This window comes from Astatotilapia calliptera, chromosome 13 (assembly GCF_900246225.1).
Source record: "Astatotilapia calliptera chromosome 13, fAstCal1.2, whole genome shotgun sequence".
Taxonomy (NCBI): Eukaryota; Metazoa; Chordata; class Actinopteri; order Cichliformes; family Cichlidae; genus Astatotilapia; species Astatotilapia calliptera.
Genome location: NC_039314.1, coordinates 24828135 through 24972313, shown reverse-complemented (window position 1 = coordinate 24972313; position 144179 = coordinate 24828135). Strand labels below are relative to the sequence as shown.

General features: G+C 39.1%; 2 protein-coding genes across 3 annotated transcripts; one reads left to right on the top strand and one right to left on the bottom strand.

Annotated features, from left to right (window-relative positions):
- Positions 1-23053: 23053 nt before the first annotated feature.
- On the bottom strand, positions 23054-25812 carry LOC113035026 (uncharacterized). 2 transcript variants are annotated; one of them, XM_026190264.1, is made up of 4 exons: positions 25677-25812; positions 24662-24761; positions 24244-24339; positions 23055-23759 (listed from the first exon to the last, which is right to left on the bottom strand). In XM_026190264.1, exons 2-4 carry the CDS (start codon positions 24743-24745, stop codon positions 23427-23429), a joined length of 513 nt encoding a protein of 170 aa, XP_026046049.1. In that variant the 5' UTR covers positions 24746-24761; positions 25677-25812; the 3' UTR covers positions 23055-23426. The 2 variants fall into 2 exon arrangements, with proteins under 2 accessions (XP_026046048.1, XP_026046049.1); XM_026190263.1 differs by lacking the exon at positions 25677-25812 and having other exon boundaries at positions 23054-23759; positions 24662-24885.
- A 26576-nt stretch (positions 25813-52388) lies between these two features.
- On the top strand, positions 52389-141047 carry cdh11 (cadherin 11, type 2, OB-cadherin (osteoblast)). Its single transcript, XM_026191194.1, has 16 exons — positions 52389-52898; positions 91141-91198; positions 108753-109167; positions 111018-111157; positions 111827-112121; positions 115872-115991; positions 117511-117678; positions 123306-123493; positions 130687-130800; positions 130917-131056; positions 131493-131629; positions 133468-133589; positions 133730-133847; positions 136869-137120; positions 138619-138770; positions 139077-141047. The coding sequence occupies exons 3-16, from the start codon at positions 109017-109019 to the stop codon at positions 139440-139442; spliced, it is 2463 nt and encodes an 820-aa protein (XP_026046979.1). The 5' UTR covers positions 52389-52898; positions 91141-91198; positions 108753-109016; the 3' UTR covers positions 139443-141047.
- Positions 141048-144179: the final 3132 nt, after the last annotated feature.

The following is a 144179-nucleotide window of genomic DNA, read 5'->3' as shown; positions in this document are numbered from 1 at the left end:
TACAATTATGATTTACCAAACTTTCCATTATTTTAAAAGACAATTGAGTTCCAAACTTACAGCAATGGAGAAAGCAGCAAACACATAGCGTTTCAGACTTTTCTGCTCATTTATTTCATTATCATCATCATCATCATCATCATCATCCTATTGATACAGTTGTTTTCTTACAGCCCTACCTTTGGGGTTTTTCTGTTGTGGTTTTTATTCATATTTGCCGTGTAGTCAATAACACAGTCAAAGCCAGGTGACAACTAATTTGGGTGTGGCAAACAGCATTTTTTTAAAGAAAAGACTATATTGTGTGTTTTAACTATATTCTTCTTAAAATAGGAGTTTTTTTCTGGTTTTAGTCTAAATAAGCTTCATCTGAAATCATGATGTTTTCAAGAAGTAGGGCTCTGAATTTCTGTCAGATGTAAAAATCTCAATTGTCAATGGTTTTCCTGTAATATTGCTTTTTATCCTCGACTTTTCTAAAATTAAAGAGGAATATATCAGGAAGAGCACACACCAATTTAAAAAAAAGTAGATAAAAAAGATTTAAAGACAACACAATGCTTCTCATTTTATTGTTTCTGTGTCTAAAGCCAACACAGGTGCACAGCAAGTGTTTTCCAAACTGACACAATCCATTTTTCAGAAATTTGGGCCTCATCAGTTCCCCCAAGGTCAGCAAACTCAGAAAGATTTACAAGAGAAACTTGAATAACAACTCTGTATAGTATTCATGAAAACATGGGGGTGGTAAAATATTCTAAATGTGTTTGGCAGTGTAATTATATTGAATGGGCAGTAATTTATCAGAATTTTGGCTTCTGCTGTTTTAGTCCTCCCCCAATAACACTGTTCATTTCAGACATAAAAGCAAACCAATTTCTTAAGATTCAAATTAGTCCATAGGTTGCAGAAATTAAAAAAGAAAGAAGTGTTTTTACAGTATACCACGATGCACAAAATGAGACCAAGGGAGGATTTCAACTTTTACTTTAAAGACAAAAATTTATATACACTAACAAATACAGCTGACATTTAGAAATGTGATAGCCACCTCACTCCTGGTTAAAAGAAGAAAAAAAAAACAGCTCAAAAATCTGTTATTACTACCTAAAAGCAATTTTAATATATTTACATGTGTCAGGAACAACAACTAAAGTCAACACAGAGCAAAAATGAGAGGTGAAAGATGTTGGCCACCCTATACTTTTGGTGTGAAATTTCTTTTTCATCAAAATAGAATCTGGAACCTGGTCGAGCAGGATCACAGTGGGTTTGCAGCTAGTTTGCAGAGACTGAACACATTTTGAGTTGGATGAGGACCAGGGAATTAAGTAAGTGTAAGCCACTGTCAGTGAATTCAGTATGTTAATACATCAAACTCCATTTTGATTATGGTGATTCAAAACAGATGGCCCTGAAGAAAGAGGGGAAGGGAGACAGAAGTGAAATATGCACAGTAAACTACAAAGTATGGATGTTAAACAGAAAAGAAGACAGCTGGAAATGGAGGTAAGGGACAAGAGGATGTCGAGACTACAGAGTCTGCGTGTAGCTCTGTGGGAGGGTTACTTATTGTGTTGGCTGCAGTAAGGTTACTGGTCTAATTAGCAGAAAACCTGCAAAGTCAGGCACCATTAATGTAAAAAAAAAGAGAAAAAGACAGAAAAGAAAGAAAGAAAACACTTTAGATGAAGTCAACAAGGTTAAAAAGTCTGTGTCTGACTTTAACTGCACTAAGTCTGGTTCTCTTTATATTTCATTTTTTTTTTGTGTGTGTGTGGATATGACTGGATGTATATAGCAAGCCAGCAATTTGCCCTAAAGTTTAGGGCAAATTGCTTTATCTTACTTCAAGAATGTTTATATGAATCTTAGTTTTCATTTGAACGTCTATGTGAATATCTCAATAAAAGACTCAAACTGACTAAGGTTAAGAAGTTCTGCGTCAGACTTGTTATTAAATCTCATTAGCTCACACTGTTTGACTCTCACTGACTGTCTCTACTCAATAATGTTAAAAAGATCATATATACATATATGTGTATATATATATACATATGTGTGTATATATATATGGTTATTGGATCTACATATGGAATCAAAACTGGATGCAGTGATCTCTCTCTTGTGAGACACCCAATTTGACTATGAAAGTTCAGTATTAAATCATTCCACTACCCTTAATGACTCTTCACAAATCAGTAAACAATTAAATAATGAATGTGCTGCTTAAAATGTGAGCACATATCAAGTTAAGACCAAACTTCAAGTTGGTTGAATGCATTTCAGTGATCTTCATGTCGAGTTCTTGATATTTTATATGTTACACGCTTCTTTTCTGTCTTTGGATTCCTGTCTAAGACTGGAGTTATCAACAACTGAACCCCCCCCCCCCAAACATTTACTGTTAGATTGCCTCTTGAATGGCAATACATTAGGCAAAACTGATTCTTTCTGGAAGTACCATGAGAAGGTTTTTTTAAATTGTGATAATTAGTTAACTGATGATTGCTTTCTCAGAATCAGAATCAGAAACGTTATTGTCATTGTCACGAGAACAACGAAATTAAGAATGGTCCCCGATCATTGCATCATCCCTAGCAATATCAAAATATAAATAAAACAATAAAATTCAATAAATAAAATAGATAGAATACTTAAAATACTAATAAGATGTAACAGTAAAACATTCACATACATTCCCACACACATGCTTCTCTGATTAGTTACCCTGAAAAGAAAAAACAGTACAAAAAAAAAAGAGTGCTGTGTATGGATTTAAAATGAAGGAATTCTTCGTATAATGTTTCCCCCATATTTTTTAACAACTGGTTTTATATTTTACCATTTAAATTTTTTAATTTTACCACTTACAAAAATGTTTTCATTTAAGTTTCTTGAAGATATTTCACCTCTCATCTGAGAATCTTCTTCAGTTCAGTTTTACAGTTTTAATTTTACAGTTTTTTCTCCTTTTTTACAGTGTATTTTTCAAGCTGTTGTCATCTTTATTCTATCCATTTATTTTTAATTTTGCTTGTACAGGTTTCTCTGGAAGCTTCTCCTGCCATCAAAAAACATGCCAGGAAAACACTGCTTTAGACTACATGTTAGATTCACATCCTGACTTGTAGTCTTAAGTAGGACTACAAAAGCTGCACATAAATGCAAGTACAATAGGGTACATTACATAATCTCAAGTGTTTCACTTCCTTTAGATAAGGTTTTAAAACAATAATAATAAACATTGACAGTTGCAATCAGTGAAATCATTACAAAGACAAACTTTCACACATTCACATGACTAGAAAATATTCTGCCAGTTTTCTTCATTGCTTAGCATAGTTTTCTCAGAGAGCTACAAGCACATGATTACGTATTCACTTTTGGCAACTCTCTTCATGGCAGGGGAGTCAAGGTAGGCTTTAAAAAATAAATAAGGCAAATCACTAAACCCAAAGAGACCGCTGCTAGGTTGGCAACGCCAACAGTCACCAACAGCAATGAACAAAAGCTGCAAAGTATCCATCACTGAGAGTCTGCTGTATAACACTGCAGCAATGATGATCCCTACAGGATCACGATGCCAAAAGACAGTTTATGAACGGAAATCTCCACTGAAAGCAAACCTAGTCTCCGAGCTTATATCTCATTCCTGTATTTTCTCTCCTCCACTTTCATTCTTCATTTCTGGCTCTGACCCAGTAACCTCACCAATCAATCTGAGATTTTTTTCTGACAGCCCTTTCAACAAAATCACAGACTTTCAGTGCAGACAGAGAGGAGGAAGCAATTCCTGCCAAATGAGACAGCCACAGCTGCACGCCTGTGGCCTGATTTCCCTTCTGTACAGGTGAACTAAATTTTGACCGAGGTTATGACCGGTGATGGTAATCATACATCAGTTGGTGGATATCGAGTGCTTTCAGGAAAGCTTGAACAGGGTCATGAGGTCACTGCAGAGAGCTTTAATGAATGCCAAATTATCCTCTCTGTCACTTCTGCCCTCAGGGAGGCTAACGGTGCCCGGAGTTAACAAAAAGGCACACACAACCTACTCTCATGCTAAGACACAAATGATAACTGTGTCTGCTCCTCATTGTCCTCTACGCTCTTTGCCCTATGGGTACAAACGCAGTACATATGGCAGTGTTCATGTTGTGTTTCCAGTTAGGAAGGCTTTGTTTGGATGTGCGTATGGTTCTAGTTAGACATAATCCCTTGAGGGAAGAGACAGGGCAGATACAGGGGCTTATCTGCATCATGAGCTAATAAAAGAAGTGAAGAAAGTCATAAAAAAACATGGAATATTTTGATGTAAAATATGACAGCGGAGGGATGAGTATGGCTCAAAATGCATGACAAAAATAAGTGTTTTTATTCTATACAGCCTTAGGAATTTTTTTTTATTTTAATATAGATTTATTGCTCCCATAAGTCGCCATATAAAATCTAATCAGAACTATGTTTCTTTTAAACAAAGGTACTGTTTAATTGTCATTTAATTATTAATACAATCGATTAACTCCCTTGCTCTTTGGACTTAACATGATCTGATCAAATGCAAAGATTTATTGATAATACAGTTGGAATATGATATGGATGAGGTCCCCATGCCTGTGAAATCGGAGCATATGTCATTATTCAATTCCATATTTACTGTTTTATGGTTTTGCAGATTTTAACATTAGAAGAACACTAGATCTTTCCTCTCTCAACAGAAGGCTATTTCACTATTGCCATTTCTCCTCTGTGCCAGGAGATGGAGGAGATAGAAGGATGTAATCCTTACATGTCATTCTGAGTATGCAGTTTTGGCTGGTGTTTCCAGTACCTTCATAGAGTAGTTGTTTGATTATTTATTATCTCTATCTGTTGGATGGATGATAGTGAAAATTCACACACTCCAAAGAACAAAATGGGACCTGGCTAGGTTCACACCCAGGACCCTGTTACTATGGCAACAGGCAAAACCCCAAACAAACAACAAAAAAAAAACAACTGCAAAGAAAAAAAAATCCAATAAATTATAATTTAAAATTACATTAAGTCATATTGTATTTTCTTCACAGAGAATATGATTAGTAAGCCACTTCCTTTAGTACAGAAAAACAAACAACACCACACGGCATAGGGAGTGCAGAATTATTAGGCAAGTTGTATTTTTGAGGGATTAATTTTATTATTGAACAACAACCATGTTCTCAATGAACCCAAAAAACTCATTAATATCAAAGCTGAATGTTTTTGGAAGTAGTTTTTAGTTTGTTTTTAGTTTTAGCTATTTTAGGGGGATATCTGTGTGTGCAGGTGACTATTACTGTGCATAATTATTAGGCAACTTAACAAAAAACAAATATATACCCATTTCAATTATTTATTTTTACCAGTGACACCAATATAACATCTCCACATTCACAAATATACATTTCTGACATTCAAAAACAAAACAAAAACAAATCAGCGACCAATATAGCCACCTTTCTTTGCAAGGACACTCAAAAGCCTGCCATCCATGGATTCTGTCAGTGTTTTGATCTGTACAGCAGCAACCACAGCCTCCCTGACACTGTTCAGAGAGGTGTACTGTTTTCCCTCCTTGTAAATCTCACATTTGATGGACCACAGGTTCTCAATGGGGTTCAGATCAGGTGAACAAGGAGGCCATGTCATTCGTTTTTCTTCTTTTATACCCTTTCTTGCCAGCCACGCTGTGGAGTACTTGGACGCGTGTGATGGAGCATTGTCCTGCATGAAAATCATGTTTTTCTTGAAGGATGCAGACTTCTTCCTGTACCACTGCTTGAAGAAGGTGTCTTCCAGAAACTGGCAGTAGGACTGGGAGTTGAGCTTGACTCCATCCTCAACCCGAAAAGGCCCCACAAGCTCATCTTTGATGATACCAGCCCAAACCAGTACTCCACCTCCACCTTGCTGGCGTCTGAGTCGGACTGGAGCTCTCTGCCCTTTACCAATCCAGCCACGGGCCCATCCATCTGGCCCATCAAGACTCACTCTCATTTCATCAGTCCATAAAACCTTAGAAAAACCAGTCTTGAGATATTTCTTGGCCCAGTCTTGACGTTTCAGCTTGTGTGTCTTGTTCAGTGGTGGTCGTCTTTCAGCCTTTCTTACCTTGGCCATGTCTCTGAGTATTGCACACCTTGTGCTTTTGGGCACTCCAGTGATGTTGCAGCTCTGAAATATGGCCAAACTGGTGGCAAGTGGCATCTTGGCAGCTGCATGCTTGACTTTTCTCAGTTCATGGGCAGTTATTTTGCGCCTTGGTTTTTCCACACGCTTCTTGCGACCCTGTTGACTATTTTGAATGAAACGCTTGATTGTTCGATGATCACGCTTCAGAAGCTTTGCAATTTTGAGACTGCTGCATCCCTCTGCAAGATATCTCACTATTTTTGACTTTTCTGAGCCTGTCAAGTCCTTCTTTTGACCCATTTTGCCAAAGGAAAGGACGTTGCCTAATAATTATGCACACCTGATATAGGGTGTTGATGTCATTAGACCACACCCCTTCTCATTACAGAGATGCACATCACCTAATATGCTTAATTGGTAGTAGGCTTTCGAGCCTATACAGCTTGGAGTAAGACAACATGCATGAAAAGGATGATGTGGACAAAATACTCATTTGCCTAATAATTCTGCACTCCCTGTAGCAAAATCCTTTATTACAAGTCACTACACTTTAAAGTTTCATCTTTTTAGTGAGGCATTAAGGGCTATTTCCATTCAGAACACTTTATATTCAGGTTCAGCTGTAACAAATCCCTAAACTGTATTTTAAAGTTTCTAGAGGCTATTAGCAAAGCCCTCACAGTAAGACAGGTAATTAGATAAGCAGGCTTTGCAAGAACAGTGTGAACAGATGCTGCTGTGTCCTGGACTCAGATGTAAGCATTTAAATATCATCTGTGAGATCATCTGTGTTCATGCTGTGTGCCTCTCATTTTAGGACATCGCAACAGTACCAATACATTCTAGTACCTGTGGGGGGTTAACTTAAGAGTTTCAGTACTACATTTCTAATTACAAAAAAGTTACATTTCCATGCTTGAGCTATCAAGAAATGGCACTGACTGCAAGAAAATCTGAAGTAAATGTGAACCGAGCATCTGTGAATATGTGATCATAAAATATCCATCCATACATCCTCTGACACTTATCTGAAGCTTGTTTGTGGAAGCAGTACCCTAAGCAGAGAATCCCAGAGATCGGAACCACCCCACTCCCACTGTAGAGCACCACATTCCCCTCTGGAGTCACCTGACAGTTTGTCAAATTCACTTTGAGCCTGACCAAAAGTCTTGTTCCATGGAATCAACAAACTCCTCCCACATCCATGTTTTTGATTCAGCTGCTGTCAAAGTCACACTCTACTTGACCTTGCCACCAGGTGCTCTCACTCTAGCTTCCCATGCCTGGCTCCAGGTTGGGGCCCAGGTAACTCCCTGGTAGAGTAAATCTAGCCTCTATCTGGACCTGTGTGCCTTGAAACCCTAAAAGCCCCCAATAGCAGAGCCCCTGGGATACACAAACTCCTTGGCCATGGTAAGGTAGCCATTTACAGAGAGAAATTACTATAAATGATGATGTATTAATTGCAAAACTGTATTTTTAATTAATTTATGTCTTATTATTTAGAACCTTAATTCCTTAATTGCACTGTGAGATAAGCCTCATAGTACTTAAAGATTGGCTGTATCCAATTTTAATAATGTTACCCTTATTACTACCTCAGTCATTGCTGAGAGGCTGTTTGCCAGCTATTAATTTATGGATGTTAAAAATAGTCATTAAACTATTTTCTCAAACTAATTAATTTAGGAAAAACACCTTTTTAAAAAATAAATAAAAACAAATAAATTATTCATCACAACATGACAATGTTTACGGTTTACAGGTACACAGCTCTCATATTAAAAACTAATTACTAAAATATTTATTTCTAATTAGTGAAGTAAACGCATTCTAAACATTTCCACTTACTTGTTTGTAAGTTTAAGCACTGTCATAAATTTTGCTGAACTGACCCAATAGGCATGGTGGCTTGAGCTTAACTCTGAATGAAACTGTCAGTCAGACTCTTACCTCTTAGCCCTTCACCTGTTAAGTCGACTGAAATATTGAACAGCATTGCAGGACATCGTTAAAATACCTCTTACTCTATATTTGGTATCCAGCTTAATATTCCACATTGTGCTGAATATAATTTTAGTACTTTTAGTTGGATGCTGGATTTACATCAGTGGAAAAAGCTGAGGGCTATGGTTTAAATGTTCCAATATGCCCCGTCCTACATGTCACTGATATCAGCTGGGGTTGGTTGGGGGAACAGATACTGTATTTAAAATGAATGTCAAAATGTAATGGATTACAGTTGAACTTGGTTGTTAGAGAGACATCCAGCAATCTACCAACAGGCTGCAGCGAGGGCTGACTTTTCTGTTTTTTCACTCTAATGACCCTCAGTAGCTGCAGCTGCAAAATAGCTGTTTCATTTAACAAAGCTGTCATGCTGCCAGTTTAATCATCATGAAAGAAGAGAAGCATGTAATGTGTTCAAAAGCTAACAGCTGAAGCATGAAAGGTAATGATGTAACATGTTACATACACTAGAGTCTGTTTTGGGAGAGTTACAAGCCACTCAGCCTAAAGCTACAGCTCAGCTAAGAGACCAAAGGCACAAAGGCTGGACAACAGAGGCTGTGATAAAGTAAGACTTTCCAATATTAAACGCTTTGAAAGATTTTTATTTAGTGACACTTAAGTTGTTTGTCTACCAGTAGAATTGCAGAGTAATGTAGTCATATAAAAATAAAAAAAACTATACTGTAAGGCCTGCAATCTGTTCAATGTGTACACAAATTCTTATCCAGAGCCTGTAATGACACACCTACAAAATGAGTCCAAAATTACTGGGTTTGTATAAGAAAAATAAGAACCACAAAGAAGAAGTGGTGACAAAATAATAATGATAATAAACACTTAATGCTTTTCTCTGGCTCTATAATGTATTTTTATGCGTTGGCTGTAGGGATGGGTACCGGTGTCATAGACATAGGTTCTGACATAAACGGTAGTAACCAGACCGAAAAGCAGTGCACATTTCGGTGCTTTATTTCGGTGCTTTTTTTTCCTGAGCTGTAATACACTTCTAGCCAATAATTTTACGTTTCCGAGGATAGTAGGCGGGCCCAGGTACGTACGTTCTTTTAGAGCAGAGCTACAGATTAAAAATGCCCAAGGTGAAGCGGTCAAAGTCTGGCTGTACTTCACAGCAAAATATGCAAACTCAGCAGCAACAAGTGCTTTAAGCTGATACTGTGATACTGTCAAAGGAGGCAACACCTCAAATCCGATGAAACACATGGCGACTCATAGCGTTTTTTTTAAAAGCCCAGAAATGCGCCGTATTTGATAGCTTGCTGCGAGACCTCACACCGAGCGCATCTACTGTGCGTGGGTTGCCTGTTATCGGACCCGGAGTTAGCAATATCCCCCAAAAAACCCCGAAGATGAGAGTCCTGGCCCCTAGCCCTGTCAGTGTAGCAGAAATGATGAGGATGATGATGCAGCAGCAGCCGTTCTTCTCTGCGTGAGTAGCTTAATGTTGTTCATGTGTAATTTACGCTGAGTAGGCTAACCACGTTATTACATTAATGCATGTAAGGTGAACTAGCAAACATCATCATAGCTACATGCGGCTGTCTTCTTGTTTGATGGCAGATACTCCCTTCACCCTGGCCAAAAAGGCTAAAATGACCAAAGAAAAAGTGGAAAACAGTTAAACATGAGAGGTTTTTGGACAAAGTTTGTGTTTTTTTCCATTGATTAAGCACTGCTTCCAGCCAAGAGTGATACCATATATGCCCCATAGCTGCAGAAAAGGCTAACATTGTTATCTTTTTACAAAAAACCAGCTGAACATGAGAGGTTTTTGGACCAATTTTGTGTTCTCCATTCTTTAAGCACCGGTTTGAGCACCGGCACCGTTTCAAAAGTACCGATTTGGCACCGGTATCGGATAAAACCTAAACGATACCCATCCCTAGTTGGCTGTATACATCTTGTCTCATCCATTCACATCCATTCATTCAGACAATTTACACAGTGATTTCTATAGAACATTCATGCACATTCATACTCCAAACTTTCCACATTTTTAGCCTGTAAACAAGTGAAAATTGTAGGTGGTCATATGTAGCAAAAGTGTTTAACAAATCCTTTGTTTTAATTTCACTTTTGCAAAGTAAATGAAATAATGAAAAGCAGTGGACCAGACCAAACCATACCATGTATTTAGTTAGCATTGGTGCTTTGAATGCATATTAATATACAGTTTATAACTTTATGAGGTTACTATATTTACAATGATGCACTGAGGAAGACAACCATGTGTTGTTCCCAGAAAAATTGGATCAGGACTTTCTGGTCAATCAAACTGGCAGTCACAAGTCTGCCCCACAGCAGAACAGAACTAGAAAAATAGCTACCTTCTGGTAAAGGAGTGACTTGGCGATTTTGTGTTTTTCACTTGGAGTGTGGGATTCACATGGTACAGAGTGTGACCCACTTGTTGCACAAATTACACTGTGCCAACTATTTCTTGTTAATGGTTTTAGCCAAACAACAAAATCTAACTGAATACAGAATTGCTTGAAATGCCAGTTTTAGTGCATATAACTGTGGTTTCACTATCCCATACTGTTTTACAGTTATATTGTTAGATTGGATTATCTCCAAACATCTATGTTCTTTTTTATGTTTTATCTTTCCTTTTATAATTTAGATCCAAAAAAAGGGAAATGAGCCCAGATTTTTAAAAAATCCCTAAGTTGTCAACTAAGATATATGTTGCTATTTATAGACATGATCTTGACAGTGCTATTTGACAATCCAATTGATCTACAGGGATCACCACCCCCACCCAAAACATTTAAGAATACAAATCCACGCAGAAGGAGTGGCTGTCTTTTTCAATCTCTTCTCCTCCCCAGCCACGATGTCACTTTGTGTCATATTTCTGTGCGTTTTCAATGAGAACAGGCAGCTTGGTAGCAAACAGTGGCTCGGCCTGAACATACCTGCTGTTGCTACTAGCTATTCAACATGACAGCAGGCCACAAAGAAGTAAAGGTCTCTGTATGCATTTACTACACATGTGCCTGGAAAGCTAGGAATAGATGTTGCCGCCTTCAAAAAAGAAGCATGGGAGATAAAAGCATAAGACAAAATGACTCGTGTGTGTGAAAAGAATAAAATATTTATGTCTGTGAGATTATGGTGAGGTGTCTGGATGGGATTTTGGTTGCAACCATCTTGAAGCAATGTGCCGTACATTCAGCTAACTCTTTGTATTGCACATATCATTAAAGTCTCTGTGTGTGTTTGAGGTCTTCAAAGCAGCTTGATTTTCCAGTTAATGACTATTCACTTCAAAAAGATCACACAAACTGTCCCCATCTGTGTTGCATCTCTTTTGCTTTTAAAACACTGTGTGTGTTTGAGCATGCATGTGTGTCATGTTTGTGTGTGTGTGTGTGTGTGTGTGTGTGTGTGTGTGTGTGTGTGTGTGTGTGTGTGTTCATGTTTGCATGCATGGAAAAAAGTACATGTGTTTGTATGTGTTTGAGAGCAAGCATCAGAGGAAGACAGCTGCAGATGTTGCAGGACTGCTGAATACACACACACACACACACACACACACACACACACACACACACACTTAGGGTACAAGAACAATAAGTCATTCAAAAGAATAAAGCAGATGTATGGGTGTGAGTAGCTGGTGTGTGTTTGTGTTTCTGTGTGTTTGGGAGATTATTGTGAGCTCCTTTCCAAAGTTTAAACTGTCAACATACTGATGACCAAATTCTCACTGCTAAATATAGTAAATGTACACATGTTGACTGCAATTGTTGCCTAATGTGGAAAAAGGAGGGGAAGATTAAAGAAAAGCAACGAAACGGCATTGGCCACATCGTTTTCTCATCCTTTTTAGAATTTCAGCTTTCTAACTCATAGCCTGAGGGCCAGAGTGCTTTCTGTCTCTCACACACAAATGCTCACATACATACACAACACACTTACTCATTAAAACACACACACGTTCTGACAGACTGGCACTTCCCCTCATTGTCGTGCCATGAATTATTAACTAATTGTGCTGGTTATGAGTGGTATATGATAGCATCTGTAGCAGCAGCATATGTTGGGCTTTTTGTCTAGCTAATGTTAATGCTTCGAAGCAGTCTTAAGATCCAATACTAAGCACAAGCTCAATTTGTAGCTACACAGTTTAGGAATATCAGTCTTCATTCAAATGATGCTTTTGTGTGACACAGCTTTATGTTGCAAAACAATAATTGCATATAACAGATAGTGCAAATTTACATTAGACAAGCTAGCTGCCATGTTTAGGACAATGTAAACGGCTTTGTGAGACTAGGGGAAAAAAGGCTTTGGTTTTGTTAAATCCTCCTAATTACAAGACATATCTACATGTTACTGAATATGATTACACAGTTCTCTACCAAAATGGTTATAGCAGTTATATTTCAGTTATGTATATATAACACAGCCTATTTACAACTAGAGTTTTAGTTACTACCAAATTCCAATCAAGGCATGCTGGTTTTACAGTCGGGTTCCACTTTCTACCTTAGTGGTTTGTATCACTGGAAAGGTGGCTTTGGAACAGGAGACTGTCATCTTGCGGGCTTCAGTGTAGCATAAATTTTATAAGCTGCGTCCATGACTGCTTAACTCAATAGACAACTTGCACTGTATAAGATGGCATACAAATCTTACTGGGTGAAGCGAAACTTGTACTGGATCTCGCAGATCATTCAAAACAACCTCTTCCATAGTTGATGCTTTTCATTCAGCTAATTATGCCACTTCTTGTCCTCGTTCCTGCAGCCTGAGACTTAATCACTGAGGATTTTACAGGCATGTAAATGTGTTTCATAAGACAAGGGGTGAAGACAGGTCAAGTGGAGCTAGAATGTGTAGGCTGCAGTTTTTGTTTCAACTGACTGACAATTGGCCAACTTAATCTGTAAAAAGAAGTATACTGCAGTTGCAGAAACTAGCAATACTGTTATAAAATAATTTAATGATTGGAATACTAGATATTGGGCCAACTACCTAGAAACTGGAATAACATTTAACATTCACTGGAATTTAATAATTTAACATAATAAGCATTTAAAATTATTTATGTTTATTTGTAATTTATCAACCTTCAGAAGTTTGTGAACCAGCAAGAATCAAAGGTTACAGATGCTGGTTTTTCTTTAATAGCCAAAAAGATTTTCTTGTCTTCTTCTCGTGGTATTTTCAGATCAAATTCAGGAAATGTCAGTCCAGATATATATCTATATATCTATACATAGTCCCATTGGTGTCAAGGTGTCTGTTAAGCTTTACCTGAGCTAATTTAAGTCAGTGAACTGGACTTCTGATGTGGGTTAGTTTTGGAACGTTTAACTTGCTCTTTGGTTACTGTACTAAGCATGTCTGAAAAGATTGGTTTGACTGACATATTTTACAAGGTTGTACTGCCTTCGGTCTTCAGAACTGCTTTAATTCTTCATGGCATAGATTCAAGAAGATGCTGGAAACAATCCTCAGAGATCTTTATCACTATTGACATGATAGCATTAAACAGTTGCACTGCACATCTGTTCATGCAGTCTTACACAATATCACCTCCATTTGGAGGAGTCAAAATAGTCATATTGGTAGTGAACATTGTTTCTTTTGCTGCTTTCATTAATAAAACTGCAAAGTGCTTTGTACAGTTAACAAAACAAGACATGTGAGTGTGGGAACCCTGTTCCCTCGCCTCTCCAAAATTACTGATTATTATTGGCTTCCATTTCTGTATCTGAGCGCCCATTTTTGTTAAAGCTTCATCTGTTGCATCTTCCGGTACCAGAGATAGTTTAGAAAGTAAACTGCCAAAATACTTAACCAAATGCCAGGTCAGGTCTTAGAGCGCTACTAATGAGCTTCATATCACATGTCTACTCTATAATAATCCCCTTGGGCATCATGTGAATCTACGAAGCCAATTTGATACTTAATGTTTTGGGCTCTAAAATTATGTCAGTACAGAATACAGGGACGAACCACAGATTTTATTAGACTAGAATAAAATATCAGACATAATGTCTTCTTCTATATGTGAATTTAAAACTATTAGTTTTACCAAGTTACATAGTAATGTTGAATGAACTAAGTAACTTGATGAAATAAACTATATTAACAACCAAGAATATGGTCCGTTCATATGCACCTTAGCTCTGCTGCAGAAGCCCCGCTCTCTTTAGGCTCTATTTGGACTCAGAAAGTGATTCAAAATGCCAATGACACTGAATCACTGGGATATTTGCAGGCCTGCCCAGCCAATCTGCATCCTGCTGGAGTACACCGGTGAAGAGCATGAGGACAAGTATTATGTTTGAGACCTTTCTCGGTCTACTCTACTTGCTGGATGGAGACAGGAAGACAAGCAGAGCAATGCTATCATAAGATACATTACTCGTGTAGGCATAATAGACTAAGAAGTCACAAAGGATGAAAGGATTTGAGTGAACATCATGATGAAACAGGCATTGAACTTAAATATCCATTAAAATTGCTTGGTTTTTTTTTTTGGTTTTTTTGAGTACTGAAAGGGACTAAAAAGAGAGAGCATATTTCTTGCATATCAGCTTCTCTTCTTTGGCAAAGGTTAAATCCAAAATTGAACTTAAACACAGACCCCATTTTATCTTTAAGACCTCATCACCCCAATAGAGCACTTTGGTCTAAGACTGCTGGTTCCCTGTAGTTATAGGGTATTACAAAGTAGAATGGGAGGCAGAGCATTCAGGTTTCAAGCCCCCCCCCCCTTGGACTGATCTGGTCAGTGGACTGATTCCTATATAACACTTTTCTACTCTTCCGGAGCACTCAAAGTACTTTATACAACATGCCTTATACACCCATTCACACTTAATCACACAGGCACTTTTTCTATGTTTAAGTGCTTCAAGAACATTCACACTCTGATGGATTCAGTGCAGAGAAACTTGGGGTTAGTATCTGTAATGTCCCCAGTCCTCAAACCCAGCACCGCAGACACACACTACGATGTCTGCTAGTTGTGTTTGTTTTATTTACAGTGCAGTTTCTGTACAGAGCAGATTTCCAGTCACTCCTTGTTGTCTCCATGCCGGTCACTGCGGCACTGATCCAGACTCCTCTCTCCCCCAGGTTCTGGTGTCCTACTGAAATAAGGGGAATTGTGATTAGATGACTGATGTCAGCTGCGGCAGCCAACCTTCCTCCAGCACCACACCATGAACCCTTTGCTCCACCCCTCCACTTTTAATATTATACTTAAAACTTTCCTTTTTGGTGAAGCAAATAGTGAGGGGTTGGATCAGGTGACCCTGAACCCTCCCTTAGTTATGCTGCAATAGGCCTTGGCTGCTAGTGGCTTTCTTCTTTACTCACCTTGTCTTTACTCATAATGCGTGTCTATGCCACTTTATATTTAGTGATTAGTTATTATTAATCTCTGGCTTCCTTCCCCAGTGTTTTTTTATCCTGTCCGGTCGTGGCAGATGGATGCACAACCTGAGTATGTTTTTTTTTAGTGGGTTGATTCTGTTTTCTTCTTGCCATCGCCAAGTGCTCATAAGTGCGTATTGAGTGTTGGGATTTTCTCTGTATTATTATACAGTCTTTACTTCACAATACAAAGGAACTCTGATTTGGCAATATATAAATATAAAGAAATTGAGTTTAATTGAACCACTCTGTTTACACATTTGCTGGCTTTTAAAGATTAATTGAATTAGACATGTTTAAACAATGTAAGGCAAGGCAAGGCAAGGCAAGGCAAGTTTATTTGTATAGCACAATTCAACAACAAGGTGATTCAAAGTGCTTTACAGAGACATTAGAAACAAGAACAAATAAAAAGCATGATTTAAAATTGAATAAAACAAGCAAATAAACTAACTAACTAATTAACAAACAAACAAACAAACAACAGTATATAAAATCAAAACAGATAAAATCAGAACAGTAGATAAAATCAGTAGTTAAATGTAAGTTTTGAAATTTAAGCTTAACAAAACAAAAACCATTACAGAATTTTATCCTGCATGAATCTTACTTTTCCTGCTCCATACTTTCCAGTCTCCCTTTTAAATGCTTTGGCCTGTAAATGTGTTAGCACAAAGTCTGCCTCCACATCTCCCGTGTCATAATTTCTGTCCATTTATCTCATGCGGTTTCTTCCCATCAGCACAACTAAACGATCCAGAAGGGTTCTGGATTACTTTATATCAATTCCATCAATTCATTCTGTTCTGCTTATCCAGTTCTTGGTTGCAGCGGGCTGAAGCCTGTCTCTCTGGAATAGGGCAAGAGGTAGGGTAACCCCTGGACAGGTCACCAGTCACAGGGCTAACACAGAGAGACAGACAACCATGTGCACTCAGCTTTACTCCTACAGCCAATTGGGAACCACCATTTAGTCTAACCCAACTAACTGTGGGAGAAAACCCTCACAGACACTGTGAGAAAATTCTAAGTGGGGACCAGCAGGACGTTACTGCTGTGAGGCAACTGTGCTAACCACTTTGCCACTATGCTGCCCCACATTAAATTTCAACAGTATATAAAAGTAAAACATTTAGGTCTATCCAACCCTAATCAGGTTTTTGGCTTGCAGATGAGGAGACCTGAGATTAGCCTGATGAAAACTTTGCACACATGTGCATCTGCAGCCAACCAATAATATTCACAGGACACCAAATGAAATCTATAGATATGCATCAGTTAAAACATACCAAAAGAGAAGCAGTCTCTCTCCATAGAGCTCAAACAACATCCATAAATTAAATTACTACCATCTTTTCCCTGCAGTTGGAGAGTTGCAGTTACTACCATCTACTGATAGCTAGCTGTGCTACAAGCTATTGGAAAATACTAGTATAGTTCTAGCTTTTTTCACAAGCTTGTCTATGTCCCTTCAACTAATACTGTCACTGGAAAAGCCACTTTTTTATTTTTGATGTGTGTATGCATGTGTATTAAATCAGTGGTCTTTCACTACAGAGACCAACATAGTAGACAAGCCACTCCTTAGCTTGCATGGCTCTGAAATCAGTTACAATAAACACGGCTTTCTCTACATGTGTAACAGCGGAAGCACTAACGAGTAAACAACAAATTATGCTGTGATTTAAAGCTAGGTCAATAACTGTTTGGACAGTGGAACGGTTTTAAATTATTACATTTTGTCTACTTACAAAACCAAAGTGGTTTTTTTAAATCAAACAATCAACACGTGACTGGAGTGGAATCTTCTAGCTGTAATTCAAGTGGTTTATCACATGTGTTGTTTTTGTGTTTTGGGAATTCCAGCCATTTTTATACACAGTCCCCAATTTGGGGGACACAAAAATCCCCACACAACAGTTACATGACAAACATATGACACATTTCCAGATTAATGTAGATTCAACTGTTTTCTCTGCTTGGCTTGCTTTTCTTTTGAACCGGCTACACAAATGGTTCATACTATAGTTCATTCAAGGAAAAAAAGAACCAAATTTTTATGCATTGAAATATCAATCAATCAGATGGCATAAGTTAGAAAACTAATGTAAATGTAAATATTGAGTTTAAAGAGTGACACGTAACTGAAAACACAGAGCTTTCTCGCCTTCACTTGCTGTTTTTATTTCTATCAATTTAGAAACTCATTTTATCACATTTCTTTGTGCTGTGTCATAAACTGTCTAATGTCATCTTTACAAACACTTTTTAGCAGCCATTATTAGAAACTAGGTTGTTTTCGGGGGTGGGGGGGTGTCCTTGAATGCAGTGTTCCTTTCTATCCAATTGATTATTTCTATGAACTAATAGCATAGAAAGCACTGCTACTGGTTCTTTCCTCTACACCCCTCTGTTCTTTCCACATTCCCTTCTCTGTCTGCCAGACTTTTCATGCATAACAATGAGAGGACCACGTTTCTGTTCCCACCACTAACCCCTTTCTAAAATGTATGCAGACTTTCTTCCCCCTTTTCTTTGCTTCTCATTCACCAAATCCCCACACTGTATGGGTATTAAAATATTCGTCGCAAGAAGGAAAGAAAGCAAGAGAGAGACGGTGAATGAGGGAAAGAGGAATGACACAAGAATATGTGCATGCTTATGACTGTGTGCAAGAGACAGGGATGTTGAAGAGTGAAAAGAAAGAGGAAAGGGAGATGGAACGCGCTTGAGACGGCCTGCTGGAGACAGCATGTTCGAGTTGAGGAGGCAGAGGGGGAGACGTAGACAGCAGGCTCAAACCGAGCTCAGTCCTCCCTTGCTAGCTTGTTAATCTCCCTAGACTTGACATTTGAAAACCTCCACCCCTCTCTCCTCCCTCTTCTCCTCTTCATCGCCCCTTATGTCCCCACACCCCCCATACTCCCAGCGCACTGATGTGTGTAAATCCAGCACTACCACTGAATAGACTAAACCTCTCCTTGGCTCTAAATCCCTTTTGAAACCTGGTAGGACAACTATTTCTCAGTGGTAAAATTCACCTTGAACAAATGACTCTGGCTTTACATAGAGACTGTGATATTGTAATTGGACAAATTATAGGCAATGGCATACAGGTAATTTATGGACATGAGCAGTGTTGCCTCCAGCCCAGTGTCCCTAAGACGCATTCATACTGCAAATTCTGCATGATGCAGTGTGCTCTTTACATAGCAAGACTGAAAATAAGGATGTAGAGGATGGGAGAGTTGTTGGGAACGTGTCACCCTTAGCGTTCATGCTAAAGATCAGAGTTTTCATCAACCAATAAACCAAACCAATGAACGACTTTGTTCATCTTTTTTATTATTTTTTGTGCATAGATTTATATATTTTTCTGTACACTTTCAGGAAGGTCATCAACATTAAAGTTTATTTTGATGGACAGTAATGGATGATGTTTACAATCTAATAGGAAAATTCAGTTAAAACTAGTTTTAATTGTGCTTTATATATTCTGTTGTCTAGTGCCAACAGAAGCCCATCCACAGCATGTTAACTCTCTACATAGTAGAATAGCAGCTGCTACAACCAGAAATTCTATATTAAAAATGGATGTAGACACTATAACATTGTTTGTTCATTTATTTACTACCAATCTAAAGCCCGCAGTACAGGATTTTGGCTCTTGACATATTGGGTGTGTTTGCTTTAGAAGGTGGAGCTTATGAGCTAGCACTGTCACAGTGAGCAAGATGCTTTATTAACTGTGATCTTAATTAGGATTTGGCAAGTATTAGACACTAAACAAAAGATGCATGTGCCTTGTTTTTTGGATGCTCCCTTTAGGGATTGCCACTGTAGACCTTCTCACACTATCCCTAACATCCTCACGCCAACCCTCTCCTCCTTTACTACATCCATTAACGTTCTCTGTCATCTTTCTTTGCACTTTTCTAACTTTGTCTCCACTCCACTCAACCCTCTGACCACTCATTTTTTTTGTCCCGCCTGGTCATTCCCAGGAAAAATCTTAGCATCTTCAACTCTGCCATCTCCACCTCCTGTGTTTTCGTCACTACAACTGTCTACAAACCATGCTTGTCCCACTACCATCCTGTTAACCTTCCCTTTCACTGCTGCTATCCTTCTGTCACAAATCACCCCTGACATTCACTCCACCCTGGCTGGACTCCTTTGTATACTGTTACTTTCTTTGGATACTTGACCCCAAGTGTTTAAATTCATCCATCTTCACAACATCAACCCAAATATATTCTTTCTAAGTATGTATGTATCTATTTGACTCTAAATGGGACCAAAACACAATAAAGACACAATAAAACTCACTTTTTATTAAAACAAAAGTATTAAGTTTCAAGACTATAAACTTACAGGTTTATAATGTTTGATTTGAATTAATGCAGGAATAAAAAAACTTTTACTGTGGCTTTACTTTTCACATCTGAAGGCTACATCACAATCCTCTATATTGTCTATAACCAAAAAGAAGTGAAAACAAATTTATGCTGAAAGTATTTAGACACATAGATTGTGAAAAGCTCAGTGATAGGCAGGAGGATTTGGCCAGTTGAAAAGTGTGATAAAGAAGATCCATAATACAGACGCATATAGCCAGTACATTCTTCCAAATGCCCAGTGCTGGTCCACAGAGACCTAAAGCACAGAAATACCATTTGTTTTTTCACTCAGCACCATCTCTATTGAAAATATCTTTCTATCATTTCACATCATTAACACTATGTGACCAGTGAATTCTGGTATTACTTTGCATTGATCAACTAAATCCAGACATTATATAGAACAGAGGGCGGATGCACACAGAAAGGAATATAATAGAAAAAAGTGAACCTCAGCACTTTAAATATGGATGTAGTCTATCATCAAAGATGATACTCCCTTTTCATGCACATTTCCTTTATCTATGACAGAGATTCTGTAACAGACACGGTCTGATCCCTGCAGTCAAGGACAAATTACAGTCACCCTTTTAAAGTTTCACTTCATTACTGTTTGGTGTCACTGACATTTCACTTTTTTAAAATGCCGGCTGTCTAACTTGAAATTAAAAGCTGTCATGTGTTGTCAGAGTATTGCTCATTACTCTTGAATTAATTTACAAAACCAATTGCTGTTAGTCTGTTGGCACAGCTAAATGACTCTGAACAACAGAAGAATTTTAAAAATGCTTTGCACGGTGCATACAAGTTTGGGAAGTGTTTAAATGTAAAACAAATAAAACAAATAAAATTGATAAAGGATCTGCAGGAGGTTATCAATGTGCAACTTAAACAAAATAAATCGATTGTTTAGGATTTTCTAACAACATAACAACAATAATTAATTTAATAACATTTTCTGGCTTAGTTTGGCCTTGAGACGTAACAATGTTGGATTTCTGTGCCAATACAAACCCAATATTCCTATCCCGAATTGAGAACGTGAACTTTGTGCACAACCCTGCTGACATGTGATACATTTTCTTTATGCCATAAGTCATCTGTGCAGGAAAAGCATGAATGGTTTGTGTGAGTAGAATTTAAAGAAGTAGTGATCAGAGTCCTGCTATAGATTCAATCATCTCAGTGCTGTGGTGTGATATAAGAAGTGGCATTCAGATTGAAATGGTCCCATAGATTTTATCTGTGTGTGTGTGTGTGTGTGTGTGTGTGTGTGTGTGTGTGTGTGTGTGTAGGTGTGTGTGCATGTGTGTTTCATCTTCAGTGTACAATGACCTGCTTACATAATCATATGTAACTGAGCTAGCAGAGACTGATGCATGAATGTTCACTACAAAATGAATCCAATCATGTGACAACACATACACACATGCTTGCATACACAGCTGTCAGGCACAACTCCAGTTAGATCACTGAAAAATTCCAGATGGTATTTAGGAATCAAGTACATAGTTTTACACTGTATCACAAGCAAAAATAGGTGAGAATAAAAATAACAGTAACATTAGTGATATTGGCACTACAGTTTCTGAAAAATTGAATCACAAACTCAGTGTTCTGCTGTAAATTGAATCTCCCCAAACTGGCCTATGTTTTCTGTTTTTCTTTTTCTAAACATAAGCCAAGCCAGTAAAGTTAGCTTATATCCCTTCACTGTATATTCTGATAGGTACATGTTGCTAGTACTGGCTTAAAGCCCCTTTTGCCTTCACAGCTGCTTTACTTCTCTGTGGCATAGATTCAACGAGGTGCTAAAAACATTTCTCTGAGATTGTGCTCCATATTGACATGGTAGCATCACACAGTTGCTCTAGATTTGTTAGCTGTACATCCATGATGTGAATCTCCCATTCTGCCACAGTCATCCCAAAGGTATTGACGATCAAGAAACTAATTTGAGTTGATTTGAGCTGTGTGACATTGCTCGTTATCCTGCTGAAAGCGACCTTCAGAAGATGTGTTCATAAAGTTATGAAAATGCTCAGCAGCAATACAGAGAAAGGCTTTGGCATTTAAACAAGCTCCACAGCATTATACAGCCAAAACTACTCTGAACTTTCAATAAGGGTGGATCCCAGTTTTCATGTTATTTCTGACCCTACCATCTGAATTTGGCGTCAGATATCAAGCCTCATCAGGACAGGCACCATCTTCCTGAAGTTCTTTTGTTGAATTTTGGGGAGCCCATATTCCATCACTTAGTTAACAGAAGTGACATTCAGTATGGTCATTTGATGCTGCAGTATAGATGCACCAGTATGCAGAAGATCAGAGATGCTGTTCTACCTACCACGTTTGTAACGAGTGGTTATTTGAGTTGCTGTTGCCTTCCTGTCAGATCAAAGCAGTCTGGACATTACCTTAGACATGAACAGGGCATGTTCACCCAGAGAACAGACATGGTACTGGATATTTTCTTTTTTTTCTGTAAGCCCTAAATACTCACACCAGCCTGCCTGGCACGAACAACATTGCCACACTCAAAGTAATTTCTTAAATGACCATTTTCCCATCTTCACAATAGGTAACATAGTTGAAGTTTATACAGTAAAGAAATGCAAGAATGTATGGTTAAATATATATGTTATAAACTACAATGTAAACCCGAATCAGTTGACTGAACTTAAAACATTTGTGGAAACTGATTACCTCAAAAGTTTTAAGTACACAAACTCATCTTTTCTAAGTATGGGGTACTCAAAATTTGTATTTATTGTTAACTTAAAAATTTTAAATTATATTTTTATTTTATTAATTGAGCTTTACTTAAAAACTATATACTTTAATTTTAATATTTTTGTGTTTTTTGTAGTTTACTATTTTGATCCAACACAATGCAATTATATTACAAACTAAACGCAAATTATATGATTATTAATTAAAAGAAATGTATTATTAAATGTTTGAGTGTAGACTAGTAAAAAAAATTAGAGAAATTCATTTACTTCACATTTTGTTTATTTAACATTTTTTATGGAAATGTAAAAACATCACTTAGTGTTTTTATAAAACCACTAACATGGACATTGGCACCATAAAGTGAGCATTATAAATTCAATGTAGAACATGTATCTTTTTATAAAATCACAAAGGACAACATCAGTCCTAATTGCATCTTTCTCAAAATACATAAATTCAAAATAAAAAGTCAAATACTAATCACTTTTGTTTGAAAAAGAAATGAAAAACAATTTTATAAAATGGGTACAAATAAAGATGATCATCTTCCAAATAACCAGAGCAAAGTTAGGTAAACTGATGGAATTAAATCCACCCAAAGTCTGTAGTAAACTTAAAGTGCTTTAAATAAAGTGCTTAAAACAAAGTGCTCAGTAACAGAGTGCATGTCCTAACAAACATTGCCTTATATTCCTTCCAGAACTACTCTTTCAGCAACAAATCATTTTTAAAAGCATGTAGGCAGGGTTTCAGAGGTTTGCCGTCAACAAGCCCCATGAAGATTTTTTGGACAAAGGTAAATGTGTGAACGAGCTTCCTGGGGTAGTCTAAATGCAGAGCATAGATCAAGCCAAACAATAAGGCAAATGCATCTGCAAATCTGGGAATATCACGCATCACCAAGTCGCCTTCCACCACAATGGCCATGCTTGAGGAAGTAAAATGGACTGGACTGGTCTGGGAAGCGCCGTCGGTAACCACTGTGAGAAGGGCAACTGGAGTGTCAATGAGGGTCGACTCATCCAATGTGTCCGCCTGGAATAGACACAGTATCAATAAGTAAGGTTGGTTTGAGAGAATGTGACAAGCAAGACCTGTAATCTAGCAAAAAATTCAGCAGTGTAGTGGGTTACTTTGTAACGGGTTAGGGTACTCTACTTTTTTGAAAAATGTACATTAACGCGTTAGCTTCTTGCATTACATAATTAGTATGTTTGTTATTTTTCTAAAAAAAAAAAAAAAAAAAAAAAAGAAGTCATTTTTTATTTTATGACTTTATCTCAAAAAGAAACTAAATCTTGACTTCAGCCTTGTTTTTGGGGCCACCTGCAGCATAGCCGAAGTGCTGTGATACGCCTGTGCCCTGCTCCTGACCCTGTGTGTGTGTGTGAGGGTTTTCTAAAGAGAGGGTATTTTGCTTGTACAATTTGGTAGCTGCTAGGGTATTAAATTGTATTTAAAAAAATCCATGGTGTTTTATCTCACTGGCAGAATTTAAGTGATGCAAAAATACACTTACATTACATGTCTTAAAGAATTCTGGGTCCTCCTCCCGCAGGTATACAGGAAGGGCACGAAGCACTGCAGTGCGTTTCACGTTGATATCAGGCGCCTCCTAAAAAGGGAAAAGAAAAGTTCATTGAACACAAAGTTTTCAGGTGTCATTCTTTTAGGGAGAATACATGTTTATGAAACTGCATGACATGTGACTCTACATAATTTTGGAGACATTTCTTTTAAGACACAACCTTTCTGTCTCTTATGACAAAGAGTCTGTATCTTACTCATTTGACAAAAATCCTACACAGTATTTTAAAGTAACATACCAGATCAGAGCTGTAATCTGTATAAAACACAGATGTTCAAAGCAAGGAAAAATTGAGTTTTTATCAGTGAAACTTTTAATTTGTGTTAATTTTATCATTATCAATATTCACCTGAAGATCATAATGATTCAGGATGGTTCGCAGAGCCTCTGATATCTTGCCAGTCCGTGCAGCCTTCGGTCTGTATAGAGCCATAAGTCGTGGTGTGTGTCTGTCAAGTTCAGCGTAGAACTGGTCAGTGATAATTATATACTCAGCCATCATTACAGCTTTCAAAAATTTCAAAAGTACACTGTACATTTCATGACAAAATAAACACTTAGCATGGTAAAAAAAAAAAAAACCTTACAATTACTGCTGTTTACTTTGAGTGCAGTCTTGAATTCTATGGCCGATCATCCAACAGTCCAAAACATAGGTAAGAATTTCAGATGTTACAAAGTCACAGGCCATCATTCCATTTAGTCATGGTAAACAGTAACCCTCTTTTAGTTTTAAGTTTTTACCATATAATCAACATTGTCTCACCATGTATAAATTCTGTTAAGTTGGAAAAAAAAAAAAAGAAAAAAAAAAAAAAAAGCACAATTTACACTGCAGTTATTTTAAAAAACCAAGCCAAACTGCGGGATAAATCTTTGCAAAGACACATTGTTATGCAATAGTACATAATACATCAGTGAGATACTTGTAATATTACACAGAACTTCTACTTACAAACTACTTCTTTTACAGGCTGCTGCTTAAGATAGAAGTTGCCACTGCTAGCTAAGTCACTTTTGAATGATGCTAATGAGAAGAAGAAAAAAACCCGGCCGAACAATGAGGCTGCTGTTGTAAAAACGCCAACTTTCTTGCGTTGGCAATGGGTCGTTAAAATATCACTAAGACACTTTCTTTATGTGCAATTCTTATTAAAACTGTGTTTTAATCGGTTAAAACTGTAAAACTGACGATATCATCGGTTTGAAAAAGAGCGCGAACAACAGCGAACAACAATTCACTACCTGGGTCTGTGCTGTTTAACACAACGGCGCATTCAAAAACAAGTTAATGGCTGCAACATATTAATATACTTGCTTTTTTACGGAAAAAATAAACATAACGAAGGTTCCGTTTTACTTACAAGTTTCTCCAAATGTGCTCTCCGGTCGCTCGAGAAGGGCAGCCATATTGAACAGAATTTTCTGTCAACGTCGTTCAGGTTAGAGAGAAAACGTCATGACGTCATGACGTACAAATGCGGAGCTCGAAAAAAAAAACATTTACTCAAAAATCATAATTAAAAAAGCAGTATTTACTCTTAACTTCTAAGCCATGTACAATTATAACTGTTTGAATCGTTAAGAGAACAGAAAAGTTTTAAGTTGTTTCAACTTTGTGACGCATTTTAATTGTTGTATCCACAAACTTTATAAGTCAGGTGGACTGTTGGGGTTTACAGTGTACAAAGTTTCAGCATGATGACCCTGAAATACCTGATGCGTTTCACTCTAGGTGAACAGCAACAGTGTAAGTGCAAGAGAGCTGCACTGTTCAATAGTGTGGTCTACATCAAAGACTCTACATGCCTGGCTGCAGCCACTGATTCTATTTTTTTTTCTGTCAGAATAGACGGTAAATAAAAGGACTGAAAAATAATTTCTGCTGAACTTCCCTTAATTTTTCTGAAACCAGAGTATTATGTTTTCCCAACTTGCAAGTACTGATAGCATTAACACATACATTATTGGTGGCACCAGTAGGTGACGGTACACACGGTCCTCACCCTCCAGATTTAACACCATTACTGCTACATTGAGCACTAAGATTGCTGGTTTGCACTCAATGCATCTTTCTGTCTCTTGCAGTCTATGTATGGTTTTTATCTAAGGCAGTTGGATGCCAGCTGTCATTCACTTAGATAACTGGCCTGACCACAAGCACACAGACAAACACAGGACCACCCAGGGCCAATATTTTAATGTGTGTGTCTGCATGTGTGTGTGCCGTGTCAGTGTGAGTGAGAGAAAGACAAGCCAGTTGTTTTCCATCCAGCTGAAGTCACTGGCCCTCACCCTGAGCCATCCATCACTAGACAGATAAAGATAGAGATCTAGCCAAACATAGAAAGAGACATAAAGAGAGTCAAGGGCTACTAAATGCTTGGACAGAAGGAGACAGTAAAGGAGGCAGAGGAGTGAGCCAGAATATGAGACAGATACACAAAACCACCGAGTGAGAGTGAAGTTACTCAACACTTTATCAAAGAAGACAATAAAAGAGGAGATAGCGAGACACATACCAAGAGAAAACTGTTTGTTTACACAACCCTTCTTCAATTTGGGGCCATGCAACTGAGCATCAAAATGTTTGTTTTATAATTAAGAAGTCAAATGCCAAGAATTCTTTCGAGGCCAAGCTGTAAAATGTCTCTCATTTGTGTGTTATGTTCCAGCTGGGGACTGCAAAAACAAAATCCACTGTTGTAGGGAAAAAAGAAAGAAAGAAATAACCATCTACAGTATGTGACTGTATTACAGTTTATTTTCTTTATATTTGTTTGTAGTGATTAGTTCTGAGCACTAAGAGCGTTAGTGACTGCTGACATTCTTTTAAGCAGTCATTGTACCCAGAATACGTCCCCACCTCAGTCCAACCAAAAATATTCCTCTCCTGATAAGCCAAGGATAGTCTGGGAAAGTGCCTTTACTTTTTTAATCTTGTTTCACTGCATATATTTTTGACCACAATCTACACTGATCTCACTCACTAAATTTGACTCGTTATCACATCCATCTATTCTACTTTTAAAGTAGACATAGGTCCTGGGCATAGAATAGGACTTCAAGGATGCAATCAAATATTACCAGCTACACTGAAAAGTTTCAAGTGTGCAGAAGAAGATAACCTTGTAAGGGACACTTGCCAAATCTAAATTAAGTGACCTTTGTGATTTTTACCATCCAAGTTCAGGAATTTTATAATCACCCTGTACTTTTACTGAAAACTACACTGGTGTTTGCTGTTTGTGCCCTCTCAGAGACCACTAATTGTAGCACCAAAGCCCAGGTGCAGATATGTTACTTAACTGTGATATAATTTACTACTACAGACGAGGAGCACTTACCCAAAAAATATAATACTTTTCCCTGAAAAATAAGGTTAGAAAACGTGTGTGTGTGTATGTGGGGGGGGATCTTTATATGAGGAATAGACAATTACATTCTTACAACCTACAGAGAGTGCTGAATTATGTATTGTAGCCTTTTTGTTGCTAGGCAAACGAGTGCTTTCAAATGGTAAATGGTAAATGGCCTGTATTTATATAGCGCTTTACTAGTCCCTTAAGGACCCCAAAGCGCGGTTACATATCCAAGTCATCCACCCATCACACACCACGTCGGTGATGGCAAGCTACATGTAGCCACAGCCACCCTGGGGCACCATGAACAGAGGCGAGGCATCGCTGGACACTGGCGCCACCCGGCCTTCTGACCACCACCAGTAGGCAACGGGTGAAGTGTCTTGCCCAAGGACACCAACGACCGGACTGTCCGAGCCGGGGCTCGAACCGGCAACCTTCCGTTACAAGGCGAACTCCCCAACTCTGAGCCATCAAGTCCATTTACAGTGAGCCTTTCATAGTTAGTCAGCCATAGAAACATTTCATTAGCCTAGTTGAACCTCCTGGAGTTTCTGAAGGTCTGAAACTTTTTTTTTTTTTTTCCTGGAAATCAGTTCATGATGAATGCAAATGTCTTCTGTCATCTTTCCTAGAGAAAAGAAAAAGGGGTGAAATCAGTGAAACACACGAGAATTGCAATTGTCACCTATGATGATCAGGAGGCAGTGCTGATACAAAAAAATCTAATTTACAAAAACATTTATTTCTCAAAAGTCATAAAATTGTCTTACAGACAGAAATCAAATGGGTTCAATCTTTTTTCATTGTATATTATACAATGTTTTTTTTGTTTGTTTTTGTGTGTGTGTTTTTTTTTATCTTGGACACTTAATAAAATAACTAAAATATCTGTTAATAGAATATGTTTGCCACAATAAATTTCTTGTTTTGTATCAAGTCCTAACATGTTTGATTAGGAAGCTTATCCAGAATAGGGCCATTTATCTCCTCGTTGCTATCAGCGGTGAACTAAAAAGAGATATCACAGTGCACAGCTTTATTTTAATGATCGGGTATTTCGATGGTCTGCAAAACAATCAGCCCTACATTGGTTAGTAGTGAAAAACCCCTTTCTGTGCCCAAGATATTACGTGTTAACAGTATGTTCTGAAATGTTTTTTTAATTAAAAATGCATCACTTACTTTGGCAGAGTAAGTGATGCAACTTTTCTGGGGCATTTTCTTCACTCATCTGTTGCTGGCTATACTGTTCTTGAGAAGCAGACAGCTATGGTTAAAGAAACATGTTTAAAAGTGCTTGCTGAAGAGACACACAAAGCTGTCTGACAGAAACACTTCAGGTAAATGGGAGACATGCACATTGCTGCTTCTATCACACCTCGTGGCACTTGAAAACAATATCAACTTCTGATTCGATTTTCCAATTGACACCCATGCAATTCTGGCATTTTTCCTTTAGCAGTGGCTGTCTGACATTTTCTCACAGTCACTGGGTGCAGCGAGAGGGATGAATGCTAATCATTTCAACACTGCACTGGGATAGTCTGCGTCTTACACAAAATGTCGACACAAAGATGAATTTTAATGGATAAAAATGAATAAAAATGGCTGATTTGCTCCTACAGCCCACGTTCTTTTTCTTTTTTTATACTTAAAGCTTTCTTGAGGGTCTGAGCTTTTGCACAGAGGCGTGCTCTAATGATTTCACATTGTCCTGTCATCTGATCAGTGGCCTGTGGCAGGCTCATGTACCCAACATGCCACTTTTATTTATATACTTATTTGTGGATATGTGTGTGTCAGACAGAGAGAGAGGGCGTGACTTCTTATGAGGTTCTACACGGCAGCTTCATAACTCAACCAATTCCAGTGGGTGGCTGTGTTATGCTATTGTGTTACAAACATGACAAATCGCTAACGCACTGCTCACTAATTGTCCCTCGAGCCTGGAATACAAGCGCTTGTTGTGAGCTAATTGTCACCCAAAGGGAATGCACAAATCCGCTGAAGTGAGTTGAAACAATAAGCACATGGCTAAAACACTGTCATTAAAGGCAAATCTATAATAGATTTTTTTAAAGCTCTTAATGTAATGCAGCTGGTTTGATTGTACTGACCCTCAAAAATTAATTGAAGTTAAGTTCAGCTGAACAGTTTCATCTAATTTGCACTCTCATTCTAGTCATCTAAAGTGGCAATTAAGTGCTGCCCATTGGGAGATGCCTCATTGGAAATAGGAACGGTTGACTTCAATACTTTGTTCAAACAAAAGCATCTTATCTTTAACATAACCCCTAATACGCAGATAATAAATCTATCTGCGGCATCATTTGGGGGGTATTCAATATAAATGGCATGTTTCTGAGGAATCCCAACCAGTTATAATTCTTCAAGATCAAGATGGGTTATTGTGCAACTAATCTTTTAAATGTGACCTTTCAGACTTATTCTTTGTTCCCTTGAAGATTTGTATATTCACTTATTACATTTTAATTGTATAATCTTTCCCCTGGGTCAGTAAGCAGCTATTACATGTCCCGTCTTTTCTGGACAAATCCCACACAAGCACAAATGCATTAAAACACAGATAAAAACATGCTTACAGAGTATAACATAAGACAACTTAATACAAAAAAAGGTTTTTCTGTTACTTCTTCATTCCTCACTTTTTTTAAAGTCAGTCTTTCTCACATTAATGTGGTCCTCTCTTCTTCTTCTTTGTGTAAATGTTAGTTTTAACCCAGAGATGTCTACATCTTGCAGTTCTTAATAAGTGTGATTGTTTATGTATGTGTGAGTGTTTGAGTGTGTTTGTACAGTTTGGTGGTGTCTTGCTGTTAGTTGCTCTAGATGTGAGCCTCAGAAGGTTCATGTTATACAACACTTCATTAATTATTCTTTGCTACAGCATCTCCCACAGATGTCTGCCATGATAAAAGTGTAATTCTCAAATTAAAGAATAAAAGAAAACCACAGGATTAGATTCAGAAGATTTCTGTATGTTTATATGCCGAGGTTGCAGACAAAGCTTTCAGCGGATATCAGAATGAGTCATCACTCAATCACTTTATGTAGGGAGAACATTTTCTTAGTATAAAATCAATGCCATTTTATTATTCAGACACAAGACCTAAAAAACTTTGTCACATGGTCCCACAAAACCCTGACTACTGAGGCTCTGTTTCCACAGGTGGTGCCAGAATCATCAAATCTGCTTAGGTCAAATATGGTTAGGTCCATAATTCGATTGATTAAGACAGCATATTTTAAATCAAACAAACAAATCAATGAATTAAATCAAAGTGCAGATTTCCAGTTTTAATTCAAGGACTTCTGCAAAAAAAAAAAAAAAAAAAATTAGCATTAACGGTTTAGGAATTACAGACATTTTTCTACATAGGCTCTCATTTTCAGAACCTCAAATTTAATTGAATAAGTTAACATAATTTTAAATATAAGAACTGATATAAATATACTTGGATGACAATCCTTCGTAGTCAGTGACTGCCTGAATTCAAATCTCATGGACATCACCAAATGCTACGTTTCTTCCCTTGAGATTTTGTTCTGCAGCCACCCCCAGCTGCTGCTTGTTTGTGGATCTTGCGCTGGAAAGCATGCCCTACTGGGCTAAAATCAAATGACTTTGTTGGCCTCTGAAGAGTATTCGTTTTTTTTTGCCTAAAGAAATTCTTAGGTTACTTTTGGAGTATGCTGTTTTTCCTTAACCATGGAAACAATTCTGTCATCACATACTTTCGGTGTAGCTAAGCAGAAGTTTATTGATTTGAACATGCCTCATTTTTATTATTTTTTTCAGCCTGATGGCAACTGCTCAACAATCTAACTTCAAATATTGTGCCTGCTTAAATTATCATCTTACTTGGCCATGAAACTGTTTTCCAGTCAGTCAGTTATTTGGCAAATTAGTTAAAAGTTCAAATTGTTCATTCTGAGCTTCTGAAAACAGAGGTTTAAAAATTACTGTAAATCCTCAACACGCAATTTTAAAAAAAAAAAACCCCTGCATTAAAATCTGCAGATCAATCACATCTTGACTGTTTGATTTAAAATCCACTGTGGTTGTATACACAAGCAAAACTGCAACACTGTTTCTTTAGCCAATAAATCAACAGACCTAACTGTATTATTTTCCACTGAGGCATGTTTAAGATATGACTTTTCTAGAGCTCATGCATAAATTGTATGATTCAATGGGTCAGCATCTGTAGCTTCAAAGTGATATTTACCTACAGAGATGAAATAACAGTCAGATGTTTTAGTTGGAGCAGTGGTCTGTGGCCAACAACACAAACCTGAACTCTTTTTAGGAGTTTCTTTATTTGTCTTTTAGCGGTAGGAGCTGTTTAAAGAATTCTGCTTGACCACAGGTATTAGAAGTGTCTGTCTGGGAAAAATGTGGGTGGGGAAAGTGAACAATTAACATCTAAGTGCATCTGAGCAAGGCAACACACCAGTGGAGTTGCTTAGAGGCCAGTAGGAGTGGGCAGTAGTTACACTGAGCAGTCCAAGGGGCAGTGATTTGCAACTTTACTCTTTGCCAGGAAAATAAACTGTGTTGTTGAGAAGAAAGGGCATAAATGTGCTATAAACTAAGTGTTCATGAAGCGAACTAGCCAGACAAACAGAGAAGCAGACAGTTTAAAGGAGGAGGTGTAGCAGCTCTGATGGATATTACGAAGAGGGATCAAGGTGCCTGTGTTTACTCATTCATTCCTTTTTTTTATCAGCTTCTCTCGCACATATGCAGGCATGCTCCACTCAGCCATCAGTGAGGGATAAGATAATGACAGGAGATGGACGGAGAGAGGAGTCATGCTGTGAGAGGAGATGCAAGAAAAACACAGGAGTGTCTGTGTGAGTGTGTGTCCTGTTTGGCCTGTGCTCAGCAGGGGGCTACATCTAAAGAAAACAGAAGTGTTTTTCACACATTAGCCAGTAACATACAACACACACACACAAGGAAGCACAAGGCACTTTCACACGTTAACTAGCCTAGTGGAAAATCAGATCTAAAGGAAGTTTTCTTTTTTTTGCTAGTTTGATGGTTATATTTCCGATTAACCTCCAAGTTTAATCAAAGTTGGTACTCAAATTCACTTTGCTGCTTTTAAAATAATCTAAACTCACAACCTGGTGAAAATCCAAACACACCTTTCACATCATCAAACTGAGTGGCTGATCATGTGATAACATGTGGGCATTTTGACAGCTTAAAGGTGGGCGTTCTGTTTTTCAAAGCTAGCTCAACAGTGTTGGCAAACACTGAAGAGTTTGATTTTAGCTGCTTGTTATTTATTGATGAAGGCAAAGAAAATCTCCCCTGAAGGGAAGAGTGTCCAGGTCTTAGCATGAACCTCTTTGTCTCCAGGCTATTTGTGATGGTGAGATTCATAAATACTGACTTGCACTTATGTGTAGTGATTTACAGTGTCAGCTGAATGCCTGAAAAGCAAATTTGCTTACCATCAGCTTAAGTGCAATGCAGTCTTTGTAAGCAAAGCCTTGACTTGAGCAGTAAACTGCACTTGTGCTCTAAAAGTGGTAGATTGCAACAGATCCAACAAAAGTTAATGTAGCTCTTAACAGCACTTTATTATTATTTCTAACCACATAAAATGTTTTAATTATTTTATCTAACTGTGAACCAAATACCCTGTGGTGTTTTTATCACCTCCAATTTTCTCAAAGACCTCATCACAACAGGCTTAGACAAGAGCAATGTCTGTTGTATGTCACATATGCAGCACACACACAAATCCCTCATTATTTATGCTAAAGTGAGAAATAAGTTGGTATTCATGTTGACATTAAGCCACTGGCAAAAGTTTGTTTTTCAAGGTTATGCAGAGTATCAGCAGGAATGAGCACTTCCACAGGAATTAGGAGTTGGCGACTGTGGCTCGATCAATTTTGGAAAACATTTACATCTAGTTTGTTTTTGGATCCCCATTGACTTCCACTAGAAAAATGCCAGCCACCTGCTGAAAGCTGGTATCTTTTAAATAAGTTAACCTTTGTTGAAGAAATGGAACAACTGAAGAGAAACCAAACAGTGTAAATGAAACAGCTTGCATGTGGCTTTGAGAGCGAAACACTTTGGTTTCCTATTGACAGTGACTACCAAATGCAAATTGACCACTGCTGCCAACTTCTCAAGCACAACAGCATGAAAATATGTTACATGTCTGGAAGAAAAGTGTGGTTTTAGTGAGGGGGGGGGTCATCATGGTAGGAATCTTTTCCTACCATGATGATGGGGGTATGTGAACTTCTAAACATACCCCCAACCCGTTGCATAACTCCAATGAGTATCAGCAGCGAGGCCCAGTCAATATTTTCTAATTGGGATGAATTGAGGTAGAAAATGGTAAAGGTCATGCTGTGTCTCTAAATGTGAGAGGAGCGAAGGGGGAGAAAAAGTCAAAGGGAGATAGATGGAGAGAATGACAGACCAAGACAAGGAGAGAAGGGTGGAGAGGCTGGATTAAGGTGAAGGGAAAGAGAGTTGCTATGCAGAGAATGATACTTAAACTGTGAAATCCAATTGTCAATATTTTGTCAGAAGCCTAATCTCCCATGTCTGGTGAACATATGAGAATCTCTTTTTTTGTACGGTGTGGTGTGTTTCGTTTGGTTGTGTGTGTTTGAAAGTGTGTTAAAGGAGTTTGTTTATTATGTCCCCGTTTCTTCTCTCCCTCTAGGATTTTAGTTTTATCTTGTAAGAAAGCCAGTTCTTGTTCTAACCCCTTGGATGGGTGAAACCTTGTAAGAAGTGTTGTTTTTATAAATATTATACTGTGTTGTTTTTTTAACGATTTACATTAAAAGTGTGAGGTGAAGACTCAACACCACATGTATTTGTGCAAATGTGTTAGAATATATAAGTACACCATAGTGTTGTTTGCTGCTTTCTGCTTTAGGAAGCGCTGGCCTAATTCTCACACCACTGTCTAACCAGCCATTACGATAAGAAGACAAGAACAGAGAGAAACAGACAGACGAAAAAACAAGTGCACCCACTGAGCGTCCGGAGCACAGATTGTTGTGCAGAACCAAGCAAGTTTTACTAGAAGAAAGAATAATTCAGTCTAAAAGTTAGGCACAAAAACTAAAGCTGAAATAAAGCATATGTGAAAGCACCTGAAATGCATTGCTGGAAAAAGCTGACAACTTAATTGCACTGCTTAAAACAAACTAGAAAACTTGCTGAGGTGCATGAGTTAAAGAATGCTCTCCAGAGGGTTGAATAAAAGCTGAAGTGCATGGAAACTGTTCGAGTTTCTTAGCAGTTGGATTGTAAATAAATGGATCTGGCTAAATCACATTCTCAGCAATAAGGTCAGAGCGACCATGACCTTTGACCTCCAATATCATGACAATTCATGCTCGAGTCCAAGTGAACATGTCTGCCTTTTTTGAAGAAAATTGTCCAAGGTGTTCAAGAGAGGGGTCTCCGTACCTCTATAAGAGCTTAAATATCATACTGTTGTCACGAAGACAGGCTGGAATTTAGAGTGGGTGCCTTAAGCCACGTAATGTGTGTTAAAACAGCTTTAAAGATTAGCTAGACTTACTGTATAGCGTTTAGCACTTGAAGAGACGGATATTTCTGTTAAAGTTGTTGAGTTAAAATCATTCACTCTAAAATCTCACTCACTCAACTTTGTCTATTTTAAGTGTCCTCTTTTCTCCAAGGTGAAGATTTGCCTTCATTTCCAAAAGCCGTTCCTTCTTCTATGAGTTGTACTGAATGCTATCCTTTAAATGCATCATTTAACAGTTTTAATCTGTATTATGTATTCAATTTATTTGTTTCACACCATAAACCGTATTTAGAATTTGTGTTTAAGTCTATCCACTATTGTAACCATTTATTTATTCTTACTTCACGTCAGGTTAACCCCTTATTCAACTGGTTGACATGTTTAGTAAAGGAGAGCAACACGTCAAAAGCCTCTTTCCTCTCTGTCTGTTCCTTTCACTCTCTTTTTTAAAAATACATCTCTTTAAAGCCCACTTCTCCCCTGCCCTTTCCATGAGGAAAAAGAGAAGACTTACACATAGTTAAAGTTCTCATTAAATGAGCTGAGAGTGTAGGAGGAGAGCTAATGTTTAGCGTTGTCTGTCTGATTAAAGCATAGCTAACAAGTGATTGCTATGCAGCTCTGCTCCTCACTGCTAACTCACACACAAGGCTTCTCTCTGTTCTCTCTCTCTCCACATCTCTCTGTCTCTGTCTTTAATTCTCTATGTTTGCCCCTCTGCCTGACTGATTCTCTTTGTCACTCTGATTTGCTATCCCTAAAAAGAAAGCTTCATTTCCATCTCACCATCCCTGTTTGCTTCTTCTGTTGTTGTTTTTTTGGGTGGGTTGGGGGTTTGTAGTCTTTATAAACTTCATTACAAATTTAAAATACACATAATATGAAGATATGAATCCCCCCCCTCTCTATTACTACTTCCTGGCTTCATGATCAATTCTTATGTGTCTTCCTTCTTTGTCTAGCTCCAAATGAAACTCCATCTCTCTCCATTGCTCTGTCCACTGACAGTCCCAGCTCCCTCAATTTCCTAAGCTCAGTTACCGTGCCGGCAGCCCAAATTCAATTACTGCAAACTGTGTGATAATCCCAAGCTACTGATTGGTCACTGCAGGCCTCCATTAAGTTAACACAGAAGGGAGGACAGAGGGGGATAGAGGGTTAAGTCAAAGAAATTATAAGTAAAATGTGAAATTTGACAAAGAGGGAAGTAAGAAAGGACAGAAGAAGGGAAGGGGTAAGTTAAGGCATAGGTTAAAGGAATAAAACAAGATTTATGTTCCACTCTTTTGTTTTTATCTCCTAAATCTCCTGGTATCCTTCAGGCCCAAGCTTAAACAAACAACCTTGCCCTTAAAAGCCTAGTTCATAATCCTTGTGTAATCATTTAGGCAGCCTCACCACATGTAACCAAAACATAAGACTAAAAACAGAGAAATACATATGTGTTTTTGTTTAGAATGAACTGGCTGGATTCAACATTAAAGGCAGAAAAGCTGAAACATTATATCATCTTGAACATTGGTTAATTTGAAAGCTATAGTTTGTTTTGCATGCGGCATTTGCAAAATATCAAAAAAGGGGGGAAACAGGAGGAAAAGGCTATTAAAACTACAAGTTGTGGGGAAAAAAATCTGAAAGCTTCCATCTTATAGACCAACTGGGAGCACACCATTACTTTCCCCCGCAATGCGGTCACCTGTATTAAGAGAAAGCTCAGTCTTTTTATAGAAACATGTCTAAATGACGTCTGTTTAGGTATCTGGAGAATAGTAGGAGAACATATTTTTTCTTCTTATATGGAAATATAAGCAAAGAGGTGTTGAAAAGGGTTAAAGACCACAATGGTAACATAATGCAAAGATGTTAACTTAGCAACAGATTGGTACACTAGTGCATGTGGGTTTTTAAAATGAATTTTATATAGCTATGGTTCCATTCATCAGACCATTTTCTTTTTAAGAATCTGTCAAAAGCAAACCTTTTAGGTTTGAAAGGTCCGGTAATGCCTTTTGCAACAAATATTATTCTTTTGTAAGATTTATGTCCCATTTTAAGCACTTTGTGTCTAACAAACATATAAACTATAGTAAACTCAGATTGCATAAAAAATAGACCTTTTAGGAAACCACTCAGCACTATATCGACTGAGCTTTTATTCAAATAAACTAAACCCACATAAATAGTTTCAAATGTCATTTCAGCCCAAGACAAAAACAAAACAATGGGAAACTCGAGCTAGTATCTACGGACTTTTGATCAACTATTTCCACAGGTTAAGGTGTTCAGGCACAAAAAGGTGAACATTTTAAAGTGCAACTTTAGACTTCACACAAAAATTTTGAGATTTGGAGCTAATTTTATTGCGTAATATGTTTTCTTTTAGACCAGCCACATTTGGCTGCTCCCTTGTCACAGGGGATGTCCGCAGTGGGTCACTCCATGTGTTTGATTTGACAGAGTTTTATGCCGAATGTCCTTCCCGACACAACTCATATTGTTTAAAAGTACTGAGCCATCCCCCATTCCCTCATACTTCCATCGTAGGGAGCATGTGATCAATTCAGTTTGTTTGTTTGCATGCTTGTTGGCAGTCTATCATCCAGAGTTTTCAACATGTCATTTTCAAATGTTTTACGATGGCACATACCAAAAACAGTTCAAGATGGTTTAATTTTGGAGGAAATTGGGTCAAGAACCAAGGTCAAAGTTGATCATGAAAAAAAAATTAAAGAAACCATATCAAGTAATACAAAACATGTTTTTATTTTTTCAGTACAACACTGTACAGTGTCACGATGATACCATAACAGGCTGATGTCATCATGTTGTAAACAAAACAAAACAAAAAAAACCAACAGGCTGACATCACCATGCTGTAATAAAAACATCAAAGTTTTGGTATTGTCCCTGACCTCCAGAGAGAGATGCGCTCTTTGAGTGCTCTTCTTAATTTATATTTTTCTTTCAAGGAGTTTGTTCTTGTTGATCTCCTTAACACTTATTTCTCAATAACTGAATTATGATTTCAAAGATAAAGTAGCAGGCAAAAGAAAAAAAAACAATAAGATATGTGGTCTTATGGAGTGATAAATCCAAATATTAGTCTAAGTCTAAGTCTTTTTGCCTCATAACTTTTGCACTGTCCACTTCCTGCTGTGACAAAACAAATTTCCCACGTGTGGGACGAATAAAGGTTATCTTATCTTATCTTATCTTATCTTATCTTATCTTATCTTATCTTATCTTATCTTAAGGAGCTTGGAAAGAAAGCTCCTTGGACTATGATGAACTGGATGACTGAGAACCTTCACAGACAAATCCAAATATTACTTTCTTTTTTTTTTTTAACTCATCAGTACAGAGGTCAAAACAGAGCAATCTACGAAACACCGTGGAGGTTCTGTTATTGTTTGAGATTGCATTTCAGTCAGTAGTGTTGGGAATCTTGTACAAATTGGTGGAACTGTGATTGCAGAAAAGGACCATCAATTTGTTTCCCACCATGTAAGAGCATCTGGGAAATGTCTGATTGGCTACCACTTGTTCTTTTTACATGACAATCATTTCTAACACAATTCCAGCACAATGAAAGCATACCTGGACAGAAAAAGGGGGGGAAAACACAGATTGGAACATCATTACTGAAGCAGTGTGGAATCAGAACAAAAGGAAGCCCACATTCAAAGAAGAGCTTTTGAATGAAAAAAAAAAATCTGGAGATCTATTCCTGAAGATTTCTTAAAGAAATTACAATAAGGGATGTTTAAGTGAGTTCAGGATGTGTTGAAGAATTAAGGAGGTCATACCAAATACTGGCTTTCAGGTTCAAATGCACCCATTTCCTATTTTCCCAGTAAAATACAAAGAAATAGAAGGTGACTCGTGACTTTTGCACAGTACTATGTATGTATACAGTATATAAAGTATAATTACCACTGTTTAAAAATACTCCAGTAAAAGTTGAAGTACTGATTCAACTTGTTTACTCAAGTAAAAGTGAAAAGTAGCTCTTTGAGCAACAAAAACACCGGCCCACTTTAACCCCTGACTTTGGCACAGGTAATCTCTTTTTATGCAGGATCCTCTGGTGAGTAATACACAAACAGGACTGCCACTCATATGTTACCATTTAGGATCAAATCGGTTTGATGTTTGAAGGCAGGTCAACGTGACAAAATAACTACCCTGAAATGTGTTAAAGCAAAAGTAATGAGCCTGTTCTGAAAATCTAAGGAGCAGAAAGTACAGATGTGTCATGTCCTGGGTCGTTGACCCAGCGTTTTGCGTTTTTTCTGATCTGTATTAGTTAGGGTTAACCTGAAGTTTGGTGTATTGTCAGCCCTACCTGTGTCTGTCCTTGGTGCTCTGTTCATGTCCCCGTGTTGTGTTGTACATCAGTCTGTTTCCTGTTTTATTTTGAAGGCTCGTGTTCTGGATTTCCTGTTCTGTTCTGAAGGTCTGTGTCTGTTGTTATTGTGTTCAGCTTGTCTCCTCCGGTCCCCAGGTGTATTAGGTTCAGCTGTTCTTCCCTCCTGTGTGTGATTACCTGATTACCTTGTGTGTGTATATTTAGTGGGTGTCGGTCTGTGTTCGTTGTCGGCTCGTCTGCACTCATCCGTGTATTTCTGCGTATCGCTGCATTCATCTGCGGTCCATGGTGTCCTGTCTCTGCGTCCCTCTGCCCCGCACCCCCTTTGTACGGTCTCAGGTTTGCTATTTAGTTTCTCCCAGTTTAGGTTTCCGTTTGTAAAGTACTCATACCTCGTTGCCTGTTTTTGTCACCACCACCTTTGTAAATAAAACATCACTTGTATCATCAGTTTGCTGCATCTTGGGTCCTCCTTTTCCTCCACACCACATAGCTCCCTCCGCCAGCCGTGACAAGATGTTTGTTTAAAAATGTAGACAGTAAAAGTAAAAAGTAGACAGAAAAAAAAAAAATTCAAGTACAGATACCTGTTCTTAAGTACAGCAACAAAGTATTTGTACTTTGTTGCTTCCCACCTCTGATTGTTTTCATTCCAGCTGTAAAGGGATTTCAGTAGTCATTCTCTGCAGCAGATCAATTAAAACTCACCTGTTCTTGCACCGTACAATGATCCATAAGTAAATGGCACAACTTTGTCCAAAAGACTAGCAAGATGGTATTAATGAATCTGAGGCTTAAATATATGAACATGACAGGATTAGTTTCACATAAACATACAAACATATCACTGTTTATTACTTAATACTCCCTTTTTTTTTCTTTTTTTTTTTTTTTCTTTTCCCCTTCCCTTTTTTCCCTCTTTTTGGGGGAGAAGGGCAAAAGACAAAAACCAACAGAACGGGCAGAGAAAAAAAATGCATATATCAATCACCTGGGTCACCTGCTGAGAAAGAAAAAAGAAAGCAAGCAGAAGAGGACAAGAGTAATAGAATAAACAACATCACAATGATATATGGGAATATGACAGTAAATACTAAATGTTAAACATTATTGTGCAGCACATAAGATCAACAGAACACAGTGTGCTTTGAGGTAGGAGCCAAAAAGGGTGTAGTTTGTGGGTGTGATCACCCGTGTGTACACCTGTGAGCATGGACGCGCTTGTTTTTTGTTTTTTAAAAGGTTCCTTCATGTAATAATCTGCTAGAGGGTGTGGGGGGTCCACAGCCCCGCCCTCCAGGGCATGAAGCAGGTGTGGAGGAGATCAAAACTCCAGACATCCAGAGGCCCCCAGAACACAAGAGACCAAGGAAGACCAACAGAGGGGCAGCTGCGCCACTGTCCCGGAAAGAGCTGAGGAGAGTCCCAGATGAGAGCTCACTCAGCAGCCGCGGAGCAGAAGCCAGGGGGAGTTGCAGTGACGCGCCCGTGAGCTCCGCCGGCAGCCAGCTGCGCCTGAGTGACCGAGCCCCAGGCCGAGAGGCTGAGGGCACCCCACCTCCGAAGTGGCCCGAGCGAGCCCCAGGCTCCAGGCCCCGATAAGCGGCCGCCAAGGAGTGAGCCGGTGTGTACCTGGACGCCCACCCCCGGACACAAAGAACCACCAACGCACCGATGTCTGAGGGGGTCCGCCACTGGCAGGGGAAGTGGTGGTAGGGGGAGATAGGCCTCCAAACCTTGGAGGTCCTGAGATGTCCCCAGAGAGGTGGCGCCTGACACCCAACCTGACATATAGACACAGACATACAGGCACACACAGATACAAACATCCATTCCCACCCTCATGCTCTCATATGCACTTACTCCACACTCAACCAACGTGGAGACAGACATAAAGAGACGTTGTACACACGATCACACTCCCCAAGCGTACTCTACAAACCGGGTCTAGGTGCCCCCGCCCCTGGAGGGGGGAACTGCACCCAGACCCAGGTGGTGTTTCCCTTTTCCCTGCGGTGGGGGGAGGCAGACCGCCCCGACTCCGCAGCAGCAGGAAGGCTCCACACTCCAGATCGCAGTCGGACGGCCAACTCCTCCTCCTAGCCCCCCCTGCTCCAGCAGGTCGCAGAGAATGGGGGTGAGAGAAGACTCCAAACCTCCCTCCAGCCGCTCATTGTAATGTTGATGCATGTGTGTTCTAAGGTGCATTTAAAACCCAGGAGGGCTTGGAGCTACCTGCCAGAGAGCAGCAGGTAAGCGCATGGTCCCTCCTGCTAGCCCTCAATGTCTACGTGTATTTAAAATTGAGAGGTGGGCAACGATGCCAGGGGTGGGGTGTACACCCTGATGGTACTTTGGACTCCGTGTATCGTGCCCACCCCCAAGATCCTATATGTATGTGTAATGAGAGTGTGAGTAATGTGAATGTCTAAGTTGTGGGATAAAATTGAGGCAGAGGCAGCCAGAAGGGGACAGAGGGGGGGGTAGCCTCCTCTGCACCCTGGTGACATACCCCTACTCCAAGGCCCTGCATGTGTGGGTGGTTGTGGTGGAGCGGGAAGAGGGAGGCAGCTGGAGATGGGGAGGGAAGGAAGGGAGGGGCAAGTGACCCCTCCCTGGGGCCAGCTCCCCCGCTGACCCCAGTAGGCACCCCCATACTCCGCGACCCGCCAGGGAAAGGGGGCCCAGGCCCATCCAGACCGGGGCCCAGTGCAGCAGCGCCGTCCGGCCCCACAGAGCCCGGGACAGTCCACCCAACCCCACCACAGAGAAAACTGCACCCACCCCACCATCCACTCATCTTCCAGACTACATAAGACAATAAACACCCAGGCTGAGATCTTCCTCCACCTCTCCTGTATCTCCCCCTCCTGCAGAGGGAGCTCCTGAGGAGAGGAAAGCTCCTGCAAGATGTGACAATCTCCCCCACCAGTTGAAGAGCCCCCCAGGTGGCTCGATGCACCGGCGGCACCCTGCTCCAGGGCTGGGCCCCCATGCACCCACCCGCCCACAACCCCGGCAACACACCAACCAGGACCCAAGCCCCCGAGGCCCGGTCCGGGTCCCAGCCCAGAGACGGAGCGCCCCCAGAACCTCACGCCCATCCCGGACCCACCCAGGGGCAGCCAGGCTACCAGGTCAGTAACCCACGTCCGTCAGCACAGACCCTCCCCTAGCCCCGCTGCACGCAGCCGCGAGGAAACAGTCACCTGAGAGCCAACAGAGCCCCTAACCGGACATGACCGCTACCCCGGGTTGAGCCCCCCAAGGAAGATGCCTCCGGGGAACCCCCCGACACCCTAAGCCTGTCCCTACCCCCACACCAATCACACCAGTGAAGGCGGGACCAAACTATGACCCCCCACCCCCACTAGGTGATGGAGCTGATCAAAGGAGCCCAGAGCAATTGATCTGATGTGGTGGCAGAGGCTGTATCAAGACTAATGTAATCTAATAGATAATTTCTATATTGGTTAGAATTAAGATTATTTTTATTTTTCCAGTTCATTAGGACTGTTTTCTTGGCTATGCATAGGGCAGTGAAAACCATATGGGCTATATTCTTTTCTGACGTGACATTATCTAAGCTGCCCAACAAACACACTAAGGGGGAAGTTGGAATGTTACATTTCAGACACTTTGATAAGTCTTCACATATCTCGCGCCAAAACTTCTGAACTGGTGGACAGAACCAAAGAGCGTGGATATAATTGTCCGGTGAATTGGTTTGGCAGTGTGAGCAGTTGTTGGTAGACGTAAAGCCCATCTTGAACATCCGATGACCTGTATAGTGCACTCTATGTAATATTTTGTATTGAATTAATTGAAGACTGGGATTTCTAATTAGATGAAAGGTTTTTAAGCAAATCTGAGACCAGAAGTTTAGGTCTAAATTAACTGATAAATCCGCTTCCCATTTTGCAATAGGAAGTGATATTGATTCATCTGTTTTAGAAAGCATTCTGTATATTTTGGATAGTAATTTGGGGGGTTTAAGAGTAAGAAATTGAACCACACTTGGTGGTGTTTGTAGTTCAACTTGACCCGGTTTAAATTTCTTTTTTACTATGGATTTAATTTGTTGATATTCTAAAAATCTTGTTGATCCCATATTGTGTAACTAGTCCGTCAAATGAAATAAATTCTGTTCCTTCTAGTATATGTTCTAAATATTTGATTCCTTTATCACTCCAATCTGAAAAGTTTATCATATTATTGTTTTGTAATATGTCAGGGTTGTTCCAGATAGGTGTACGTTTGCATGGGATTAATGAAGACGCCGTCAATTTTAGAAACTCCCACCATGCTGTCAGAGAAGAGCTGATGTTGATGCTTTTAAAGCATTCATGTCGTTGGATGTTTGAGCTGATAAATGGTAGGTCTGAGATCTCTAGATTATTGCAGAGTGCTTGTTCTACATCTAGCCAAGGTTCATCTAAGAGGGTGTGTTTTAGCCATCCTGAGATAAACTGAAGCCTGTTGGCTAAGAAGTAGTGCTGAAAGTTAGGCAGTTCTAGTCCTCCTTTATCCTTGGTCTTTTGTAGTGTTTTTAAGCTTATACGTGGGGGTTTATTTTTCCAAAGGAATTTGGACATACATGAATCTAGAGATCTGAACCAATCTTGTGGCGGTTTAGTTGGGATCATTGAGAATAAATAATTTATTTTTGGTAAGACCATCATTTTTATAGCGGCAACCCTTCCCATGAGTGATATGGGTAGACATTTCCACCTAGCCAGATCATCTTCTACCTTCTTTAAAAGTGGGATATGGTTTAATTTAGTTAGATCTGCAAGCTTGGGAGAAACATTAATACCTAAATATTTTATATTTCCCGATTGCAGTGGTGTAAAAGAGGAATTATGGAAGGAGCAATTAATCGCTAGGACTGTAGATTTTGACCAGTTAATTGAGTAATCTGATATTCTTGCAAAAGAGTTTATCAATTCAATCACCCCAGAGATATTGGTTTGTGAATTTTGGAGAAAGAGTAACACATCATCCGCATAAAGGCTGATTTTATGTTCCACGTTCTTGCATTTTATGCCCTTAATTACTGAATTCTGTCTAATTGCTGCTGCTAGTGGTTCAATAAAAATTGCAAATAGTGAAGGGGAGAGTGGGCATCCCTGCCTGGTGCCCCTCAAGAGACAGAAGCTGGAGGATGTCTGGTCATTTGTTCTAACACAAGCTGTTGGGGAATTATATAATATTTTTAACCAGTTTATGAAAGAGGATCCAAAACCAAATTTGTGTAAAGTTGCAAATAGAAATTTCCAGTTAACTCTGTCAAATGCTTTTTCTGCGTCTAAAGAGAATATTGTATTTTCTAGGTTTTTACTGTATGAGTAGTCTATCAAATTAAGTAATCTACGTGTATTTGTTGATGAGTGCCTACCTTTTATGAAACCAGTTTGGTCAGGATGAATTAAGAGGGGGGTTATTTTCTCCAGTCTCTTTGAGAGAGCTTTGCAGATTATTTTAAGGTCTACATTTATAAGGGATATTGGACGATAGCTTGAGCGATATACAGGGTCTTTGCCTGGTTTCAGCAAGAGATTACTGTTTGCAGAATTCATATTTGATGGAAGTCTGCCCTTTTCTTTAATTTCCAACAACGTTCTGTAGAAAACTGGTGCTAGAATCGACCAGAATTCTTTGTAGAATTCTGCAGGAAAGCCATCTGGACCTGGAGCCTTATTATTGTGCATACTTATCAGGGCTTCCTGGAGTTCACCTGGTGTCAGTGGTGAATCCAGTGCCATTGCTTGAGTGTCCAATAATTTTGGAAGAGTTATGTTGTCCAAAAACTGATCAATTTCTTTTTTAGATGGGTTTATTTGTGGTGAATACAACGTTTTATAGAAATCCCTGAAAATGTTGTTTATTTGTGTCGGTTCATATAATGTGTTCCCAGATGAATCTTGAACAGCACATATAGTTGTTTTTTCTTTCTTTATTTTTAGCTGGTTTGCTAGAAATTGACCGGATTTATTACCATGTTCGTAATTTTGTAGGCGTAGTCTTTGTACTAAGAATTTTGTTTTTTTATCAATTATCTCATTTAATTCTAGTTTTGTTTTGCTTATTTTGTTCAATGTTTCCTGATCTTGGTGGGACGCGTAGGCTTCTTCTAGTGATTTGATGTTTTTTTCTAATTCCTGAATATTTTTGTTTTCTTTTTTCTTTTTATGTGATGAGAAAGAAATTATTTTACCTTATTACTATCACTGTCCATATCCCATCTTCCAGGAACAGTGATAATGTTTTTCCAGAAAAAAATATATTTTACCTGCTGATCTTTTATTTCAAACGCAACCTGCTTTGGAGCAGGTTATGTTCTGGAGCAGGTTAGGTCTGTGGCATTAGTTACCATGATGATGAACCCCAGTAAGAAGTAACCCACCGTCATAACACTGAAAACCTAAGGTTGAGCATGAAGTTAGACACCTTCCTAAATCCTAAGCCTGATTCATCATACACGGCTCTTGTGACTGCAAAGGCCATATGATATATTTTACTTCATTTTCATAGTCATTAAACCTCTCATGCCCTTTGAATTGGGGAATTTTCATCCTTGAAAGGGCCATTGCCATCAAGATAGAAATGGTCCATAATAGGATAAAGGTGATAACTCAAAACAACTTTGTATTGATTTGCAGTGTCCCCTTTGTAAGAAAACTACTGAACCCAAACCATGGCAGCAAAAGACCCCAAAAGCCCAAAGTATTGCCTTACTGTAGGGTCAAACACTCATGTTTTTCCATTTAACTTACGGGCTGTAGCTTAGCGTGTCACCCTTTCACATCCTCTGTATTTATTTTGCCTGCTCTTGCACTATTTCCTTATGTCTATATTGATTTTTATCTTGTGTTTCTGTTATTTTCAGTAAGTCCTAGTGTCTGTTTATTTATATGCATCTTTGTATGCGTGTGTGTGTGTGTGTGTGTATCCTGTGGGTGGCCCAGCTCACGGTGAATAATCCCTTACTGTTTGGGGTTTGTGGGTCAGCATGTACAACAACACACATCTTTCGTCTCCAGACCTCTCAGAAGTGCTGCCTCAGCTGAATGCTTACAACACAAGACTGCAAGCTCTCATTGTGGCCACTGCATATAGCATTACTGTTCTTATGAGCAATATGCTCACAGGTTTTAATTAAGTTCCTCTTCATCACATACATTTAGCATAAGCACCATGTCTCCTTAGAGTCAGTGATCACGTAAAGAATTAACAAAAAAAGCTTGGAGTCAATAGGTGGTATTGAATTTTCAGGGAGGATTGAAATACTATTTCATCTTTTTAGCCATTAGTCTGTTTTTTTTTTATTGAAAAGATGCTGATTAGAAAATCAGTTCTATCAGCAGTTCTATTATTTTATAAAAATGCTTGCCATTGTCCATCACTCCATTATGAAAATCAGGTAAGCAGAGGCTCTAGAAAATTAAGCTCAAAGCCATTCATGGCAATTTGTTCCACACAATGACACTCTAATAAGTCAGGTTTCTATTTAATTTTGGTTTACCCCTGACACAGCAACCCTCACTATATATGGCATTATTTTATTCTGGGATGCATGTTGATAGACACCAACAAGAAAACAAGTATGTCAGTGTCACACTGAATGTAGCATAAATCCTGAATGAAAAATAGTTGTATGTGTCACGATAGGGTGCAGGTGAGGGATGAAAATTGATGATGAGATTGTTTTTTATTAGAATCAGTAGTTTTGATGGATGTGTTTCAGAAAAGGAAATACAGGCCTACCTTCTGAAAGAACTTTTCTAAAATATTATAGAAAACATATATCCATAGTCTACAATAGGATACGGGAGGGATGGCGATGGTACAAAAATGCATACACACATACTGACATCTCACTGACAGGAATTTGTGTCTCATTTGGAACCATATTTAACTTTCTTATGTCATTTGCTCTTTTGTGTTCCCTTTCCTTTCCTTTCATATCGATTAATTAAAATGTATTTATATAGCACTTTTCAAAGATTAAAAATCACAAAGCGCTCCTCCCGGCCTCTGGGCCTGCGGCTCGGTTCACTCTGGCACAGCTGGCTGCCGGCAGAGCCGGCGGGCATGCCGGTGCAGCCCCCTCTAGCTTCTGCTCGGTGGCTACTGGGTGACGCCTCGTCTGGGGATCCTCAGCCCTTCCCATGAGGGTGGCACGGATGCCCCTCCGGTGGTCCTCCTTGGGCTCTCGCACTCTGGGGCCTCTGGATGTCTGGGGCCTGGATCTCCTCCATGCCTGCTTCATGCCCTGGGGGACGGGGCTATGGCTCTCTACATCCTCTTGCAGACCATTACATGTGGAAACCATTTGCTTTGGGTTTTTTTTTGCTTGTTTTCTATTCTTTTTCTCTCAACAGGTGATCCAGGAGATTTTTTTTCTCCCCCCCTTTCTCACTGTCCCTCTCCCCTTCTGTTTTTCTTTTCCTTCCTCTTTCTTTCTCCCTTTCCTCACTTTCCTCACTCATGTCTGTCCCGTCTGTAACATCTGAAAATAAAATAAAATAAATAATAAAAACAAAGGTCGATCAAATGGACCAATACGGCAATGCCACGATGATCCATTTGGCAAAATAAATCCATTGGGTATCCTTGTTGGTCTTCAGACAACAATTCTGATGGCTAAAGAACCAAATGGGACAGGCAAAAGAAAAAAAAAATCACAAAGAGCTTCATAATAAAACCAGAAATATAAAGTAATAATAGTTGAAAACAAGTTGAAAGTTGAAAACATAAAACACATTACTTTAATCTTACTTTACTTGATCAACAGCAACCCACAAAACTATTTAGTAGAGGATAAGGAAAACATGTTCTATCCGTCAATTTTTTCCCCATTATTCCAGTTCAGGTTTGCAGCAGGGCCTGGAGACTTTCCCAACTGTCACTCACTTTGTCAAGACAAAATTCTGACTTATTCTAACCCCACTACATCCATATTGCACACTTTAAAAAACAGAGCATCCAATATTGCTGCAGTCAGGGCATAAAAGCTCAGATTTCAAAAGAAAATGTGTTTTCATTATTGTAACGGTAACGGCTTCTGACAGAACGGCAGTATTAGACACACCAGGATGAGAATGTGTTAGTTAAAATGTACTGTTTTACATAGTTAAGCATATGTTACAAAGTTTGTTTTCTGTTTCCAGAGTGACAAGTTCCTCCTCATCACACATTCTACAGTGACTTTTTCATGTGGTCACTGGAGGTCACTTACCTTACATCTTCTATCATTTTCTTCAGCAAAAAGAACCTCACTGTAAATTTCTAATATGATCTTATCTCAGGGCATAGGATGATGAAGTCTCAGCAGATGTCACCTGCATCTCTCTGCTATGAGCAAGTTGTCCATTGGCATTTGTGCCTGGACATACCAGCCACAGACATATTGGCTGCTGAGAGATAATTGCCCTGCTTTAGAAACCTATAAAGTTCACATAGCTAGACTGGAGGAGTGGTGCTGGAATAACTCACAGGTGGCATAGGTCCCGGGTTTTTCGGCCAGGATAATGGCTTGCGCCCAGCTTGGGCTTATGTATGTTGCACTTGGTTTCCCTTTATTCAACTGTGTGTTTAGTCTTATTTTCACTGTCTTTTTACTTACTGTCGTTGGTCTTTGGTCCTGCCCGAGTGAGGCTTTAGCAATCCATTTTGATCACCAGCTGTTTCTGTAGCAGCAATTATGGCAACTGATGGTTGTCAGTACGTCACCAACCAGTCTTCTAGGTTAAGCCCATTTTCCATTGGTACCTTCTCAGCTTGAATGCACACAGCTCACCACAACTCGACTTGGATCAACTGGTTTTCCATTACGGTCGAGTACCACCTAATGTATGTGGTCAATCATTATAGCAAAATGACAAAGCATGCCATAACATCATATGCAACACAAACTTTACAACAAAGGTGGATGTTGAGGTGATGATACACCTGTTGCTCGGTCTGTGACTTTTTGTCTGCCTCGGGGAACACGATGTTATCTTTTGTAGACACTTCCCTCGTTGCCGGAATTCAAAAATGGTGGTTTTGATTTTCTTGAATGAGATGCTCTCATGACGCCACTGATCAGCCAATCAGTGGCATGCAGTCTGACGATGTCACATTTTAGAACCTACTTGAATCACTTCTTCCCCTTTTCATTAGTACCTACTTGGATTGATTTGGCATGGTTTTCAGGATTTTCCATTAGGTCATAGTACCTGGTACTTTGGTTTCCAAGCGATCTGAGCAGGTACTAAAATGTGACGTTGCCAGACTGCATGAGACCGATTGGCTGATCAGTAGCGTCACTCGATGAGTCATGAGATCGTCTCGAAAATCAAAACCGCCATTTTTTAAACTCAGCAATGAGGGAAATGACTACAAAAAACAATGCTGTGCTCCCCTGAGTCTGACAAAAAAAAAACACAGACAGAGCAGCAGGTATACATTTGCTTCGACATCCATCTTTGTTGTAGCAATTGTCTCCCATATTAATTCCATCGCGGAACACGCAGACGAGAAGCACGCAAACAAGGTACTACTGGGTTGTAATGGAAAACCAGTTGATCTGAGCTGAGCCATGTCAGTCCCTGGAGAGTCGATCCGAGTAGGTACTAATGGAAAAGGGGCTTAGCCTAGAAGACTGGTTGGCGACACACTTCCAACCATCAGCTGCTACAGTATCAGATATGCCAGAAAAAAGAGAATAGCCTAATATTTCTGTCTTTAGCTCACTAACCTTATCCCTCTACAGACTCATGAACTACCAAGCTTACATCAAACAAACTGCCTTTTTTTCAAAAATAAAAAATAAAGATTTTCCAGATTATAACATGAGATTTTCACAGCTGTGGGGAACCTTCAGAATAACCATACAGGAAAGCAGATAACCCTTGAGTTACGGTTGGTTTACAAATCCTTCTCTACATGGAGCTGCTAAGTTAAGAATAGAAAGAAAAATATATGGAAGGATTAAGATGAACTGTAAGCATGGTTTGATTCCATGTTTTATGTTTAATTTTAAACAAACAAAGGGTTTGTGTATTTTTTTATTTTATTTGAAACAGTATCTTATATGAAGAAAAATCCAGCTACAAGCTTTACCTTGAAAAAAATATATATCAAAATTTAAAAATGTAAAACCAATGAATTATGGCCTCAATGTTTGCTGTGCTGAAAATTTCCAAAACCATTTTATCCTCACTCAGCAGCAGTGAGAAAGGTGAGTGTGCATATAACTCCCCAAAAAACATGAAACTTCTCTGTCTTTGAAGAAGAGAAAAAAGTCCATTTCTTTTGTAGCATCACCTCGCTGTCCCTTGCAGGCTGTTGGCATGGAAAAGACTGGGTTTTGAACCAGAAGTCAGTGTGCATTAAGAATTTCAAATACATTCAAAGGCTGACTTTTTTTATTGAAACGTACCAGACTCTATGAAATGAAAAATTGTGTGCAAAAGGCTGCAGTTGTTTACATTTTCACTCATTATGGCCAGAAATACCCTGTAATTACATTTGACAACCTGCCCTTTATCTTAATCTAATTATGTCATTTTGCATCCAAAGTAATAAAGGCCTGCTGAATGCTATAATGAAAATATGCATTATCATCTACTGCTCCCCACTGAATGAGAACCCCTGCAAGTGAACCATGCTTGTGAGCCTTTTTTTTTACCCCTGCCATTAGCATCCAAAATACATACAGAAATTTACGGATGGGGGTGAGCAACTGGCAGCTGATACAGGCATTTATGAATGGCTCGATGTGGCACTTATGTGTCATCACTTGTGAAAGCTGTGGTTAAGATTTTGTTAGGACTGGCCAAATAAACAACTTGAGTAGGCTGAAAAGTCATGATGGGATTCCAAGTAAAATGAATCTTCCGAGAAAGATAAAACTATTGGAAATGTATTGGTTTAAAGGCTTTAAATTATTGTTTTATAGGTTCTTGTGTGTGTCTATCTTGTGTGAAATCGCTTCATTTAAGCAGACTTTGAATGTTTCAAAATATCAAAACATTAATATCAAAAGTAACAATCATTGGGTTAGTGTAATTGACACACTATCTATTTTTTTCTGAGACTAAGGGATCCATAATAGCAGATGTTTACAAGTCGAGCGTTGCTTTACGAAATACTCCTTCAAACCATTCATAATTTAGTTTTCCAGGTGTGGGTTTTTCCAGCTTTTTTTTTCATGGCCAATTACATCGTTTACACTGGACTTTTGTAGGCGACACTCTCTGTGTATAGCAGGCCTGCCGTCCTCTCCTTTCATTGGCTCTCTGTGCAATTCTAAATCTCTGCTGGTAGCGGTTGGAAGCTCCTCTTAGCCAATGAGGAAATAGCAACTGTTGCATTCAGTTACCCTCCTGCAGGGCTTCTTCTGCTGTAACCTCTCAGGGTGGATTTTGATGTGGGAAGGGTGTACAGTGTTACAATACAGATAAGGCTATAATGTGGCCTAAACCTCATTAAACAACGTATCCTTCTCAGTGCAAATGCTTTTTGCAACCACGGTCAAAAATAACTAAACAAATTATATTTCTACTGTAATAAAATCTGAAAATGTTAATGTGTATTGAGAGGTTTGCCCCACTTGAGTTTGTCATTTGAGGTGCCACTTATTTAATTCCGACGAATAACAAAATTACTACCGATACAGGAGTAAGAGGAGAGAGAGGATTACCAGTTTCATACGCCCTCCAACGGCAGCGACACCTCTCTCTCTCTCTCTCTCTCCCTCCCTCTCTTCTCTCGCTGCTGCTGCTGCGCGCCGTTCAGTTTCCCTCACATCGCTTCCGATGCTCCAGGAGGGAGGACGGATAAACGGCGCTGACGGTACCGGATTTGTTACCCGAAGGAGGGAGGGATGCTACGGTGATTTCCTCTCTTTTTCTCTTCCAACACCCACCTCCTCACCATCCCCTCCACTCCTCTCCATCACTTCAGTCTCGGACCTCATCAAGACGCATGACTGCTCTTTCATTTTTGTCCTCTCTTTTCAGTTTATCTTTAAATTCGCTTGACTGGTTTGTTTTTTTTTTTTATTATTTTTTGCCACTGAGCTCCAGCGGGAAACCCACTTGGCTCAGCTTGAATTTCTACCCTCTCATCTCCAAGCGCACGTAAACATAGAAAAACTGGGCTTTTAATCAGTGGATGTGTTGGACATCTGGTAAAAGAAGCAATACTACTTAAGTCAAGTGGCCGATCTCTACTGGCTTGTATGTATTGAGGACACTTGGGTGAACGAGCTGCGCACGGAGTCTCACTTCCAAGGTAAGACCACTGGAGTTTAAGGACTGGGATTTTGCCGTAGTTACATCAACACACTTCCATCGTATGTCTCTCTTCTCACTATCCGCGCATCTCTTCTGCAGAGGCTTTCCTGAGCGCAAAACACACGAGAGCCAGCGAAGTTAAAGGTTTAGGTTCCCGGGATGCTGGGGAGATTCTGGTTAGACTCTTGACTAAACCAAACTGTCGCACAAACACTTCTTATACATTATAGGAAGATTACTCGGAGATGATATCGGACTTGATTATGTTTGATTAACAATGGAAAATCTCACAAAACCCAAAGATCCTTTGCGCATTAAAGACAGCACTTGGTTTTATTTGTTGTGCTGCTGCCAGTAACAGTGCAGACTTTATTCGTTCCTCCGGGCCACTGGACGACGGTTGGATCTGTGTGGTTTTCGCATAACAGAGCGTGGATTCACTAAAGTTTCTCTTGCAGTGTTTCTGCATATTTTTACTTATTTGGTCTGCGAGTGCATCCAACTGCGTTTGCGTATTTGTGAGTCTGCCCACGTAGCCTATAGTAGCTAATCTAGGAGTAAGCTCCCTTTCGCTGTCTCCGTGTCTCCCGGCGGCTCCGCGTAACTGCGACGCAGAACTTTTCCTTGGATCACCATCAACAGAGTCTGGATGTGTGAGGGGGGGTTGCGGTCACATAATTCGGTAAACAGATAAATTCACTGCGTCCCTTTAGCCCACTCCAGGAAAGAAATATTTGTTAGTGTTACAGTTAATCTGCATTTATTTAACATATTTCTTCCTGTTTCTTCCAGAAAGCGTTTTCCCCCAACTTATCCTCCTCCTGTAAAATCAAAACGGCATATTTAAAATTCTCAATCCCCAATATTTTCCCCTTTTTCGCCATTTCCCCTTCTTTCATTCTTTCTCGTTTTCTGGTTTTTGCGGGGTCATTACTGATTTGGAAGCTAATTGATTTTGTGATTTTGAAATGTGAATCCCTGAAGACTCCACGCAGCTTAGTATTCAGTCCGTTTGAATACTTGAAGCGGAGCGGCGTTCTTGCCCTTTTGGTGTGCGCCAGCGCTGGTGAAACTGCATAAAAAATGCATACAGATCACTTGCCCATAGGCTCATTCAGGCTCGTTCTGCACTCAATTAGGTCCGTGCGTTTGGCTTAGCATCCCTGTAGGGCCACATTAGATCATTTTGTAAATTGTTGCATAGACATCCAGTGAAATTTGCTCAGTAGAGTAGATTTGTCCGTACTGGTTGGGTCTGTGCGCATGCTGGTCTGATATGAATAATTACAGATGGATTTGGAACTGGTCTGCTGCTCAGCCGCTTTCAGCAGAGAGTAAAAGAGATATCGGTGTGTAGTTTTGGGCATCTGCAATTCCGCTGCGTTTTCAATGGGGGAGCAAAGAGAGCTAGAGAGGTGTGTGTGTTTGGGGGGGGGGGGGGGGGGGGCGTTAACTCCAGGGCTGTATCTTTGGTATTCATGGCACAACTCAAGATTGCTGCTCTCAAGCAGGCAATAATCTCTCTCTCCCTCTCCCCCTTCTGTCTCCCACACTGTTGCTGTATAAAATGTCTCCCCTCTCTCCCGTACCTTTGCTCTCCCCTTTGCATTTCAACCCCCTCCAACTCACCATTCTCTCGCCCTCCTCTTCCTCTCTCTTCATTTCTCTACACAGCAATCTCTCCGACTCTGTCTGTGCGCTTCAGTCTTATGGGAGCCATTGAGAAAATCATTTGCTGCTGTTGTATTTATTCGACAGGGGGTTCCTAGCAGCCAGGCTTGGCTGGAGAGATGTTTTCTTGTGTTGCCTTGAAAAAAGTCTGCAGTCTACAATGGAGCAGGAAAGATGCAGAGAAATGGATCCATTAGATGCTCTAACTGCAGTTTAGTAAATAAGGGGGGAAAGGGTTTGGAACTTATTGTGTTATATTTTCGACAGGCATTTTTTTTTCATTTTTTAATTCCCTTCTTACAAGTGTTGTAACTGTGCTGTTGTGGTTCCCCCCACACTTCCTTATTATGTGGTTACTTTTCAGAGAGCGTTTCCCTGTTTATTTAATGTTTGCCAATTAGCCTACAGACCAGTCACTGCAGCGAAGAACAGCAGAATTCCCCTTTTTTATATTTAGTTCTGAGACACTGTGGCTCACTGGCCACTTAAAAGACATATTACACACAAAGAAGGTCCCTAATTTAGTAGTTTTGAATTGCTGCTTCTTATGTTCACTTAATGACAGAGCTCAACATCACAGCTGTCGCTCTCTGGCTCCACAAAGGGTTTTTGTAAGTAGCACAACAGTATCACTCAACTTGTGCTTTTGGATGTTTTCTTAATTCACCAATTAATTCTTCATTCTCCCAATATTTCACTCAAACAATAATACAGTGTGGGCAGAGTAAAAGAGGAAAAGATCAAGAGGCAAAAAAAGAGGTGCAGGAAAGGAAATGAGGGGATGTGGTCTGCAGAGGAGATGAGGTGCAGGGCAGAGAGAAACAACGGGGCAGACGGTCGGAGGAGCAGCAGCTGAGCAGAAAAGAGCATGACTCCTATCAGGATGTGAAGCAAAGGAGGAGGTGGTGGACAAGAGAGGAGGGCAGCGTGACGTCTATCAGTAGAGTAGTCAGTCTCATTCCTTTTTGAGAGTCACTGCCGTATGAGCTGAAATGAGACATGCGAGTAGAAACTGCCTGCCTTCACTTAGCCATTGCAGGAATGAACAGTTCCCGCAAAAATGTGGTTTTATGTCTGCAGAAGTGATTGTATACCTTAAAAGCAGGGCAGACACACATAATTCCCTTGTACCAGTACATCTTTGTGCTATTTAGGGTGAGCAGCATACAGAAACCTGGCTTGGATGACAGATGAAAGCGGGGTGGGAGAGGTATCAGATTTTTTCCCTGATGTTCAGCCAAGAAATTGCACAGAAACTGACACAGAAATGTCGTCAGATTTGTTGGTTTTTACTGAAGTGGTTTCAGAACCTGGCACTGGAAATACTGTGCATCATAGCTGTGCTAGTTATAGTTAGTAAAGATAGAATTAAGCTTAACGAGCTTTAGCATTTCTTCTGGAATGTGTGATAGGACATGAGAAGGCCAGAAGATATTTAGGTTAAGTTCAAACTCTCTAACTCAGAATTCAATCTGTGGGAACTTTCTCATGACTTATCTTAGACACTATGCACATTAGACACTATGTTTACCTATTATGTATCTATAGACTCAGTCCAAGTGTGTAGCAATAATTCCTGTTGATGTTATTTGACGTTCTTCAGAGTTTCACAAAAGAAGGAAAAAGAAGCAGCATTTGAAAATGTTCTTTAAATTAATGGCAAATGCAGAAAAATCAGACAATATAAAATTTGCTTTTTACTTATAAGTATTAATTTTGATCAGCTTTGAGTGATTTTTTAAAGATTTGATGGGACTAATTATGTTGATCTTTCCACATTCATGAAACGAGTAAGACAGAATCTTAAAAAGAGAATGAAAAGAAAACAACCTTGCTTTCTGGATTGAGTTTAAAGGCATCTGCCTGCAAGCAGTGCTGATGTAGCACCCTAGGGAGGAAACAAAATAGAGGGATTAATTTATTACACTGTAATCATTATATTTATTTTTAATTAGGCACCAACTGCTCATCCTCGTAAGTTATGTGATCGTAAAGTAGTTTTTTTAAATAATGAAAGGGAGGCTTAAAAGATAGAATAAAGTTGTGATCCTGCAGATAAAGAAACAGGACTCAAAAAGAAGACAGTAAAGGGGAAAATGAATGGAAGAGCTACTGGACCATTTCTAGATGACGACAGAGGGAGCTATTGGGCTTTGCTGCAGTATTGGCTCCACTGCTCCTTTTCCTTCTTTCTGCTCTTTATTTCTAATTCTTTTTCCAATCTCTCTCCTTTCTCCTGCTCTGTCTGTCTCTCTCAGGGGGCCAGTCAGAGAGATGGAGAGGTAGTTAGGCTCCCCAGGGATACAGGATTCAATATGAACGCCCCTAACAGACAGACCCACACGCGCACACACGCACAAATCTTGTCTGTCTGGATAAGCCTGTCCACTGTGACTGGTTTCTCTTACCTTCACATTCACGTTACCTCCCAGTGAGAACGGGGTGGGGGAACATTGGTGGAGAATTGAGTTCTGCCTTCTGCTTCTGGACTTTTTTTTTTAAATTTTGTTTTCTTCCAGCCCCTTGCTCCATGGGCTCAATAGAAAGCAGAGTCAGCACACACAACTGGTTAAACGTCAGCTTTTTTTCTCTCTTTCCCTTAGATCGATCTTCATCTATTTAAAACAGCAGAATGTGAGGCCAGATTGATGTTAGGCTGATATATAATTTCCTATGGCAGCGGAATGGGATTATAACTCTAATCTTTCATCTCAACCGGACTAAATGGCAGAGTCAGTAATTAGTGCCTTTGACCTCTAATCCCCATACTTGTTCTCTAGCGGTGTGTGGGGTGGGGGTGGGGGGTGGGGGGGTGGAGGAGGAAAAAAAAAAAGCAAGTTAATTTGTCTGTATTTGATGATTTCCTGGGTATTGGTGCACGTGGGGAAGAGTGAGACAACACAGGTGGCTTAGTAGTGTTGACATAGTTCCCATGCAGCATGACATACTGGGTTTAGTTTCTTTGGCCTTAAGCATGGCGTTTGTATGTTTTTTTTTCTTTCTTGAGCTCATGTGGTTTCAATTATTCCTCAATTGGTCTACATGCCAGCGACTTTAAATTACAGTGCACCCGTTCCAGTTCATGCACTTTAGTCTGACTACTCTCTACTTTTTGGCCCGTTTCCCTTCCTTCAACGTAGCGCATACTGTGTTTTGATTCCGTTCTCTGTATCCCTAAAAAGGAAAAGAAAACCAATAACTTGAATATCAAGTGAAAAATCACTAAATTGGAAAATGTTTTCAATTTTGTTGACCGAAACAAACTAACAAGCAGCGTGATTCATGAATGTGTCCCATGCTCTCATTATTTGATAAGCAAAGTCACATTGAAGTAATTTAGGCAGTGCAGACTAAAGCTGGATGGGATGCATGCAAGTACTCAGAGATGGGAAACTGCACCACAAGTAATACCACAAAGCAACAAGGACACCAGTTAGAGCAAATAAACAAAAACATGTGGCAGCACAGAGAGACTACAGCATCAATTAGGTGTTCACTTTTAATTGCCCTCGCATCATGCGCACCTAAAACGACATGCTGCAGCTGCAGCTGTGTTGGTTTCCAGTATTAAAGCTTTGTTAGCTGAATAGTGATCCTCGGCATGGTCGACCTTCTCACTCCTGCATAAAAGAGCTGAGCACTGGCAGAAAAGGCTGCGTGGATTTACTGCTAGGCGATGAGGCTGCAGTTTAATTGCAAAAACAGTGGAGTCTGGATCAATGTTAATTCAGGATTAATGAGTGATTTCATCGATTTTACCATTGATGATCGGAATACAGGGTTGACACTGATATTGATTGTATTGGAAATTGATTATTCGAGACAGCGATTTATATTGATCAGAACACCTTGTATGGGCACGTGTATAGGCACCTGAACTTTTCATCCAGAATATTCATTTGTGAAATCTAATTGATTGCAAATGTGATTCTTTTAACAATGGTTTTGTGTGTGTATATATATATATATATATATATATATATATATATATGCTTTAGATATATTGTATAGATGTAGGTGTATGCACGAGTGTGACAGAGTGGGCCTGAAAAATAAGTGTAATTTGTTTTCTGTGACAGTCCTTGGGTCCAGTCAGGTGCTCTGCTGTCTCGTGGACACCAATCATATTAAGGAAAAAGAAAACCATGTTTGTTATTTTATTTTAAACAGTCAAATGTAACTATATTTCTGCTTTGGCAGACAGCATGTCACAGGCAGAGACACTGAAAAAGAGTGAGGGAGCGAGAGGGAAAGGAAATAAGGGATGAAGGTCGAGAACAAAGTTCATCTCAATTATGAATTTCAGGAGATTTTCTTTACTTTTTGCGGTCGCTCTGGTACAAAAGTACTCGGGATTGGGGTCAAAGAGAAATTTGGGCTCTTTCTTTAATGCCAATTAATAATTCACAGCTGAAAAGGCGTCTGGTTTGACAAGTTTTGTATGAGGTACTGTAGAGTCAGTGAGAAAGAAAGAATGTGAGGAACAGTGGCTAGTTTCTGCGTGCGGGTCAAGGAGAGATTTAATGAGTCATTTGCTTCTCATTATTCAGGATAATAATTAACTCTGTGTGTGTGTGTGTCTGTACTTGTCCAGCTATCATAGTGAGCACCAGCTTGAGTTTTAGAGCATTGGTATGAGGACATTTTGGAAAGCAGAGGACCTTTTGGGTTGCTACCACATTGTGATAGTTGTTGAAAAGCATGTTTGATATTGAAGACTTTAGGCTTTATGTTTATGTTAATATAAGAAAACGCATTAAATCTATGTCTAAGAATATCCTCAGCAAGATAACCATTAAGTATTGTCATAAAGTTATTCATAGTGGGCTTGTCCACCTTTTTCCCTCAAACTGATTATGTTTTATAAGTTACTACACTTGTCATCAATTACTATGTTGTGATACTACATGCAACAAGTCATGGAAAAAACTTCCATAGCCTAAAGCAGTGTCTTCTAATTACTTTTAGGTATTTTTGTTTAACAAATAACTTAAACAGTTAATTGACTTTTGAACTTTATTTTATTTTAAATCACCTGTCAAACTCAAGCTATCAGTCTCATTCCCCATCTTTCTTTTTTTGTCCGTACCATCATTTTCTCACTCCCTCTATCATTTATCTCCACTAAACTTGTCAAACACGCACAGGCGCGCACAGGTTTGAGCATGTACCTGCAGTGGGTGTGCTGTTGATTACCATAATTAACACGGTTATGTTAATTGTAGCAAGTTAATTTTGCTGATGGAACACATTTATAAAGGTGAACTTTATGGACAGTTAGCTATGGTTTCAAGGTACAGTGTGTGTCCATGCTTTTCTGTTTGCATCCTGTTTGCATCATACTTTATATATGTGAGGATATGTGCACATTAGTGGCTGACAAATCAGTTCAAATCAGTTCAAATCAGGTTTAAATTGTGGAAAATGATTTATTTTGCAGGACACGTGCTGACAAAGACACAGCAAGTGGTGTCGAAACCAGAAGCTGAACGTACACACAAACACACAAAGTGTCAGTGGCCGGCCAGAAAAGCAAATGCTGCATATAGCTTATCTGATTATAAGCAGGGTTAGATAGAGGACTCTGCATTAGAGGGAGTGTTGAAGAGACATGCAGATCAGACTGATAAATAGTTTAACTAAAATGTGGCATTTCAGTAGCTCCACAGTCTAAAAACCATGTTACTGTGACCTCCATCTGGCCAAGAACATTCATCATTTGTCCCTCCCTGCATGTATTTCTGTTGTTTTTCTACTGTTTAAGAAAATATGAACATGAGAACTGAAACTGGATGACACAATTCATATGCGGCATAATGAGCTTTCCGAAGATGTAGCTCGAAGGCGGAATACACAAAAAAGTAGTTAAGTTTGCAGTCTTATGTCATCGAGAGAGGAAGGGCTCTGGCACCTATTTGCCGAAACAGGCTCTGTGAACATAAGTAGCGTAATAATCCTGTTGCATACGTTCACTTATTTCTTATCTTTTTATTTATGTCACATTGTATGCCTTCATATTTGGCTTATTTATCAGTAAAATTGCTTTTTAAGGTTGAATTATTTTAAAACAGTTTAAACAAACACGGTAATGGAAACCAGTTTTTCATGCAACAAATTGGCTCTTTGTCCTGTCTGCTGGCATATGGGGCTATTTATGACGGAATTGTTTTTCTTGTATTGTGATGTGAATGATGTGGGTGTTCAGTAATGGGATTTTAAACCACGATTTACCTGTCTTTAAGGCACATTAAAGTCATTAGATGGAGACAATCAGAATGCATGTAACTGTTAATGGTTGGACAGCTGCAAGACAATTAGATGTGACCATAGGTAGTTAAAATGTTTATCACTTTATAACGCATTAATCTCAATATGTAAATCCCTATGAAGTGGACAAATATGAGGAGAAGCTTCTTAGCCACACATATTCTAATATTTCAAAGTGTTTCTAGCATTAACCAGTCAGTATGCTGGCAAGGCCTGCATTTGATGTCAAAGTAATGCTTTGATCACACTGGGACTTATCTACAGCTTCTCATCCAGTTCTGTCTCATCCTCTCTTGTTCTCTCCTTCCTTCTTTCCTCAGTCCTCTTCTTCCTCCCCTTCCTTTCCCTCTTTACTTATCTCCCTTCTCCTGTCCTCCACATTTCATTCTCCTCCTGTCCCCTTCAGTATACCTCAGCCCCCTCACCCCCACCTGTATTTATTCCCACTGTGCTTCAAATGAACACAAGTGTTACTCTCTGAAAAATTTCCAAAAATAAACCCGGCCTGGAGAAATGTATTACATAGAGTTTTTTCCCTTATAACATATAGCAGCTTTCTGTGTAATTTAACATGATTGCTAAATTATGCACCATATTAGAATGCATGAATGATACTTTTTTCCTAGCTGCATAATTTGTGAGTTCACTAAATGAGCCAATCTCGCAGAACCCTGAATTTCTTCGGAATCCTTGCAGAGATACTGCGATCTGAGAGGCGAAGGTGTGTCTGTTTTCTGTGCACATCCACTCACACCGGTGCCACAGAAGAATCCATGAGATTAGATTAACTAGGTAAAATCTACATTTTACCAGCTTTGGTTTGATGGTGTCACGCCAGACGATGGCTCACTGACACGTACATAAAAAGACATGGGGGAAAAAACGAGATAACAGTGTACATGTGACGCTGACACATACTGTTGTACTAAGCCTATAGAGAAAAACCCAGTTTTCTTTTCTACAAGACAGCATTACTGCAAGCTTGACCTCTTTAGCATAATAACCTCTCTTCATTTTCCTCCCTCTGTCACTTTCTGTTTTGCTTCTGTTTCATTATTTTGTTTTATTTGCTGTTCTTTCTCTGTGTCATTACTTTTGGCTAAAACCCTGCATTCCTTCTTTGCATTTTTACTCATTTTTTTCTGTCCCTCCCCTTCTTTCTTAAGGTCCTCCACCCCTTTGCTATACTTTCTCTCTTTTTTCCTCTCCGTTTCCCTAGCCATGCTTCATTGACCGTGACACGTATAATAGTGTAATATGATTGAATATGACTGCAGCTTCTTCATTGGACACTATTAATTTCACTTTTTTCCATTCGACTGGTTTGACTTCAGTATATTCCCTCCCCGCTCCATGCCTTAATCCCTGACCATGGGTCAGTTTTATAGAGCAACATCATTTTTTTTTCCTGTCATCTCTCCTTGTAAGTTTTCATTTTTATTCCTCTCTTCTTTTACCTGTCTCCCCTCATCTAAATAGTTTACATTCCTCATCCTCTGACTTTCGTTAGCTCTCTCTTATACTTTCTGTTTAGTTGTGCTGTGACTGCATTGACCTTTTCAGTGAAAAGAGAAGAGTTGAGCAAAATGTATTGCCACTTCTAGGGCTGACTAATTGTTATTGCGCTACAGAAGGCCATAGCTATATATAGGGAAAGGTACAAGGACTGATATGAGGCAGATCCTCTTCTATTCAGTCACTGACACTTTTTCTTCACACTTCCACTAATCCCTTTGTGAAAAGTACTGCATAGGAGGAAAATGAAAACAAGGTTCTATGGGTTCTTTAAACATGAAGAGAATTTAAGCGAATGTTTAATTTCTCTTAACTTTAACATAAGCCAAAGCAGTGCTGACAATAAAGTAGGATTAATGTGTCACTGTAGAATAACGCACTATCACAGATTGTTTGTACAGGTTGGAGATTTTTACATTTAACCCAATATTTACACCTCTAAATATTTAACATTTGCTATTAGATGTTTAATATTCCTTGTATTTTTAAATGATCTTGCAAAATGGCAGTGGTCGTCATTACCACTACACCCAGTTGAGGTTATTTTTAAATCCAGTGAAGTAGCAGTTCCTCGGGGCCATTATCAACTATTGCGTTTTCAGTGTTTATGTGGAATGACATCACATTTGTCACAGCCATGTTTATTTTTATTGTGATATCGTGAAAGCAAATGTCATCAACATTGTTTAGATTCTAGTGGCCACGTTGAAGAAACAAGGTCACCATGTATGTGTGAGCGTTAGTCCAATGTGTCCATGCATGTGAGTTTTTTTTCAGATATTATTGCTAAAGCTGACCACACAATGTCACACACCCTCTGCACGTTCGTGTGCCCATGCCCTTGCACCTGAGTATCACCATCAGCAACAAATAAAAGTCATTTCAGGCAGTCTGTCTGCATGAGCCCATGTCATCTGAAGGTGCAAGGTCACTCAGTGCTCAAACGTCATATGCAAGGCTCAGTGTGGGTGTAAGTCTAAGCAAGCATCTCACTTTACTCTTATCTTTACAGGAACCAGATGACTCCAAAGGCACAGAAAGACTTAAAAAATTCCAGACAAGGTTGAAGCTTTGAACAAAGTCTTCTGAGATTGTTGAAGTAATGTAGCATTAGGTTGAGTGGTGAAGGATACTGTGTGTATTAGGAGTCAAAGTGGATGTAGTCTGCATAAAAGTCCCTGCAAATATACTGTAATAACAGTATATTTGCGAGTGTGTGTGTGTCTGTGCTTGTGCTGGAGGGCAGGCATACAGCGGTACAGATCACTCAATGTATAAACAGATGTTTTGACCTTTGTATATAAGGAAATACTACCGATGTTTTATTCACTGAGCATGTTTATATTTTACTCAACCAGACGATGCACCAATCTTTAAGCTCTGTTTAGCGCAAAAAGAGCTGAATGTCATCTGGTTTCATTCTCAAGATGAAAAGAAGTATATCAAAGGAAATATCTTGCTGTGAAATTTTGAAGTGAAAAATAACCTTCTTATTTATTAGGATTTCCATTTTCGCTCGCTTTTATTCATATTTCAGGTGGAGTAACTTTAACACCTTCATTCAAAACAATTTACTTTAGCAGGTTCAGGTACTTAAGGACACTTTTTGAGTTTCATAAAGGGGTTTTACAGTCCTCAAGGATACAATGGAATTTCAAATATAATGTAGAATGAATAAGAATGAATTGTTTAAGTTGTTTCCACAGAATTTATACAGTGATTTTGTTATGTTCTATGCAAATGCATGTCTTACTTTATCTCTTTGCCTCTCTGGGAATGTTTGACTGTCAGTATAAATTTCAAAAAGATCAGCTACTACAACAAACATCAGTTTGGGAGAAGTTTAGCAAAAGGGACTGCTCTTGAGGAGTCGTCCAGATTGTTGGGATACGTATGGGTGTCTTTGCCTTGAGGGAACTTTGAGAACCAACAGTGTAGGCTTATTGAGGTATGGAACAACAAAGGTCTCTCTGTGTTAACCTGAAGAAATAAGGGAGGGGACTTGGCTTCACCAACCATGTAGGAATGAAAAACAAAAAAGGGGTGGGGGTTACTATACTGAGAATAGAGGCAGAGAAAAGAGGGGATCTTTTAGCATGGGAGGATGTTTTGGCACAATGACCCTTGTGTCTTCCAGTCTGTCACCGAGTCAAGTGGTTTGTGGGTAATGGGTGGGATATATGAATCAGAGTGGTAATAAGGGTCATTACACATGCATGGTAGATGTAATGGTCCGCAACACTGCTGATCAATTTCTACTGCTTACCTCCACCCTCAGTTTCTGTCTACTCGTTCATCTTTATAGAGTCGATTCCAAATTAAGTCATTATTTGAAAAATACGGGTATAGATGGTATATATGTTCAAGCCAAGCAACTAGACTCTACTAATATGGTATGACTGATTGATGTCATGTTCAAATGAAGCCTTAAGGCCAAATCGATCAGGAAGCAAACTATACTGCGAAATATACTCAGGCTTATTGTTCTAGAACTTGTTCTAGAAATTAGAAATGTTTCTAATTTCTAATTTTATTCCATGTTAAGCGCAACCGACACTGAGCAACTGACATGAGAGAATAACTGGCTATTAAATATTAATGAAGATTGTGGCTATCTCGAGGCCTTTACGAGTTTAATGATGCACATGCATCTTTGAAAATAAATCCATCTTCACACATTATCATTATGAATAAAAACGGCTTCAAAGATCTAAACTCACTAATGACTTCTAGGTGAACAGATCATGACCTGCCTCTGAGGCAAAGTTTTCAGCCTGTAAGGTCTCCATGGGCTAATTTGAATGTAAACAGTGTGCGTCAGTCACTGGATAAATACGATGGGGGGAGTACATCCAAGGCTGAAGGGTGGTCTTTAAAGGCTTAGTGATATCCACTAAGACCTTATGTTCTGCCCCTTGCCTCCTCAATAGTGCAAAGCTAATCTGGGGCTGCTTAGGGCTGCTTTTTTCGTCTGTTGGGGTGACCATCTCCCTCCCTCCATCTCCCTCGCTTTTCCATTTCAACCTAAGAGACTCAGCGTCTCGCTCAAGGACACTCTCGACTGGGCACATGCTTGCTGATGCACATGTATTGCAGTGAAAGAAGTGTTCACCTTTGAGCCAGGAATTCATCTGTCAAACCACTTGGCAAAAGCCTGCTGTTAGTGCACAGAGGTCTGTTTATTCTGTCTTCCTCTCTGTGCACACTGTGGAATACAGGTAATGTCTCCCAATTACTACACACTGAATCTTTTTAAATCACTGAGTCAGATAGTTCCAAGGCACTACAACAATACTCTTTCATTTGATTTGAGAATGATCCAAGAATATGTTATTCCAATGAAAATATTCCTTCTTATCCCCCCTCACTGGTTCATCGGGGTCACGGTGTCAGATGTTGGACAATAGGACAGCTGTATCCAGATCAGCTAAAGAGCCACAAACCCCTGGGGGTGGGATTAAGCCAATTAGTAGCTGTCAATCACTATGGCGTATCATGGACAGCTAAATCAATACTTGGATGAATGGGGAGAAGGAGGGTGTGGGAGAAGGTGGGACAGACACATGCATAGAGGCTGACGGTGAGAGATGCTGGGTGTGTGGATAAACTAAGCAGCAAATGTGGTAGGATGGAGGTATAAAAAAGTGGAGAAAGAAAAGTGAGAGGGATAATAGAGATTGGAAGCATTTGTGGACTGAAAAGGGATGGATATAGTATTGGGAAGGACACAACTCTGGAACACTAGTGTTCATTTTTTGAACTGATTTACAATGCAGAAAATTAAAGAAATTCAGGGACCGTGTAAGATATTGTTACTCATGAAATAATTGGGATAAAACACTGGGAATGATTGCTGCAGTACAGATAAATGTATATATGAAACAAAAAGATGGATCCATGAAAGAAAACTGCAAAAACGATTGTTGTGGAAATGAAAGGGGCTAATGCAGAGAATATCCAGGGAGATAAATAAAGACATGCGCCACAATAAAGCCTAGTCTCCACTCAAAACCCCAAGAGATGCAAAAAAAAAAAAGAAAAGAAAGAAAAGAAAGAAAAAAGAATAGGTGTGCAAATCAGTACCGCCTCCCGTTTTCCATCTTTTCTGATCATCACTCTCTGTGTCCCATCTGTTTTGATTTCACCTATTTGTGGGTGTGTGCTCTGTATTCCAAAGAGGTTTGCAGGAGACACACAATTTGTTTATCATGGCTGGGGACATCAGAAGATCCCATCTCCTTCTGACAGCTGAAAGACGGGGGAAAAGGCCCCAGCAGAGAATCAATAGACCTCAGAGAAAGAATGACAGGCAGAGAGAGAGGAGGTGGTGGATGTAATGGGAATACGGGGGAAGGGGTGGTGGGGTGGGGGCGAGAAATGATGCAAAAAATGAGAGGAAATGAGAAAAGCGAGGAAATGGAGATGCAGATGGTTAATAAAAAAAAACATGCCATGATATTCAAGCAAGGTTTGGGAATGATATGAAGGATGCATCTACGCAGTCTAAAGCCTGTTCAGTCAATTAAGTCAAGAGAGACGAAAGAATCAAGAAAATAATGATAGACTAGCATGAAGGACGAGACATGAAGAGGAGTGGAAAAGGAAGGATGACGATATTAATAAAAACCTTTTTTTTTCTTTTTGCACATCTGTCAGATCCAGAATATAATGAAATAATTGTGAATGGGTATGCTTTCACTACTAAAAAGCTGCTGTTCCTTTTTACATTTTCAGCTGATTGAGCGAAAAGTGAATGGACTGTAGAGTTAGACTATAGGGCTGCATTGATAGAAAAGGGATGGGGCGGAAGAGGAGAGGAACTGAAGAGGAGATGGATAGGGAAGGGGAAGAGAGGCAGAATAAAGGGAAGGATGAGAAGATGGTTTACAAACAACCAAACAAATTGAAGATGAGGGAGCAAGAGAGGGGTAAGAATGGAGCATGCCAGAGATACAATGATAACAAAAACACAAATGGAACAAAAATGAAGAAAATGGAGTGAAGAGGAGGCTTTTAAAAGCAATAACGATGAATACAAGGATGGGAAAGGAAAACTGCAAGATTAGGAGAGGGGTTGGAGGGGGTTCTATAAAAGAAAACAAATGAATAAAAGGCCAGATGAGTGAGAAAGGGGGAAGGGGAAACGAGAAGATGAGATAAAGGAAACATGGAAGCAAAACAATAAGAAGAGGATGTTGTTGCATGAATATGGAGCTCGGAACATCTGGTGTGACTTTCAAAAAGTTCTACGGCCTTTTGAATGTGTGTGTGTGTGTGTGTGTGTGTGTGTGTGTGTGTGTGTGAGTGAGAGAGAGAGAGACAGAAGTATATTAGGTGGGGGGGGTTTTAGTCTAAAGCAGCCATGCACATAGAGGCACACCGAGCAAGCCTGCCATACTCACTCATATACGCCTGGATGGATACAGAAAGAGAGATCAAAGCATTAAGAAAGGAGAAGGCTGGCTAGGAGACAAAAGAGATGCTAGATGGGAAGAGAGATGGATGGAAAGAAGGGACAAAAATAGGGAGGAGAAGGACAGATGGAGGGGAGGAGTGGGAGAGAGATGGGGAGGGAAGGGGTTTTGGTAGAGAATTTATTTTTTTATTTTTCTGATTGATTTACCTTAGTCTCCAAGGCCACCGAGTCATGTAATCATCGGAAGGATTTTTGATCGTTCGTCTTTATGGAAGAGATGTGTCATTTCATCATTTCATTCATGTGTCTGCTTGGAGGTGACACACAGGCTGTATTTTCCTTCTCTGACATTTAAAAAAATAGTACTCATCACAACTCTCAGATCTTCATAGAAATACTCTCTTTTTATAATAAAGTTGAAACATTTTAAACAATTTAATGCTTTCTGGTCTTAATTTCCCCATTTTTGGTTGTTGTTGTTGTTTAGTTTTTTTAATAACCCTTGAGAGTTGGCATTACGTGTTCTTTTCGTCATTCATTTTGTCCTTTAGTAAATTATATATTTTATTATATTGAATTCAAAAACTTCACAAGTGATATTTTTCCGCCTGTTTTCACTCTTATGGAAGCACTGAATAATTCATGTAGCATATTGTTCTAACTTTTGAAGGACAAAATACTCATCGTTTGTTGCTTTCATTTTGAAACCTTGTCCATCTGTTGTATATCTTAAAACCAAAAAACTATCTTTGATAAAAAAAAAAAAAAAACATTTTCTAAAACAGATTCCTTAGTTTTTGAAAATTTCTACCCTTTTTTTTAACCCTTCTTCAAAAGTGTATTCTTCCTGGTCCTTGACATCTTAACAAGCATATTTTCCGCCTGTTTTAACCCTTAAGGAGGGGCTGAATAATTCATTGGGTACTGCTCCCTCTAGTTTTGCTAACGGGTCAGTCACAAAGCCATACATTTGTAAATGAGGGTAATCTACCTCTATGAAGCTGTGTGCATGTGTATGTGTGAGTGTTGTGTGTTTAGACGGGTCAGGCTTTAAGACAAGGAACGTTTTGTCCGATAAGAATTGTGTGTGTGTGTGTGATGGGGGGGGGGGGTGGGGGGTTGTGTGTAAGTGTGTGTTAGCTGTTGAGTGCTGAGGGCTGCCGGGATTTGTAGCTATGCTACCACAATGCCCCTTTCATCCGAAGAACCATCTGATTGTGTGTGTACGCGCTCGTGCGTGTGTCCATGTGTGAGGGAGTGATTTTTGTAGGCCTCTTTTCTGTGTGATCTCTTTATTTGTCCAGAACAATAAAAGATGGAAGCCTGAAGGCACAGACACTAATAGAGAAAGGAAAGACACAGACACACAGCAGGAGGAGAGGCAGGCAGACAGAAGCATGACTTAGATATACTGAGGTGTGTAATTCAGGTCACTGGTATGGCCTAAACACACATAATTTTAATCGCAATATGTGATATACATGATATCTGCTTCCTTATCTCACCTGAAACTCAGCTGTCTTTAAATGGAAGTGTTACATTGTGTGAAAGATCTAATATCAAAGCTTTTCTATTCATCAGAGGAACTACACAATCTCAGAGAATGCTCTTGGGAAAAAACAAAAAATCGTGTCCAGAGTGTGTGTTTTACACGGAACTGACACTCACAGCAATAAAAAAATATTGTAAAATTCATAGATTACAAACATCAGCAGCATTGAGTACTGAGAAGTGTAGTGAGTCAGAGCCACAGGAGGGAAATGAGAGCAACGCAGTGAAGTAGAAAAGCTTTTAGCTGCGAGATAAGAGCATATTAGGGCAAATACAGGTGGGAAAAGACGGGGCTGAAACGCTTTATTAGTTCTTGATGAGGCGGGTTTTCAACCAACAAGAATGAGTGACGAATGAAATGAATGACTGGAGATGTGACTGGAAAGGTTATTTCTACATCCGTGAAGCTAAAGAAAGATTTGACTTAAACCGCATCTACTCAAAATTATATATAGCTTTTTTAATAGCTACTAATCAGAATTTTCCATATAATTTTGGAACAGGAATGGAAGAAATATACGTAAGGGGAAGAGGAGGAGAGAGAAACAAAAATACATAAAATGAGGAAGGAAAGGGTGGACTACAGAAATGGAAAAGAGAAGAGACAAAGAATAGAATGATGCAAAAAAGGAACAAAGTGCAGGCGTTGCTTGATCACTGGCCATCTAAGTGTGGTGTGTGTATTTCAAGTTTCCAAGTTACCAACACCTCTGTTGAGGCAAACCAAGCCTGACAGCAATCACACACTCATACTACCTGCTTTGAGCTTTGAGGGGATGCCATTTTGACTTTTTTTTCTTTCCGTTTCTTATTTTTCTTGCAGACGTGTTTTTTTTGGCCCTCTCAGACTCTAATTTGATGAGTTTTCCATGGCTGGGGCCTCCAGTTCTTCAACTTGCATGAGCGTGTGTGTGGTTTTGGATAACGATCAAGCTATTTTTGGCATTCCTGATTGGTTGGACATGCTAAGAAAAGTCTGGGTTTATTCACCACCACTGTTTCTCATATTTCATACAGTCCGTTGATTTCTTGAAATCTTACCTCTCCACTTACCTACTTTTAGACTCAAAATATAACCATACACAGTGCGGTGAAAGAAGTGGCCTTTGCTTTTAATAAATGATCGATGGAACCGATTGAAGCACATACAATATGAGTAAGAAAAAAAATACTTTTAGACTTTAATTAATACCTTAAAGATAACGGAGCACTGTCCTCATCTGCATTCAGTCACTGCTGTGCAAAGTGCATCATGTGCACCATCACTCAAATGTGAACAGAAGTCCAGAATCTTCAAGATTTCAGTGATACAGAGGCAAACTTCAAACTGATGAATAGAGTCAGGGAAAGCCTTTATGAGAAGTTTTTAAATGCCAACTCTAATGTCACCTAATTAGATTTTTGCTCTCAGCAGATCATTTGCCTTTTCAACATGCCTTAAAGAAACAATGAAGGTTTGTGCAAGACTGACCTATTGGTCACCTTGGCTGCTACACAATAAGAACAATCTAATCGATGCTCCTCCAGAGTTCACAACAGCAGTACAACAAAACACATAGAAATTAGAATGTAACTAAACTTTAGAAAAACAAAAACCTTTGAGTTCACCTGGCCAAAGAGCTGGAACTTAATGGACACTGAAATTTATTATGTCAGTAATAACAGGAGAGTGTGGGTGGTCTTGCAGGAGGCGGGCTATCGTTATGGAAACAGTGGTTGGTTAAGACTTCCTACCAATTCATATTAGTGAAGGGTTGCTATTAAAGACAAAGCTGTAAAGTAGGAAAGAGCTTGGTGTGTGAGAGATGTCACTCATTTACATAACACTACTGCAGTCAAAGGGACACTTATTTTAACCCTTGTATGGTGTTCGGGTCTGTGAGACCCGTTTTCAGTTTTTCTCAAAAGAAAAATTAAACAATTAATTATTTTTTCAACCTGAAATTCATTGGCTTTGGCTTATTTTCTGTGAAGAGCATGAATCTGAACAAATTTTCAATGACCTCATACTGCACCTCCCCCCACGCATTTACATTACATACAAGGTGTTCGGGTCCACTGGACCCAGGCCTAATAAAAGTGTTGAAAGTGCAGGTCCTGTGTTCCCACACTCTGTCTTCCTCCTTTCTGGTGCTGCTGATAGTGTTTTCTTCCCCTCCTGCTCCTGCACAAAGTTGCAACATTATTGAAAATTCAACTATCAACACCGTCTGCTCTTACATTCCCACACATTTTACCCTCTTTCTTGAGGGATCCAAATTTTATTTTCTCATACCCTGTCCCACCTGCAAATTAGGGGCATAATACTATAAATAAGACTTTGCCAGTGTGGTTCTTTATCACAACTGATCAAGATGGCAAAAGAATATCTACTGCGAGGGCCATCCAATTGATTTTGGAAGAGAGAGGGGCTTCGGATGATGATGTTGACAAAGAGGTTTCAGAATATTTCACATTTCTGAAAATTCAGAGTCTGACAGTGACTTTGAAGAAGAGGATGAGGTTGAGCACCATTTAGTAACAAAACGAAGACGAGTACCCCATCAGCAGCCAGCTCCAGGACCAGAACAAGCCCACCAGACAGCAAGTGAAGAAATATGGATGTCAATAACTGGTGAAATTGAATGGTCTTCTTGCCCAAGAAATGAGCCACCCTGCAGAGCTGTTACTGTAATAAGCCAGGGCCAACACGGCTGACAGTTACTCATGTGCAGGACATCAAGTCTTCATTTGAGCTTTTCATCCCAGATTCCATCCAGAAAATTATTCTGGATTGCAGTAATCTAGAAGGAAGGTGTGTTTTTGGAGAGAGGTGGAAGGAGATGGACCAAATTCATCTAAGAACCCCAAAGGCCTACTTTGGGGTTCTTATCCTTGCAGGAGTTTTCAGGTCCGAAAGGGAATCCACAGAATCCCTGTGGGATGCAGAAACCGGCAAGAACCTTTCCGTGCATCAATGTTTCTGGAAAACTTCCACAAAATTTCCAGGATTATCCGTTTTGATAACCGAGACGACAGACCAGCTCGACGGCAGAGAGACAAGCTAGCTGCCATCAGGACAGTGTGGGATAAGTGTGTGCACCACCTCCCCCTCTTTTACAACCCTGGGCCTAATGTCACCATTGATGAGCAGCTGATCCCATTTAGTTGTGAAACATATTGCTTCACGTGTAAATGTGTTGTGTCTTTCCACTCACTCCACTTGATTATAACTGATTTATTTTTTTATAACATTTTATTAAAAAAAAGAACAAAAAAAAAACAAGAAGTACATTAATTCATAAATGTGATCTAACAAAGGTAAAGGGAAAAAATTAACCATGTTTGCTGTTCATATGGTTTGTAATTGGGATGAACTAAACATCTGTTGAGTAATTTAACATAAAATTGTTTGATAGTGTTAATTTGGAAAGCCAAAACTCTAGCGGGTCCACCAGACCCATGAACACTGGCTGAGTAACAAAAATATGAACACCACACAAGGGTTAATAGTACGTCTGTGTGTGTGGGTGGGTGTGTGGGTGTGTGTGTGCCAGACCCGCAGGGAGACACAGTAGGAGGTTAGAGAATACAACACACACAAATAGTAAATGGGTAACAAATGAGTTGACTGTGATGTAAATGGTTGTCCTTTTCATGGCCTTTTTTATGTCTGTTTGTTCCTGTTGAACAGTCAGGAGCAGCTCACCCTGTTCCCCCTGTCATTCAACCTTTACCCTCCACAGTGACAGAGAAGAAGCCAGACTGTCTGCATTACAAAGCATGTGAATGTGTGTCTAAATATGAACAGTCTTTTCTATTTGAATTCTTTGTTTGGTCACCTAGTGTATTGCAACACATCAGAAAAGGGAACTTCGTGTTGTATCAAAATACAGTGGGATGCGCATTTGAACAGAGGTTGACTGTTTGGAGAAAGCCCTACTGCCCTGCACCTGTACAACCAAATTCTAAATAAAAGATTAGCCATAGATGTGACAAGTGTAGAAAACTGATGCTTTCATTGCTGTGTTGGCGAATTATTTGAGAACTGGAGCTGCTCTTGTAGAATTATGCTGAAGTTTGGGCTTTTTAATGAAACGGCAAATCACTTTATAGAATTATAAACTATGTTTTTAATGCAAACAATGGGATCAGCTACTGGCTCGTTTTAAGGTAGGGTTTGCAGCATATTGTACATCAGTATTTGGTAGGAGATCAGGCAGAGATGTGAATAGATAGGTATTGCATATGGATGTCATCATACTTACTTGCACTCACAGGTAATGATGCTTCTCCCCTTATCTTTGTCTTTGTGTGTGTCAGAAAAGTACGACACAGGAAGACAAAGTAGCCTTGTTCTACACATATAAAACATTTCAAAAGCGTTTGTACACTCACCACAAAGGGACCAGAGAAAACAGTAAGGTGTGAGTGTGTGTGTGTATGCGTGTGTGTGTGGGAGTGTGGAGGTGTATGAGTAGCACAGACAGAGAGCTGAAGTTTTGAGTCACATTAAAAAAGCCAGCGTTTGTAATTATGGTGTCCTTGGAGGAGCTATTGGATGGCTCTCTGCTGTTTTTTCCTTTAATTGTTTCACTTTTCCTATACTTGCGTCACATCTACTTCACACACACACACACACACATGCACACACAGCAAGTTAACGGTGAGGCCATGTTATTCATCATCACAAGGCCAGAAAAATGACAACTAAAAATAACTGCCAGTTATTGCTGTGATGTTCTGCAACCACTTTGATTGACTCTTCCTTGGGTGGTTACATCATTCTGATCTGCAGTTCAGCAACTTTAATCCAAAAAGAGTGCATAACCTGGGTGTTTGAGCACATCTGTATGGATACAATGCTACTAGACAGTTTTTTATTTCGCTTTGTGCATGTTTCAGTCTCTGTTTTTAATACAAGTAACACTGTCTCAGCTCTTGGCATGTCCTCCAGGTGTTGGCTATTATCATGGCTACAAGCTGTCCACTGGCTGGATTGATTAGAAGACGACTGAACTAGGCTTTTGTTTTAAGACTACAGTGGAGCAAGAACAGCTTTGGGGATTTAAAATACCTCAAGCTCTAAAATAGCTCCAAAACAATCGGCAGGTCCCCAGAAAATTACATGGGATTGCAAAATATGGAGTGAATGTCCTTTAATTCTCTATTACTAGAGGCTGAAAACTCTTCATGCTCTAACACATTGTGAAAGAAAACTTTTCTCCAAATTAATTTCATTTATTAAATGTTTTACAGCATTTTTCACCTGTCTAGATGAGAATTTTTCAGTCGTCTATTGTGAAGCAATTTCTTTCCTAAGCGAACATTATTCTAACTACATTTCACTTGCCTAAAGCAGCCATATCAAATAAAATATTGGCTACCTTACTATTAGAGATTACACTCTAATGAGCTATATAGGTCTATGTAAAACCACTGAGGTAGAGCACGGAGAAAATTAGTTTCTTTGTGTGTCTCGGTGACTCCTCATCTGAATTCAGTGTCACTTCCTAACTGACACAGATAAATAACAGCCTTAATATCAGTATCTTCCTTGAAAATGCTTGGACATGTAGGAGTGTGAACCCACTGTGAACCTCCCTTAGATTGGTTTGATCTCTGGTCCTGTCCCTCCATAATCAACCTCTAATACTTCAAGCTCAGTCAGTTCCTGAAAGGGCTTCATTTCAAAAGGTTGTAGATCAGCAAACGCTATCAGGGATCCTAGAGGCCACCGCTAACTCGCTAATAATCTCACCGTTGTCTTTTAGCAAAGGTATAGATCCAAACATGCACAATTATTTTGTAAGAAGGAAACTGGCATGTTAATCATGCACTTTTTTATGATACCAGGCTGCCAGCTAATGTCACAATTACCCTTAAGATCTGGTCTAATGGCCCACTAAAAATAGATAATTTCGCTTGGAAACGTAGGAGTGGGAGGAACAGGTGTTTACCCTCCTAGTGTGTTTTGTCCTGATTTTCATTTCCATAGCACAACCTCTCTGTGCTTATCTAGGGCCCAGGACACACCCAGGATCTCTGCTCGCTCTTCCCCCTCTTTATCTTTCACTCTCTCCCTGGATCCCCTGAGGCTGTTTAGAAAGGATCTGTGACAGATTCTACTGTGTGTGTGCGCGTGTAGCACTAGTAGCTCTAGTAGTAATGACAAGCAGATGGGGTTATTCATCACCAGCCAAGTCTCTGCAAGCAAAGCAACCATCCCTCTCTCTCTCTTACTCTCTATCCATCTATTTATCTAACTGATGTGTCTGAATAATGACAGATAAAAGAAAATCCTCTTTACTTTACTCCTAAGCTCTTTATATTCTTTGTTCGTCTTACACGACCTTCTGCGGTCGCAGGAGTATTCTCAGTCCACTGCAGTTCTTAACATTACTTTTTTGTGTGCTGTTTAAAATCAATTATAAACTCAGTCAATTCCACAGTCACGTGGTTGTAAACTGTAAATTAGGTTTATTATATGCAAAATCCATATGGGACAACTTAAGAAACAATTGTGAAACATACTTTGTATGTGTGTACATCCAAATCAGAGCTCGCACACCTTCTCACGCTGTCCATCTCAAACACACATTTGCACAACTGTCCTTGCAAATAGGTCAACTGCTTTTGTTGACCACAACCATTTATTGCATCACGGCTGTAAAACTACAAAATTGCACATTTTCTCACACAAATGCACGCACATACACACACTCAGTTACGCACATTCATAAGTTTAAAAAAACCTCCCACACATAGCAATGTACACTTACATGCTTCAGGGCTGCCACAGCTCCATTATTTTTCTGAAGTGCTTTTCAGTTCCATAGCTGGTGCTTGAGGGAGTGTGTGTATGTTTGAATGTGTGTGAGATTGTATGATACTGTGATGGGTGCTGGGTGTGTGCGTTGCTTGACAAAGATTGTGACATAAACCATTTATAGTGCTGCCCTAGTGTTTGAGTGTGTGATTGCTATTGACATTAAATCCTGTGTTCGGGTTAGTTTGGCACAGGGCACATGGAATGATGAGATTGTTTTTTAATGGGAGAGGAGAGGAGAGAAACTATGATTAGAGTTGGGCAGAGGGCGTTAGGACAGAAAACAATTTCCTGTATTTTGCTTTGAAGTGAGAAAAAAAAAAAGACGTTTCCCATGTGCAAACTATGCATTTGCAAAAAACTTCCTACTTGCCACGGTGCATTTAAAAGAGACGATGATACATATTTACTTGTTTAAGCAAAGGTAGGCTTACACCTGCTGCATCACCATGTGTAGATAGCTTCAGGTTCCCATTAACATTACAGATGGATAACTGGCAGTTAAATTTCCAGACAGAAGAGAAACATGACAAAGTGTTGACGTGAGGCAGTATAATAGCAGCCAATTAAGTGGAAAAATATTTGACACTTGCAGGGTGTTTGGACCTGGCCTGTAGCCTTTTGATCAGGCAAATAAGAAAAAAAAAAAAGAAAAGAATTAAAAGCAGTGCAGGATAAAGCTGAAGGACACACGCAAACTGAAAGCAAATCTACCTCATACACAAAGTCTTGATTTGGGCTGCATGGTGCAGCAAAATGAGTCTTTGACTTCAAATTGCCCTGCTGTTATCTGTTTTATTCCAACAGAAAACACATCAGCTGGATATTTGGGAGCAATGAAAGTTGGGACCTAAAATTTAAAAATTGAAGAGGGTCTTTTATAGCTTTTCTATATATAGCTACAATACTCAGTGTCCATATTAAACACGACCAACGTTGTAACCACAACTCATCTGTTGTTTAAATGTTTTTATTTCTGAAAAGGGGCAGTCGTATCAGAAGAAATTTGGCTTAAAGGAAAAATGGCCCTAAAGAATGAAGAGCTGAAATGGCTTGTTTCAGATGATGAACTGAGATATCCCAAGTTCTCACTCGATACAATAAACTATTCATTGTATGTGAATAAGTTTGGGCATAACTCAGTGATATCTCAGTGGTTTAAATGTAATTTTTTTTCGGGCGATCTCTTTATATTTAAGCAGCGTTATCAAAATGAAAAAAAAAATTCATATGTGGCCGGAGATGCTCCAGTGGCTGATGTTTTATCATTCCAGCAGCAGTTAAGGTTCTAATTGATTACAACGATCCCTATTTTCTAACTGCAGTCTCTTCATTGATCCAGTTACTGCTGCTGCTCAGTTCTCTACGAGTGATTCTCCGAGTCATTACTGCCAAGAAGACGACAGTTTCAATGTGGCTCCAAAACTGACTTTAATGCAAAACCACAATCAACTCCTCAGCAATTCTTAGGTGGAGTAAAACAAGTTGATCAAAACCCGAAGACCTGTTGGAGGTTCATCAAATTAAACACATTCAATTAATTAAAGCTATTTCTTTTAATAATGCCTATAATGTGCAAATTAATTTCATTGAGGATGAAAACATTTTCCTCTTTTGTCATACATCAAGTATCCAAAGTTTATCAATTAGTTTGCAGGGAGAAATGTGTAGATAACATGAATTGCATTAATGATTTTCTAGGGCAGATTATATGTGCAGTTTATATAATAATTGGAGAATAGAATACAAAGGTGTGAGATCGAAGTCACATATTCCCCCGGCATTAGCATTATGTTCTCATGTTCTGATACTTTACCTTGAAATCAATTTCATGTTCAGTTACAGTGTGTGTCCTCTAACAGAGGTCATAACCTCTACCTGCTGACTGCATCTCTTTTCCTAAATTAAAAGACTGCATCATATTACATGCAGATCCCCAACACACATACACAAATTGAAAACTAAGTGCACACACCACATCGTATTACCTGTATAAGGACAGCGCAAAGAAACTCAATAGGCTTTTAACAATCATTCAGCCTGGACAGGAGGGCTTACTATAGGTATACCAACTAGATCTGATAGCACATACAGAATGAGAGAGGCAAGAGAGATGAATCACAACTGACTTCATGGTTCAGCCTTCTGACAGGAGCTTATAGAGAATGGGGATGGGAAAGGGAAAAGAAAAAGGGTGGCCGATGAAGGAAAAATGACTAAAAATGTATCAATATGCTAAAAAAAGAGAGATACCTGAGAAGCAATGTTGTGTTGGGGTGTAGATCTACTCAGTGCATACTCAAAAAGCCAATAAAAGTAACAGCAAACAGCCTGACGAAGTAGATTTGTTTCCAGATTTACTGCACTGGAACACAGTAAACTGTCCTGTTTTAGGCTTTGATGCCTGCAGTGTGGGCAGACTAGCCAGCTTTTCTCACAGCCTCTCTAGTATCTCTCAGTGCATCCTCGCCTACAATGGGTGAACATGATTTCTGTGTTCATCATTGTGTTTTTGAATTTGTCTGATTCTAATATGCTGATTTCTGTCTTTGAGGAACTGGCTAGTCGTGTTATAGCTCTCACTGCAACTTCCAAGTTGCTTCAGTGGCACAGACATCATTATAGGAAAAGATCTGGAGGAGCAATGAAAATACTGGCATTTGCTTCCAGCACTATATTCGACAGCAGTTTGAGAACATGCCAAATTCAATTTAGTTAGGAGTTTACTGCCTGCCTCAGGTTAGAAGAAAGAGCGGGAGACAGAGGAGAAGTATTGCCAGAGATGTAGAGAAAAGCAGGTAAAGTAAAGAGAAGATTGAAAGTAATCAGGAGAGATAAATGAACATCTATAAACGCCGTCCAACTCAGCTGTGCTGCAGTGAGCAGCTGAATTATAGAACAAACATCTATGCATCTAATGGTCCTTTCTCATTTCTACTACTTCTCTAGATTAGGACCAAACATAACTCAAAAATAGTGCGGGTGTGTGTATGTGTCTCTTTGAATGTATATTAGTGTCTACGTGTAGCGTTAGATATCAGTTCCACTTTACATCAGCTCGTTTTCATGTGTATGAGACAAGAGGAGATTAAAAATAGGGGGTAGGGGTGGATGGTGGTGAATAGTATAAACTGTGTGTGTGCACACTGTGTTGAAGCATAGTATAATATGAAGTGTAAATATGTATGTTTAGGACATCGAGCTCAACGTTCAGCATGATTGATGACATAAGAATAAAGTTTTTGTTTATATGATAGAAACTGACAGGAAACAATAAAAGCTCTGATGCCACCACGATACCCTGTAAACATTCAAGATAACACAATTTGTCACAGTGCAGCTCATGACTTTCCAGTTTCACCTTTCTCAGAATATTATGGTTGGGATAGTTCAATTATACGTTTTGTTGCACATTTAAAATTGGCACACACCCAGTTATACACCTACATCAGAAAACCTCTGTTTCTTTACATGCTAGACTATTACACTTTTTACAGATGCCTGCAAAATGAAAATTACCAATGAAAACAGGATTATGCAAGCAGGCCATCTGGTTCTGCTTGACATTATGATCAGCAGCTATTTTGAGAAATGACTGACAAAGTTTTCCCTTTCAACACACAGGGTGCGACGAGTAAGAGAGAGAGAAAAAAACAGATGTCATAAAAATACTTATACGTATCTTTGGTGGTAAATTAAACATGACTAAAATGACCTTAAGAAAGGAATAAACAAATGAAAACAGCACTGCTGCAAAATGAGTGAGGACTTATTTATGGCATCAAAATGACAAAAGATACAAAAGGCACAAATTCCTTCTTGCATTGATAAGCATTAATGCTGCTCATGGTTGCTCAGCTTAGCTTTCCATTACTCGGGCACGGGGTGGATATTTTTGCTGATTTATCAATGCCACAGGCTTTCAGCGGATCTTAAAATAAATGGCTAAGACGCTGTGAGCCTGGAAAATCACCAGATGTACACTAACTTTCATATCAAGCTACTTATTAAGTCTGCATGTTTTCCATGGTCTCAGCTTAGAACAGAAATCCATAAAACGTTTTGCAGCAGCTCTTTTTTCCCCTTTCGCTCCCTTGCTCTCCTTTTCTCTTCTCTCCCCAGATGCCTTTTAGAGTTGTCATTGGAGAGTGACCTGTATTATCTATCTCTGACTCTCTCTCCCCAGCTCTGTCTCTTTCTCAGTCTGAATGGAGATTTAGATAAGAGAGTCTGAGCTGCAAGAGAGTGGTCGCTGCATACCAAGAGACAGACCAAAAGAACAAGAGAGAGGCCAGAGTGGAGAGCCAGTGAGAGCCAGATTTACTGAGCCATTTGCACCTTGTTTCAAACTCATCCTGTGGCTAGAAAGCTTCATGCTTCCGCATCTTGCCTTAGTGGGGAAATGTCATTGTTGTTTGTGTGTCTGTTGGCAAGCCTATACGAAAACTACCAAGCTGAATTTCATAAAATTTGGGTAAAAGGTGAAACATGGGCAAAGGAATAACCTACATAATCAGATCAAAATCTAAAGCTTCAAAAATTGCAAACAGGGGATTTGCATCGGAGGAGGATGCAATCTCCCATCGCTCTCAAAGTACTGTTTGACTATCATCTGCAGATCACATTCCTTGTCATGAGTTAGATGCACCTTTATCTTTCATTTGCATGCATGGAAAAATTTTGCAAACAACAGCAGAATATATGATCAGAGTGATTGTGTATTCAGCTGCATGTACAAAGTTTCAGCCACTTTGCAATGTGTGGAAGTTTCTCCACATCGTAAGAGGAGTAGGTGTGAATAGGTATAAAAAATTAAGACAAATCTGTGGCACATACACATCAGGGTCACGGTAGCAATCTCAAATTTCCACATCTTCTTTGCACCTATATCTGTCACAATGCGTGCGTGTGTTTAGTAGGGGCACACTTCTTAAACAGTCTGATTCTGCATATCACACACACACACAAAGACGCACACACGGGCCACAATTTAAAATGTCCCCCAGGTGATCGATGAGGTAGTGATGGAAATGTCATCTGGTGCTAATACATTTATCATCGCTCATCCAGGCTCATGAATTTCTCCTTTTGGTATTCAATCATTTTTGCTCTTTTACCATGAGACTATTTGAATGCAGTGATTCACGGGGCTGTCTGCGGTTTTCTCTGAGGAGGCAGAATGCGCGTGCAGGCATCCAGCACTCTGACTGGACTCATTAATTAGTGGGCAGGACAATGATAGCCTGTGTTTACATGAACCCATGTGATGGAGCGGTAAATAAAAAGCTGGGTTAGGGCTGAGTATATCAGACCAGCAATCACCATAAAGAAAACAAATACCTACATGATCAAGTTAATTATGTATTTGCACACTACACAATTTCTGTGAGAAGCATTTTATCGAACAAAAAACACAGTGATTGAATAACATATTACGTTCAAGTGTTTGCTACTTTTGCTTACTTTAAAAGTTAGTGAGGCATAAATACTTCCTTGGGTTTGAAACTGATGGAAAAGCTGACAGGCTTTTGTTGCTGTTCTGGGAGCAGAGCAATGTTCTTACTCTTCAGGGCACTGTATTGGCCACCGGAATATTTGGCGCATGACCCACAGAATCTCACATATTCTTATTTATGTTATTTACTAGTTGATTAAGTCAAAATATACCGAATGTTACACCTATAACCACCAAAGTAGGCTGACTACTAAACTATGCAGCCTTTCTTGGATGCACTTATGAGTGGCTACTGAAGGATTCTTGATGCTTGCCATTTTCAAGGCACACCGTATCTTTGTCCTGTCTTCCTCCACTTACCCCATGGGGTGTGGTGAGGCACATGGTCGCCCCTCCTTGAGCCTGGTTCTTCCTGTTAAAAGGGAGTTTTTCCTTCCCACTGTTGCCAGATATCTATGGATGTCATGTTGCCATATGTTTACACGTGTGATGCTGTGTCAGCCGAAGCTATATGATTGCGGTCTTTCATTTTTAAGTCAGATTTGAGGTTGGCTGATCGTTTTATATGCCACAAACAGACTTTAACGAGTAACTGCACACTGCCAAGCTGGTTTTGTGAGAGATTATCATATATTCATGCGAGTACATATTTGTGTGTGAACTTGTGCCTGAACTGCTATATGAGTAAGAGAGCATGTCATACAATAACAAACTATCTAAATGAAAATCATTGACAAGTGAGGCAAGTCATAACTGGGTGTGCACATACATACATAAGTGGTCCAGCCATGCAGAACTGAATATGTAAAAAGCATTTTTTTTTTCCCCTCCTGGGTTCTTCTCCTCTTCTCTCTTGAGTTCTCTTTATCCACCACCTCTCTCTTCCTTTGCTCTTCATCCCTCCTTCTCAGCCTGTCAGTTAAATGACTGTTGCTCATTTCTCTCTGTCTCTCTAAGTCAGCAAGTCACCTGCAATGTATCTCTCCCTTCACTCATATTGTCACTATTACACATCTTCATTAATTGCTTGTGTAAGTACTCGCTGCATTTAGATTACAGTCTTTGCACATAGATGCAGAGTAAAATTAGAGTGTAACTTTTGAACGTCACTGCATTGGTACCAGTAATGGAACCAATAATGATGTGACCACATGGTTGGTCATTTGTTCCACCTACTGAGTCTGTATCTGTTACTAGAGAGTGTCACTAACACATAAGATGAATCTGAGAAACTTGTGTGTGTGGTTGAAATTAAAAAGCAGGCCAACTTGAAGGTGAGCGTTGTCAGCTCTGTGAGAACTGAGTTGCTGTATAAGAATGATCTGAAAGCCTCACAAGGATACTTTAGTATGCAGGTATTATTATTTTATTAAACTGCCAAAAACGACAGCACAAAATAAACCAAAAAATATGTGAATTAATTACTCACCGACTAATTTTATTAATTTTTACTTTAATCCTTATCAATGTTTTACAGACATCTTACTATAATATAAAAAAAATCTTTGTCTGTGTTTGAGCTTCTTTGTCTGCCAACTTTTCCTACACGATCAAGAGTTGAAAAACCAAACTTGGCACACATGCACATCTTGATCTTGATGATGACAGCATGTTGCCAAGCAAACTGTTAGTAATGGGCTAAAATAACCTTAACCTTTTTATAAAAGCAGCAACACTATAACACCTTATAAAAATAACATATTTATATCATAGATAATAACTTCTCATTTATATCCACAAAACCTCAATTATGCAAACCTCTAGCCATCAAGGTGCCTGGCAACCATCTAGTAACAGACCACAATGACTTGTTTTCTGCCTTCATGCAACTAGAACATGTAATGAAAGCCTTGCATTGTCTTAGTGTTATATTGTTGCTTAGGAATTAGCAATGTGCAAATATTATTTTTTTTAAAAATCACATGATTTCAGATATTTGGTGGCCTAAAAATCCAATATATCGGCAATTTATTTCTCTCTTACACATGAAACAAACAGATTTCCATGATATTATGTTATGTGTAGTTATTTTTTAGGTTTTTCCTAAAGCAATATGGCAAGAAAGGTTAAAGATATTCTTGTTTTAATGCTACAAGTCTTGCATTACCTGTCTACACTCTACCTGACTCTGCTTAGATCAGTTGCTTTTAGTTTTTGTCGTGTTCCAAACATGTTGCCCTCTTGTGTTGATAAAACTATTATTATTAAGCATGTTTCCCTTGTCTCTACCTTTTCTGATTTCCATTTGTTGGCTGTTATAAATGCCAAAACCAACATATCAGCAAATAGCTAGCCAGTAAACCAGTTACACTGACATACTGGTCAGGCTATAGTAATAATATATTCTAGTAGTACAATACAAAATTAGAATACAGAAAAAAACTAGAGGTCTATCATGAACAGCATTACCAAATGAAACTTTGTTCGAACTGCTTGGTGTCCCACTTTCATATATCCTCCACTCCACATTTACACATAATTATCTTTGATTAGTAAAATGAGAGTTATACCTTCCTTATTGTATTTAATCTGTGATATAAATGGAAAGGAGGAAATACTAATCCAATGAAACCTGCAGAAACAACAGATATACACAGAGCAAAAACCATTTAGTCCAAATACGAATGTGCAGTTGCTAATTAAGGCTCTGTACATTAATGAAAATGAAGAAGCATTGAAATGCTGAGTGTGAGGAACACAATGACTTTAAAATAGGTTTTTGTACTTTCTCCCAGGTACAAAATCAAATAGGAGGGCAGAATCAATGTAGCATCTCAGAAGACAATACTGATAGCTCAGGTTTCAGCCAAATTGCCCATCTACAGTATGTTGCCATCAAATTGCCAGTGCTCCATGGACTTGAAATGTAATTACAAAGTCTAGGCAATAAAATCAGCTCACAGGACAAGTGTCCTTGTAGACTTTCCATGTCATGTAACGAACCTGCAGTGTCATTAAGACACAGTGACAATTTGCTTGTGCAGCCTGGTAGAGCAGCACATTTTTACAGACAGGGATGAGCAGTTTGCCCACTTTGGTGGAAAACTAATGCATTTTGTGAACTTGTAATTGTGCATGCAATGTATGGTGTTTGAGGAAAAAGTCATTACAGGTGTTGTACTTGGTCCTAATGGTTTTTCAGAGTATTACCGAAGAAAAGATTTGCTACATACTTTAAGAATGTAAAAATAAATCAATTAGAGGCTCTGAAGGGGAAAAAAAATCAATACTCTTGAAACTACACAGTTCTCCATCTTGTCATGACTGTTAAGATCAAACTCTCCTTTTAAAAGCAGACGGTATCAACATGTCTAACAGTGACCTTACACCTGCGCCTGCTGTTCACACCTTCTGCAGATTTAGTGTTAGCACTGAGTTGAGTTTTCCAGTGATTATAGCTTTGTTCAGCAGCTGAATTTTAAATATGCATTTAATTGTATGCACTCTAACATGTACTTGTATTGTGTGATAAATGGAATTTAAAGCTCTGATATTCTGCAGCATGGCATATAAATTAGTACTACAGAGTCAAAAGATTGATTTGCTGTGCATTAGCTCAGTATAACTTCAAGCCAGTGAAAATCTAAATTCTGAACATAGGACACGTTCTTGCTTTTGGACATGGAGAAAATAAAGCCTTTCTGGCTTATCTAACCACAGAGATAATTCAGAGTAGCTGACAAAGAAACAAGCGTTTTCAGAGAAGTGGAAAATGCACGACTGTCTAGAGCAAGTGTTGTAGGAGTAGCACTAAAGTAGGAGCAGGCCGTCTGAGCTCAAAGATAAAAAATAGACCTATAGTTACCAACCAATCCCCTGCAAAATGACTGCCGCCACTTGCACCTGCATCTCCTGTGCGTTTTATTTTAGACTCAGTAATGAGTCAGAGTGGAGGTGTGAGGAAGTGGAGGAGGTAGAGGCGAGCTGGAGGAGGATACCTGCCTGAAGATAAAATTTATTAAAAGGAACTGTGCACCAAAAATAAGTTGAAAGAGTGTATATAAAGAGGGGCAATATAGTTCAAACAAAAGCATGTATTTATTTTACAATAGGATGCCAGATATGGACAGGCATCTAGCCTGTCTGACCCTTTGCTTCAGCAAATGAGCATGCGTGTATGTTTAGGTGTGCGCTGACCACTATATGATAATGCATCATCAACTTTTATGCACTCATACAGTGTCGTGAGTTTATGTGGGCCTGCCTGTGTCCGCATGCACCTGTGAATGCACACTGGTGCATGTATAATACTGACACAGCTGGGATCCACCAGTCCTTGCCAATGTGTGTGGGTATATATGTGTGTGTGAGTGTGTGCGTGTGTGTGCACGGCGACCAGCTGCGTCCACTGTGCTGATCCTCAAAGCCGCTATCACATTCTGCTTGCATCATTTCACTGCAGTCATCCTGACAGCATCAAACTTGTGAACACATGCCGTTACAAGGCCGTGTTCACTCACATTCATGCATATCACTGTCTCACACAAACCCATTTGCTGACATGAGATATGATTATTACATTTCATTGGTGTTTTAAGCTGTTTTAATGAGTGCCAGAGGGGGGGAAGGTTTGTATTTCAGGGCAGTTTGAAATGACAACCCCTTCTCAATACATCCATTACTGTCAAAATGCTTCTTAAACTTTGAGTCAGGAATGTCTTCAGGCTCCTCAGCTGTAGCAGAGTTTCCCCATGTAAAGGTCATCTGTTACACTGCCCTATAAAGCCAGAGAGCAATAGCTATGTGAAGAGTCAGACAGTAAAAAATAGTACCTTCAATGTGTATCTCCTGGCCAGACAAAATATCAAAAATTGTTGGTTGCTTTTATACGACTACATAAAATCGGTCTTTCCTCCACTTTTGTAATACTAAGATTCCAGTTGGCTGCTATCATGGAATAAATCCTAACATCTTGATTTAGAAACCACATGAAACACCAGATTTTAATCTGGGGGAGTATAATGTGTTTGGATAGAGCTCAGCTAGAGGACTATAATCAGAATAATTATTCTGGTTTCACTCCAGCTTGAGGCCTTTTAGCTAATGACAGACACAACACTGATGACTCGATTTTAAGCTGTCTCCATTTGTACATGACACGTGTGTGTGCAAATATTGTTTGTGTCTATTTGAGCAGTTTGACAGGGCTACAGCATTTGCAGACCAGTTTAAAAAAAACACATTAAAATACACTTGTGGTTATTTTCTGCAGTAATGGGGAACTGAGAAATGTCTTTATCCTTAAATAATGTCTCTCCTGCTGACAGCTGCAGTCCCCGCTGTTTCATGTCTATGTTTTTTTTTCTGTTTTAACTAAAGAGAACAGGAATCATACGGTAACATATCACAACCACATTCCTAAAAATGTGTTCGGAGCAAACAAGTAGCTTAGATCCTCATAGAGGCACTGAACGATCCTAACAGGAAGCATGCAGACCATGTAGTTTGCATTAATTAAGATCAAAATACACAATCTGTACATCAAAGAAGATGTTGGAGTGCGGTCGTCATCATATCATCTTTCAAAGTTTTTTTTTTTTTTTTTCTTGGGTATTATTTATTGCCGATCCCTTCTTAGATCCCCCTTGTGTTTATCTTCAGAAAAATCACTTTTCAGAAATGAATGCAATTTATCAAAATAAATCAATACAAACTATTATCACATTCTAGAGGTTGTGTGCATGCAGTCAAACATGTACACAGAGTTGCTGGCAGTGGCCTACCAATCAATAGGCCGTTATTCAAGCATTTCACATTTCACACAAGAACCAATTCAAAATGTGACAGTATTGATAGTATTGTCTCAGGGTCCCTAGCAATACCACAACATGGTAAAATCCATTTTCCCTCACATAACGAGCTGTCATTTTACGGTTGGACTGAGCTCAATCGTCTCTGCATATAAAGCAGGCAGATTTAGCTAGAGAACGATAACAATAGCACAATTGCCATTGGTATAAATTTCCACCGTGACATCACACAATAGTGATTAGTGCAAAGCTTCAGAAAGCATGCCTCATTTTAAAGGTACCCCTGGTGTTATTAACAATGTAGTCCATTGTTGCTTATAAGTACATGTGCAGTGTCAGCACATGTTGCTCATAATACTCTGACAAAAATCCATTTTTCTTTAACAAGGTGAAAGGAGCCGGTTCTGTGCATACAAAGCAGGTCGATCAGCTACATGATTCTAATGATATCACTATAATGATTTATACAGAAGGAATATTACCAACACTGAATAATGATGATTTGTTATGTTCTGCCGATGATGGTGTTTGTGGCATGTCAGTTATGCTGTGATGCTGAGGATGTTGATGGTGCTGTAACTTTTGATAGTGCCGCTGCTGTCACTTTCACGTAATGCAAACAAGAAAATCCGATGTTTAGCGACAAATGATTGACATATGAGCAGCGGTGTTATGTTATTAAAGTATTTTCGAATTTTGAAGTGTTTGAGCGACTTATTCAACAGCCTTGAACAAACAAGAATAAAATTTGCCCCCAAACAGAATTTTCCATTAAGTAATTATTGTGATCGAACCACATTAAGCACACCATTGTGCATTACTGGTCCCCAAAGGATAAAGTGATATCCTTTATGGTTATACGGGTCATTGTGTAAGCTCAAACCACCGGTACCTTTCAAGGCACCAACATTTTATCCGTGTGTCTAATTTACAAAACAAATGTTAAGCTGAAAACATCATTAAACAGGTGCACTACATTTCTTCTACACATTTTCTTCCTAAGCTACATGTACTGATCTTTTGTTCCTGTGAAAAAAATATGAAGGAGCAGTTAATTATTGCAGTGTCTCGGTCCTTAGAGCTGTGTGATCTCTCACTGCACATTTATTAAGATGTGGATAAAAGAATTGTGGCACTGAAGATAAAGGCAGTTTTGGCCTTTTGATATTTAGCTATTACGTTATAAAATATCTCCCTCGCAGTATTTTTCTTCATCTCTTAACCCATGTGCCATCACACCCACATAATTACTAGATGGAAAGGAACAAATTTAATGTTGCTGGACTGCTTTCTACTGGCTTTCACCCTTATTCACCCATGAAGGCTTGCAGAAATCACTAATTTTCATTTTCAGCAACACTCTGCTTCACACTCATGCTGGGGAATTGCACTGTACAGCCACTCAGCACCAGCACAGGCCCGGAGCAGCTCCACTGGGACCGACCAGGGTTAAGTAGTTTGCTCAAGGGCTTCTCAGTGCTGGTTACTGACAGAGGCAAGAGCACCTCCCATTCAATTCCCTGCTCGGATAACATTTCGGGTGATGTGGGAATGCAATGGATGCATAAAGGCATTTCCTTAAAACCATTCATTACCAGTTCTGATCTTCAACCTTGCTACCTTTTGGCCCAAAACTCAAAGAGACATCGCATATTGTGACTTGCTGCCCTACACTCACGTCATGACTTTTTGTTTGTCATACAAATATTAGAGCAGCTGTGGCTCAGCAGGTAGAGCAGGTCATCTATTGATTAGGAGGTTGTTTTCATCCTGAGCTCCTCTTGTCTGCATGTCAAAGTATCCTTGGGCAGAAGTTGCCCCTGATGCTTCCATTGGAGTGTGTCTGCATTAAAACATAACATAAAAGAAATAAAGGATAGAAAAAAGCGGGGGCGGAACAGTAGCGGGTTGTTAGAACTGTTGCTTTACAGCAAGAAGGTTCTGGGTTTGAATCCACTGGCCGGCTGAGGCTCGTGGGTTCTCTCTCAGCCTGTGTGGGGATTTTGCATGCCATGCATGTTAGATCAATTGGTGATTTTAAATTAGGCGTGAATGTGAGCGTGAATTGTTGTCTGTTTCTCTGTGTTAGCTATATAGATTAATTGCCAAGCTGTCCAGGGTGTGCCCCACCTCCTGTCCAGTGACAGCTGGGATAGGGTCACGCCCAACTATGAACATGAATTGGATACGTGGAAGAGGACTGATGCACAAATGGATGGAAGCTACAATGATGATGTTTTCACATCATTATAGCGGCATTATAGTAATCAATATGTCAAACACTTATCGGTTAATATTCTGAGGAGGGAAACTGTTAGAGAAACAGGCCCATAATAAAGGGGCTTAGTTGCCTGTAGCAACAAGACTGAGCAACAGCCAGGCTAAACGAGCTTATGGCTAAACAACTAAGACTTATAAGTACATATATAATAAAGTCATTACTAGTTTGGGGTTTTTTTTCAGTTAGTGCATCATAGCAATTTTTGTTTTGTCCAGCCCATGGGCTTGGAGACCTCTATTCTGGTTATACAGTAACAAAGACATGCCCCTATCTCAATGTGTTTTCATCCCAGGGTGTCAAATATTGCTGCCGTGTAAGAAGCTGCGAGAGTCACAAAGATTCGGTGTCGGTGCTTTGGATCCAGCAATACTGAATGCAGGGAGCTAACAGTGTTGTTTGAAAGAGCAACAAATTCTGCATAAAAGGGCAGGACAGTTGGCAGTGGCATAAATCACTAGTTTGTCACATTTAGAAGCTTAGTGCTTTGCATTGTGTTTGTTGTTGTTTTCACTTGCTGTGGTCTGGTTTAAATGAACCGTCTTTACAAAATGATCCATGTAGCTGGAAAAATTACCTGAAAGCAGTGCATTTAAATGTCACAGGTCTTGAACAAAAACCCATATGTAACAAACTGGGAATGGGACCAGGCTCACCATTTGCCGCAGGGGATGTTTAATGGCACAAAAGCAAAGGACACCTCACAAGCTTCCATGTTTTGTTTTGGAGGGTTTTTTGGGGGGTGGGGGTTTCTGTTGTTTTTGTTTTTTTTACAGTATTTGATGACCTTAAAGTGAGATTGGGCTGTCCAACCATTTTTCGGGGGGTTCCCCCCCCCCTTTTTCCCCCTTGGCATATAAACTGCAATAATTCACGAACACAACTGTAAAACCTGAACTGAGTGATCTTGGTTACTCGTTTGTAATGTTAGGCAAGTGCAGTGTGTCTGCTCTGTGCTCATACATCACACTTTATGGTCAAAGTTTTAGGAATACTAACCCTAATGCATAAACCAGCTGCAGGCTGGTGCACTGTACATACAGGCAATGGTTTAGAACAGAAGTGGCTAAGTCAGCAACTGAATTGCATGTTTAATTTACGCTTACTCGTTCCATCCATGTGTAGCCACAAGTTGCAGTATATTTCAGGATATATTAAGGGCAACAGCAATAAACTCTCAGCATGTAAAGATTAGGAGAAGTTTGTTTGTGGAGCGCTTAAATTAATAACGACTATTTTGGGTTATGCTTCATCAAAAGGCACATTTTAAATGTACAAGTTCAACTTCTTACTTCTGTATTTCTTCTCTGCCTTTTTTCTCATCAGTATTCTGATGTGCATCCTCTTTTTCTTTCTCCTGAGCTATACGTTGATGCACAATGTGATGAAATATGCAGCACAGCTAATGAAAACATATCTAATTACATCATGGCAATATAATATGTAATGTCTTTCAGCTCCTTTCTCTCCGGTAAATGGCGGGTCTTACATCTTAATAATGTAAATTTTCTCTCTCTCTTCTTTGGCAGATCTCTGTCACTTAACGGGAAACAAAGCCTTTGTATTCAACACAGTGATGAGCTAAAGGTGCGTCCTGACATTTATTTCTCTATTGTGTACGTCTGTGTGTTTGTGTGTTAAAACAAAAGGCCTGTAGAGTGCCATTAAGACATCAGCCCCACTAGCCTGTTTAGCATTACATTTAACTGGCGCTCTTCCATTAATTTTCCACCCTTCCCATCTTCTTTTCTTTCTTTCATTTAGACATTTTGCAGTTTTGCCTCCATCTCTCTCAGTAATGATCCCCATCCTTCATGATTAGTAGAAAATTATTCAAAAATGTTTAGCTTGTATTTGCCTTCAGCAGCTTGTTAAGGAGAACTTGTAAAAATTCATATTTAATGTGATCTCATGCCTGAAAATGTAGCTTACAATGCATTTGCCCTTTGGGCACATGTTCTGAAAGTCACTGTATCGCACACCTCACATCTTCCATACTAAGCATTTTTCTATTTGCCTGGAAAAAGTTGAATAGATTAAAGGCAGATCTAATCGATCGTGAATGTGCTTATCTGTGGCTAGCAGGCTGACAAGCCGATTCCAGAATGGCACAGTCAAATCATTCAATTGCAGGCTGCAGACGGGAAAAAGAGAAATATGCAGAAGGACCCAAAAACAATAAAAACAAATGCTTGAATTATTTGATGAAGCCTAAAAGAACTGAGATGCCATGGATGATGAAGGGCAAGCAATTTGAGAAGCCTGATGGCTTAAAAACATTTACATATTCAGGGTAAAAAAGGCCTATTTGGGGTTTTTTTTAAGGAAAACGATAAATTTCAAAAGTTAAATTTGATAAACCAATTGTTCTGTTATTACTGGACCACAGGGTCTGTATGGGTTTTAAAACTGGACATAAATTTTTTCCTTCATCTCAATCTGCTTAAATTTGCTTTGTGGCTTCCAATGAACGGTGTCTCCAGTCACAACTATTGATTATGCTCGTAACTCATTATGAGCCTTGGTTTCAAAAGGTTTTAGCTATGCTGTGCGCTGATTGGATGTTTAACCTTTTGACCTCTAAATCAGCATCTGAGCACACTTTCTATAATAGAAGACACATATCCAGATGACCTCTTCTGTCACTATGACAATTTATTGACAGGGTTCTCACAATGTGTGCCTCAGCATTATAAAATAAAAAAAACCTGAAATTGCACTAAAACGTGTATCTGAAAGATTCTCAGGCCACACGCAGGTCTCTTTTACTCGCTCGCTCTCTCTCTCTCTTAGCCTATTCCTTCTAAAAGAAAAAAACTAATTTATTCTGTTTTTATATGGCTATATGTCCACGCATGTGGCTGCCCTGGGCTATTTTTTTCAGTTGCTTTTTTTTTTTCTCATTCCATACCAGTTTCACACAGAGAGAAAGCAGGACATTAGGACTAGCATTCATTTTCCCTCTTCACTCGTTTTGCTTTTTTATGATACGGGGAGATAGTTTCTAAATTACACTCTATTTCAGCTTACCGCCAGTGCAGCCACAGAGCTTTGCCTCATCCAAAGGCTTGAGGCTTGGGAGAATTAATCTTGTCAGGCAGCAGAGCTGCAAACTTCTGCTGCACAATCGTCAGCACAACTGTTTTAGGTTCAATGAGACACGTTGTAGTTTCAAGTATTAGTTGGGATTTCTCATGAGAGTCTAAGCTGTTGATGTATACTTTGGCTTTGTTTACACGAAGCGCATTCTTTGACTCAAATGCATATTTTTCAAGCAGAAACTAACAAACTATAATGCTTACAACAGCATCATTGCAGATGAGGTCCAGTGACAGTGTAACAATCCCAAAATGAAATATTGAAGTGGGAATTCCTTCAAAACAATAGCGTAATTTTGCAAAACATCTACATCGCAATGTATTGATAATGTTTTCTGATCAAGTAATGATCTGATTTGCTGTTTACAATACACAAAGTGCACCAGTGGGCTCATGATTGCACTTCTCAGCATTTTTGCTATACGAGTTGTGCATTTGGGTATAATAGACATTTGATCTGGATGATCTTAAAAGCCATGAGCTCATGATCATTCAAAGAGAATTATGTCACCCAACAAATACAAGGATCTACCACCCAAAAACAACCAGAAGCTGCACATCTGACATCTGATTAATTCAATTATTATTATGTATTATTTCCCTTTTTCCTCAAAAGAGCTCAAATGTGTGATTGAAGGAAAGTCTTAACATATTGCTTTTAAAAGAAGCCATACAAGTTAGACAAACTGTGCTCTTAACAGAGAAAAATATAAATGTTAACACAGTGAGCATAGAGTCAGCGGTAGGTGTAACCCAGTACTGATAAGCCATTCCCGGGAGTGTAAAGTAGAGCTGCAAAATGCTGTTAAAACTCATTAACTATCAGGCTCATATATCTTTAAAATGTGACACTGATGGGGGTCTGGGAGGACAGATAAGAAGCAGGAATTCGGGACAAGGAGATTTCTTTCCACGGATTTACACAAACACACACACGCAGAGTTTTAATGTCCTCTACCAGTATTGATTATCCAGCTGTCTGACTGATTGAGAACCAGATATAGAAAATCACACATCAATAAAATACTAAACCTGAAGAGTTTAAAGGCACACCCCTATTCCAGCCTGCAGAAAAACACAAACAGCTAGCGTGCAAATAAATTATTCCCGAGATCTACTGAGCTGCAACAGTGACAGTTTGAGATGTGAGTAAGTAGTGAGTAAACACCTGAAATCTACTTTTGACTGGTACTAAGAACTAAAAGTTCAAAATCAAATATCCTTATCCAAGCTGCTCCATATTGCACACTAAAATAGCAAAATACTGAAGGTTTGAGTTGAGTAATGGTAGAGGATTTGCTTGGTTTGAGTTTTATGGAAACTGTTGGTGAGTGTTCTGAATAACACCATCAGCTTAACTGCTGAAAACAAGCTTGATGAAGATGTATCAGAAGTCCTGGAGACAGACTTTCTCAGCTTTAGAACAGAGTGAGAGGGCTTTTTATCCCCTTTAGATGACACTCTAAGTGACAAATGATGAAACGAGTGTGTGAATTGATTTATTCAGCAAATGGCATAATTGCTCATTTCAATTTATGACATTTTTTTCCCAGTGACACAGCAGACTTGTTATGTGATTTCTGCAGTTTCAGCCACTAAGCATTTTCAGCTATAAATGTTCCTTAAAATATGAATCCTGCTTGTCTATAATCTTGTGAAATAATAAAGGCTGTGTGAGAGCTTGCTGAGACACAAAAACAGAAAGAGCTTTGTTGGTCAAATAATGCGTGCCTACTAATTCTTACTGAGGAGCAGTGGGCTGTTCCTCTTTGTTGCAGTGTGATTTTGTGAGAAAAATCAGACAACTGATGATTGCTTATAAAATAGTGACACAGGTGACGATGCAATCATCAAAGATTTGGGAACACTGCATCAGGTAACAATGTTTAATTTTGAAGCTTAAGGGATCTAATATCAGGAGAAAATGGCATTTCGGAAGAGAGGGAAATTGCTTTTAGGTGCTCAAAGGATGCAAGAAATGGAGTTATCCTTCAATATGAGATTACAGGCTCGGCTTGATCAACCAAGCCTTCCATCACAAAGCCACCTGCACTGGATTGTCGCGAGAACGAGCGAAAAAAAACAATACCTTATGACCCAAATGTCGTGTTTTTTTGTTTTTTTTATTGCTTTTAAAACATAGTTCGCCCATTACGTGTGGCTCAAATGGGATGGGCAGACGGACAGAGGCATAGTTTTATGATTTAGATTTTAAATGACAGATAAATAGATTTTTCCTGATCCCTTAAATACAGACCTTAGATGGCTTTTCATTTTAATTCCATTCTACTCCGCTTTGGCATTTATCTGTTTTATTGTGTCCTGAATTTGTATTCACTGCTCTGTTACAACTGTTTCAACTTGCACAGCTCTTCATTGAGCTGTTCAGCTCTGCATTTCATTGCTCGGTTTCTTTCTCTTGTTCTGTCACTACATTTCACTGCACACCATGCAGAGATCGAATGTAAATATCCTATAAGCATCAACACACATCTCAAAACACAACTGAGCAAAAAAAGAAAAAAAAAGAAAGAAAAGAAAAAAAAAAGAGTGAGAAGAAACAGAAAGAATGAGCAGATAAATGTGTGCAAAACCGTGCATCATAAACCCATAAATCCCGGACGGAATCGGAGAGATGGAGGGGAAGAGAGAAGGATGAGAGAGAGAAAGACAGGGATCCAGGGAAATGAGGAATTCAACAACAGAAGAATATGGAAGACTGGAAGAAGAGATGCAAATATGGATGACTGTTAACAGAGACAGAGCTGAGAACTACAAGCAGAGAATGAGATTGAGGCAAAGTGAAAATCAGGAGGGAGCAAAGAAAATGTCAGGAGGCAGAGATACAGAAATACAGAGAGATAGAGAGGGAAAAAAAAAAAACAAATGTAAGCCCCCGAGGATTAACTCTCTCATTTCTCTTTGGGGAAGAATGGAAAAAAAGAGGATTTCCACCTTCTATCCTCTCAGGCTCCCTTTGATATCTCTCTCTTTCTGTCTCATATTCTAATATCTTTAGTCTCTATTCATCATGCTGGAACACTCGTTGAGCTTGCCAAAGCACTAGCACACATGGCTAACCTAGCTGGACACAAATCCCTCTCAGTTGCTCTCTTTCTTCCTCTTTTTTTTTTCCTCCCTACTGCTTGGCAATTTCACTTGATCTTTTCATTTCTCTCTCTTACCATTATGCATTATTTGTTTCCTCATAATGCTACTTGATTCTCGTGGACTTGAAGCCGGTATTAGTTCTTTTCACCTGCCTCTTTGTTCTCCATTTGCGACTGTTTGGCAGCTGTGTAACTGTTGCACGGGGCCAATAACACACAACAGCACTCATTGCTGTGGTCGCTTTAACGAGCATTGTTAATAAGATAAATTAGCTTCCTGCTGATCTGTTAATGGCGGCTTCGGTAGTCCTCTGCAGTGTACCGATTCACAGCTTCAGCTGTATACATATAAAATTAAGGTTGAGTTATAATGCAGTACCACTAAAAACACACATTCAAAAAATGATAAAGTTTTACCAGTCGAACTCATTGATTGTGTTATTCATGATAAATGATTATCCAAACTACAAAAAAACAGATTGTCCTTACTTGTGAAATATTTTTAAGCCCGATACCAGTATTTGTTTCTTTCAACATACAAAACATAAACGTTTTTCCCTAAAATTATTATGTGCATTAATTTATTTACTTAGTTATGATCTGACCAGCTCTGCTCGGATCAGCCAATGGCTGTGTTTGTGTCATTCCAAGCATGTATCAACATCAAAGACTGCCCTCTAGTCGACGAAATAAACTCACTGCATGGTTGAATGGTGTTTCTCCTGTCTTCTTCTTTTATTTATTTTTTAATTTGATTTATTACCCGTTATAAATACCAATCTAAAGAGGTCATCAAATAGCTAATTTTGGATGATAAATTGATCAAGCTTTACTGACGATTGCTTACTGAAAAATTCAAAAGAAATATACAGAAACTATGAAATGATGCATTATAGCTACTCAAAGTAATATTGCAGAGTAGTTATTGCAAAGACGTGCGCACAGTTATCTTTAAGATTACCTTAAATTTCATCATTATTGTTTATTATTTTCCATTTTGCATTGTCACCTGTTCAGCTCGGTTTGTATCCTCCTGTCACAAAACAAACCTCAGCATGTGTGTGGATCACAGAAGCTGTCACAGTAAAGAGCTGGATGCTTACACACTGCTGTTGAAATTGGATAGAAAATAAACAGTTTTACAGCTGTAGTGTGAAATGGGTTTTAAAGTGAATCTCAAGGCACTGCAGCAATGTCTCAGGTTACTCGCAGTCTCTCCCATTCAACCTTCACCCTCACTCCCTTCACACAAGTTATATACCGTGTCCTAAACATGTGTGTGTGCATATAAAATATTTCCTCTACTGTTTCCTTAATATCAGAAGCAATTTTACCCTTTAATGTTTCTTTCTCGGCTGCGGGAGTCTGTGACAGAACCTAGGACATACCCATTCTTTTTGACTCGATCGCACTCTATCACTACCACCAACTTGTCAAAGTTGGAGATTTGTTGAAGAAGTCACTTGGAAGAGTGACAAATGTTTCTTTCACTGAACAGAATCAACTTTTTGGGAGACACGAGTGTAAATCACAGTTCTCCAAATGTCTTGTATAACTCTTTGTGTTGTTGTGCTTTAAAAACACAACACAAGTTTTTCTTCCACTATACTTATGGTGAGCTCAGAGATCTTTTGCAGTGGTCTAAATCCTTTATGCTAGCTTTGTATCCCCTTATTTTATGTTGGGTTTCTTTTTAAACTTGTGGTTATGTGGCCTCTTCTCTCTCTCCTACCTTTCTTCATTTCTTTGCGGTCATCTGTCCCTGCTCCTCAAGCCTTTAAGAATCCAAAGTATTTTATTTTTCCTTTAGCCTCAAATCGATTCCAGACGCCACCGTTTCCTGCCCTGTCTCTCTTTCTCCTCCTCATTTAGTGGGGGGGAGAAAAGAAACCACACACACACAAAGAAACCGAGTCAGATAGAGCGAGAGGCACAAAGTTTCAGTTTTTCTTGCTTTTTTTTAATGCATTCCTCAAAGTTTACTCCCTTTTCCATTTCTAACCCAGCAGCTGTGTAATTTTGTATTTCTATTCTTACAATGAGTAGAATATTTTCTTGACTAGTCCCTTTTTCTTTCTGTGTTAGTCTTGACATGACCCCACCCCCACCCCGCCATCACACTCATCTGTCTTATCTTTGCCTAGCTCTCTGATTAAAGGATACAGTGACAGTGTCATGAATCTCATGTGATGTAGATTGTGTCTGACTGTGAACTCTAAACCTCTACAGATGTCCTCAATGACTTGTTTTTGAAGTACTTCAATCCCTTAAACCATATGCGAGCGTGTACATAGCAAACAATAATGGGGCTGTTTGATAGCCGCGTGAGAGAAATATCTGGCTGCATCTGAGGAGCCATTTTTCCGAGTGAGAGATAAAAGAAAAAACTGGATAAACAAAAATGAAAATGAAGCAAACCTGTGAGGCTCTGCTCATGTTTTGTGGCTGAGTACATTTTTAAGTCTACTGCAGTAATTACAGTGTCATTCTGGAGCTGTATTGCAAAGCTATATTTTGCCACAATGGATCCTACTGGACTGTGGCAGAAAACTGAAACAGGAAAGGAATAAAAGGGACAGATGTAGCGAGCCGAAGCAGAGGAAAATATAGAAAGAAAAACAATAAGAAACAATAGCAGAGTGAAAGAAGGACAGGGCGAGATAGAGAGGAAGAATTTGATTGTTGTTTAATTAAAGATTAATTTCTCAACCACATTCATAAGGATTTATGTTTAAATGATTACCAAGACAATTGGAACACAGTTGTCACTGCAAGGTATTTACAGACAGTCCCAATGTCAGAAATAAAGGGACTCGGACACAAAGTTTAAGCCTGAAGAGGGCATTCCCATGCAAACCAATAGCCAATAAACGGTGGTCAGCAGGCTAATTGGAACTGCATTGTCTTGCCTCGAGCTTAACTGCATCTCATCAGCTCGCCCGTTGTTTTACTGTCTATTCTGGTTGCTCATTTGGAAGAGCAGAGAGAGTTGATTGGTTGAGTCATTAACTTCTTTTCACCCTGAAGGATTTCCTTATGAAATTAAAGGCCAAATCAGGAACAACAGAGTGATGCACCCTGCTGAAACATTCACCCCATTATCGCCTTTGTTTATTTTGCCGTTATGATTTTTTCTTCTATAAATTTGTTGTCTTGTTTTATAAAAGCAAGATGTCGACAGCAGCAGCAGCAGCTGTTGTTACACTGTGCCCAAAAACTATGGATTCAGTATTTAATGTACAAGAATGTTTCTAACTAAATAAAAAAAAATAGAATTGTATTGGTACCACAATCAGCTCTTTGCGAGAGAAATTCTCGTTGTATGTTGCAATCAGTTTATCTCTTGATGAACACAGGTTATGAAACTACAAGGCAGCTGTCGTGATAGGGATGAATCAAGTGATTTAAAGCAGCAGAGAACAGTATGTTTAAATGCACAGAACATGACGTTGAAGCGATGTAAAACGCAACCTTCCGCTCATCACAGAAAACATGTTGTGATTGCACATGATTTATAATCATTTTCAAATTAACACGATAAGGAGTAAATGAGGATGCTAATCAAAACAAAAATGTTTTCATGTAAACAGAGTGTTATCTTTATGAACTAAAATTCTTTTGACAGAATAAATTAGCTGTGGATGTGAATCAGACTTAATTAGATGCTAGCTAGCTGAATGCAAAAATCAAAAAAAATATATAAATGTCAGAGCTGTCAGCACATTGTTTTTCTTCTTCATTTTCAGCTTTGTTCATTTCATTCTTGAAATTAACACATGCTACCATGACTTTGTTGTAGCTTCCAATGTATTCCTCTAAGTTCAGTTAATTTTATTCATTAAATGAACATAAGTGTGCTACTGCTAACTGTCAAAACACAGAGAATGCCAACAAAGTAAGTGGATCCATATCTTTCTATATTACGAGTATTACGAGCTCTCTACAGCTTTAAAACTAAACTGAAACAGACAGGATGAAACAACAACAACCTACCGTTCAGAAGTCTGCACATCGAAAATATGTTTCTCTATAATTGGTCTAAACTAAGATATGACTCAGCTGTACCCCTATAAACCTGTTACTGACATCCGGTGCAGAAGTGTTATTGGGAGCCATAAAGCAATGATTGGACACTTTGGCTGCTGTATCTTCAAATGATGATGAAGATTGGTAACAGGTTTCTCTCTGCCTGTGGCTGAATTTATGGTCCTGCTCTGGTGTCGTTTGCATGGCTTTCTGGCTACGCAGACACAAGGATCGTGGGAAGAGTTCACAAAAAATAAAGATCAAGTCAAAGCACAGCTGACAAGAACAAGAAATGGCAGAAGTGGAAAGTTTACAAGGCTTTTTTAATCACTCTGGTACAAAGAAGTGATTGTATATTCTAACTTCTTGCTTCCTGGAGCAATACCAGAGCAAACAAGAACAAGAAAAATGCATATTACTAATCTTTTCCTCAGATCATTGACCTTTTCTTACAAGCTGCTCCCCAAGAGCCACACTGTTTAATTCCTTCAAAGCAAAATGAGCCCATATTCATTCACAGTGACTCAGCTCTTTCCCAACGATGGCATCAGTGTCCTTGCGGAAGATGTTTTTGTCTTCCAAGAGGAAACAGATCTGCTTCACTGTGGAAATTGAACCTCTGCAGACTGTTCTCTCCATCAAAAACCTATCAAAGCTCCATGACAAGAAGCACATTAGCTTCAGAGAGATGGATACCAGGTGACAGGATTTGGTTGAGACTAATGTTTATCCTTACCAAATCTACTAGCGGTGCATTGATGCTTGTTTTTCTGCTGCGTCACGCACCTCTAACTGTGGAATTATCAGCGTCAGGGATTGTGGTCTGTGCAGCATTCCATGCGTCTTACGCTCGGTCTTTGTGTTGTGTGCCACTCGCTCGTTAAAAGCCACACAAGATCAAATCCAAATCGTTATTGCTCTTTGATTGATGTCTTTCATTCTCTTCCAAGACTTTTCTGTTAAAGCCAAATGTCTCATGAAGCAGAAGCGTTAAGAAAGCATCACATAAACTGCACCATAACGCCATTACATAATGATTCAATTAGCTAATGCATATAATTTAGAAATCCACGTTGTGGATCTCATAGGGCCGGGACAGTCATTACTTCATTCTTTTCCAAGTAATTTGATATTAATGATGTTGAAATGTGGTTGATTAAAGATTTTAAAGATCTGTACATAAAGCAAGTGTGCGTGCGTGTGCACATGTGTGAAAATGGCAAACGTGGGTTCTTGTGGGTGGTAATTAGCACTTGAATCTCACTAATGGCTTAATAGAAATCAGCAGCCTACACATACACATGCACAGACACACACTCAAAGCGAAGACTGCGTCCTTTGTGTGTGTGTGTGAGAGAGAGAGAGAGTTGTTAGCCTCTCATTAATACCTATTTTCGTGAATGCTGAGAAAGCTTTGGAGCTTTCTTTGTAATTGCCTCACCACACACAGACACACACATGCACACCTATTAGTTCCTCTAATTGAAAGGCAATTAAGCCTCAGGTTTCGTGGTGTGAGCTAAACGCTGGGTGTCTGTTTTCAGCACCGCTCTGTTTTTAAGCTTTTAACAGACCACAAAGACCCGGTAACCGAAATAAGATCCCCAAAGTGAACTTTAATACACTGACTCTCTGTCTTTGTACCTTTTAGCTTTCTGTGCACTCACTTCTTTGGCTCTCACTCAGTAATCTGCAGTTTCCATATAATCACACTTTGTAGTCTAAGTAATGTATTGCACATTTTGGGGAGAAATAATAATAACAGGGTTAAATATTTGCAGCATCTCAAAAGTTTGTGTAAAATTCAAACGACGGTTGGACTCAAACACAAACCCTGTTTATTTCTGTTAGCTGTTTTTCTCTCTCCATCACCCTCCTTCCTCCTGCTCTGTCCCGTTTCATCTCATCTATACTTTGTCTTATCAAATCTCTCCTTGTTGAATATGTCACTTCAAGGAGCCAGAGTTTACAACAAAAAAAGGAAGAAGGAGGAAAAAAAAACTTTACAGTCCAAAGCTTTATGTCTGCCACAGCACAGTGAAGGGATTGATTTGTATGGGAGAGTAGGAGTGGATTTTTACAGTAAGAGAAAATCTCTTTTTAAACCTCCCTTGACCCCCTTTCACATCCCAGCATATATGTGGAAAAAAATGTATCACATCTGGCTCGAATAGCGTGCAGGGTTACAGAGGGGTCCAGTGGTTATAGTTTGGTTTTGGCAACAGTCAACTGTTGTATTTTTGTGGTGTCCTTGAGTGGACCTCCTCAGGCAAGACCTTAAATGTTAATTTACATGGTGCAATGATGACACATGGGGGTGAAGTTGCATTGTTTGTCATATCTATAACACAGATGTCACAGTTAACTATCCAATCAAGCGGGGCAAAAACTGTGTGAACCTAAAATGATTCAAATCTAAAACAATTAAGAGATGTTGCTTTGACTTAGTTTAAAGCAATGAGGTGACACAGTTTTCTGCTGTGACGGCACCTTGTTTTCTGTCAGGAGGCTAAACACCATGGCGAATGACACCAACATGGCAAGAACTAACAATGACACAGTATCTGTGAGAACACAAAAGGGACAAATGTCGCCTTCGGGCTGTGATGTGGGTGCAAGCAGCACATTCTGCATCCACTTCTGTTTCATGCCGGCTACTTAGCTAATTCAGACATAATCCTTTGGTGTCATAGCTCGGGGATGGCCGCTGTTGACCGAGGTCAGTCCAAAACAGCGACTTTACAAATGCGTGTCTGCATCTGGATTACATAGAAGTTGCACAAGTCATTGCAGCTAAAATGTGCTAAAACTTCAAACATCGTGCCAACAGAGTTTGTCACAGTCAACATCCATTGTCTTTACATGCAAAGATAATAATTAAAAAATGCCTGACTGTGCGTCTTCTCTTTTTTCTTTCTTCGATGATTCAGACGGCTTTTGATTTACAAAACCACGCTGAAAGGCTTTGCCCAATGTGAAAAGGGAAGCTGCCGCAAAGGGGAAAAAATACAGCACATATAAACCTATCTCATTCCTTCTCCTTCATTCCTCGTGTATGTCTTATTCCTTTTGTTCACGTTTTTCACACGAGGAACAGTGAGACCATTGTTTGCCTACACCTACCCAGCACAGGCAATACGTGGAGACACGGAGGAAAAGGCGAGAAAAGACCCACACTGTCAGCTACATGCACAATCACAAACCGTGCACTACGCTAGAGAGAGGTGTATATACACCTTCATACACGAATGAATCACCTTTATTGTCACTGACCCTTAGAGAGAAAAGCAGTGAGGGAAAGTTTGAGAAGACCGAGGAGAAAAAAAGTGGGGTCAAGACTATTTTTTCCCCTCCCCTATACTTCACAGACGTTTTCCAATGTTCTTTTGGCTGCTGTCGACGTTTGGCTTACAAAGGAGGGAAGGCATTGGAAGCACAGTGCAGAGAAACAATGACAGAGTGTGAGGAGAAAGGAAGAGGCAGTGACAGAGAGAAAAATAAGTACATACTCGGGTTTTATTTAATGGTGACATTACAAAGACAAGTCTCCTGTGTCTAACACAGCAATACAATGATTAATTACAGCGGCTGAGAAGTTTGTTTTGGGGAAATGTTTAATGAAATTGTGTATTTGTCCCAGTTTATGTTTCCATTTTTACTTATCAATGTCCAACAAAGGAGTAAAGCTTTCCAATGACTCGATAAAGTAATGAACTTTCATTTATTTATTTACTTAGTTACTAAAGATTTCAGCATCGACTGCTTAAAGTACTGCATTACATTTATTACTGTGGAGTAATTGTTGCCTTTCAGCTCTTTACTTGGTGGAAATCTCTTTTGTGCCTCGCTTCAGTTCTGGAGGTACTAGCTGTGATTCCAGTAGGGCAGCCAGTACAGCTACTCTGACTAAAGAGACACAGCATGAGAAACAACCTGTGTGCATGGAAATAGAGAGCGAGAGGAAAAAAACACTTTTTATTCAACATCTACTTCTACAAAAGACCCAAAATCTCAGTCTTAAAGAATTTGACTCCTAATCGTCACACAGTGTGTTCCATATTATAATGAGTTCTGGTTAAAAGTAAAGAAATATAAATATTAATGAACCAAGTCAAATTTCAAAAAGTCAATATCAGAAGAGCAAAATCTAAGCAGACCGCTGAACTTATTCTGTTTGTCTCGGCGCTCACTTTAGTCACTATAAGAAAAGAAATAGTAAACACACTTTGGGGTTTTCAGTCATAACAGCCCAGATTAATAAGATTGCATAATCACAGACAGTCATATACACAGATGCACATTCACAGCACACCATTAGATATAAATACAAACATCTTTAGAGACATATTCAGACTCTTAAACAGGCAAATATCCCCCCTGTTGAGTGAGGACATGTCACATTGATTTATTTTAACCCTATGCTCTGACCTCTGTGTGACACATTCAACACACTCACACAAACACGCACACATACACACACACAGTGTGTGGAGCTACACTCTCGTGTTAGCCAATGAATCACAGTAGCCTACTCAAACACTTGACTCATGGATTAACAGCATCTCTACTAACCCCAAGGGAACAGTGCATATGCGTTCACACACACATATACAAACACACACAAACTCAAGTATGCTGTTCACTATTCTAACGTGACTCTTGAGTCATGTATTCTAGACATAGGAAACGGTCTGGCCAAAAGGCATGCTTGCCCTGGGGAGTCATTATCACTGTCTGTTTCAGCGCTGCGTTTTCTGCTTCTCTCGCTTTCTCTCTGTGTCTCGCACCGTCAGCCATTTGAGATATCGGAAAACTTAAGAAAACAGCAAACGAATATGAGTCATAGAAGGTACGGCCATGTAGTATTATATAAATTCAATAAATTGTGAAGTTGATCTAATTTTAAATAGACTGGCGCTCTTAATCTTCAAGAACGGTTTGGGTTTTATTTTAAGAAATAGTATTATTTTAAACAGAAAAAATTATTCCCAATAAAAAAATGACTAAAAATCAATAGTGAGAGAATTTTGTTTTCAGGAAAATGTGTGAGAGTAACAGTTTGGTACACTTTTGAGTGCAACTCTACAGGATTGTTTCACATCTGTTAACTTCATGATGAAGGTGGTTAGCATATGGAGCAGCTTTTGTAAACACTGTTCAGAGGATTTCTGTGTCCAGACTTTCCTGCAAACAATGTGGATTTAAAATCCTGAACAAGTAAGCAAGGAGCGTGTTCTTTTCTGATGCATTTCTTGTCTGTTTTGTACTGTTTCTACCAATGTGTGGCCTTATAACCATGTAACATATTTTCAGTACCAGCTCATCCATCCAACTGCTTCAGCTTCTCTAACACTGAGCTGATTTTCCCTATGCTGTCTGTCCCTGATAGCTGGGCTTCATTGGTTAAATACTACTACTACTAATTATAACTTTATTTATAAAGCACTTCTTTTCAAGAACAAAGTGCTTCACATTTCAACAAAAGCACGCATTTAAAATAAAACGTTTTCAGCTGTCATTTAAAGCAAACCACACATTTAGCCGACCTACAAGTCTAAGAGGTTGTTCCAAAGTTTAGGTGCTGCAACCTCAAACACGGAAGAACTTCTGGTTTTAAAATAAGATCATGGAACAATTAAAAGACCTTGATGAGCTCTTCTGGGAGGTCAACTGCTGTTATAAGGTTTCAGTAGCCCTGATTCGTATCCCAGGCCTATCCACATAGGGCTTTATATGTTATGAATACAACTTTAAAATGGCTTTTATTACAGAAAGCCATTAAAGCACACCAGGAAGAGGTGTAATATGTGTACACTGGCAAATTTTTGTTAGCAGTCTGTCCATTCTGGACTAACTGAAAATGGTCAAGGGATGACTGAAAAATACATTAAAATAACCAAAGTTGCAAAGTTTCTTAAAAGAAAGAAACAATACTTGATGAGTTTTTAAATTTCAGGTTCAAATTTCAAATATCGGCGAAGAGACATAGGGTCTTAGCCGATGACTTCCAATGCACGTGAGGGGGTAAAAGTACTGACTGACCTCCTTAGAAATTGTCTGGGTCAAAGGAAGAGCTTCAGTTTTGCCAGAATTAAAATGAAGGGCAATTAAAGATGTCCAGTTAGTAATGGCAGAGAGCACATTCATTAAGGTAGGGAAGGCTGTTGAGGTTATTAGGCTCAACTGAAAATTACAGCCGTGTATCATTAGCATAGCAATAATATGCCTTTGAAACTATCAAGCAGGTGGCTCAGGGATAACTTGTATAGTGAGAACAGAACTGGTCCGAGGATAGATCCCTGGGGGACTCCACATACAAGGGGTGCAGAGGAGGACATACATACATGGGTTTATATGAATTTCTAAGTGTATGTATGAAGTATGATGACAGCAATATGAGACCAGTGCCATTCGTAATTTAATAATGCTGTTTCAGTGCAGACTGGAATTTGTCAAATATATTGTTTCCTTCTACCACTAGCTAATGTCTAAGAAGGAGAGTAACAATCAGATCTCAACGCATCTGAATAGATGGAGAGAAAGTTTTAGTAAGGTAAGAACCTACTTCATGAAGCTCCACAGCTTTGCAAGATATCAATATGATTTTTCAGTTAATTTGAAGGGGTGCTCCAACAAACTCATCTGAACTCACTATATAAATAAAAACCAAATAAACAGAGAGAAAAGTTGCAAAAAATCTGTATTTTTAAAGGTGCTTTGTTTGAATTTGACAGTGGGGTCACTTATTTGTCACCAAGCAAACCACACAATATCATGCTGGCTTACACACTGATCATTCCTGAGCTGTCACTCTGTCTGCTGCTATCAATCTAGTCTGTTATTTTTTTCTTGTGTTTGACCTGACACGCATCTGACAGTTATTCAGAAAAATAACAGCGGACTTGTAGCAGGGAACCGGGATACTGGGGAAAGCAATTTATTTTGGACTTGATTTATTTTTACTTGTTAAATAAAGCTGACACTTAATTTGACACATCAATGACAGTTTGAGGTCCTGTTAATAGATTCTGCATAGCAGGTGTCAGCTTGTCGCACAACAAGTGCAAACGAGAGTTCATTATTTACGGGGTTTTTGTTGTTGTTTTGCTGTTTTTAAAGTTTTAACTTATTCTCTATTAGATACAAGATGTCAACAACCATTATTTATTTCGATTTTACAGCTATTTATTACTATAACTGTACAATTAAGAATTTTTTTCAGGCAATTATCAGGCAATTTTTCAGCTTAAAGAATTTTCCGAAAAATTATTCCTTATTTTCACAGGTTTAGTCGCAGATATGTTTTTATCAAGGCACCATTTTTCAAGGCAAGCTGTGAAAGAAAAAACAGCTCCGAGGCTTTTACAAATGAATGAAAGACAGGCACAAACACACATGCATACACACCCACACACAGATATGTGCATCAATCAGAGGACTCGAGGATAATTAGCCAGATGATGAGCCGGTATGGGATTAACTGTCAACACTTCCTGGTTGGCTGGTCATGTGGTCAGCATGAGCCAATGAGCCCTGGGGGAATTTTCTCATCTACTGATCTATTGAATATTAAACACCCACACACAAACACATTCACATGTGCATATACAAATTTTGCTCAATTGGTCCATGCCAAGAAAAATAAGAAGCACAGTACGGAATTTACAGTTAGAATTAAAAGATTACTAGCACCTCTAGTTCAGTCACTCTAACTGGTACTGGTACTGCACTGGTACAGTAGTAGGCCTACGTGCATCGCTGCACGGACGATGTGCAATTAAAACACAAATCACCTCTCAAGTGTGCCAGGTGACTTACTCATGTTGGTGCAAATGGCGCATCAATATATAACCACTGGCTGGGGAAAAAGCGGTTTTAGTGTGGTTCAGTTTAGTGATATTATTTTCTTAAGTGAAGAATAATTAGACACACTTGTTTGCACATTTGCACTTGAGTAAACTTTGTTGTCTTTTGTTTGACCTTTTTTTTTCTCTCAATGTTTTACCTTCAAAGACTGCCATCTCTCTTCTGTCATGAACAGAACATCATAAACCAAACTGAAGACAACAGATAAAAAGCTTCTGTATTTATCGTCTGTGCTAATTGGTTGCTTAAAATGACATTTGCCTTTTGCATTCTAGTGGCTCCAGCTTTTCTTGTAATGGCATAGTAGCACAAGTAAAAGTAGAGTGGTTCGGTTCTTTTTTTAACAAACACTTTCACTTATCTTTGCAGATAAAATCTACCTGTGTGTTGTAGGGCTATATATAATGAATGGAGTTGAGTTGAATCCATCACATATTAGTTCAACTTTTGGTTTGCTGGTGTAATAAAGTGATAGACAAACTATGTTTTCATATATTATGGTTAAATCAGATATTAAGAAATGCAGCAGAGCAAAACCTATGATGCTTCACTGCAGATCCAGTCCTCTCTAGTCTCTCTCTAGGTGAAGATTGAATACATTTTTTCATTGCTCTTATTAAATCTACTTTGCAACATTCTCATATCCACAGATTTCTTTTTAAAACTACAGTCATTGCTTTCTGCTGACATTCATCGAGTCTTTTCTTGTAATGACCAAGCAGTTTACTTTACAGCTCACCACTACAGATGGACAAATCAAAAAATGTATCACTCCTACTGGCATTGTTGAGTCATCACCTGTGTGCTTTTTAATAGATTTGATCTATTAAATGGCATGATGCTGTCAGTGTATCCAAAAGAGCTGTAAATAGTGATCAGGTTTTACCTGAGCATTTAGTCTGAGTGAAATGTATCCGTTTGGGAATCATGAATTTTAATAAACCATCAAACCATATTTGCCTGCAAATATTTTGTTTGCTTGTTTGTTTTGACTATTTTTGTGTCACTGACCAAACCTGCTTTCCTTTCGCTCTCTTTCAGGCTGTTTGGCAAGAAGAATAAGACAACACAAACTGTGAGAGGAGAAAAAGAAGGCAGAAAAGCTAAACGAAGAAAGGCAGTGACGTGGCAAGCTGGTGATGAGTATCTACAACAGGCCCCATTTCAGCTAATGAACTAGGAAGCTCATCAACAACATTTTGGTTAAAAAAAGCAAGATACCACCTCAGTGGGAGCAGAGCTCCACTGAGAGGAATCAGAAAGTAGGGGGCGGAGCAAAGTGCACAGTTTCAAAGGTTTGTCAAGATGGCAATGCTGATGATGAAGCGGCAGGGCCTCGGGCTACTGAGGATCTTCCTGGTGTTGCTGGGAGTTTCTGCACTTTGTAGCGTTGCATTAGGAACTCGGAAAGGAAATGCTTCCTTGGATCAAAGGGGACACAGACACAGACATCCAGGTATGACAAAGCAATACTTCAACGTAATCTTGCAGCATAAATTCATAACTGTGAACATCCGAAAAACAACATTTTGCTCATCTTTTCAGAGGTTGTGTTAGTTTCATATTTTAAAATGATCAATTAGATCTGTCAGATTTTTACCTTTTGTGAATTTCTTCATGCAGCATTGCAAAGTCTTGGCAGTCTTGGTACAGCAACTGATACAGAAACAATTCCTTTTTATAAATGTAACTGTTATAATCACATGAGGGATTTGAGAACTCACTACATTTAAAGTTTGCACTGAGCATCTTCCTAAATATTTTGTATAACCGGGTCATCCACCGAGATGATCCTCAGATTCATAGATATGTGATCTATCAAGTTATGCCTTGTAGTTAATGTATTATTAAATATCATATTAAACCCATTTCATCAACCTAATATATAACACATTACCCCCAAAACATTTTGTGTTCTAGCTCAGAATACAAACCAATTAGGTACAGTCTGTAGCTTTAAATGCAAATTTAGCACTGCTGTCCCTTCCACAACAAGGCAGGACCGCATGTCAGCTGATGTAGACATGAAAGAGTGTCTGAGAAGAAAAAAAAAAGAAAAAAAAAAGACGTTCTGACGCTTCTAACATTCAATCTGAGTAACTTATTTTACATGTAAGTTCCTCCTAAATCACAGCACACAGTAGTTGTCTTAAACTGATGTGCCTGGTGAATCTGTCAAATGACAAGGTTGTTATAAAATCAGCATTCTAACAGTGCAGAACAGCAGCTTGGAAATAGCTTAGGTATAATGGGGTGCATTTCAGTCACTATTTCATACTTGCTCTGTTATCTGTCAACAGAATCTGAAAAATATGCAAATAGGATCAGGTTTATTTGAATTCAGCTGTATTAAATATGAGTAAAGGTAAGCAGAGAAAGTTAGAAGAGAATAAAAATGTAAGGCCTATAAAGTCAGCTGAGTTTCATTATCTAAAAACTTGCAATTCTGACTCAACTTTACAATAATCAGAAGGCCCTGGCCTTGAGCACAACCATAAAGCTAACGGTCTGATTATCCACACTAACCAAAACATCCTTAAGAGTATTATGCTATTGTTTTGGTTATATATCACCATCTCAGGTGCTGGAAGTGTGTGCAGATGTATGCTGAGCATTGCAGACAACAGCTGAAGACTCCAAGGAAACTCACAAGAGCCTGAAAAAAATTAAAAGTTCTTTTGGACACATTCTTTATTTTTCCCCTCTCTAGACACACTGCCAACATGCAATTATGTTCAAAAACAATCTTTTTTTCTTCATTATTTTCCCTTTAATATTTAAATATTAATGGTAATTCTTCCACATGTTCAAACATTGCTACTGCTCACTGCAACCACAGACTGCTCCTTCTAGCCACTGTGGAGTTTCACTACAACAAAAAGAGGTTAAGTGACTTGCAAAGATTCCACATAAAAATCGACCCATTAAAGCATGTGTTCTTCATACAGTCCACCCACATTTTTCAGCTGGGATTTGAACCAATGATCCACACTTCTAAAACAGGCCACTCTGCTTACTCCCTCTCACACACTTTTAAGCTTACTAAAAAATACTGGAAAATCAACAAAAAAAACCAAAAAAAAATATCCAAAATATAACATAACAGCTGTTGTGGTGATAATTCATTCAACATAACATACAGAAGGTGGCCGTCTATTTAACGTTTAACCATGAAATTACAATTCATAATAAACATGTTGTGGACTATAATTAAATTAACTAAAAGGTTTTGGTTATAACTGGATAAATATAGGTGTGGTTTATATATATATAAATATATGTATATTGGTGTTTTTGTATTTGTAGGTCACTTGTCGCTACACAGACACAAACAAAAGGTTGGAAAGGAAGGCCAAGTACTCCACAGGTCCAAACGAGGATGGGTCTGGAATCAGTTCTTTGTCATTGAGGAGTACACTGGACCTGACCCAGTGCTGGTGGGCAGGGTGAGTATAACAGTGCAATTTAAAAAGAGAATCCTTCTTCAAACAAAATTAGCCTCTGAATAACTGTTTAATTAAAAGCCACGTTGCCCTCCAGTGGCAGTCATGGTGTGCAAGCTGACAGCAGGATTTAAATGTGGTTTTAGCATTTATCAAAGAGAGAGTGGGATAAAGACAGAAAAATGAAAGAGGTCATGTTCTCATTCAAGGGTGAAGATGATTGGTGGTACTCCTCCAGAACAACACCATCGCTCAAACTGAGCAGCGGCTCTCATAACAAACAACAAATTATGTTTACAGAGCACCATATTTCAAAGTCTAGGAGCTATAAAGGAAGAACAAGAGTTTAATTGAATGTTGAACATTCTTCATTTTTATAATAATATTTTAAGTCAGTAATTTATTAGTGTGTGCCCATCTAACATGCAGCATTTCCAGCCTGTCTATCCCAGTCACTCGCTCACTTTAGTTTGTAGACTTGGGAAATTGCAACCTCATCTGGCATCTGCCAGGCAGCCAAGCTAGTCTGTGTCTTCCAAATTTGCCTTTTGACCAGACTTTCTGCCTTTATGTGGAACTGCTAGTCTCTCTCTCTTTCTCTTCAAGTTTCACATATATTGAAATATGTGCATGTAATTCAAGCTAATTTCAGTTTTGTCTCCATTTTTTCAGCTCCACTCAGATGTTGACTCAGGCGATGGAAATATCAAGTACATCCTGTCCGGTGAAGGTGCAGGAACAATCTTTGTCATTGATGACAAGACAGGCAACATCCACGCCACAAAAACTCTGGACCGTGAGGAGCAGGCCCAATACACGTTAACAGCCCAGGCTGTGGCAAGAGACACTAATAAGCCTCTGGAGCCGCCATCAGAGTTCATAGTGAAAGTTCAGGACATCAACGATAACCCTCCTGAGTTTCCACATGGGCCGTACTATGCCAGGGTGCCTGAGATGTCCAATGTTGGTAAGTAGCAAAAGAAACATTAAGAGAAATGTGGGGGAAGCAAGGTTTTGTATTGAGACAAAGTCAAAGAAAACAAGGAAGGGATACATTAAAGAATGCTTAAAAGTCTAAGAAATCTACAGCTGGTAAGAAGAAAGTTATATTAGACACAGAAAAGCTTCAGAAAAGTTTGGTACAGCTGGTAAACATACAATTTGGGGGACTTTAAATCGTATTCACGCAATATTGGGAAAATATTTGTACCGTCATCAAGGAGTGAGGGATGGTGACAAAGAAAGATAATGGATAAACATAAAGAAACACAATTAGTCCCAATTGGCTACCTTTTACTTTACCGGTTCTTTAGCAGGTTTGGAGGTCTTTTTTCTCCATATCATTGTAAATCTATGAAGCCTGGCTATCTATACAAAGTCCCCAGACTGGAGACTTTCTCTAAAAATATGACTTTTTCAATATTTTATTGGTTTATCTGTAAGCCTTTTAAAAGGCATTGTCCCTATTTCAAGTCACGTCTTCTTCCTTGTGCTAATATAGCACATTTAAACAAAATCAGAGATGACCCAAACTACTGTTCATAGTCTTCACTATAAAAAACAAAAACAAACAAACCCCACAAAAACAACCACAAATGAATTTTGACATAAATTAAATACAAAGTGATAAATAAATATAATATAGAATTTCACTGTCATTGTTTTCATTTATTAATGTTGAATGAATTGAATGAATGAATGTTGAATTTTATCTTATTCTTTCCCAGTTAAATTTACCCTTCATTCTAATTTGTGTTGTACAGTTATTTCATTTTTAACCTTAATTTATATTTTATTCCTTCCTAGTTAAATTTACCCTTTTTAATTTTTCATATTTATTTCCTATCTTATTCATAGCCGTTTCCTTTTTTGTTTTCTTCAGGTCACGAGCAGTTGTCCAAGCATTTCACTACATATCGTACTGTGTATGACTGTGTACGTGACAAATAAAATTTGAATTTGATTTGATTTGATTTGAATGAGAACTGGGCTCCAGAAATATGTTCTTGTCTGAGAATAGCTAATTAATTAATTAATAACAACCTTAATGCATAAATATTAAACAAATGTAATCCTGGTTTTGACATTGATTACCAGAGCAATGGTTTCAAATCCTATGTCAAAAATGTCAACCTTGCCTTTTAACAGGTATTTTCTCAGAAGAGGCAAAAGTCCTCTTACTAAACTAAAGTTTAGTTTTAATTTAGCAGTAGTTTTGGTAGTTGAACTGAAAATTTGTCTGCATATTATTTTTCTGCTAAACAACACCATTTCTATATTAATCACTGAATGTGAATGCAGGAAATGTGACAGAGAAGTGCATATCAGGTCACCTCCTGAAAAATCCTCTTTTTTTCTTAAAAGTTGGGCTAAACTACAAGCAGAATTGTGGAATTATTTAGTACCATATTGGCACAGGCAAGAGTTTCTACCACCCCCTTAAGAGTCTCCCTATTTAGAACTTCTGATCTTGGAAGATTTTCTTTCCAAAAATTGTGTGGTATTGGAGTGTTCAGCCTCTAGATACTGACCTGAAATGAACCACACTGGCAGCGGTAAAGCCTGAAACAGTGGAAGCATAAGAAATCCCCTCCCTGAATGGACTGGACTTCCAAAGAAAGAAAACTGAAAGAGTTCTGTTTAGGCTATTTTTCACCCATCCGCTACATAATCTGAAACCTGAATGCAGAAGTCTGGCAAAGAGAGATCACCAGTTGCCATGAGCCACAACCACAGAAGTGGAACAGAAATAAAAGCTGTAATTTGACTAACTAGGTCTATGTAGCCTCATCGATATCAGACTTAGAATGGATAGAAAAGCCAATTTCTTTCAAATTATCATTCTTGGTAATTTATCACGGTGTACTTATAACCACATTCAAAGCCATGCTGAATAAAATTTCATTGCAGTTTTCTGTTATGCAGAACCTGGTTAATTTTGCATGGAGCACAATGGTGGTGCTCACATGGCTGCAGCTGGAAAGGTAAATATTAAAATAGAAGATGTAGTGGAAAAAAGGCTGTAAAGAAGCCAAATGAACAATTCAATAACACGTGATTGATGTGAAGCACCCATTATTCCAGCCAAATTCATGCTGTTGCAAGAACTTAGTAACAGCCATTTTGAGCTTTTAGTCCCTGAAAGAAACAGTTTCTACATTTACTGGGGTTGCTTGGTTATGGGGAAAAACAAATGAAACAAAAAACATTTCACCTATGTAACCTTTTGCAACTTTCACTTTTTCTCGATTGACCTTGCTAACCAAAAGCTTTTACTTCTGTCCTCTGGGCTCAAGATGAACTGTGTGAGTTTGAGCTTTAGTTGGTTTTGAGGGGTTTTTTTTCCCTTTCAAGACTAGAAATAATACAAAGCTCTTAAACATATTTGAGTCCTTGTGTGGGCCCTCGTGGTTACTTCATGCAAAATAAAGGAGGTTGTAATCAGATTCATCATGGATATTGAAGCTCATGAAAGAAATTACTGATTTATCACAGGAGCAGATTACGGTTGGAGTTTGATGCCTAGGCTCTGAGTTTATCACTACCCACAAATAGAACATAGAAATTGGAGAGGGATGATTGAACATCCCCCCCGGGGCCTACAGGTGGATGCTGGGGTGGTGGAGGGGTTGAAACAGCAGGGGGTAATGAAGGAAAGTATTGGCACTGAAATGCCAGAGGGAAAGATGAAACGAGTTTGAATACAGCACCAAATTGGGAAGTTGTGCTTGGTTTGTGACAAGTGTGGTGTATTGGGTGTACGTGCAGTGCAGCTCCAGTTGCTTGACTAATCTCCCAGGCTACACTCCATCGAAGAAGGACAAAAAGAGAAAAATATGTAAAAATGAAATAAAACTAAAACCAACAAAAGTAAAAGTTAGACTCAGCTCTGATTTAATAGTGTAAAAAAAAAGTTTAAAATAATATAACTTTATAGTCACAAGGTAAGAAAATTTGGACTTGGGTGGCGAAAAAAAACCAACATGTTATTTGCCTGTTTTTATTTATATTTATTTTATCAGAGCTGGTAATGATACAGGTCTGAAGCACTTTTATTACTACGTTTCTTTAGCAAGTAGCAACAGGTCTAGCGAAAAGAAACACCTTTCTGAGTCACATCGGAAAAGCAAAACTTAAATAACGCAAAGTTAATAGAATGTATTTCACACTTCTGCAAATTTAATTTACTTGGTCTATTTGCTCAGCATATCTGTGTCAGCTGAGTTAACAGGGATTTACTGGATGCAGATGCTTTGGGTGAAAACATATCTGTGAAATGTCCATTTTTTTTGTGGGGGACTAAGATAAACTGTCATGTTTCGGGCTCAACAACCATGCATTTTTCAGATTATCCAAAGAATTTTGAAAGGTTTGCATAAATCCATGGGGTTGCTGAACTCTGTCAGAGCACGGAGGAAATGCTGTTTTATTTAAAACATGAAAATCACCAAAATTGGAGACTGGATGTTTCCACCAGACAATGATGAAATGTAGAGAAATAATAGTGGAGACCAGCCCCACAGGAGCCCCTTCAGCCGCAGTGTCTGAGAGACAGGAGAGTGTTTTTCATTCCCTTTCCCATCCGGCTGGTGCAGGCAGGTGAATCGGCGCACATTTTTGTGACAAGCTTGTTTGTCAAACCATTCCTGAACCAAATCACTAAGGTAGAGCTATCTCCTCCTGACTTTTTTGTCATGTCTGTGTTTCTGTCCTGTAGGTACGTCAGTGTTGCAGGTGACAGCTACAGATGCTGATGACCCCACCTACGGCAACAGTGCCAGACTGGTGTACAGCATACTGCAAGGACAACCCTATTTTTCTGTGGAGCCTCAGACAGGTAAGGCTGCAAACAAAAACCCTGAACTAGGCTTATAATTGTCTGCAACACAACAAAACACAATAGCTCAAAGGCCTTGATGTTACAGTGATGTAGTATGCACACAGGTCTAAGATCAACTACAAAAACAGCTTGTCATGGACGATACGACAATGCGTTTTCATTTTATTTTTCTGCACGGTGTTTTTGTATCACCTGGAGTTAGGATGTGTGTGTGTGTGTGTGTGTGTGGGGGGGGGGGGGGGACACAACTGCCAAATCAATAGGAATTAAGACCGCTACAAACAGTGAACAAATTTTAACAGTCACAGAATTTTAAATTGAATATAATTAATTAGGAAAATAATCAATGCAGTTGACTTTAAACTCTAATATTGTAGTGCCATCTGCCAGGCGTCTCATCAAAACTGATTGCTGCAAAAACCAAACTCAAAACTTCTTTTTTTTTATTCTTTCACATTTCCATCTACTGCTCTTAATGTAAAAAAGCCAAGAACTCTGTGCTAGAGGGATCGTGTAACAAGACATCCTTTCCAATGAAATTGGTGAGGAAAAGAAGGCAAGCTGTAGAAAGAGGTCCCCAGCGGACATTCAGCTTTGGTCCCTGCAGAGCTGAGGCCTAATATTTGGGTTTGCATTAAAAGAGGAAATTGGATGTAAGGAAAGAGGTTAGGGCAAACACTGAGCTATGCTAGGTCAGAGAGAGTGAAGAAGAACTGAAAGTGAGAGGTTAGGGTAGAGAAGGAGAGAGAAATTGGTTTACAGAGAGATAGTTCATGGAAAGTGAGTGGTTAGGGCACAGAGAGGCAGAGAGATTTGGGCAGAGTAAATCTGGCTAATCAAACCAGTGTTGGGTATTTGACTGGCTCAAATCCATAGCTCACATTTCTAATTGGTTTGGAGATTATCAGCTTTCCATGCTGTCACAGACATACGCACACACTTTTGGCATAATATGACAACAGAAAGCCTCTCTGACACTGCAGCTAGACATGTGCAGAAAGAAAGAGAGAGATGGAAAGAGAGTAGTGGGTGATGAATTAAACAGACAAAAATCACTGGGGCTTGAAATAGATAAAAATAAGACTTCACAAATGTTCTACTAGAGTTCTTATTTATTTAAATGATGAGTGATGATGTGTTCTCTTACAAAATGAAGAATCTTGGAATAAATTCGTTGTAAATTGGTAGTTTTTACTTAGCAATGATAGTGTTTTCAAAGTGGGATTTGTTTAACATTTTCATTTATTAATTTCAACAGGTATACAATTCCTTATTGTAATTCTTAATAATATTAAATGACATGACGTAAAATGCACATGTTGTACATGGTGTGACAAAACACGAGTACAGTAGCATATACAACACAAGAGTAGATATGCAGACATCTGCTGTTTTTTTCATCATTCAAAAATCCATAAAACCTCACCCACAAGCTTCCAGTGGTTGTGTTTTCCAGAATGGCTAAAAGAAAGCCTTATTTTAGCATTAATGTCATGTTACCACTCTGTCTGCTCAGGTATAATTCGTACTGCCTTGCCAAACATGGACCGTGAGGCCCGCCAGGAGTACGATGTCGTCATCCAGGCCAAAGACATGGGTGGTCACATGGGAGGGCTGTCAGGGACCACAGAAGTTAAAATCACCCTCACAGATGTCAACGATAACCCTCCAAAATTTCCACAGAGTGAGTAAACGCCTACGTTTTCTAGTTATCCATCGATAATATATACTGTATTGTGTAGCTGTACGTCATTTTCCTTGGGTTAGGCATTTCCATTAGAGGTGTGAAAGTGTCAGACCTTTTACCAAATGACAGCAGAGCTATTACACTATCTGAACTTCCAGTCTGCATCTTCCTAGCCTTTTCTGCACTATGCAATAATCACCAAAGGTCAGTGCAAGGGCATTCAATACACATCAAGTGCATGGTGTCATTAGTTTGCAACTTACAAAGTAGTGAGGTAACTTTAGGCAAAAAAAAAAGAATTATTTAAAAAGAGTCTTTATTGGGATCCTGGAGTATCCCCCAACATGTATGACTGTCTTTGGATACTAGCTAGAAGTTCCCTAGGGCATTGGTTGAATTAGATATTAGCAGTGCAATGAAAAAAGCAGATCTCTGGATTTGTGAAGAACAGTAGATTTGATGCGAGGAAGGAGACAGAGGCACAAAATTTGAATATTTTTTAAATTCTTTTTTTTTTTTAACATTTTTTATGAGAAGTTTATATTTTTATCTGAATCTATTTCTCTGTATGAAAGATGATACAGAACTGCCAATGATTCTATTAACTGATAAAAATTATTTTATTTTATTTGCTCGGTGACAAAATACACAACCAGTACAATGATAGTGAGTTCTCTAGTTCCATTTAATACTGTACAAATTCAAAAAATGCCCATCTGCTGTAAATCCATTCTATATGATTTGGAAGTTTTGGAAATGGACTTCTAAAACTCATCAACCTTACCTCGTTTGGATAATGATGATCTCCCATTCAAGTTTTGCGAAAGTCTGTACCATTTCCACCACGGTTGCCATGTCCTGTCAGGTTACCTTTTGCTTGTGCCTCTGAGTATCCTGCTGGATCCTCCAATGTGATTTAAATCTCCAGAAGTGGATGCAACATAAATATGGAGAGGAGGGGCAAGCGGTGAGCAAATATTGTGTGGTAAGTCCAAAGAACTCCTGCATTTTCAATGTGCTCTGTGCTAGCACATAATGGCACACTGACATGCACGACAGTTCAGACCATTTCCTCTGAATGTTTCCCCCAAATGCCTCAGGACAATACAGTAAAACTCTGTGTTGACAGTCTCACCCCGAGGAACCAATTATTGGTGCACAACTCTGTGAATGCTGAAAAAATGATAAGCATTCTCTGGGTCTTGTTCCACACCCAACGTGCTTCCTTCAGGCTTGGGAACTCAAGACTTTTTCACGGAATCCCTTCGGAGAGCCAGCTCTCATCAGCAGCAATGATCTTCCATAAAAATTCAGATCAGTTTGGAAACAAAAGATAATGTTTGTCATCTGTGTAAGTTTGGGGTCTACAGTGCAACAGCAGAGTGCACAGTGTTGTCCAAACGGGACCTAGAGAGTGCAATTTATATTTAAAAATGGCAGCCATGCTGGAAGTTTTCTTTGATGCCTGAGAAGAAGTTGAAAGAGAGATTGGCCAAATTTATGTCAGGTAAGGTTTTTTGAACTTTCTGATCACATCTCATGCACAGCCAAATAGCAAATATTCATAGAACGATTTAACCTCTCTGGTTCTCCTCAAAGAGAAACATCCTAAACCTCAGCAAGGATTCACACCAATGCATTTTTCTTTGCAACCACTTCCCAGCAGACCTTCATGTCCACCTTTCCATATTATATCCAACTTTGCCATTTTGTGCTATGGCTCTTTTTTCCTTCATCGTTCTGTCCTTCCCTCCTATAGCGCTGAGCAGAAGGGCTCCTGGCAGAGATTCTGCAGAAAGCCTCAGGAATGTATGGAGAGAAGAAATGGGGAGAAAACAAGAGATGATGGATCAGGATTTAGCCTGTGGAGAAGCTGAATAGGCAAGAAAAGGGAGAGACATGAACAGAAGCAGTGAGGGAGATAATGTAAAAGACAGGGAGATGCAGAGAGAGAGAAAGTCAAAACCACCACTCCAGTTCCTGTATATTATAACAAGCTGACAGCTGTGTTGCAATGCAAAGCTGAAATGTGATGCTGTAGACCACAACAAAAGGACATTTGAGGGAGTTTAGATGGAGAGTTTTATGAGCAATGAAAAACTGCTCAAAAGGCAAGACTTCATCTCCAGCACGAGAAGCATATATAGAAGTTTCCATACTGGCATATGCATGTTTCTTTAATAATGCCACATGTTCTTACATCGTGACAGATGGTGTAAAAGTGAAGGGAGAGCCTAAAACCGTAAATGGCTGATTTGCTGACGCAAATTTTGTAGAAAACTCTAAACAAAAGACTAGTAACTGACCTAAAAAAAAAATTAAAAAAAAAGTAACCCACTTCATAATCTCCTTTAAGCCTGCATATGTGCATTACCAACCATGGAACGCTTTGCAATCCACTTTTCTTCATGAGCCAGGTGAAAAATATTCGGGAGACAGGATCAAGTCACACACATAGGCCACATTATATCTAAATAACCACATTATACTTGCCTGTGCATCACTGGCAGTTTTACATCTGCAATGCAAGACAATGTACCAAATAACAATATGTTGTGGAACTCGGTACCCTTGTCAAAAAATAAATAAATAAAAAGTAAAAGCAGGACAACCACCTGCAAGAAAATTCTCCCAGATGGTGTGAATGAGGACAGTGATTACTTATTTAGTAGTTGGGCAGAGTGAGAGAGAGGAGAGGAAGAAAAAAAATGGAAAATGAGATAAGAGTCACGAAACAAAAACGGAGTCTGAGAGACAGCAAAAATAAAACAGATACAAAGATGGAATAAAAATAAAAAAGATAAAAACACACCGAAAAATAATGCATATATATGGCACAGCTAGACTCCCTCTTGTTGTCTAGCAGCTTTTCAGCTTCCATTCAAGCTGCTGTATTTTTTTCTTTTCGCTCTAAGGCTTGATGTCTCTTTCTCTCAGAGACTTTCTGTCCCTGCAATTCTCTCTCTTTTCACCTCATTATCAAGCGTCATTCGTTTGCAGCCTCGAAAAATCCATCACAGCACAGACAGGAGTAGGAGCAGAAAAACAAAGGCAAATAGCAATTGATTGTTCTTTAACTCTCTCTGACTTCAGTCTTTATTAGGCTGACATGACAGAGATGGTTTTGTTAAATACTGTTAATATATGTCAGCTGCAGCGCTTCTCTCTCATTCTTGTTTGAACAGGAACAATGGAGAACAAAGCAGATAATAAAAAGGCATTTGAAGTGGTGAAAGATCTTTTGGGCGATATCTATTTGAACATCATTTACCTTCAGTGACTTCTATTACAGAACTGTCTATTCTCATAAATCTTGGAAAGATTAAACTCACCTTAGAACTTTAGTTTTAGCTCTTCTCTCAGATTTAAGTAGAATAGAATGCATAACTTTTTTTAACTGCTTTTCCAATGTGGGCTAGCAGGGGGCTGAAGCCTATGTCAGCTAAGACGAGTCAAAGTGTGCAGAACACTTTAAACACGAATGCTATGAAGACTTTGAGTGAGTTTAGTCAGGAAACAGCTGCATTGCATCACACAGCAATAGTGATGTGCCCCACTCTCATCGTGTCCTATCCAAATGTGGTGGCCTGTTTAAGCTGCAGAGTTTCCCTTCTCTCCCTCTGCCTTGTCAGCACCATTGCTGCCCACTATTAAACTCCTCCACAGTCCCACCAGCCACCTGTAGGCTCCAGGGGACAATATTGTGTTACCATTCCCCAATCCCAAACGCTAACTATATTCTGCTGCTCTAATAAATCAGTAATTTCAAATGCAAGTTGTTTAAATGAAATAAAGGGCCCAAACACTTATAAAAATATCAGGAGTGACAATATTTTGAGTAGAAATCTCCTCAAACGTGTGCATAGGTGGGATTACTGTTGATAGTTTAAACAAATATGCTGTTATGCAATTTGGTTAATCTTTATAAACCCAGGCTTTATGTGCTCTTTAGGCACAGACTATTTAATTGAAAACTCAGTCCACACCCACCACGATATAATTAACCACACCACAGGCATATTTATTTTTCAGACATCAAACTTTGCTTCTGAGTTTAAATTCCATATATCGCAACACATCAAAATCACAAGTCTGACTAGGAAATTACTGAGTAATAAAAGACATCATTGTTCTAAAGTCAGTCATCAGATAAAATTCCCGACCCAAGAGATTGTGGTCATTACACAAATTACATTTATTAGATATTTCATTAGTGTTTATATTTGAACATGGCTGGTTTATGAGCTTATAGTCTGTGGGAGTAATGACAGTAGCCGAAATCTCTCTCACTCTCTCTGGTATGGGAGACTAACCTGTGCCTGACTTTTTGCAATAATGAACTCAGTGAATTCCTATTTGCTTCAACTGTCATCTTTAAATGTAAATGTACATTTCCTGTATGTGACGCGCTTCATTTTAGCCTGCAGCCAGGTATGCCAAGCTGCCTGTGTGTTCTGTCATACAATGTTTAACTCATCCGCCAGAAGCCATTGATGTTAAGCTACTTAGCAAAAGCAAGAATAGAATGACAGGAGAAGAGAGAGAAAAGGGGCAAAGTGGGGGGATAGGGATGAAATGAGCTTTTAGCCAAAATGGTACATAAAAAGAGGAGGAGAAGAGGACAGACAGGGATGCGAGAAATGGAACGATGAGGGAGGAGAGGTGAGGATGAATGACGAGATTTGGGAGGATGGAAAAGGGAGAAGCACAGGAGAGATAAAGAGGGCAAAGATCTTAGTAAATAGAGTCAAACAGCACAGAGGAGTTTAAAAAGCAGGGACAGAGATGAAGACGAAAGATGGAGAAGAGGGATTTGGTGAAGATCGATGGAGATGTGAGGAAAAAGTAACAGGCCTGAGGGTGGCAGGAGGGATTTAGGCTGAATGGATCAAGTCCTGTGAATCGCTCAGAAGCCACATGACAGACTGAATTTCATGATTCACAGGTTTGCCACACCTGGACGAGCAGGATAAACACGCTAACGGTGTACAGCCCATAAATGTAGAGTTTACTTTGTGTTCAATGCCCAAATCTTGGTGTAGGAAGGGGCAAAGAAGAGGCGAGGAGGAATTGAGAAAAAACAAACAAGAATAGTAAAGCGTGGAAAAGATAGAGGAAGAAAGATTTGGGAAGAGAAAATAAATAAGATAATAGCGCTGAGAGGAGAGCGGGGGGGGGGGGGGGGGGGGGGGTTAGGGGGTTATGAAAAAATAAGCAGAGGCTAAAGTAAAATTAGATGAAATGGGGATGAGTGGTTCAGGTTGAACTGAGGGGAGAGATAATAAGAGCAGAAGAAAAGGGAAAAAAACCAGGGGAGCGAGTAGACATATGGTCATACTGTTCCCATTCTTGAAACCAGGTGTCTGCTTCTTCACATACCCACACACACACAAACACACACACACCTGACACTACAGGGGATATTAATATCCTTTGGGCCATATGAGACAGATGGTATAGTTCATGTTAATCCCTCACTGCCCTCCAAAACTGACCCTGCCTCAGATAGTAAACACAGTGGCAACCAGCCAAGAATTGAACAGTGTTGAATACAAAAGCAAGCTGTGACCAAAAGTCATCACTATCATCACCAAGAAGCCGACACACATATTTTTATATTCCAGGTGTGTACTCGATGTCTGTGTCAGAGGATAAAGTCGCAGGAGAGGAGGTGGGCCGTCTTAAAGCTAAAGACCCCGACCTTGGAGACAACGGGCTGGTGAATTACCGCTTAATAGATGGAGACGGAATCAACATGTTTGAACTGACCACAGACTCCGAAACCAGAGAAGCTGTGATTAAACTGAAGAAGGTAAGAAAAGAAAGAAAGAAACTTAGCAACTTAAAACTGCATTTTCTCCCTTGGATTTGGTCCATCAGATGGAAGTTACTCAATTATCTTAACTATTTTGCCATCTCTTTAGACCCCAACTAATTCTTAAAATATTTAGCCCTTTAGTTATGCTGACTGTATTTGCTGATTATGACAGTTTAGAGTGGGTTTTTAGTAGTTTTTCAAAGGAGTAACGCATTGGTCTGGACAACCAAACAATAGGGTGAAACTCAATTTGAAGCTCAGTGGATTCTCAAATGATTCCCATGGGTTTATGAGTAAGCTCATTTTACTTTATTAGATTGTGGTTTATCAAGTGATAAAATTAAAACAAAGTTGGGGCAAAGCAATAGACATGATCAGCAACAATTCTCGAGTAGGGTGTGTCATTTAAGTTATAATCAGTTGGTACTAAGAGGCAAATGTGCGAGGAAATAATTCCCCCACATCGCCATCTTACATCACCATCACCAGTCTGAGCCAGTTAATACAAGGCAGGATGCTTTCATGTTGCCTATGCCAAATTCCGTCACTACCTTGGTTATGACAAATCTTTTTTGGACTGCTTTACCCAGTCTGGCCATTCTCCTGTGACTTCTCGCATCAACAAGCATCTTAACCCAGAAACTGACGCACACTGGATATTTCGTGCTTTTTCGACTATTATCTATAAACCCCAGAGATGGTTGTGTGGGAAAATCCCAGTAGATCAGCAGTTTCTCAAGTACTCAGACCAGCCTGTCTCAGACCAGCCATGCAACATTCAAAGTCACTTAAATCACCTTTCTTCCCTCTATTGTGAAATTTAGTTTGAACTTTAGCTGGTTGTCTTGACAACCTGCTGTAGTTGCTCTCATGTAACTAGCCAGTTTGCTGTTACATGCAGCTGAAAAGGTATACCAAATAAAAAATGGCTGATGAATGTTTATTTGATGTAAGCAGTGAATTGCAATGCATCTTATCAGTATGTTCAGTTTGATACTGTCGTGCTAAAAAAAAAAGGAAATTTCCTGTGAAATACATCATATTTTGGTCCTCTAAAGCCTTTTTAATTAGACAGTAATAATGGTGCCTTCACAGGAGGGCTGCAGTTAACCAAAGAAAATAAAAAATTGACTGAACTCATTCACAGCTGTTCTAGGGGAGGAGTGGGAAAACTGGAGTCAGCATAGTTTTGACATTTTTACTGCCATCTTAACGGCTGTTGAACTATGTTATGCAAACTACTGAAGAATTTACACAAGTAAATGTACATGCGAAAAAGTTAGACTAAGCACTTTCTGTTTGGGTAGTTGGTAGTAGGTTAGCCTTTTGGTATATCCTTCCTTCAGTACAGAGATACCCATGTGTACTAATAAAGTAATCCAGATCTATCACCGGTGCTGGGTTTAGAAATGGGTGCAGATAATAAGCCCCAAAATCCCTGTCCTTGTGCTCCTCCATGATCTCCAAAAACACTTTCAACTTTTATTTTTACAGTTGGATAGTTTCTCACTTCACCCGAGTTCATCTTCAATGTCCTTCAAGATATAGGAGCAGCTTTTCTGGACATTATTTATAAACAGTTTTTTTGCATGGTTGAGTTGAGTTTTAACTTACATTTGTGGATGTAACATTAAACTGTTTGCTGACAGTGAAATTCTGAAGAGTTCCTGAGCCCATGCGGTGATTTCTGTTACCGAGCAGTGCCTGTTTTTAATGCAGTGCCACCCAAGGGTCCGTAGATTATGGCCATTCATTATTGGTTTTTGACGTTATGTTTCCCTACAGAGATTTGTCTTGATTCTTTGAATCCTTTAATGATATTATATAGTTTAGATGATGAAATCCCTAAACTTGCTGCTAATGGTAGATTATTACATGTTCATCTGGAACTATTTACCCATGCAGTCTTTTACATAGATTTTAAGCATTTTAAAGCAATGAACATTTTGGAAAATGAGAATGACATTTCTCCTTTTCAACATTATTTGTTTTATTTTCAATTAAATACAAATGTCTAAAGGATTAGAAAGTTATTTAACTCTGTTTTGCTTGCCTTTTACACTGAAAGTTATAGTTATATGACTTTCTGGTAATGAACGTTTTGTCAAAGGTCTGTTATTTGACAGTGGCTGCTTCAACAGCTAGCTCTTATGGAAACTATGTGTGCGTCATTGCACACTTTTCAATTTGCCAGCAGAGAAATGTAGTTGAGGCAGCACTTTTTCTATAGAAAAAGCAGTTTAATGTTAACCTCAGCCAAGCCAGACTTAAACCACTGTCCATATTTGTGTGTTGAAGTACTGCATTAGGAAATAAGTGAAGCCAAGTAAAGAGAAAAAAAGAAATAAAAATATCAAGCAAAGGGTTGAAGCAGCTCAGAAATGTTGTTCTATTCCCTTCTCTGAACCTTCACAGTTTCATATTGTTTGATATGACCACCAAAGTCCATGGTTGTGTCTGTGAGAGTGAGAGTGCATTAACTTTCATGCTTCCCTAGGCCACAGAGCTCATCTTCTGCACTGTTACTGTAACCCACACATGCACACACACACATACTACAACTGTGGCTTTCAGTGATCCAGCTCAGCACACACAATTACTTTTTCTCAGTCTCTGTCTTTCTAATGCCTGCACACAACCAGTCCCTTATTCTCTCAACTGTACCCCGTCGATCCGGCCATCAGAAATGCACACAATGCTCTGTCAGACACGCAGAATTTCACTCATTTCTTCTTTTTCTCTCTCTCTTTGACGAACAACACACACACACACACACACACACACAGAAGCATTGTTGTATATGTAGCTTCAGGTCAGGATTATGAGCTGAATCTTCCACTGAGCTGTACTAGTCTGCTTCTCCCTTCTAGGACATCCGACCTCTGAATCTCTCAGTTAAAAAAAAGAAAAAGCCTTTATGGTCATATTGTTAATGTGTCAGGAAAAATAGTAATGAAATGTACACTCAAATCTCTCTTTGTTCAGAATGGGACAGAAAGACTTTTCTTCCTAAATTCCAAACCAAGTCCAAGTTTAGTAAAAGACTTGATATTGAAATATGTAATTATATGCTTGGATGATTTACGATGCCATTTGTGGTAAGTTGCATTCCCTATCCAGACAGCAATGACGTTACTTAAAAGAACAGCCACCCTTAACCCACAGTTCGCTTTTACTGATGCTGTGGGAAAATCTCTGTGTGAATAAATCGATACAAGTCAGTTTCATGTTTTTTTTTTCCTCCCTCACAATCGTCTGCATGAGTGAATCCTTTCCAAGTCAGAACTCTAGGATGGCATTAAGACTGCCAGGGTTAGGAGTACTCTTCCCACTGGTGTCACTAAGACTAAGCATAGAAATGAGTGAGTGATAATTCTGCTCTCCTCTCTTGATAGCTACCATTCGTGTTCCCTGAAGCAAAGCAGTTAACTCACAATTTAGGCATAACCTAATAGTATACAAGTATGGTTATGACTGAAAGCTCTCAGGAGAGCATTATTAGATTTGAAGAGAATCTGAAATACAGACTGGAACAGTCAAAATACTGACACTTTTATCCATGATTCCCCCAAAGAAGTTGTTAGAAACCCCTGGCTGAGCGGACAGATTAGGAAAAAAGCAAGGGATTCCAATCAAAGAAATGAGATCAACTGATTACACTAAAGTGGTGCACTATGTTTGCGTGGGTGCAGTTGTGTGTGGACATGTGTTTGGCTTTATCCAACAGCAAGCGCAAAGAACCCTCTCTGCTTGTGAAATGCTAAAAGCGATGGTAAACATCTTACTCAACACAGCTGAAAGTATAGACAAGTGACCTCATTGTAACAGCAGTGTTAGACACATATGCAGATGTGCATACATGTGTGCAAGAACAGAAAAAGACACAGACATTCCGAATTTAATCTTTGTGACACAAAAATTAGACTCATTTAAATACATGAACTTGTTTAAACAATGACTGAATTTAAATAAGTTGAAACATTTGAAGGCTTTGCTCATATTTCCATCCATCACTTATCCAAAATAGGTCTACAGTACCTGCGTGCTAGGCACAATGTCTTTCTACCCAGCAACACTTTTTAGTTACTCCAATGAGATAAGATATATAATCTCTGCTCTGTCATTGCATTTGACAGACAGATCCTCCCTTTGCTCATCATGCCGAAACACCAGGATAGCAAACAACAAAAATGCTCAGCTTGAGAGTTCACAATGGGACTTCGCTAACCAGTGGGTGATGTCATGGTGACCGTCTTTTATCTACAATCTGTGGTTAAAATGTCCAAGTAAACTAAAAGCAGATTTTAAAGCCTGGTGCTAAAATAATGTTGGCCTCCATGGATACTTTTCCCCTTTATAACAACCGCACAGACACATATGGTTTTAACTGTGAAACTTTGATTGACAGGTGTGAAGACATAGGTAGCTATCATCAATGGCTGTCAAGGTCTTGTCAATGCTAATGCCAGTAACTGCCGTATTTGTATAATTTGTGGAATTATCCCACGAATAACAAGGTGCAGACCATGTAACCAGTTTATGTTTATGTTTTGGTGAGTGAAAGTCTTGTACTTTATTTTGTTACTTAGCACGAATTAGTGGTTGCATGTGTCTGTGAGTTCGACCCACACAGTTTATGAAGCTAGCTTAGCACCCAACCCTGTGATCAAAATTTGGTCACTTCTGGTTCCAACAGCCAATGCAATGGCAGCCAGACTGCTAATGTTGAGACTTTAACATTAGCAGTCTGGAGTCACTGTAGCTGTGCCAATCTCTTATATACAGTTTATGGCCTTGAGCTAATCACAGTTCCATGCCCATTTAAATGCTGTTTGTGTGCAAGGCCACTGACTGACATGAGCATCCTTTGTCACAGTTCCCTGTGTCTCTTGGAATAACAGCTTAATAGCCTGATGGTGATTTAAACTGAGCATTAGGACAAATGAGAGGTGCTCTCACCTTGCTAGCCTCACTTACACTCCTCTCAATCTGATGATGGCATCTCAGCTCAGGGTTTGTGTAGTAATTTTGTGTACGTGCACGTGCACATTTGAGATTATTGGGTCTTGATGCCTCTCGGGGGAAATCAATGCCTTTTGCCCCCCGAAGGCAGTGCCACGCAAAATTAAAGGCACTCATTTGCACACACAAGAGCACGCATGCAGACTCACACGTCAAGAGTAGCCTTCGCTAATCTCTATTCTCTCACTTTCTTCACAGACACACACACACACACACACACACACAGGGATGAGCTTTAATCAGCTATTCTCTTTCAACTGTGTCCTGACGAAACCAGTCCACAGAATATTAAGAAGCTGTGTGTTTGCTTGTGTTTTCAAGAAGGCAATAGGAAGGGGGGACAGTATAGTGAAAATTATTATTATTATTATCATCTCACACTGATTACAAAAGTAGGGAGAGAATGAAAATACTGGATGTGTGGTAAAAAAAAGAGAGTGCACAAACGAGACTGTGAGAGTGTGACGCAAAAGGGAAAATGAAAGAACTGGGTCACATCTATTCTACTACTATTGTACCTATCATCACACTAAACACCTTCACTGACAACAGCAGTGGAATAGTACTGCAACTGAATGAGTGTGGAAGAATCCACTGAGAGAAGGTATTATCTACCTGCCTCCATGTTGGATCACAGACCGCACTTTGGATTTTATCCCTTCAGTGCGATATTAGATTCGGCAATGTACCCGTGATAAGTTGGACTGCCTGCCTTCAACACACAGCAAAGGATAATCATTTCGATCAGCAGCTTAAATCCGTAATATTTACTTTCGGTAGACTTGTTTAGCATCCAGTTTGTCAACCTCATAAATCTCTAGTAGCTTCTCTCTGCTTTTAACGGTTCACACTGTGCTTATGAGCCCTCTCTCCCACTGGGATTTCATTAAGTGTTGGTAGCCTGAAAATGAAAAGATCAAGCTTGCTCCTGGGACTTTGCCAGTTTAACGTCCCCATACCAGCTGGAAAAATAGTAGCGAGGGAAAGTGGTTATTATCTGGGTTTATAATATAGCAATGATACCCAGAAGAGTGTTACTACTATGATTATGGCTACGACGGGGCTGCAGATGAAGTCACAGTCAAGTGCTGTTGGCAACACACGAATCCTCGTAATAATAGCAGCGAAAACCTCTTGGGTATCACAGCTTTTATACAATGCTTGCCAACACATTTGTTGACTCCAAAGTTTCCCCTGCAGTAGCATATAGCCTGTACATCAGAACAGGAGTCAGTAGGATGGAGAGGAAAATTCATTAGATGCATACCATGAGGCTGACTGTTTGGATGAGGGTCATGGCTTTATAATTGATGTGCTAATTATTTAATGACTGAATGGAAATGTGATGAGAGGAAAATGTACGCTTTTGACATTGAGCATAATACCTCAAAGCACACACTCAAATCAATTCAAAATCGAAGCTATTAAAAGTGAGTGGGTTTTCTACCAATACTCAGTAAGTGAGCTGAAGCTGAGTTCAATAAGAGCGTATTAAATCTAAGGGTTTTACATCGGCTTGCCAGTGGTATTGTAAATCAATGACAGTGACTTTAAATGGTAAAGTAAGGCTTAATTTACCTCTCTCTATCTGAAGGATGGATATTTAGATGATATTATTATAGATAAAATAATCTAACTGTCACCTGCCTGCTGTTCTTTTGGTCTTAGATTGAAGCTTCATCTCCTGCTTTCCATTCCCTTTATCATGTGGTGTCCCAAAATCCCAAACCTAATCCCAGCTCATTAAAGGCAGACAGGTATTGTTTTCATCTGGCGATAAAAAAAAAAAAAAAAGCCAGGAAAGAAACAACCCAATGATTCATTCTGGTCCCAAAATAATCATATCATATGCTATATCATGGATAACAAACCATCTGGAAATTAAAGTTGGTATTTGGATTACTTTTACTTTTGTTGGTCCGTGATAGTTGTAGTACTGCAACTAACGTGTCTGCTGTTATTCGTGCAGCAACAGCTCCCCCTATCACAAGGCCTTAAAAGTGCACAGTGCGCACATACGCTTCACAAAGCAAATGATGTAATGTGTGTTTTCCTGCAGATAAAACTAATTAAAAGACAAAAAAAGAAAAGAAGGTTTCAAGTGTTTACAGTTAAAAACAGGAGGGGGCTGTTTTAATAGCTTCTATTTCCTTTCCTTTTCTCAGATGGTGGACTTTGAGACAAAAAGGTCATACACTCTGAAGGTGGAAGGATCCAACCCTCACATTGACCCCCAGTTCCTTGCCTGGGGCCCTTACAAAGATGAAGCCACAATAAAGGTACAGATAAAAACAACAAATATATGACACGAGTTTGAGACTTAAAAAAAAAAAAAAGACAAATATCAGAGAAACTCCCTTACAGGTTGTTGCTTATTGTGTGTTTATGCTCGTAGATCTCAGTGGAGGATGCAGATGAGCCTCCTGTCTTTATAGCTTCAAGTTACACTTTTGAGGTCGAGGAGAATGCCCCTCCAGGCACTCCGGTGGGGCGAGTTCATGCTAAGGACACTGATGTTGCCAACAATCCTGTCAGGTAACAGAGATGTTCACGCTATAAAAACACACAAACACGTTAATTAAGACAGGCTTGTGGCAGTGAAAGAAACTGCCTTTTCACTGTGGAACATCACAAAAATAAAACAAAAACTTTCAGCCTTCATTCAGCCACACTGAGCAAACAATATGACTCACATCAGCCTAACATCATATGATGTTAGGCTGTAGAATATTTTATTTAATATTATCTATTAAAGATGTTTTCAACAGAGCAAGGATGCAAAATAAGACAAAGGCATAACAAGACTCATTTTGTAAAAATGGATTTAGACTATTAGACTCTCAAAATAGTACAAAACGAAAACACTGCATGCTATATGTATTTCGTATTGTAGTATATATGTATTTTGTTTTTAATCTATTAGTTCGTATGTGTAATGCCGATAACTCATGAGTCCTAACTTTCTGTATAGGTACATGATCCCTCGGTACACAGATGTAGAGCAGTTCTTCAGTATAAACGCAGAAGATGGCATGATAACCACAACAAAACCACTGGACAGAGAAACACAGCCCTGGCATAATATATCTGTGTCAGCTACAGAGATTGGTATGTATGCACTCTGAAATACAAGACAACTGGGACTGATTCTGATGTGTGGTAAATGAGTCCCTATAGATCTGTTAAATATGGCCTACACAGACACACTTCTATTTATCATTATATGCATAGCAAAAGTTAATATATATACAGTTTGGACTCATAGACCCTTATGATACAATTGAATGTGAAGTGAAACAACACCTAAGTGCAAATTTTATTTTATTTTCAGCCATTCTGGGAGTTAATGAGCTTCTCCCTGTGTTTGAACTTAGCCTTTGTGTCATTTCTGTTACTGAAACCACACACGCTGATGTAGTATGAGAAGAAAAAGTCAAACAAGAACAAACAGATGGAAAATTCCCAGATAGCCACCAGGCTGTACATTTGCTGGCATCCGAAGCCCGGGCTGTCGTCCTGTGGTGCTGGATACACTCCATGACATCTTATGTACAGACTTTAAGTGGATTCAAGCTGCGGGCTGTAATTTTTTTCTCCTCTTGGTGGGACTAAAGTTAACCCTTTTGCTATGTTTGTCAGCAGCAAAAAGCCTAAATCTTGATGAACTAATTACATGTCTGGAATCAGAGGGGGTGAACTGACTTCACGCTTTACAGCTGAGACTTAGTGGTATCATTCTGATAAGTGTACCCATCTATAACTCAGTGGAATGTGTCTAATGTTAGTGTATGCAACTAGCCAGAAATGAAAACTAAGATCTGCTACACTGAGCTGGCTTTTGATAAATGTTAATTGTATAAGGGGGCAAAGAACAAGTAGAGAAAAAAGGCAACAACAAGACTTTAACTATTATTATTATACCTAAACTGTTTTCCTTAATTTTAATTGTTTTTTTTAAATGAGCTTATTTTTTAGTTTACTTTACATGAAAATTAGAATTTTGGTGAAAACTCCACAGAAATGAAAAGAGAAGTAAATACAGTTAAAGCACCACTATAACTTTTAATTATGAGCTCCACCCTAACAGTCTACTGTAGTGCATACGTGGGGAAGAAACAGGGGAGATGCCAGTCAACCCACAGGCCCTCTGGAGCTTTCCCTCCCTGGCTTTATCCCCAACAACCCTCCCTCAAGCCACAGAGGCCCCACCCTGGTATTCTGTGGTTGGGGCTCAAACTAGCAGAGTGCTGCGTGGTTTCCCTGTGGTGTGCTAGACGCCAGACGGACAGATGGAAACGGACTTGCCGCCCACAATGCTAGGACCATTGCAGGCTATGCTAACCACATACAGACCCTGGGAAGCTAAATAAATGCCTAGTAATGACAGGGTAGTGGAAAATCACACTGACTAAAATTGCAAATATGCAAGGCAGTACAGCACTGAAATGGATGGGTTTTCTTTTTTAAAGATGAAAAGCAAGAAAAGTGCACTCCATCTTTCTGAGTTAATATTCTGGATGTTGTATTTTTTGTGTCTATTTTGGCTGTTTAGACATCATTCTGTCTGCATCACATTTTTTTTTCTTCATTTAATCTTCAGCAGGCATAACTTGACATTTCTGGGAGCTGCAACTAAATGAGTGCCATTCTGTTTGAGTGTATTTTTTTTTGATGTCTCAGAAACTCGTCTATAATTTTTGCAAATCAAAATAATAAATAGCTGGCTGAGTGGCTGACTGATTGACAGGCAATTTAGATGAAAAATATTCACAGTCTTTCCATTCACTCGATGCCAAATGCGGATTACAATACAGACACACAGACAATCACAAATAATTCACATAAAAATGACATTGTGGCTTTAATAACTTTAACACTGCTTTGAATTTTTATATGGAGCAAAATACTGATGATTTTGCACTGCACTGTGTGTACTATACATGCAGGGGGCCATCACCAAGACACCAAAGTGCGGGTTAACATCAAAGTGAAAGATGTTAATGACAACCCTCCAGAGTTCGCGACCAACAATGAGGTCCTCATGTGTGAAACTGTCGCACCGGGAAAGGTGAGGCTTTCTGTGTGAGATGATAAATTTTTTTTAAAATGCACGTGTTTGGTGGGATGATGGTGAAGCTAAATGTATCCAGAAACAGTATTTACATTCATTTGTTTCCTTCCAATTGCATTTTAATTTGTTTGTATTAGGTCATCGAAACATTGAGCGCAGTGGACAAGGATGAGATGGCTTACAGGCAACACTTCACATTCAACCTTGCTCCAGAAGTTGCTCATAACCATAACTTTTCCCTCAAAGACAACAGAGGTAGATGGCCTTTAAAATATTTTCTCCATCCCTTCCAATTCTTCGCTCCCCCCCGCTTTTTGATTGTTTCCCCTTCCTCTTTCCATTCTTTTCTTTAGCCAGTCTAACCGTTTCTTCATCTGCTGTCTCCTTCTCGCTCTCTCTCCCCCTTTCACTCAGATTAGATCAAAGCATAACCAGATGGAGGCTTACAGTACCTTGTAGAAATCAGCAGGTGCTCTGAATTTCACACGCACATGAATGCACACATGTCCTGCGGGCTGTATTAATTGCAGTGGGGTCTCTGTCCGTCTGTACATACATCTTCGGGGGCCAGCTGATTGAATTAAGTTTTGTTAGTTCTGGGAGCAAGATGAAAAAAAAGGAAAAGAGAACGAGGTAATCCGGAGAACACTACTATAGATTTAAGCCACATGATACTGAAAAAAAGGTTGTTTCAATAAACTGCAATATGGAAAATACAGGTATTTTAGGTGGATGAGTAAAATTACATTTTAAGAATAAATCACTCCAAAATAATTGGAGAGACTATAGTACATATGTAAAGACCTTTATTTAATCCCATAACAACCTTTATTACATTAAACACTGGAGAAGTTCAAGTGTTTCTTCAGTTCAATTCAATTCATAAAGCACCAAATCACAACAGCAGCCACTGGAGGTGCTTTATAGAAGTAAGGTAAGGTAGGAGACCCTAGAATAATACAGAAAACTCCAACCATCACATGGCCCCCTGTGAGCAAGCACTTGAAGACAATGGGAAGGAAAAACGTATTTTTAACAGGAAGAACAACAGGCAGAACCAGGCTCAGAGAGGAGCAGCCATCTGCTTTGACATGTTGAGGGTCATGGAAGGAAGACAGGTCAAAAAGAAAAACACGCTGTGAAAGAGACTGATAATAACTATTAATTTAATGCAGAGTGGTGTATAAACACATATTTATGAAAAGGGTGAGTGGACAAGAAACACTGAGTGCAACCAAGAGAGAATTCAGGGTCACCTGATCCAGCCTTAACTATATACTTTATCAAAAAGAAAAGTTTTAACACTAATCTTGAAAGTAGAGTCTCCCAAATCCAGACTGCAAGCTGATTCCACAGAAGTGGAACCTGAAATATCAAGGCTCTGCCTTCCATTCTACTTTGAAATATCTCAGGAACCACAAGTAAACCAGAAGTTTATTTTTCATTTGAGGTATCCGTCTCATTTCCTCAGGAAAGGGGCTGTTTCTTCCATCAGCACTGCTCTATGTAGTAGTACATAGAATTCCACTGTAAGGTGGAGGCTCACCGCAGACCTGTAATGTGTAGCCTTTAATCAGCCTCCTCACTGAATAGAGTAGGGGTGGGATGCACAAACGGACCCACTCTGAATGGCTGTGGGAAAGCAGAAAGAGTGGAGAAGAGAGAGGACAGGCGAAATGCACCCCGTGCATTTCTTGCATTCTCAAACTAACCGAGCCCGAGTCCAATCTAAACTCACCTCACAGACCCATACATTTCTTTTCAACTAAATGTTCCTTTTCTGTGATTTTTTCCTGTTCTTCACTCATTTCGCCAGCTGCACAGAGAAATCAAGAGTCGTAGCATGCGTTTTAGTTTTCCTTCCTTTTCACTGCTGAAATTACATATTGACCAGCCCTATTATTTATAGAAGAAGATGTGAAATACTGAAGTACAAAGCAATAACAAGTGGAAATGTGATATGTGTTGAACTAAGATTTATATTATCAGAAGTCTAGGTGTGTTCTTAAAATGAGCAGCTTGAAATGTGTGCGATTTCTATCATTGAAGAACACTGCAAAAGGGTGACCTTTTCAGTACCACACGGTAACAGAAACGCAGACAGACAGAAAAGAGTCCAGAGCCTCTCAGAGGACTGAGAAGCACGCACCTGCACACTGCATCACACATACAACTTTCAGACAGTGGCTGTGTTGGCAGGAGGCAACAAATGACATCAGTAACAGAAAGATGTTTCTATCGGGGAGTGGGGTTTGGAGTAACTTTCATAGCTTTTGGCTAGAAGTTATGAACCTTTTTTTAATCTTCCTTTTCTTTTTCCTGTAATGTACTGGAAGTGACATGTAACATGTTTTTTTGCATGACTCAAAGATTTTATATTGTAAATCTACAGTAAAGCTTACAGTGAGTCACCATTTGACTTCTTTGTAAACTCTCTGGAAATGTTAAGAGATTTCACGGAAGTATAATTCTTAGATTGTCGTTACACCTGATCACACGTAAAGAACAACTGGGAAGCATGAAAAGAGAAAAAAAATGATGAATTTAGGAACAATCTGCATAACCTGTAGGTTTTTAGGAAACACAAAGCAAGATGGAAAAATAAAGGTGGATTATTAAAAATGACATGCAGTGATAAAAAAAAAAAATAGAACAGAGCTTGAAAAAAATTGCTGTCTGTCCTAAATTTTGTAGGTTTTAGGGTTAAATTCATACTAAATTTAACCTCCAAGAGGAGATCTGTCTGCATTTTATACCTTATTATTATACATCAGTAGTTTGTACATTTTTAACCTGTATGGCTTTGTTATGTATTTTAATATACAAGTTAGACACTGTTTTTCCTGCGATATAGCCTCTGAAATGCCTCATATTGTGTAATCCTCTGTTGGTAATAAAATATAAATGCGAAAGAATGGCATGGGAGGGATGGAAAAAAGGCAGACAAAAGAGGGTACAAAGGCAGAGCCAGCAAGTTGGTGTCGTAACAGCAATAACTGGTCTTTGATTACTTTTGAACTGATGAATGGACCCACTATTAAATATAAATCTAATGTCATCAAAGTCACACCTCATTGGCTGCTGTGTTAGGGCAGCAATAGTTGTGTGTGTGGACAATGCTAAAGAAGAAAAATGTGTGCAAAGGTGGATTATGTGAGTTTTTGCACATAAAAGCCAAAACATTCAGCAGCATGTGTTTTTTATAGTCCTTTGGAAGTTGAACAACCTTCCATCATTTCATCACATTCACCACCTTATTTCTCTCTCCATCTACAGACAGCACAGCCAGTATTTATGTGCTCCGTAAAGGATTCAGTCGTCTCACCCAGGATGTTTACTACCTTCCCATCGAGATAAACGACAACGGTATTCCCGCTATGAGCAGCACCAACACCCTGACCATCAGAGTCTGCTCCTGTGACAGCAAAGACACAATTCTGTCTTGTAATGTGGAGCCCTACGTCCTTCCTGCTGGTCTTAGCACTGGAGCCCTGATAGCTATACTGGCTTGTATTGTCATTCTGCTTGGTAAGGAACAAAATTCTTAATTCTTGAGGGGGGATTACTAAAATATATGACATTTATTCATTCCTGGATCAAATTTTAGGGAGGCCACTCTAAAATTGCATAGGGTGTGTTTATAGACTGAGCCATTTAACTGCAAACCTTTCTAGTAATACCAAAAAGGTTGACATTTACTTTACACTGAGGTGAAACATCAGCAATTGACTCAGGCCGCCTCCTATTTTTGACTCCTCATTCAAACTGTGCTGCATCGTTTGATCTTCTTAAGAGTAGAGGTCAAGGAATCACTTATGTATAAGCACTTACAGAATCACTCTCATACCCCATCCATGCATAATCACTTAGTGTGGGTTCGCACATTGTACTTGGAAATGTTGCAATAGCAGGGCTTGACATTTACTTTCATCTCCAAGGACCACAGGTGCCCCACACTGAAAAATTTGGGAGTACATGAAGAACTTTAGTAGTGCAGTAAAAAATAAAAATGTATCCATTAAAGTAAGATCAATTATTCACAGCCAAATTATTAAATTAATTTGAACTGTTTTTAATATGTAACTATTTATATAAAAAGAAACGGTACAAAAAATATTAACATTTGACTTTTAATGTTTTTTAGCCTTTTCCAGAGGTTTCTGGAGAGTTTAGGAGGCAAAGCCACAGGGATGCGTTTGTAGGGTTTTTTCATAGTCAGGGTGTACCTATTAGGTGGATGGAAGAGCTTGAAAGTACCACTTTTGTCAGTGTTTAAGCCTGCTGAAAAGGTAGTTTGGTAAAGGCTTTTTTTTAGCCGCTAAGGTTTTGATTGTGCTTACAAGTAACAAGCGCAGCTGTCAACTAAAAAAAAACAAAAAGAAAAAAAAAACAGTATCTTTCACTTCAATTGGTCTCCATTGCCGCCTCTTTGCTGCCTACTGTATGTGTCAGACAGAAAAGCTGCAGCTCAATCATAAGAGAGCAGCGATAGTCGCTGTTGTATTGTTATCCTTTATGCACAGGAAATATATATATACATATATATATATATATATATATACATATATATATACATACACACACTGTCTGCTTGGGTTGAAATTTTTTTTATTACAACACACATGCACACAAGACAGTTCTTTAGAGTACACACACACACACACACAGAAACACATCTATTTTTAGCCTTATATCTCATCATAAATATGCTTTCAAAACAGAAAATCTTTCACAAGCCATTAGCTGATTCTTCAACCTTAATTTACACTGCATTTTACACAGAGTACAACACATTTGAAAACCTTTGACGAGTTTGACATGTTGATGACAATTTAGAATTAAAATGGCATGCGTGTATAACATAATACAATAATGATATGAATTAAAATGTCCAAGGTGCAACCTCCCACAGTGCACACTAATTATCCACGATTAACTTGTCTACTACCTGTAATCATGAAGGTTTTTGTAAAATGTTTTTTAAATGGAAATATAAACCCTTGCATTTTTGTTTTCTATTTGGCAGCAATAGTAGTGTTGTTTGTTGCACTGAGGCGTCAGAAGAAAGAGCCACTGATAGTTTTCGAGGAGGAAGACATCCGGGAGAATATTATCACTTATGATGACGAGGGAGGCGGTGAGGAGGACACAGAGGCTTTCGACATTGCCACACTGCAGGTAAGGGTGAGAGGACGAGTGGCAATAACCATCTTGGTATTAAAGATAAAAGTCTATGGGGAAAAGAGGAAATTGAGGGTCTGCTGCTTCAGCCTCAGGCAGGTCAAAAGCAATCTGTGACTGTCAGTTTCTGCTTATGCATATAAACATTACACTAAAAACCTACAAGTACTTAAGGTGGAATATTAACCAGATTTATCTGCCAGCAGATAAATACAATTCTTACGTTTGTTCATTCTCTGCAATATACATCTGTAAGCTTATAATTGACGGTAGTGTCCTTTCTCTCTTTCTCTGACTTTTCAGAACCCAGATGGTGCCAACGGTTTCCTGCCAAGAAAGGATATCAAACCAGAACTTCAGTATCCTATCAGGCCCGGCATTGGCCGTCCTGCAGCCAACAGCGTTGATGTGGATGACTTCATCAAGACTCGAATTGCAGAAGCTGACAGTGACCCGACTGCACCTCCTTACGACTCCATTCAGATCTACGGCTATGAAGGCAGAGGATCATTGGCCGGGTCATTGAGTTCCCTCGAGTCTGTCACAACAGAGTCCGACTTGGATTATGACTATCTGCAGAGTTGGGGGCCGAGGTTTAAGAAGCTGGCAGATTTGTACGGGACCAAAGACTGCTCCATTAATGATGCTGATGATGGTGAAGACTCTTAACAGTGGTCTCACTGAGTGGACGCCTCCCCGATTTCTGATTTCTTGATTCCATGAGGATCTGTTAACTGAGGGTTAACACTCCCCAGTTCCCAACTGTTACCAACTACCAACTGATCAGTTCATGCCAATTAGTCAACAAACGTTAACAGCTCCCCCTTCCATGGCAACGCTCCAGTCCTCCAAAATGATTTGTCAATGGACACATTGTGAACACCTGGACATGAAACACTCCCGGTTTTCCCAAATCTTCCTTGTCCTTTCTGTGTCTCTTTCCCTCCTTCTATTTCTACAGACTTGAACATTGCAGGGCTTGGAGATTTGCTATGTCAGCAATTTGTCTGTTTGGGAGTAATTTGATGGAAAAAATGTTACTGTATGGTCAAAATGACTTGCTTTTAGCAAAATGTTTAGTTTATTAGAGGTTCTATATACTTTTGTGGACTGGATTCACATTCTTCTTTTATGGTTGTTGAGGGAAATTTTATTCCCTTGAAAGGTTTCTGCGTGGAGTACATCCCCTTTGTTGATCTCTCAAAGACAAAGAGGAAGGGAGAGAAATAAATTAAAGGAAGAGCTTGTTTGGATTCCAGCAACTGCCTGATGTTATTAAATAGAAATAAAATGTACAGATGTGTTAGTAGGGTCAAAAATCAAATGGAATGATTTTGCCGACGTGTCGTGTGTGCCGAATTCAGCAGGTACTGTCGTTTTGATGGCATGACCGACTCTGGGTTGTTGATACTGTGAAGATGCTGTGAGCATCTTCACAGTATGGTGGCCTTATAATAAATAAACAACAACTCCAGGGGTAAAAACACAACAAGAGTAAGGAGTAAGAGAATGCTATCTTCAGTAGCTACACAAAGACAAAGGAACACACAAGGACTGAAAATGCTACACAGATACAATTTTTCTACTCTCAAAAAGAGACAGACTCAACAAGGATTCAATTTTCAAACTGTGGATGATTCTTTGTTTTCATTCTTCACTGCAGAGAAGACCTGAAAAGAAAAAGCTGCCCTTCTCCATGCCCTCGCCCTGTGTCCCCATTCCTCACAACAACAATCACTCCCCATACCGAGTCTACCAACGAATGATCACTTCCTCATTTGGAGTCCACTGATGATGATCAGTCACAATGAGTACAAACCTGTGAGCTCTAAAAATCGCCTTAAACTTAATAGACACTCTTGCAACGCAGTGCATTCTCTTTTTTTTTCTCCTTTTGTTTCTTTTTGTAACTTGAGACGTATATTCAGAAAGCAAACTATTCTCCATGTTAGGTGTGTACAGAGCAACGTGCTGACGTGATATATCACTTTGATGATCCAACCTGCGCCCCGCACAGTCTTTAGATGGGATGTACTGAGTCTGCCAGCACAGTAAATGTAGATTGGTAAAATGTGCATTGTGTCTTCTTCCAGTACCGTGCACGGCATGTTGGCGGCAACATCTGTTGTATCAACATGTGTTGCTATATAGAGATAACAACACTGGAAAATAACATAAGTATGTTTTCAGAACCACATTTGCTGAGGCTGAAACCAAAACATCCTTTTTAAATGTGTAGGTTCTTGGTCAATCTCTTTTTTTTAATGTTATTATATTATTATGATTATTATTGTTGTTTTCTATTCTTATTGTTATCATTATTATAACTGTTCTTTTACTGGCTGCAGCTACATGGGAAGAAATTTTGGTTTAACTCTTTGCAGCTCAGATTTACTATCTGTACAGTTGCCTAAACGTGGAGAGACTACACGGTATTCTAGTCTCATTTTTAGGCGGCCGTAAGAAATGTACTGCTTAAAGTTAAACAGACTTGGTTTATGCCTGTGTCCATACAACCTCTCATTTCTTTCATTTTTGTTTCTCTTTTCATTGTTTGGCATTTCTTTGTTCTTTCTCCCTGTTCAAGAGGAAAACTAGCAATCTGTGTTTGTTGCAGTGAGAGAACGCCTCGTTTTTATTCTCTGTCAAGTTTTATGGTACCAATTTGTACAATTTTAAAAGTTCTTATTTTAGTATACATGCAGAATATTCCAGTATTACAACAAAAACGTGTTAAGAAGATAAAGATTAAAAAAAAATGTTACAGCATCACACTTATATTTTCTGAACATTGTACTGTTGCTTTACTATGTGCTTCAATCTCCGAAGCAAAAAAAAAGAAAAAAAAACCTTTGAAATAAATGCTCTTTTTATAAAATGATACTGGACTGTGTTTGGGAGTCAACTTTGTGTTCACTTTGGAAACTGCAGTCCTTTCTTTTTTTTTTTAAATTAGGAACATGTAGTCTTCTAAATATGTATATATAAAAACAAAATCACATTTTATGTTTGGACCCACTCAGTTTGAGTCAAATGCACAAAACTCATTATTTCTATGCTTAAAAGAAAATAAATGAAGTCATAATTGTAAGCTACTCATCATATTAAAAACATATCTTCAGACCAACTTCAGTTCTATTTCAGTAAAATCCTAATAAAGACATACCTAAAGCTGGCTCAACTTTTGCTACTGACCTACAAACAGATGTAGTTGATACTAAACCACAGAGCTGAAAAACACACTGCCACAAACATAAGTTCTTCTGTTATTTTAACTTTATGACTTGAGAGTAATAACATGGTAACAACTCTCTAACAATGCACTTAAGCACAATGGTGCTTGGAGCCCAACACTTGGACCTCATTCATTATTATCAGGAATTGATTAGTATCACCCATTGGTTACTGAACCCCATCCTAAAACTTAAAGCAGTGCATTCTAGCCTTTGCCAGATTAAGGTCAGATTTACTAAACAGAGCAAATTAGCATGAAGTCCCAAACACACTAATGGGAATGTAAAGTCCTGTCATGGGACCTACTAACAACGCACTAATTTATAAACACAGACATGGCCAGCTCATTTCAAAAACGACCATTGTAGACAGCCGAGAGCACCCCTGATTAGCGGCTCAAAAATGACCTGACCAAGGAACGAGCAATCTGTTTATCAAAACAACATAGTACAAGTATAGATTTTGCATGCATGGCAATACAGATCAATGTGACACCACTGAAGGGAACAGATAAAAGCCAAAGTCTTCAATTGGACAATGAGGGATACTGTCTGCGGCCTTGGACCATGGGGTGCTACTCTCTGTATAACTCTGACAGCTCCATATTTTTCCAAAGAAAGGTAAACATTTAAGGTCTTATCATGACCAGTGTTCAATGTAATGAAGTTACTGCTATAATCCTACATTTACACTGTGCACATTGTTCTTCCTTTTTATTTTTGTTTTTCTCCAACAGCAGTTTACGCGCACTGATACTCATTTAAGTCAACGAGAAGAATTTGACTCGCAGCCATTTTAATGGGGAACTATTCTCCCTCGCCCAGCAACACTCCACATAAACTTTTGTTCTTTTATGACACTGAGGACTAGAAATATGCAAGGAACAGCTCTAATCATTTAGGCTTAGGACTCAGTAAAGAACTACAGGACAAAGACAAAATTATGGCACCCCACTAAGAGCTCCGAGCCATCCACCCACTGCAATTATGTGCTCATTCTGATAATGTCTTGCTCCAGGAATTATCACAGCTACAGCAGGCCCAAAAAACATGCTTTAGCATACACTGTGTAATAAAGTGTTACCAAAAAAAAAAAAAAAATCAGTTTCATTTAAAAACTCACCTTCATAACAAACACATGTGCATTCTTCTCAGCAAAGATGACTGTGACCAAACCTTTCAGTTCAAGTTTAGTGTGCACACAGACAGCAAATCTGGCCCTTGGTCTTTTAAAACTGCATGTGATATGTGCAGGACAGATCGGAGCATGGAACAGAGTTCATACAATAGTGAATAGTCGCTTGCCCTTAGAGACGCTTGCCCTCACATATGAACTTGTTTTATCTACCTTTTTTACTCTAATAGGAAACATAAATTACAAGATGAACTTTATTTTAAATCAAACACAACCTTTGGAAAGACAGTACTGTATTTATTCACAATCAAAATCAAATGGCAAGCACACATGCAAACACATACACTCAAAATATACAGACAAACATAGAGAGAATTCATTCACCAGCTCCAAAGGGAGCACCACTGGGAAAGGTCAGGCAGCACTTTGGATGAGCAACAATGGAGAGGGCATACTGTGAAAACAGAGAGAGGCACAAGGATGACACAAAGGAAGATGAGAATTAAAAGCAAGGAAATAGATCAGGGAATGACAAGGGTGGAACGGAAAGGTCTGGTGCAGAAATGTTATACCTTAGCTGTTGCAGATGCAGTTTTGTTATCGATAGCTGTTTAGACTAGACGAAGAGAACCGACATTTACATTTAGAAAACCAATAAGAGATGTTTTCATATTTTGCAGAAAAATACTAAAAATATTGATTTGTTATAACTGATGGATACTGAGCTCAGGGCACATAGGGAGCTCCATGTATGAAGGCAACTGCTTCAAAAATTTTTCCAGAAAAGAGACAAACTCAAAGATAAGGACTATCAAGTTTAGCTGGTTAAAGCAAGAAAGAACAGCAAACGAGCTAAATGTGCCCTTTGTCAAGCATGTAATCAGATATGTTAGAAGTTTAAATAACCAGAAGAAGAACAGCATATCATCGCCCTATGTAGCTTCATACACAAATACATTTAGTAGTATGTGTGCAGTATGATGATGATTAAGAGTACTGACTTTGACTTTGAGGTTACTAAGATTCAAACTCCTTTTT

Bases quoted from the DNA above. Each gene is read 5' to 3' on its own strand.
- LOC113035026 (XM_026190263.1), bottom strand. From the start codon at position 24,850: ATGTACAGTGTACTTTTGAAATTTTTGAAAGCTGTAATGATGGCTGAG. The intron at 24,340-24,661 runs GTGAATATTGAT...TTCCCTTTTTAG, and splicing joins TGAATCATTATGATCTTCAG to GAGGCGCCTGATATCAACGT. The intron at 23,760-24,243 runs GTAAGTGTATTT...TGTCTATTCCAG, and splicing joins AATTCTTTAAGACATGTAAT to GCGGACACATTGGATGAGTC.
- cdh11 (XM_026191194.1), top strand. From the start codon at position 109,017: ATGGCAATGCTGATGATGAAGCGGCAGGGCCTCGGGCTACTGAGGATC. The intron at 109,168-111,017 runs GTATGACAAAGC...TTGTATTTGTAG, and splicing joins ACACAGACACAGACATCCAG to GTCACTTGTCGCTACACAGA. The intron at 112,122-115,871 runs GTAAGTAGCAAA...TCTGTCCTGTAG, and splicing joins GCCTGAGATGTCCAATGTTG to GTACGTCAGTGTTGCAGGTG.